Source organism: Vipera berus (assembly GCF_964194415.1).
Source record: "Vipera berus genome assembly, chromosome: 1".
Classification (NCBI taxonomy): Eukaryota; Metazoa; Chordata; class Lepidosauria; order Squamata; family Viperidae; genus Vipera; species Vipera berus.
In genome coordinates this window covers 115,102,336-115,246,514 of record NC_138202.1, presented here as the reverse complement: position 1 = coordinate 115,246,514, position 144,179 = coordinate 115,102,336, and the positions used below count along the sequence as shown (strand labels likewise).

At 38.2% G+C, this 144,179-nt stretch overlaps 2 protein-coding genes across 10 annotated transcripts in view; both read left to right on the top strand.

Annotated features, from left to right (window-relative positions):
• Positions 1-5,402, top strand: part of DAGLA (diacylglycerol lipase alpha) — a 131,809-nt gene extending 126,407 nt beyond the window's left edge. For all 9 annotated transcript variants that reach the window (XM_081314571.1, XM_081314569.1, XM_081314574.1 and 6 more), the window contains one exon: positions 1-5,402. This exon is cut by the window's left edge and continues 4,541 nt beyond it. The gene's annotated coding sequence lies outside the window, so the exon portion shown is untranslated.
• A 17,492-nt stretch (positions 5,403-22,894) lies between these two features.
• MYRF (myelin regulatory factor) lies at positions 22,895-134,813 on the top strand (the record flags this gene model as incomplete). Its single annotated transcript, XM_081332128.1, has 28 exons — positions 22,895-22,940; positions 68,608-68,695; positions 68,822-69,196; positions 76,290-76,351; positions 81,184-81,493; positions 83,734-83,906; positions 84,577-84,703; positions 103,835-104,030; positions 106,299-106,375; positions 106,595-106,705; positions 108,425-108,515; positions 109,418-109,483; positions 112,928-113,128; positions 114,409-114,517; positions 115,669-115,778; positions 117,993-118,153; positions 119,213-119,285; positions 119,952-120,043; positions 121,905-121,973; positions 122,640-122,720; positions 123,681-123,769; positions 124,455-124,613; positions 126,666-126,962; positions 130,243-130,330; positions 130,975-131,049; positions 132,827-132,932; positions 133,648-133,722; positions 134,727-134,813. 28 exons carry the CDS (start codon positions 22,895-22,897, stop codon positions 134,811-134,813), a joined length of 3,594 nt encoding a protein of 1,197 aa, XP_081188254.1.
• Between the last annotated feature and the right edge of the window lie 9,366 nt (positions 134,814-144,179).

The window sequence follows — 144,179 nt, the reverse complement described above, 5'->3', positions numbered from 1 at the left end:
CTACATTAATAGCTAATAGATTTTGAATGGAAATTATACCATTCGGATGAATGTTTGAAGCAGAGTTGGTCAGCTGATTTACATTAGCAAGTTGAATTTGTGCACTTTAACAAGTACTAAATGCAAAAGTTCCTTAAATATGATGATGCTGCTTTGCCAAAGATGCCCTCACAAAAAACATCTTTCAGCTGACATGTTCTAAGTTAGCACAGATGGGGAAAATGGATCTTTTGCACAGCAGTGTACATTAGGATTATGCCTAATGGACAGAGATTCAAAAAATATAAAGTAAGTGGGTGGCTCCAAACTGTCAGTCTCTGAATGTGGCTAAAGAATATATGTGACACGTTTTATCAATAAGTCTTTTATTGTGCTTAAGTATAAGTGTATAACAAAAAAAATACTTAACAATAAAATTTCAATGACTGGGTAGCCATCATCAAATATAATTAGAAACAGGTACATAAAACATAATAACTTCATTTTGTTTAATTAATTGCACAGCTTAAAATAATTTATTGCTGTTCAGATGAATTAGTTGAAGGTTGTTTCCATTTTAAATAACTGAAAGAAGGTGTTCTTAAAATTTACCCAGATCAATAGTATTATGTTAGTTCTTCTGAACATGTTGGTTTCAGACATAAATCCTATTATTGAAAGTGTTGTGCCAAATGTGAAAAATGGAAACTTCACCTTATGGTAATTCATGTGGTTTTAAATATACATTGATCTTTCCATAATTTTGTTCCTTTTCAACAATCTGCAGTTTTCATTTCCTATTCTATAATTTTTCAAATATGTTCATTATAATTATACTTTTATCAACTTTTCCCCTGTGTTCTTGATGCTAAATTGATGCCTTTTCTTTATCATCATTTCATCTTAGTTAGCACTAGAGTCATCTTATTGTTTCAAAAACCTGTTTTCTGTTATCAAGCTTTCTCACAGTTTAAAATTCAAAACTATCCATGAGAGTGCTATTGTTCCAAGCCTGTTTTCCAAGTATTAAAATTACCATATTCAAATTACAATTCTTCTTCCAAATAGCACATCCTTTGTTCTTCAGATTGCTATGGGAAATACGATTATACAAGTGTTGCTGAATAATGCCTTTGATGAGCACATAATTTCTCCTTCATGTATTTTGAAAACTTTGGGTCTTTTTTTGTGCAATTAATTACCATTTCTCCTACTATGCAATTATAATTTTGAAGTATCAGTGATCAGCTTTAAAAAACATATGAGGAATGGCTATATGGTACAAATTTGCTTTACCGTACGGTTTCAGGAAACTTGTTGTATTGTCTCTGGTTCAAAGCCAGCATTCGCTTAATACGAAAGGTGATGGATAGCAGCTAGAATGCCCGTCCTTAATATTTGGGGAAGGAGGGGTATTAGTGTGTAATGTGTACTGCTAAAGATAAAATTGTACAGAATGAATCCTATGAAATCATCTGACACTTCCATAGTCCATCCTGCCTAGGATTGGCTGTTCTGGTCATGTTTTTCCAGTGTCTCAGGCAGAGGGTTTCGGACTTGTTAAAGATTAGGGTTAGGGATTTTACAGAGATAAATTATGTATTCTACCATTGATTTACGGCTTTAACAATAACAGCGCTAGCAAAATAGTCGTTGATTAAAGCTTACTCTAAGAAGTTTTAAATTGAAACTGAAAAATATCCAAATGATTTCACCAGAAAACATCTAGCTAATGTTCCATAAATTTTAATTTATAATATTTAATTAAACCATATTTTATATTCAAGCCTTAAACTTGGGGCCTATTAAAACCTAGAAATGTGTAACAGAAATATGCAGATTTTTTGCACAATCTATCTTGATGTCCTTTGTTTCCAAATTGTAATTATTTTTTTCTTTAGCATCTAGTATTAATGCTAGTAGAGTAAGTTAGGGCTTTTCAACCTTTTTACCCATTGTACCACTTTTAATATATGGAAACATCCGAGTACCACCAGTCCGCCTAGCAAGGTGTCAAAAACTTGATGACCCCCCCAAAAAAAGGAGAAAAGTGATGAAGTACAGGTAGTTCTTGACTTACAACAGTTTGCTTAATGACTGTTCGAAGTTACAATGGCACTGAAAAAGTGCCCCCCAAGCCACAGCCAAGCAAGACACCTGCCTGCCCACCCGGCGGCGTTCTTCCTCTTGTCCGAGGTTTTCATTGTTGTGAGCATTTCTGTTGAGGATTGGCAGCGGGGGTGGGGTGGGAGGGTGTTTGGTTTTTATTCCCCCCGTCTGCTGGGTGGTTGCAGCAGGTTTTGGTCACTTCACATGACCCTGGGACAGTGTGACCGTCATAAATATGAATCAGTTGCCGAGCATCTGAATGTAAATCACAAGACCCTAGAGATGCTGCAACATTCTAGCTGATCGGCGCTTCTTCTGGGCTCAGAAGTGCCAGGATCAGCGCCGAACTCCAGCTGGAGCCTGGTGCTGATCCTGGCGCTTCCACTGAGCCCTGACAGCCCCGAAGAAGTGGTGATCCTGGCGCTTCCGCTGAGCCCTGACAGCCCTGCAGCTCCAGCCATCTTGCTCGCTTGTGTGGTGCTGCCATTCCCCTCCCCCACTACCACTTTTCTAGGATGGTCACGTACCACCTGCCAGGTGCCAATGTACCACAGGTGGTACCTGTACCACTGGTTGAAAAGCCCTGGAGTAAGTGACATTGAAATATTGTAATTCTGCCATGTGCTTGCTTTCTCAAAATGTATAAATTAAGATATCTTATTGAACATAGTGTATTCTCTTCTGATAAATGTTATCTTTAAACATTATTTGCATACTCAGATAATTCAGATTATGTGGTCCAGAAGGCACTTAGTTATGAAACCATCAGTCAATTGGGAAGTTTTGCACATGTGCATTTATATGCACCCCATTAGAGACTTAGCCCCAAATGCTTTCACTTCAAAATGATTGCTAAACTTTAAAGAATTGGAAGGCGGAGGTGGGAGAAATTGGGGTAGGATTTGTACATAGTTTCAGAGCTTAGAAACTTCTAGAGAAATGAAAACAAAACACTTTATTTGATTTTTTTCTCTCTAATGGGGAATAAACAAAAGATAATCCACTCTGGAATACATTTTCCAGCATTGAATCACTGTATCCAAATCTGAACCCTGTTATAAAAATGTAGTTGAAAACTGGAGGCCCACCTTGCCCACTGAGACACAACCATACCAGCTAACCTTTCTATGTTATCTTCATCTAGCTTCCTCAGTTTAAGAATCCTTTTAACCATGGGGTTTAATTCCTGGGTCAATTAGCACCTTTTAGAACACATTGTGTAGGACATTCAAGCATATAGTAAGTAATGAGTCTTTAGTTATTATCACAAGATTTTTCAAAACTAATATTGAACAGTGAATTGTAAATAAAACGTGCATGCTGCTAAATTTATTCCAGATTGTTTCCTTAACTCAGCTAACATTAAAATTTTTAGGATCTTTCAGTTCAGTTTTTCTAATCTGTTTGCTGAAGCCATCCTGGCATCATCCTGCAGTAGTTTAATTTTATATTTATAGTAATGTATAGTAATCCAATTTTATATTTAAGACATACTTCCCTCCTTTATTGTTTTTTAAATAAATTTGTTGTTTATTCTGGGTATTTTACACCATAGGCAATAATTATATTATTTCTCCTTTTTGAGCTTTATTTATATAACATTTCACCTTCTTTCCCCCTTTCCTTCCTTCTCTCAGTTTTTTTGGCCAAGTAGAAGCTGAATGACGAGGCCTAGTTTGGTTTCTATTTCTCATTGCTTAAGTTCTAAGATTGGATTAATTATTTACCTGACACTAAGTTTGCTTCTTCCCTTAAATGTTCAACTCTAAAATAATTATGATTTTATCAATGCGAGAAAAACACAAAAATTGTTTCTCAGTAAGCCCTTAGACTTTAGTGTGTTCATTATTTTTACTTTTCCATTCATTGGCTATGTAAACTCTTATGCATTTATATTTGAAGGTTGGTGTCTTGATACTTAATACATAGTAGCTGTTCTGCTCTTTGCCTTTGGTCATACCCTTTTGCCTCTCTTTAAGGCCACGTAAGGATAGGGAACATGTATCACTTTTATTCAGGAGTGATAAAAATCTTTTTTCAAGAAAAGGAGAAAAATTTATAACTAATAATGTAATAAGAATTAAGAATGCTAAAATCTGGCATCTCACCTTTTCCTATTTCAAGCCAAGTTGTCTTCCACTTATTTCCTCTAGAAAATGCACAATTATTTGCAGACTTTTACACTGTTTCTGGTTAATCCCTGCAGAGTTTTATGTTATTTTTATTCATTTAACTGCATTTGTATTCTGCTGTGCTCCTCTCATTGCTAACCTCAAATGATAAAGCACATATCTGACAAGAATAGTAGCATTAACTAACAGTAGAAGTAATAGATACAAAATAATCTTATATAAATAAGTGTTAAAAGCCAATCCCATGCAACAGTCTTATTCTAATTTTTTCTCTTAAAGAGCCAGGTCTTAGCTACTAGTGCATTTATGCTAGTACATTCATATCCTTTCTATCCCCAATACTTCCATCTTTCTGTTAATGATCCTTCAAAATATATTTCAGGCAAAATTATGCTGCCTCTATTTGTCAGTCTTTATAATTTATTGTTTTCCTCATCTATGAATTTCAGGCAAGTCTCTGAACAAGCCACCCAATGGACCACCACTTCACACGCACAACACATCATATGTGACAGTAACTGAAAATACAATCACAGTGCCTAAAATAGGCTGTGTTTTAATAGCGTTGGATTTTGTGAAATTAATATTGGTTGAATTAGATACAGTAACTGCATCTAAATTTGAACTGCTTGAAAACAAGATTATCACTAGATGAGAACAAAGATTTGCCCAGTTTCTGTATCTCTTTGCTGCTATCTAATGATCATTCAAGTGCAGTCCGTTCTGATAGACCTAACTTGAACTTTGGCTGAAATAAATTTTGTAGAAATGTGAGAAAAGTCTTCTTTGTATCTCAGATGGTCTTGTTCAGCACCATTATATACAGATGAAAATCTCCTTATCTTAAAATCACTGTGAAATAATTTTTACGTTTGTATATTGTTATGGCCTCTGAAGGATTATAATAAGAATGGGCAAGGAATAAACTAGAATATAAAGAATAAGCTAGAATATAAATAGACATAAAATTACTTTCTTGGATCCTAGTGTCCTACTTAATGGCATTTTCTTCTTTAACTCTTGCTAGGTTCTGTTCTTACATGCATTTCTTTGCGCAAGGGAGCAACCCAATAATAGCTGTTAATTTCATTGAGGGGGGGGGAAGCACCAAGATTCATAGGTATAAGCAGGACATTCTTAGGTTAAATGCAACTATCATTGAGGAAATTGCTACCTTGTTTGTATGCTTGTTGTTGTTGTTGTTAGCTGCGAAGTCGTGTCCGACCCATCGCGACCCTATGGACAATGTTCCTCCAGGCCTTCCTGTCCTCTACCATCTTCTGGAGTCCATTTAAGCTCACGCCTACTGCTTCAGTGACTCCATCCAGCCACCTCATTCTCTGTCGTCCCCTTCTTCTATTGCCCTCGATCTTTCCCAGCATTAGGCTCTTCTCCAGTGAGTCCTTCCTTCTCATTAGGTGGCCAAAGTATTTGAGTTTTAGCTTCAGGATCTGGCCTTCTAAAGAGCAGTCAGGGTTTATCTCCTCTAGGACTGACCGGTTTGATCGCCTTGCAGTCCAAGGGACTCGCAGGAGTCTTCTCCAGCACCATAGTTCAAAGGCCTCAATTCTTTGGCGCTCAGCCTTTCTTATGGTCCAACTTTCACTGCCATACATTGCAACTGGGAAGACCATAGCCTTGACTATACGCACTTTTGTTGACAGGGTGATGTCTCTGCTTTTTAGTGTGCTGTCTAGATTTGCCATGGCTTTCCTCCCCAGGAGCAAGCGTCTTTTAATTTCTTGGCTACAGTCCCCATCTGCAGTGATCTTGGAGCCCAGGAAAATAAAATCTGTCACTACCTCCATTTCTTCCCCATCTATTTGCCAGGAATTGAGAGGGCCAGATGCCATGATCTTGGTTTTCTTAATGTTAAGTTTCAACCCAAGTTTTGCACTCTCCTTCTTCACCCGCAACAAGAGGCTCTTTAGTTCTTCTTCACTTTCTGCCATTAGAGTGGTATCATCTGCGTATCTTAGGTTGTTGATATTTCTTCCGGCAATCTTAATTCCAACTTTTGATTCATCTAGCCCTGCCTTTCTCATGATGTGCTCTGCATATAAGTTAAATAGGCAGGGTGACAGTATACAGCCTTGCCGGACTCCTTTCCCAATTTTGAACCAATCAGTGGTTCCGTGTCCAGTTCTCACTGTTGCTTCTTGACCCGCATATAGGTTTCTCAAGAGACAAATAAGATGGTCTGGTACTCCCATCTCTTTAAGAACTTGCCACAGTTTGTTATGATCCACACAATCAAAGGCTTTAGCATAGTCAATGAAGCAGAAGTAGATGTTTTTCTGGAACTCCCTAGCTTTCTCCATGATCCAGCGTATGTTGGCAATTTGATCTCTAGTTCCTCTGCCTCTTCGAAATCCTGCCTGTACTTCTGGTAGTTCTCGATCCACATACTGCTGAAGTCTAGCTTGTAGGATTTTAAGCATGACTTTACTAGCATGAGAAATGAGTGCAATGGTGCGATAGTTTGAACATTCTTTGGCACTGCCTTTCTTTGGAATTGGAATGTAAACTGATCTTTTCCAATCCTGTGGCCACTGTTGAGTTTTCCAAATTTGCTGGCAAATTGAGTGTAGCACTTTTACTGCACTGTCTTTTAAGATTTTGAATAGCTCAGCTGGAATACTGTCACCTCCACTAGCTTTGTTGTTGCTCAGCTTTTCTAAGGCCCACTTCACTTCACATTCTAGGATGTCTGGCTCGAGGTCAGTGACCAACTCATTGTGATTATCTGGGACATTAAGCTCATTCTTGTATAGTTCTTCTGTGTAATTTTGCCACCTCTTCTTAATCTCTTCTGCCTCTGTTAGGTCCCTGCCATTTTGGTCCTTTATCATGCCCATTTTTGCATTAAACGTTCCCTTCATCTCTCCAATTTTCTTGAAAAGATCTCTGGTCCTCCCTATTCTATTGTTTTCTTCTATTTCTTTGCACTGTTCATTTAAGAAGGCATTCTTATCTCTTCTAGCTATTCTCTGGAATTCTGCATTCAATTGGGCATATCTATGTTTTTCTCCCTTGCCTTTTGCTTCCCTCCTTTCCTCAGCTATTTGCAAAGCTTCCTCAGACAGCCATTTTGCTTTCTTGCATTTCTTTTTCTTTGGGATGGTTTTGGTTGCTACCTGTTGTACAATGTCGTGAACCTCTGTCCATAGTTCTTCAGGCACTCTGTCTATCAGATCTAATTCCTTAAATCTATTTGTCACCTCTACTGTATATTCAACAGGGATATGATTTAATTCATACCTGAGTGGCCTAGTGCTTTTCCCTACTTTCTTCAGTTTAAGCTTAAACTTTGCAAGGAGAAGCTCATGATCTGAGCCACAGTCAGCTCCTGGTCTTGTTTTTACTGACTGTATAGAGCTTCTCCATCTTTGGCTGCAGAGCACATAGTCAATCTGATTTCTGTGTTGACCGTCTGGTGATGTCCATGTGTAGAGCCGTCTCTTGGGTTGTTGGAAAAGAGTGTTTGCTATGACCATCGTATTCTCTTGACAAAATTCTATCAGCCTGTGCCCTGCTTCATTTTGTACTCCAAGGCCAAACTTGCCTGTTATTCCAGTTATCTTTTGGCTTCCTACTTTAGCATTCCAATCCCCCATGATGATAAGGACATCATTTTTTGGTGTTAGTTCTATAAGGTGCTGTAGGGCTTCATAGAACTGGTCAATTTCATCCTCTTCAGCACTGGTGGTTGGGGCATAGACTTGGACTACTGTGATATTGAATGGTTTGCCTTGGATTCGAACTGAGATCATTCTGTCATTTTGAGGATTGTATCCCAGTATTGCTTTTCCTACTCTTTTATTGACTATGAAGGCTACTCCATTTCTTCTGAGGGATTCTTGCCCGCAGTAGTATACCTGATGGTCATCTGAATTAAATTCACCCATTCCTGTCCATTTTAGTTCGCTGATACCTAAGATGTCGATGTTCAGTCTTGTCATCTCTTGTTTGACCACGTCCAGCTTTCCTTGATTCATGGATCTTACATTCCAGGTTCCTATGGAGAAAAAATCTTTACAGCATCGGACTTTCCTTTCACCACCAGACACATCCACAGCTGAGCGTCCTTTCGGCTTTGGCCCAGTCGCTTCATTCTTTCTGGCGCTACTAGTACTAGCCCTCTGCTCTTCCCCAGTAGCATATTGGACGCCTTCCGACCTGAGGGGCTCATCTTCCAGCGTCATATCGTTTTGCCTTTTGGTACTGTCCATAGGGTTTTCATGGCAAAGATACTGGAGTGGGTTGCCATTTCCTTCTCCAGTGGATCACGTTTTGTCAGAACTCTCGGCTATGACCTGTCCGTCTTGGGTGGCCCTGCACGGCATAGCTCATAGCTTCATTGAATTACGCAAGCCCCTTCGCCACGACAAGGCAGTAATCCATGAAGGGGGTTTGTATGCTATTTTCTCTTTATTTTTCCCCCTTGGTCCATACTATTTTTATGTGCCTTGGATTGTTGATTTGAGATACTAGAATATGACTTAAAATAGTTTTGATTAGCTTATCTCTATATACTGTCACATTACTTTTCTTCTAATTTGCAAGAGAGTTGCTTTTGCAGAAAATTCATTCTTCATGCCACTGTATTTGGTCAAATATCCGAAATATCTTCTCCTTTCTCTGGTTTCCTCATCAGAAGCGGGCTTTTGCCAATACCTAGGAAATACAACATAAGAGTCAACTTTTGTGTTGAGATTGTTGGCCCTTTTGATTATGAGGCATACTTGAAAGCATGTAGAAATGAGTGTGAGCCCACTCCATCACTTCCAAATCCTAATCCTGAAACTGATTAAAGGTTTTTATGAAAAGAATTCATTCATGTAAAACTTCATTTGACTTCATTCATGTAAAAGTGACATCTAGGTTGATATGATTCCTTTTCAAAATCAATTCTGCATTCTAAATTCTTAAGTTTTTTATTCTTATTTGATGACTGTGTGTTTCAATTATTTATTATGCATAAGAAAGTTCTTAAGATTTTAAATTTCTTTTGTGCAAAGAACCTCCGTCCATGTTCCATGCCTAAATAAAATGATGTCAACTAGATGCTAGCAGAAGTGATTTTGGAAGAAAAGTAACATACAGACAACAAACTTTCTTATTTATCAGGACTCATTTAATGTGCGTGGGAGATTAAAGGAGACTCAGATGTTCAGAAACTTGACTTGCTGCTAAAAAGATTTATGTTGGAGAGACATGTCCCAGTCCCAAGTATAAAAATAGCATTCAGACTCAGATTCACGTACAAACACATTGTCTATCATATGTTGTCCCACTCCATGCAATTCAAATAATACAGTGCTATCATACAATAGATGGCATTAATACAATGTTATTCATATCATCAGAAATGTTCATTGGCTTGCAGACAGATACTTTACCTGAGATCAGTGCATTAATATCCAATACTTAATTTTCAAGCTGTTTTAATACTTAATTGTATTAAACTGTAATTTTAAAGTAAGTCGCTGATATCTCAATTTTGTCAGTTTTCTTCATAGAACTACTCACCATCAATCACATGCTGATGAGCAGATCTTTTCATCTATTTTTCTCCCAGTGCTGGGCATGACGGGAGGAAAGGTGTTTTACCATCCTTCCAGTCAATTTAAATTTATGATGATACATTTGTAATGCTAATTGCCAGACAACCTCCAGAATCTGATACAAGGGACAGAAATCCGGGTAGTATTCTCTTTATGACTGAATATGTTCATTAACTATTGTGTGGGTGAAAGAAATTCATATGGAATCAGTGTTGTGGAAGACTGTTTTGAGTATGGACTGTTTTGAGTAGGGGCATAACCAAATGTCTTTTGCTATCCTGTAAAATTTCTGTGCAAATAATTACTTTTCTTGCCTTTCCTTCAAAAACAATCATACAATTTTCTGTGTATGGCAGCCCTGCTTGTACCCTTCATTCATTGATTATTTTCTTCTGCTGGGGTATGTTGGAGCCAGGCATTTATCAGTGGACTCCTGCTTCTTGAGCATTTAATAAGATTCATCTTCCTCTAGGGGGAGAAGAATACCAAATCTCATCCATATCTTTGATTTCAAGGCCCTCCAGACCTCAGTCATAGGTTGTAGGACTTCTTTGTATGTAGTGGCTGAAGAGGCAGCAAAACATTCATGTATTGCTATTCTTAGGAGGTCACTTATTTACCTTTTCTAGGAATGCTATCTGTTGGATTCCTGTTCTAATTTGTCCCAGCATGAAGGCTATAGAGAACTCCGAGCACTATTTGTGCCATTATGTGACTTTTTTAGCCTATGTATGAAAATATAAACTAACACTGTTGTAAAGAAAGAAATTATTATAACATATTATATAAATATATATGTATATAACAATTCTGTATATTGTATACCTCCATGTATGAAATTGTGGTTGAGGCATGGTTGAGATATACAGTGGTACCTCAGTACTCCTCATTAATTGGTTCCGAAAGGTGCGATGAGTACCAAAAATGATGAGTACCAAACAATTTTTTCCCATAAAGGATAATATAGTGAGTCACAAGGCAGCTGACACTGATAAGTTCTAGGTTATATGTTGAGTACCAAACAAACGAGGAGTATTGGGACAGAATTTTCACATCATAATGCATTGAGTACTAAACTGGACAAGTTTCAAAGCAGTTGAGTACCAAGGTTCCATTGTTTAATGCTATCCTGTTCCTTGTCTAGGATAAAGGGATTGACCACCATTATATGCCCCATGGAGCTAAAAAGAGGAATGATTGTGCCTGTGTACTTTTGTTAGAATGAGAACAAGAGAATCTGCCTGTAGCCATATCACACCATTAGTTTGCCCATCACCATCTCTTAAAACTAGCTACCTTGGTACCTCTGCATTAGGAAGGTAAAAAGACATCCTAGTTCATTATCATGAAGATCCCCAAAACAGAGCAATTACTGGATCTTAAACAGCAAATACAATTGTGAATAAAACATAAGCTAATTGTATAAAAATTGTTAAGGAAAGCATGACACAACTGGTCCAGTATTCTAGCTAATAGGACCTCTACTTATGCAAGGCAGATAGAAACATCAGTCCATCTTCCTCATAAATATAAAGATCCACATAATCTTTAACATTTTAGATATGTGTAAATCAGTGCTGAAGCAACATTTTTGAAATGTTTTATATGGCTTCCACAGGGTATTTTATTTAACCACTAATGTTCCTATAGAAGCCATGATACATCTGTGGGGCGGAATCTAAATGCAGATGGATGTATTTGAGGCTTACTGGAGTTATTTCCATGGGTGAAGAGGAAAATATTATTTTCAAGTAGAGAAACCTACAATCATAAAAGCACCAAAGAATTTTTTAAAAAAATCATTGAGTGATTAGGTTCTGTTTCATGATTGCTCAAAGCTTTATACAGTAGTTTTGCTGCCCTAGTAGATATCTGTGCCCCAATTATCTATCTGTGGTGCCTTAGAGTCATTGTGAGTCCTAGTAACTGTCTGGACAAGCCCCTGCAATTTTTTTGGCAAGGTATTTTGGAGGTGGTTTTCCCTTCCTTCCTAAGGCTGAGAGAAGGACTGGCCCAAGATCCCCCAGCTAGCTTTCTGGCTAAGACAAGACTAGAATTCATTGCCTCACAATTTCTAATCTAGTGTCTTAACCACTAAACCAAACTGGATCTAGGTTCCTGACTAGCTATCTGATACATTGGTTGCAAAGGACATGGGAGCACCTTTATTGATACAAATGAAAAACGTGTAAGAATTGGAAGGATTACAATCAGACTAAGCAGTAGATGGTGATAAGACAAAAATTAAATCAATGTAACTTTCAGAAGAACAGGGAAGCTGTAAAAGTGAATTTTATGAGTTGAAATGGGCCACATTTTGCACTTCTTATTTAAAGAGAAAAAAGGTTCATAGGGAGGAAAGAAAAAAACAGTAGCTCATTTATTTAGAAATCAAAATAAAAGGAAAGATGTTACAGACCTATCAAAAAGAAATCTGAATCTAATTGTGAAGCCAGTTATTTGTTCATAAATTTAAATTTCATTTATTTACTAATATATCTACATTATCTATGCCACCACTTTAAATTAATTACCTCATGGCTCTTTATAACTGAAGAATACTATCAACTGGAACAAAGGAATAACCTTGGAATAAGAGTCATGAAAGTATGCCTATCACTGCAGAAACAACATATTGTATGAGCCAGGCAAAATGTCTGTCCCGTCATCCATGTTCATGCTTGGCTGACACCAATTATCGTTCATGTCCTTTTGTGGATAGAAATGGAAGACAATCTCACTTCCCTAACGTTATTACCTCAGCTAAGGGAAGCTTTCTTATGAGATTGCCTTTTCCAGCCAGGTGCCTTGAGATTTGACTTTCCCACCCAGAATACCTAGCTGGCATCGCCGCAGGTAAAATGGAGATTATGGGAGTTGTAGTCAGAAATCTAGAAAGCATCAGTCTATTAAGAGTTGACACAAAATTAAGCAATAAAGTTACCTAATCTCCCGTCTGTTTTGTTTTAACAAAAGTGACCTATTCACTTTGAGGAGAGAATGCAAAAAATGTGAGGAATAGCAAGTGGAATAAACAAATAGGGATGACAGTGTATCCTGTCTGAGTGATCATGTTATTTGTTCTGGTAAGTATCTTTTGCAACCACAGAAATACCAAGAAAAGACTTGTAAAGAGTAAGTAAAAGGAAGTTAAAATTATAAGGTACTAATTTAATAAATCCAGAATGCATAATAAATAACCAATTGTCATCAGCAGAGGAAGAAGCCTCATTAATAGATATACACTCTTGAGCATAAGCCAGTGGTTTTTGCCACTATAATAGAAATGCTAGGATAAAGTACAAAATATTGAGAGTTATTGATCTATTGAACAGATAATATAATTACATTTTAGTAAAGCAATAATGCTACCTTGAAGGTTGTTATTCTAGTGGTGCATATTGAAATGAAACTTCACAATTATGATTATTATGAATCCCATTTTACAACTTCACTAAGGAAAATGGAGGCTGGGAGAAAGTAGGGATGGATTCAGTGAGTCTGGGCCTGGCAGGAATCTGAGTCATAATACAGCTGTCTGCTTTATTTTACTAAAAATTGTGCAAAGGTTTTCATAAAAGGAAAAGTAATAAACTCTGCAGAAAGTTTTCATATAATTATTTCTCTTTAAATCAATATATTACTATGCCAAGGTATCCATACTTCCTGTTATCTAGCCATTACTTGCTCCATACACAATTACTTTTATAGAACTGACCAGGTGTATTACTCTTTATTTTAAATATACATAAACTTGCATGGCTTAAGAATGAAATTGTCATTTATTCTGTTGGTGCTAAAGCAGATATGCAAGCTAAACAGCAGGACTACAGTACTTTTCATCCCATTGTAATGATTGGTGAAGTTCTCTGCAAACATCAATCTTTCAAAAATTTAGAGGAAAAAATGAAAGCATTTTCCTGGACTATAAACGTATGATAGATCAATTACAGTCTTTTACAGTGAAGGTAGGAAGAGCAGTATATGGGCAGCAATATTAAATAAATAAATTCATATCTTTTGATTACTTGAAGTAAACATTTCCAACTGAACTCTAATAGTTGTAGCTGCAAAACAAAAACCGAGTTTCATGTGTCTTACTGTTTTTACGGTCATAAGAAGATTGGTGTAGGTTTGCTTAAGTTGTGTAAATTTACATCTAGTATTTTATAAAGTTCTTGGCATGATGATGTGTAATCCCAGGCAATTATGATTTATTCAGCAAGAAACCCATTTGGTAGATCCTGAATACTGATAAAATATTAAGCATGTCCCCAAAATTGTTAGCTACAATTTGAGGTTCGTAGTGTGTCAGCCTAAAATTCAGTGGAACAGACTACCTGGCTATACAACTGAAATTCTCTAAATGTATGCATTGATGAGTAAAACATGGCAAATGATACTCAAGAAGGTAGCCATGTCTGTAGATTCTTGGTAGTGGAAGAAGTAAATTATGTAAATTAAACTTGTGAGCCTCAGTGTGGACCTCAGAGGTTAACCTCCCTTTTTAGTCTGCAATAATAACTACTAACTACTAAAGTTAGTAAACAACTAAAGATGATTCAGACTACTGTTTCAAAGGCAATTGGGTACCTCCCTGTTCTTGGATTTCCTCAAAAGCAAACTCTTGTGCCTATCCCCATGTTACAACAGACTAAGATACTTTCTAATGCAACTTAATGGATGAGTTCGTACAGTACATTCAACCACATTCAACCTTAAAATTAATCAAACCTAACATGTTACATTTATGTACGTTGTGTGACCCCAGTCAAAGGATCAGTTCTCCAGTTTAATATTTGAAGCTAAATTTAACAACAGTTTGCAAGACATCAGTCCTTCTGAGAAACTTCAGGGAAGACTGAAGTTTTCTGGCCCATATTCCTGTAACGTGGAAACATCAGTGAAAAGGCAAGATGCATGTTTAATAGTTATTGCTCTTATTTTCAGTTCTTAACGGGGACTACATGTGAAAATCAGAAGTTGTGAAATAGATGTTATATGGAGGTATATTCTCTTATGCTTCTACTTATACCTCTTCTTAAGTGAATCTTGGGCAAAACTGTATTGACTCGAAGACAACCATACACACAAACATTTTTTCCATTCCCCACCCCTTTCATAGCAAAACCTAAATACACCATTTCTTTTATTTCCAGATACCTCCCATTTTCTATTTTCCATTACATGTTCCACCTTCCATGCTACTCAGAAATGGTGCATTATGTGATAAAATGCATTCTTGGCAATACTACTAAAGATGCATTTTTAATTTTTGTTTTATTAAACAAAAATCTTACAACAGTTTAAAATTGTGCAAAAAATCTAGTTTCAAATCCATTTCTCAGTTATACAAACAATAATAAAACATGACGGAATTAATGGCAAAAATTATATATCGTGTTTCCCCAAAAGTAAGGCCTACCCTGAAAATAAGCCCCAGCTTGATTTTTGATGGTGGGCCTAATATAAGCCTTACCCCCAAAATAAGCCCTAGTTTTGGGGCAAGGCACAGACTTAAAAATCAAGCTAGGGCAGGAGTAGGGGAGTGGATCTGCCCCACTCGCCCTGCACTTACCTTGCAGCCAGGCCTCTCCTCACCAGCCCATTTCTTCTATGGCGTCTTCGGCAGCCAGGCCTGCATTTCTCAGTCACAGACCTTTCCAGAAGGCTTGAGCAGCCAAGAACCAAGCTATGGATTCAATCCATAGCTCAGTTCTGCAAGACCTCTGCAGCCAAGGACTGATCTGTGGATTGAATCAGTACTCGGCTAGCAGAGGCCTTCTGGAAAGGCCTGACTGCAAAATGCAGCTGCAGAATGAAGCTGCTCCTTCAACCCCAGAAAAAGTGGACCGGCTGGGCAGGGAGGTAAGACATCCCCTGAAAATAAGACCTGTCTTATTTTCAGGGAAACACCCATATATTTAATGTATTACACATACTTAAAATTATTTTAAAAATTTTATCTATATTATCAGTGAAACAATTCCAGAATAATTCCACCAGACTGTTCCAAGGCTGGTTGCCTTATCTAGTACTACTGTAGAATAATCCTATCAGTATTCCCCATGCATGAAATCCCCATAATTCCAGATTGTTGGGGGCAATTAAGCTGACTTTGTAATAATGCCGCTTAGGGGGCCCCCGAAAGCCCTAACAAGCAGGCATATATATAGAATGAAGGCTACTGCTAAGCTTGTAAGCCGCCCTGAGTCTTCGGAGAAGGGCGGGATATAAATGGAATTAAAATAAATAAAATAAAAAATAAATTTCCAATATTTTAAAGACATTCTTGTCTTTCCTCTGAGCTGAACACAGAATATGTCATATTCCTCCTTACCACTTTTTGCCTCCCCCAATAATTTACTTTGCAACTGGCTCAAAGTCACCATATACAAGTAGACCTCAACTTATAACAATTTGTTTAGTGACCATTTGAAGTTACAATGGCACTGAAAAAAGTGACTTATGACTGTTTTTCACCTGACTGTTGCAGCATTCCCATGGTCATGTGGTGAAACCTTAGCCATTGGCATGTATTTATGATGGTTGCAGTGTCCCAGGGTTGTGTGATCAACGTCTGACAAGGAAAATCAATGGGGAAGCCAGATTCATTTAACAACCGCATTACTAAGTTAATAAAAGCAGTGATTCACTTAACAACTGTGACAAGAAAGGTAAAATGGGGCAAAACTCAACTGTCTTGTTTTATATATAAACAATATAACAGGAAAATATAAAAAGCAAAAAAGCCAAAGAAATTGGACAGGAAAGGGAGAAGGTACAGGAAGAAAGCAAAATTGGGGAATGCAAATAAGGGAAAAAAGTTATAAAAGAAAACAATTTTCATTGGTACAGATACAAACATAAAAATACAATTAGAATAAATCATAACACACAGTACTTCTCTAATCAAATCTAATATCAAATCCTAATATTAAAGTTTCATTTCTTTTGGTTTCAAGCAAAAAATACAAAAGTCATTTCCAAATAGAAACAAAGTTAGACAAAAAAAAATTCTCAAAATTTTCATTTTCTTCAACTTAATTAATTTCAGCATCCATTCTTCTATTATAAATATTTTTTGTGAGTCCTGTGTGCATAAAGAAGTTTCACTGTTGTCACATATAAAGACAAATTCAATGTTTTTTCTCAATTTGTCCATCAAACCTAAAAGAAGAACATTTGGCTTCAATTGTACATTCAATGTGAGATTTCTCTGAATTAAAACACGTACATGACTGCAATATGTTTTAGCTTTCTTACATGTCCACCAGAGATGATAAAATGTACTAGGAACAGACCAGAAGCTGGTTGACTCCTCCAACCTGTGAAACCAAACTCAATGAGTGCTGCCCCAGGTCTAAGGAGGAGATAAATTCAGCTCCTGGAAAAGTCTATTACAATAACATCCAGAGCTCTAATATAAAATCTAATTGCTGCTCGGTTCATGGTAATAGAAAATGTCAAGGTAACATTGATATAAAGGATTATGATTTTCGTTGACTTTAAGGCTAAAGAAATAACAATTACCAAAGTTTAAAGTTTTTTAACAAAAGTTAATTGGAGATGCTGAATTACTCTACCCAATTTCATATCAACACAGTTTAGAAAGTTATTGTTCACATTTAGATGCCATTTTGGTAACATGCAGATGTTGCAATTCTTCCAAACAGTAAACTCATGCAAGGTTATTTTCTTCAAATTTTGGCATGAACCCTGAAAACCTAAGTATTACATTTGGCATCTACAGAATCTTGATGTAAAGGTGATTTAGTCAGTTTTAGGAAGATATCAGCCTGTCAAAGTATAGATTTATTTATTTTATTTATTTTTATTTTAATTCCATTTATATCCCGCCCTTCTCCGAAGACTCAGGGCGGCTTACAAACTTAGCAGTAGATTAAATGTTGCAAATATTTTATTTATTCTTTCCATTCTCAATTTCTAAGGTAGTCAAAAATAATTGATGGTACTGCTGAAAAGAGGTGATCCTGGTTGCAAATTACATGATTTGTATTTTAGTTACAGCTATAACAGACAATAAAGTCAGTGAGCTGGGAGTCAATGTATTAAGTATTAAGTAAGTATTAAGCTATCCACTTTATCAAATGATCAAAAATCATCCTTTTTCACCCTTATTACTTAATGAATAATTTAGGAAAAGAGATTGTATGAAGAAGTGTATAGGCTACATCAAGAGACCCTTGAGCAACTTATTGTAATAAACATTTCTAATAACTCAAGTCTCAGCCAGTTTCAAATCCTTATACTTTATGCAATGATGTTGCAGTTATACTCTGTGACATATAGCTTATGAATTTCAATCTCCACCATATTGTATCTAATAGTTCCTATAATACCATCAAATCATGCTGCTGTTCCCCTTTTCCAATCACAGCCAACCCTGAAATTAGATAAAACTCATACTAATATAAACATCTTTTACCTCTATTTACATGTTTACTGAGCAAACAGATATGCCCAGGATCAACAGATACAACTTTGAGCTGTAAGGCTGAAATAATTTCACAGAATTAGGGCTGGCAATGCCTCTGTATTTTATTAACATAGTTTTCTATTATGCTTTTCCTGATTAAAGATACAAAGAGTGATGTTTTCCCCAGTTCACTCTTTTAGGTATGAATTTAGCAAAGATCGTTGAGTTTTTTCCCCCATTGGAAATCAGAGGCAAAAGTCCACTCAGAGTTATCACAGAAGCAAAAAGTTAAAATAGGGTCTGTGCTTTATTGCATGTAGAAGATCATCTTGAGTTGGGGGGAAACTATCACTAATCACCACCTGTCATCTTGGAATACCCACACCAATCACTACATATTTTAATGGAGTTCATGGACTACTCATCTCAGTTGAGTCACACTACAGTATATAACCAAGGTCCATGATCTTCCTTCAGTACAATACTTAAGAGATCACTTGCTTTGCTTATCAGCGGAAAATAACACCAAGTATATTTGTATGTCTTTCTCTTCTAATATGGTAGGGGGAAAAAGGACTAGGAGAAACGAGCCAAACAATAAAAGACAATAACATTCACCAACTTAGAGAACCTCAGATCTGTTCCTATCGGTACCACTTTAGCTGTTGAATAAAGCACACAAAATCATTCAATTTAAAATACACTTTGACTCTCAGAAGCTTTATATGTTGTTTACATATTTTTATGTATCAGTGGATGAAAAGACATGATATATATTGCCAAGATGTTTCATCTTTTGTTATTTTTTTCTAAGACTAATGAACAATACATGTTTCTGGCATTTATTCTTATTTAAGAGAACACGGGAATGCAGCCAACATAAGAAGGCACCTTTGAAGAGAAAACTAAAGAAGTGAGGAAATGATTGTCTTTCCTGGCTACCATTAGAAATAATGAAAGCTAAACAAAAGAACACATTTTGAGGAGGAGGAGTAAACATGACCTCTGCAAAAATAAATTTTTCTTCACCAAATATGAACATCTTTGATAACATCAACAAGCATGTAAATTGAAATATTGCAGTACATAACATGGGGTGAGGCACTGCTTTGACTCAATGTCCTGAGAAAATTGTAGCCAAGGAATAAGAGGACAGACCTTATGATATTATAACTTTGAGCTATAAAGTATGAATCATTCTGACCAGATTCAATGGAATTAAGGACTTGGGTCCTTAAAACCATTACTTTACTCCCCATTTCTTTCTATGGGGAAATGCTTGCTTTCAGGGCTGACTGAGGCTGACAGAAATGAACAAAAATGTTTTGCTTCCTCCCTGGTTGCTTGAAGGGTTTTCTATGATAGACAAGGGGAGGGAAAGAGTGAAGGAAAACAATTGTCTTAAGAGAAGGAGTTGGAAAGGGGTGGGGGGAGGTTGGAAAAGACTGTTGAGCTTTTGCTTTCCAACTCTGAAATAATAGCCCTATTGCTCTCAGAAAAACCACAGGTCCTCCTTTTCTTTTGCCCCCTCCCTGAAGAAGAATTTGTCATTGCACAGCTGTGAAAGAGAAGATAGATAGATAGATAGATAGATAGATAGATAGATAGATAGATAGATAGATAGATAGATAGATAGATAGATAGATGATAGATAGATAGATAGATAGATAGATAGATAGATAGATAGATAGATAGATAGATAGATAGATAGATAGATGATAGACAGACAGACAGACAGACACACAGAGAGAGAATTTGCCCTTCTGAATTAGTTTGCAGGGCTGGACAAAACCTCATTGTGTACTTTATCTGTCCAGAAGAGAATGGGCCCACAGTCTCATTCTGGCAGGGCCTCTGCCTTTGGTTAACTGTGGTTAGACAACTGTAACTTCATTTAGATACGGTACTCTCTGTGTGTGTCTATATGAATGTGAGTATGGTTTGGGCATTATTATTGATTGTGTGCGCATCTGCAGAGAAACACAAACACAAATCTTCTCCATGTCCTATTCAGAAAAAAAAATAAGACACGTTTGACAGGCTTTAAAAATGGAGGTTAAAAACATAACCCCATACCTATTCATTTTAGTCTTTTCCAAGACCTTGTGTATTTGTTTCCCTTGTTTCCCAAAATGAATATCCATAAATGTCATAATATTATTGGATAACAATTGTTAATTCAGAAATAATTCACTAGAAGTTATTTCCTAGTTAGGAAATTTCCTGATTGCTCTGTAGGTACCACTTTGAGATATTTATGCAGAGGTATGGAAGAATTCAGTGAGGTTTTCTGAAACTAAGGGGAGAAATTTAGCAATGCATCTCATGTCTGGGTTGGCATATCATGTTATGCATGATTCGTTTAAACTATATTTTGAAAGTTTTATTTTAGTGTAATGTATGTACCAACTAAGAGTGCATGTGATATTATCTTCTATATCACCCACATGATAACATCTATAATTAAAATTGGTTACACTGACTCTAATTAATGGAAGTTGTGGTGCATAAATCAAATTGGGAGCCTCATCTAATAGTATGTTTTAAAATAAATTATATACTTAAATCCCTCCCAAATCCTCCTGTGCTGCCTTATTCTGGTGTGTTTTCCTGTGTAGAAATGGTAGAATCTAGGGGTGCAGTGAAAAGGGGGATCAGCTTATAACCCCTACATAGCACAAGCAAACTAAGTCCAACCCCCCCCCCCTTAAATGCCATATCTAACTCTAGATGCTGACCATTAGTTGAGAAGATTCCTGTGCATAGGTTTTTAGCAATAAGGCAGCTGAATTAAATCTTCAAATTTGGACCTTGCCTTTTGGTACCTGACATCCTGGGAATGATGAGTGAAAATGTTGGAAGTATATGCCAAGAGTATATACTTTTTTTTAAAATCCCATTTATATCCCGCCCTTCTCCGAAGACTCAGGGCGGCTTACAATTTAAGCACAAACTAATGAGCTTAGCAATAGCCTTCATTCTATGTATATGCCTGCTTATTAGGGCTTTCACACACACCCCCAAGCGGCATTATTACAAAGTCAGCTTAATTGCCCCCAACAATCTGGGTCCTCATTTTACCTACCTCGGAAGGATGGAAAGCTGAGTCAACCTTGAGCCTGGTGGGATGCGAACCTGCACTAATTGCAGGCAGCTGGTGTTACTTAAGGAGGCATTAGCCCACTGCTCCACCAAGGCTCTTTTAGCAGAGTCATCCAAGGCAGAAAAATCATCTCAGCTGCTCAGCTAAAGCAAGCACACACCCATATAGGGCAGCAGTTATACAGTAGGAAATCGGAGGTAGAAGATCCTTTAGTGACAATGGCAAAGGCATTATTGTGTGGGACAAATAAATGGTAGAGGACTCCTGTATTTTTTTTAACCAAGAACAGCATATGAATAGAAATTTACAGTTGGAAGGCCTGAAAAGCCAGTTGATCATCTCTGTTTTCTTAGAATCTGTCCTGGTTATTTATATGGAGCAAGCACTGGAAATCTAAGGAAGATCAGTGTGCTCAATGTTATGGACATGCTTTGTTTTAATTTGCTGCAGCAGGATGGGTAGTGTCAATAATTTGATCTGCTCCAGTTTTATGCAAGACAACTTCAACTTGCTACAGGCAGTCCTCAACGTACAACCATTCATTTAGTGATCATTCAAAGTTACAATGGCAGTGAGAACAATCAATTTGCCTTCAGAGGTTTTGGGTGCTCCATCACTGGAAACTTTTAAGAAGAGCCTGGACGGCCACTTGTCTGGTATAGGGTCTCCTGCTCGAGCAGGGGGTTGGACTAGAAGATCTCCAGGGTCCCTTCCAGCTCCGTTGTTCTGTTAACCGTTCTGTTCACTTACATTGTCATGCCATGCAATCCACATTTCACGAAGCAGCCAGTAACACCATGTGTTTTGGTTCCTTGTAAATTTACAACACCAGCTGCCTGCAATTAGTGCAGGTTCGAGTCCCACCAGGCTCAAGGTTGACTCAGCCTTCCATCCTTCCCAGGTAGGTAAAATGAGGACCCAGATTGTTGGGGGCAATTAAGCTGACTTTGTAATAATGCCGCTTGGGGTTTGTGTGCGAAAGCCCTAACAAGCAGGCATATACATAGAATGAAGGCTACTGCTAAGCTTGTAAGCCGCCCTGAGTCTTCGGAGAAGGGCGGGATATAAATGGAATAAAAATAAAAAATAAAATAAAGACAAGAACAGCGACTTCGAGGGCAGCCGTTCGCGTCGTGCCCGCTCTGGCCAGCAGAGAGCAGGAGCAGTGGAGGCGGGCGGAGGAGGAGGAGAAGGCGGAGAAAAAGAGGCGAGGAGGGCGTGAGGGGAGAGGCTGGGGCGTCCGCAGAGCCGAAGTTGACTGCCAAGCGGTGTGGGGAGGGTGGGTTGGGGGGGAAGCCGCCGCCGCCGCCGTGAAAGTGCCGGCTGGGGGAGCCGGGGAGCCAGTCGCCCCGGAGGAAAGCGTGTCGCTTCTGCTCAGACGACGGAGGCACTCCCCAACTCGGGGCTCTCGGGGCCAGAGTCCGGGGAGCCTGGTCCGAAGTCCCAGGGCGAAAGGGCTCCGGGGCGCGCGCCGCCGGTGTTGCGCGCTCGAGGCGCCCTGGCCCGGGGGATGCCCCTGTGCGGGCTCGGCGACTAGCCCGGCCGCTTGGTGCATGGCCCAGCTATGGAGGTGGTGGATGAGACCGAGGCTCTGCAGCGCTTCTTCGAAGGTAGGCGAGCGCGAAGCCCCGGCACGTTGCGAAGGGTGGGGGAGAAGGGCGAAGCCGGCCTCGGTTTCCTCCTCCGCTACTCTTTGATTTGGGAGAATCAAAGTAAACGCGCCTCAAGTAACGCGTGTCGTGTCGAGCACGGCAGGTGTGTGGCGGGAAAGAGAGGACTTCTCGGATTCGCGCGAAGGAAGTTGCGAGAAGGGGAATTAGAAGGGCAACGCCGTGCGTTGAAGGGGCGCCAGGACCGCTCGCCGAGAATTGCCCACGGGCCCTGTCAGAAAGGGAATCCGGACCGCAACGCAAACGCCGCCCTCGCGAGGGGCTTTGAACGATGCCCTTTCCCTTCCCGGTACCCCGCCAAGCCCCGCTCGTCTCCTGAAATTGCACGCCTCGGTTCTTTATTTACTTTCTTCTGCCCCTCGAAGCTCACCTTGCGTTACAGTCTGATAAGGGTCACGTGTTACGAGCGATCCTGAGCTGGCTTGTTGGTCTCTTGTTCGTGCTTGTTTCCGTGTCCAAATTGTGGACGAAAGCTTTGAGGGCCACGGCTGATCTAAGATACGACTCACACAGGTATAAAACCACTGGATTTATTTTATTTTATTTTTTTACCAAAATTCACACTAGTTAAATCAGTAATAAACTGTAGAGCAGAATCAAAAGTGGTTGTGTCAGGATCTTGTTCCTTCCACCATCTTTCTCCAAATTTTTAGAGTCTTTTATCATGTCATCCTGGATACATCTAATCGTTAATAATTGGTTAGAAAATCCATATGGGCTGACAGTCGGAATAGAATCAGACAGTGCAAAGTTATCTTTTACTTTTTCCTGTAATATAGCACATCGATCCTATATTCATTCTAAAATCCCACAGTCATTCTCAAGTGAGGCTCAGGTCATTTGTCACATGTCAACATTATCCAGTCCTTACTAGGCTTTGAGAAGTCCCTTAATCTTTTGTAAAAGATTATATACTAATGAGGATTCCTTCCCTTTCTGTGTGTCCGATTCAACATGGCAAAGGCCTGTATGTAGTTTTTCCTACATGGTTTCCATTTTGTTACCGTGATGTCATAATACCCTGTGATGGATATTATTTTTGAATTATAGAACTTTAAATTGTATGGAATTCTCATATCCAGAAAAATTCAGAGATTTGATCCTTTCCTCACAGCACATAGTACCTGTTGTGTTGTGGCTGAGATACAAAAAGAAATATATCCGTTTCATTCACATTTTATGCATACCCATAAAATGTGAGTAGACATTTTAAAATGTTAGTTCTGGGGACAAAAATAATGAGTGTTGCAGCACCCTCAGTACTAATGCAAATAATTATGGCATAAGAACATTTTGTTGTTTTATTTTTTTCATTTTTGAAAAGCTGCAACACTCTGTTTTCGCTTTCTGAAAAATATTGTATGAACTTATTCTTAAGGAAGACTAGTTATGTATTACTTGAGTGCTCAATATTTAAATTACCTAATATGTTGCAATTTGGTTTTATTTTAGTGTATATATAGGAATATGATTTTATTTTAATATAGCCACAGGAATCTCAATACTTTTGGGATAAAAAAAGTCAAAATAGGGGAGTCTGATTCTTGTACTTTTTTCTGTTAAAATTGCCTCTTCCCTTACCTACAAACTGCTATTAGTCCCAGAGGAGGAATGTATTATTTCAGTCCATGAAAAACTAACAGCCCCCTGCAGGGTGATAAACATTATTATGCACTTAATAAAAACTTATCTTAGAATATGCTGAATTAAGTCGGCATGATCTTTCTGAATTTTTTTTTGGACATTGTCTCTTTAAGTTGCTTTTGTGCTGTTTCAAGATTTGCTTTGCTATAGTTCTTATCTTTATAAACTTTTTCTTCTCAATAGTTCCAAAATTCCACTGTGATTTTTCCTTTGTAAGGTACTGTGAACCATCTTTTCTTAGCAGCACTTTTGTATTTGTGGGTTCATGGGAATATGGCTTATTTCACTGATCTTGATTCCATTTCAGAAAACTAGCACTTTACACTTTACCGATGAATAAGTAGTAAGGTGTGGAGGGAAGACACTCCAAAGTATGTGAATAATTTTTAAGTCATATCCTGTGTACTTTAGTTGTGGACTGGCTGAATGGAAGGGTGACTTGAAGTTAACGTAATGTATTGATCAAATCCAGGATTTGGTAATATTTTATATTCCTCCTCAACACTTCTTTTCTTGTCAACTTCCTCATGTAGTGATGATGTGGCAAATGAACTAGAACAATTGATAGAAATGGTAATAAACTGAAAAAAGAATTGTTTGCAGACCAAACAAATCACATCTAATATCTTTCAACTTTGTATACAATTGTTTACAACTTATTGGTCTTTGTATACAGTTGTTTGCTGCCTATGCTCAAGTGCTGCTTGAGCATAGGTGGCAAAATATTACAGCAAAATTAGTAATGATTAGCTAAAAATATAAGATAATAATTAACAATATTATAAAACACTACTTCATCCCACCAAATCCAACTCCTTGCCTTCTCATTCAAATCTACTCATACTGTGGTGCAAAATTGCTTAAAAGAATCCTCAGTCACAAAAAGACTTGGAATTAAAAGGTCATACATACAACTGGTTTATCTATTTATAATTGAAAGAAAGGTTTACTTCAGATGAGAGACTCTCTGGTTTTGAAGCTGTTAAAAATGATTTTGCAATTGTAGCGTGCTTGTAAGCCGCCCTGAGTCTTCGGAGAAGGGCGGGATATAAATGGGATTAAAATAAATAAATAAATAAAATAATGATGAACACTTTATAGCTAAGGTATATAAAATGGTGCTGAGATTAAATTTAGAAAGTGAATATGTTAAGCATTGTACGATTTAATGGGGAAGAAATTTTGGCTATAATATAATGTTGGACCAGTAGGAACAATTGTAGACCAATGATTGAAATATACATTGAATTATAATCTTAGAGAATTTTTATAAAATGGTATACTGATGGTATTTAACACCAGATAAATTATCTAAAACATACAAAAGTCTTTTGACTGTTTGCTGGGTATGTAACTGTAAGGAAGGTATTTTAAAATCATACGTGTTGGATGTGTGATAAAGTAAAGGAATATTGAGAACAGCAGATCCATATTTGAATTCAGAATATCCTTAAAATGGACTTACAGTGGAAATCAGAAGGATTTTTTTAAAGTACTATTGGATAAATAGATGGGGGAAAAATTGAAACTTTGTTATCGTATACTTTGTCTGTAGCACCAATCCTATATGATCAAAAATGGAAAGAAGTGTTAATTTCCACAATGGAGGAATGGATTGAAAAGATGATGGAACTGACAGAAATAGCAAAGTTAACTGAATTAATTAGAGAAACAAATTTAGTCTAAACTGCTTTTAGACTTTCTGCTCAAAAGAGGAAAAAATGAAACTTTAATTTTCGGTTTCGACGGTTAAGTAGATCATGGTTGCAGAAATGGCTAATTTACTATTTTAAATACATAAAAAGTTGATACTACAACTACTATATATCTTACTCCACTGAAAGTAAATGGAAGTCTGCTTTCCTTCTTTTCTTTTTCTTTGCTCGATTTATCCACTTTTTCTCCCTTTCCTTCCCCCCTTTTTCCATTGTCTTTATTTTTATTTGTATTTTATATTAAGCAAAAATATCTTTTTTTAAAGAATCTCCAGTCATCACAAATTTAAAAGAAGCATTGTGGCCTATTCTCATGCTTTATCTCATTGCTTAAAATGCTTTAAAATATAAGGGATGACAAATTAACTAATCCCCAAATAACTATTAACGGTGGTGTTATAGTTATTCAGAGCCTCTTGTTGATTTACTGTATGAAGTAATATTCCCAATTTCTATATTTCAAGTACATCCTTCGTAACATCCTAGCTTCCCCATCTGCATTTTTAAATGGTTTACTCTAGTCTAGAGTTAACAATGACTAATTTTGAAGGAAGAAATCTGGCATGTCACTTTTAAACTAAAATCAAAATGATGCACTGTTGTTGAACTTCATCAGGTATATATATATATTTTCAGAGATGCAAAAGTAAAAGTTTTGGCATGTTTGCAATCTTGTAGAGGTCTCACTATTCTAAGTGTAATTTACACTTGTTATTTGGAAGTCCAGTCCCTCCAGGCTTATTCCTGAGTATCTGACTACAGTCCTAATTTTAGGATTAATTCTTTTGGCTCACTTGTAACACATCTATGTTTGATGGAATCTTTGCAGTTATATCTTTTAAGAAATTATCTTGTCCAAAGTTATTAACCTGTACAGTGTGAAAATGAGATAGTTGTTTGTTACTTTTGTAACAAGATTATGAGAAGTAGGACTTATATAGCTCCAACAAGTCACTGAGTTGTTTGATTTTCTTGTTAGAGTGTACAAATTTCTAGGTAGCTTTGGAGAACTAGCTAGTTCTGTTTGGTTCTCATGTACTGTATTTTGTATTTGGGTATTCTGTTAGATGAGTGGAAGGAAATATTTGTAAAAAAGACACTGCTGATATGGATTATCACCCTGTTTCCATATATTCTTCTCTTCCTTGTTTTAGTTTCTTTTTATGAGATGTTCCTGATTGCTTGTAAAATAAGAACACTTGATAGGAATAACTTCTCATCAACTTTTGATTTGCTGTATACAAAATTTACATTATCAAAGTCTAGACTGAGGTGAATTGTGAAATTTGGAAGAAAAATATGCACAAATGACAACTCACAATTAAAACCCAACTTTATACTACTCCTGCTGAATGATTACCTTTAGTTATAATGATCTATCATATATATTCACGGATAAACCAAAAATGTTAAGTTCCAAAATGCACCCCCAAAATTTTGTTCCTTTTTTTACCTGCAAATCAGAGCTCAAGATTTTTAAACCACATCATCGCCTTAAAATTGTGTGGTTTTATAAATGACAGGAACAGTTTGCCATTTTCCACCTATCACTATGGATAAAAATTCTAGGATGGGCTTATCCGCAATTAGTTATGGTAGTATAAGAATTGCCTTTCAAGATTGAACAATGTATTTATTTATTTATTTATTTAGTTATATTTATATACCGCCCTATTCCCTGAGGACTCAGGGCGGTTTACAGGGAATTAAAAATCCAAAATACAAAAATTAAGAACCAAATTAAAAATATTAAATTGACCCTGTAGTCAGTTAAAAAGAACCCCAATTAAAAATTTCTCCTCAGTCTGGGCCCGAGAGCTCGAAGAGCCAGGTCTTCAGGCCCCGGCGGAATGATCGGAGGTCGGGGGCAGTTCTCAGCTCCACCGGCAGCTGGTTCCAGAGGGCAGGCGCTCCCAGCGAGAAGGCCCTATCCCTGGGTGTCACCCGCCGGCAATCTCTTACCGGCGGGACCCTGAGCAGACCCTCCCTGTGGGAGCGCACTGGGCGAAGGGCGTTTGATGCCGGCAGCAGGTGTTCCCTCAGATATCCCGGACCCAGGCCATGTAGCACTTGCCGTTTAGATTATCATCTTCTCGAACTTTTCCAAGTCCAAATAATGAAAAAAAATTATCACTAAGTCCCCTTTATCTATTTCAAGCTCTTTTATTTACTGTTTGAGTTTACTCAGTCATGTGATGTGTTTCCATTTAGAAACACCATGAGCTGCTTTGCAAATTCATGATTTGCCCCATTTTTCTTTCAGTATCGGACAGACGTATTTAAGGCTACTTCTACTTTAAGCAGGATCTGTGAATTGGTGATTTGCTATATATCTGATCATCTTGAGTAATCTTTAGCAAATTTAAGTTTGCAAGGACAGTTTTCAGCTTTAATTAGAATCTGGCATAAATATTTGATTTACAAAGATTTTTGACAATCTTTTAAAGGAAATTGGGATGACAAATGGAAGAGTAACTATGGTCATTTAAGCAAACAAAGTTGATTAGTTTTCCAACATGTAAAGCAAAGAAAGATAGTTGAACATATTTATCTCCTTAGTAAGATAGAAATTGATTGATATGTTTCCTTTTCTTTGCTTACCTTGTGGGAGGGATTTAAACAGTGGTTAGATATTGTTAGGGAAAAAAAGTAGTAATTTTATTCTGTATTATAGATTACACGTCAAGGAGGGGTTGGATTAGATAATCTGTAAAATCTTACCAGTTCTGTGATTATAAGATTTTAAACTACTAATCAACTGTCCAAAAATAGTTTTATTCATCTTCTAGCAGAGCAGTTTGAATACAGTATTTTCTCTTATTTACTATTTATTTGGCTTTTTTAAAAAAAATATAGAACAGATCCTGTTCTCTACATCCTGGCAAGTGATTGTGAACTATTTGAAAAGTTGATTTCCCTCCTAAAACTTCTAATTATCTCCAGCATTTATCATGAAGGAATTCCATTGTATAGAATGATGCATTCTTCTGTGCTACAGAAATAACTAATTATGAAAGAAATAACATATCAATTTAAAAGCACATCAACATTTACAGTACTGTTGTTTCCATAACAGTGCCATTAAAATGAGGAAAGAACAAAGAAGTCCTGTTCTCCTTTCTCTGCTGAGAATATGAAGAAGACAACAAGCTAATGGCCAAAGTGGTTTCTACTTTATCACTTCAAGTCTTTGGAGAATCCATACAATTGGATTCCTGAGTTTTCTTTCAATTCTTGGTTATTACTTTTTATTAGTTTCATTTTTGTGCCTACTCCCAGTGACAAACTTTCAAGACCAGTCATAGGCTGTGTACAGAAAATATTCTGGTGATTTCAAACTAGTTGCAAACTAGTTGTATTTATAATGTATTTTCTTTTTTTTTAAAAGAAAACTTAGTTTCATTATTAATAGTGAATTCCTCAAGTTATAATTGATAGAAATAATTTCAGATATTCTGTCAGTTCACAATGAATTGCGTTCTGAGTTAAGGAGATCTGTTCATTCTATACTATTTAATTTTTAAGCATATTTCCTATATCCATGTACCCTTTGAAAACTGGTGAACAACATTTCTGGCTTATATTATGGAAAACAAATTATTTAGATGGATGGGCAAAAAGGTATCTAGTACTTCTTTGAGAATTTTGAAGAGAGTACTAAATTATAAATAGAAAAGTATAATATTTAGCTGCGCAGTATATGGAAAGTTAGTAATGGGATGGGCAGTGTGCAGTAAGAATTGTTGAATTTCAGTTCCCATAATAAGAGATGACAGACATTGCTGATGAGCAACATTTGGAAGATAACACTTGCTGAAGCATTCTGATTCTATTATTCTTGAAACTTAAAAACTATTTTCAACAAGGAACTTATTAACACTAACATCTTTTCCTCATCCTTCAAAGTGATAATATTAAAAGACAATGGAATTCCTGTATGCTGTTTAAAAGCTAAACATTTGGTAAATGAAAAGTAGTAAAGGTTCCTATCAGTTTTCCAGATGCTGTAGCTACAGAATATTTTCAGTACTGAATATATTCAATCCCAAAAGCTACAAATTCTATAAACAAATTCCACTTCACTTCTGGGATCTGACTCATTTATGGAAGACAAGTGCTGTACTGCTTCCATTTTGTTTTTTATTTCTTTTTATGTTTTTATTATAGAACGTGAATTGAATAAATCCCTGATGTGCTATTCTTACTGAATTGTTGCTAGAAATATTTCTAAACATTAAAGAATGAGTACTGAACAAATGTCATAAAATTTAGAATAAATACTCCTGTCCTTTCTGACAAAGGATATTACAGTTAAGCTTGCTAGAGTTCATTATCCTCCTCAGTCATTGCAAGCGAGCAATGACTTGTCCCAGCAGGAATGGCAAAACAGGATGAAAATGGGAATTTGGTGACAAAAACATGGAAGCCAAGAAATTGCTTGAGCAGTAAATATATTGGAATAGGTTGTAATGGGGTGGAACAGCTCGTGTGGCATGCATGTGCCTTTGTCTTTTACTTTTCAAGCATGGAGTAAAAAAGGAAAAGGTTTTTTCAGATCCTCTGATTTTTTCAGTTTGCTGTGGGAAACTATTCTTTGTGTGTGTAAGGATATTGAAAGACTGTGCTGCCCATTGCTTCTCCATTGCAAGCTATTGAAAGTTTTGGTAATACTTGCTGGCCAGTTGACTAACTTCTCTCAGGATAAAAAAAACAAAACAAAACAGAAAATAAAGTGTGTTTGTAAAGGTAAAAAAATTGTATGTATTAAAGATTTGATGAAGCAAGTAAGAATTCAGTTATTTTTCCTCTGTCTGCTGCATTTCAAGAGTATTTATGTAGAAGGTTTGTATTTTATATCAAAGAGAAGTTGGGGAGTGTTGGGGAGTGTTGGGAGAAGCGTCTGACCCTTGGCTGGCATCTGCTGGTAACCCTACCTTCCTCTCCATCTAACACTCACATAAGGGAAACAGTTACAACAGAGCTTAGCTATTTGGGATCCCGCTTGCTGTCTTCCCTAATTTATGAGATAAGGGCTTGTTAAAGAATGTACATTGGGAAAGATGTACAGAGTAGCTTAAAAGGGAGAATAAATGGTGTATGAGGAGTGAGAAGGGTGGCTTGGCAACTCTGAAAACTTTAATAGAGGTTGGCGTTGGAGGTAGATACTTTAAAAGTGAAAACAAAAGAGATAGAATTGATTTTTTTAAAAAAATCTGAAGTTTATACAAGAAAAAAGTTTAATTTAAGGTGTTCTAGTAAAGATTGAAATTATCTACTTCAACAAAAAGGAGCTGAATTGGAATATTCAGGTCTAAATATTTCCATCTAGGTAGTCCTTTGAGTATTGCTCCAGGAGCTTCTATTACTATTGGTACAATCGTTGATTTACTCCTTCAGAATCGCTCAACTTCAGTTTGCAAATCACAATATTTTGTTATTTTTTCTAGCTGTTTCTCTTCAATTTGTGCATCACCTGGTATTGCAATATCAATGGATCAGACTTTTTTCTTTTCTACAATAGTGATGTCAGGCATGTTGTGGGCCATATGTCTGTCTGTTTGGAGCCTTACGATCCACAGGATCTTGATCTGCTGCTGCTGCTGCTATTATTATTATTATTATTATTATTATTATTATTATTATCATTATTATTATTATTATTATTATTATTATTATTATTATTATTCACACAGCCAGATATTCAGACTGGGGTTGGCATTTTTGTCTGCCTATTGGGTCCTTACCAAGGACCTGGATAGGCAGATGTGGATGTTTGATGGTGTTACAGATATTGTCACAGAATGGAAGCTGTTCCCAATAAAGCCGCCTTTTGCAATTGACTGATGGTGAATTTGTCAGTGCCAATATGTTCAAATGGTACTACCCTTTGCCACAGTCATTCTGTTTCTATTTGTAAATCTTTGTATTTTGTTATCTTCTCCAGTTGTTGTTGTTGTTATTTGGAAATACTTTACAGCTAGAATTATTTCATTCTGATCAGATTTGATACAAAGATGTACACTGATTCAGAATTGGACACATCTTTCCCAATTTAGAATTTTGTCTGAGTTTAAAGGCTAATATTTTGGCTTTGACATTGTTTACACTGTTGAAAAACTGTACATGTATATTGAGATTTATTTAATCAAACAGATTTTTTATGTATATGATTTTCTTTTACCTCCAGGAAATGCCCATTGATTAAAATGTCAGTGTGTATCTTTGAGGATGACGTTCTGGTGCCAGAATTTGAGATAGATCTGGTTAAATATAATATAGAGGAAGAAGCACACATCAAACTAGCAAACAAAACAAAACATGCACTCTCCTTCTTTGTTTCATAATTGCTTTGAGCGATATATCTACTTTCTTTAAAGTGATTTTAGGAAAGAGTTCGAAAAAGCACTAAAAAAGAATCTAAGGCAGAGGTTGGTAACTTTTCAAGTCAGTCATTTGTATCAATCGTATGATGTATCTTAAAATGCAGATCAGAATGATTAAGCTCTTGGAAAGTGCCTCAATAGTTAATAGTTATTAATAGTTAATAGTTATTAATAGTTATAAATTATAACTCTTTGAGGAATAAAATCATAACTCTTTGAGGAATAAACGTGAGGTGAGGGATTTCTGTAGGTAATGTATAATGCATCTTTTTAAGGGTTCCCAACTCTAGAACAGACTGGATGTGGGTACATTGTCAGTATCTCTGCTTAACAGCTCAGGTGACTTTAAATGAGTGATGAAACAACATTGCTTTAGAAGTTTCACTTTCTTCCCTCCAGTCTTCTGATCTTGCTATATTTTATGAACTGCATCCTGGATTCTGACCCCTTACTGCCAGCTGTGACCGCACCTTACATTGCAAATAGCTTTTTGACTTCATATTCCCTTGCGAACAATTCTGATCATCTTGCAGCGTGGACCAGTGCTGACTCTGCTGCAATCTAAGTAGCTAATTTTTAATGGTCAATACGGGGCCCGTTAACACATACAATATTTATTTTATTTTATTTTATTTATTTTAATTCCATTTATATCCCGCCCTTCTCCGAAGACTCAGGGCGGCTTACAAGCTTAGCAGTAGCCTTCATTCTATGCATATGCCTGCTCATCAATATTACCTTTCACTCTTGTTACCTGTGACCACAGCTTTACTTGTATCCCATTTCCTCGGGACCTGTCCTTATTTGAACAAAATCCTCTTATTTCTACCATTAGCATTTGGTGTTGAAACCTGTCACTGATCTCTTGAACACAATTCGAGTGACATAGTACAGGTAGTCCTCCATTTACAAACATTCATTTAGTGACCATTAGAGTTACAGTGGTGCTGAAAAAAGTGACTTATGACCAGTTTTTGCACTTCAGACTGTTGCAGCATCCCCACAGTCATATGATCAAAATTTCGGCACTTAGCAACTGGCATATATTTATGACACGTGCACTGTCCCAGGGTCATGTGATCACCATTTGTAACCTTCCCAATGAGCTTCTGACGAGTAGAATCAACGGGGGAAGTCAGATTCGCTTAATGACCACATGATTCACTTAACAGCTGTAGTGATTCACTTAACATCTGTGGCAAAAAGTTTGTAAAATAGAGCAAAACGTAGTTAACATCCGCCTTGCTTAGCAACAGAAATTTTGGGCTCAGTTGTGGTCGTAAGTTGAGGACTACCTGTATGGAAAATCTGTCTCGCCCATTTTTACTGATACCGGTGGTATGAATCAGTACAGGATCATTTGTAAGTTTACATACTACAGAAGATTGATTGATGTAAAAAATGACACAAAGGTCTTATTTCTCTGCCACAGTGTTAGATTGTTTTCGGTTAAATGCGTCTTTCAGTCTCAAGGCCATTAATGAGTATACTTTTCAGAGCAGATCATTTCTGTGGGGTACTGTTAACCGATCCCATCTTCATTTGACCTTTGAGAAGAAAAATCCACACTTTAATCAGTTCTTAGGATTTGTTCCTCGTATACGTTTTTAGGGCTAAGATTGCAAGCCATAGCAGCATATTGGCTGAGCTCTGGGCATTTTGCTTGTTACTTCCAGTGATACTTCTCAGTGGGTTCAAAATTCCACCACAGATACAGCAGCCGAGTATATGGATAAGAACTTTTTTTAAAATTGAACTTTTATTGAAATGCCCCAAGAATATGTTTTGGGACTTAGATCCCTACTGTGAGACTTTAGTAGCATGTAGGATGGCCTCTTATTTTTAGTTCCAGCTGGTGATTTATCAGTAAGTTAAGAAGCTTCCTGCAAATACTTTGTTTACATGGGAATTCTGTGACAGAGGGGTCTTATGGAACCTGGTACAGTACAAGCACATGACTGCCTCTTCTCAATAATCCCTTTGCAACCCAAATCCCAGTATGTGCCTAATCAGAGTGGGATGCTGTCCAGAGGTGGCAGTCTCCCTTCCTGACGGCCTTCCTCCTTGCCTTTTAAATAAGAAATAGAAAATCTTAGAGGCAGTGACTAGATCAGGTCAGAGAAGCAAAATAACCTAAGGTGATACTAGAACAGGATATCATTTCCTAGTTAGTTGGTGTGAGACTTGGAAGTTGCCACAGTCAAGATGCACTGGGTCCGAACAGGTAAGTGAAAGCAGCATATAGCACTTCTCTGGTGAAGCAGCAAGGGTGATTGGCTGGTTCTATTTCATTTCTGGTGACTTGCTGGTGGATTGGTATGCTGGAGAAAGGAAGGGATAACTGAGGCTTCCAACCATTATCTGAATTCTCAGAAGACTAAAGATCAGTTGTTTTAATAAGAGGTGAGAGACTGGGCCTTCTAAACCAAAAGTGCAGGACCGTGTGTATATGCAAGTAGTAAATGTTACATTTGGAAGGATAGCAAACTATTCTTGAGATTGCACAGAAGTATAAATTATAAAAATATAGGATTGTACAGAGGGAGGCCCTGAATACATTCTTGATTCTGAATTAGATCTTTCTTTGTCTACTCATGATTGTAAATTTTTAATGATTAATTTCCATTGATCCTCAGTGTGATTCAATGGGCAAATCCTAGAAGTTGCTTTTTTTATTTCTCAAACTTCCTGCCACAATGGGAACCATTACTGCATCTATTTGTCTATCCCTACTGAGTTCAGATGAATGCAATATCACACATCAAGTTTAAATGGGATACTATTCAACTCAATTGATCTCATGGTTGCAATTCATTAATTGTGACCTCCCTAGAAACACTTTGTTTTTGTAAACAATGATTGATAATTGTTTACAAATGCATTTAATTTTATTTAATTTTCCAGATATCCTTGTCAAGGCACTTGTCATGGCATGCATGATTCTTTTCCTGTGTCCATAGCAATATAAAAAAACTAGATTGAAGTAGGAGTTGTCTAACAATATCCAGTTAACTTCACTGAGGAATGAGGATTCGAACTGAGATTTGCCTGGATCTGTTACTCTTAAATGTCCCTAGATGCTTATACATTGGTCTTAAATTGGAGAATCTTCTGATACGATTGGAGGAATTCTAGGTCTCTCTAGAAGAGCATATGAATCCTCAAAGGTTAGGTGTCTAAATCATTACACCACAAAGAGAACTCAAGTGAATGTTTTTGTCCCATAATATTAGCTAGAAACAAATCAAGGCTGTGTTTGACCCTCATGTCTAATTTCTGTATTTACGTTTAAGACAAGATGAATATGACCCAATTCATGTGAACACTGTTCCATAAGAGTCAAAGGAAACATAGAACATGTGCAAAGAAGATAGAAAGCTCTTAATACAAAATAAATGCTTCATCAAGCTTCATGTTGCTTACACTGAATGGCCACTTTCTGAGGTTTCAGTTGAGAACCTTTTTTGTCCCTTCCTGGATTGTTGCAAGAACAAAGTAAGGAGTTAATCCATGTACACTTTTTTTGCACTTCTTAAAAATGGATGGGATATAGATGAAAGCAAGAACTGCCTGGAACTGGATTCAAATACTAGTTTGTGTCCCTATTTTCAGTACAGGAAAAAGGGAAAATTTGTAGCTCAGTGAGTGAGCATGGGCATTTGCAACTCCTGGAACAGGCTGCTGTTGGTGATAGATTAATGTCATGATTTTGAGCAACATGAATTTTTTGCTTAAGTTGGAATTTCAGCTAATTTTAAGGATTGCCATGGGAGCACAAAGTTCCCATTTTTTTCAGGCTGTATATATATCACTCCTACCTTTAAGGAAATCTAGCAAAAAATGAACTGTAGCATGCCCTTTCCAGTGATGTTACCATACCACCAAAAGGATTTCTCTAATGTGCTAGTGGAATGCAACACAAGTTGCTGCTTTTGATCCAAAAAGCGTTCTTATTTCTATTGCATTATCCAAATGGGAATTGCTTGTGTAGTTCTTATTGCAATATGCTGTTGCAATATTCCATAACTTATGGAGAAAACTACTAAAACTGTAATTCTACTGTACACTTGAACCTTGAATTTTTCAATGGATGCAGTCTTCAGTTGCTAGGACCCTACCTTTGTGCCTCATTCTTACAATCCTCTGGGCACGAACTGGCCAAATGAAGTTATAAGTAGCGAATTTCTGCTCAACAGATACAGCTAGAATCTGTTGTGCAAATAAGATGAGAAAACAATTCCCTTCGCTTCCCTTTTATTATTTCAGAAAGAGTAGACTCAAATTCTAGCAAAAACAGATACAAATAACTGATGTAGAACTGTGTGTTCCAGTTAGATTATAAATGCTGATTCTTTTGAGGAGCAAGAGTGAAATAATTGATTCACAATTGGTGCATATTTTAGTGTTGGTGTTCTGTGACTATAAGCAGTTGGTTTATCAATAACTGATGTCAAGTATACCTGGGTATCTATCTTTTTCATGTATCTGACATATTCTGTGTACCGTACATTACCAACAATACATGCCAAGATAGGTTATGGGAGACCGAATAAGGTGAAAAGCCTCCTTAAAATGGATTTTTTTTAAAAAAAAAAGGCCAAGAGAGTTTTTATTTGCTCCAATGTAAAATCATACAGCAAAACATCAATGATTCTTAAGCTGCATTACACACTATGTAGGGACTATCTTTTATTATTAAGCTTTTTTGTGCCTTCCTGTAGCATTCTTTGTGTGTCTGTGGGTACTTTCCGGGAATCCCTGCTTCAGTTTGCTGTAGAATTAATAGAAGTTGAAGCTTAGCATGTCTGGAGAGTCCCAAGTTGAGGAAGGGTATCTGAGCCTAGCACAATCACAGTAACTGCAGTAAATTGAAGCTTGCATGGTGTTAGCATCATCAACCAATTCAGAAGTCAGAGTTATTAAATAGGGTTTATTGTTAAAAAAAACACAAAGCAACAACCAAAAACCAAAACTGTTATACTGTAGATAGGAAAGTTGCCAGCATGGATACATACAGTACCGGCCAGTTTTGATTAATTGCAGTTTAGAGCATTGTGACCTTGGATGGGAAACTTCCTTAATCCTTTCTGAGATTGAATTTAATTTATTAGATTTGTTATGGATGCACACTCAGAACCTTTGATGTGTAGAGCAACTGTGTTGAGATGCACACCTGTTACTCCTCCCTTAGCAATCCAGATTAATTAGCACCAAAAGCTGAATTTCTGCAATTTATTTTAATAGTGTGATTTAAATATATTCACATGCACAGTCATTTTGCACAAAAAAGCTTTTAATAATCGTGCAGTGAATCTGGCTCTTTTCCCTGTTAAAGAAGAAGGCATCTTTTTCTTCAGTCCTCCCTTTTTCCCCCTGACTTACTCTTATTTAATAAGAACAGAAATGAAAGGCTGCTCCGGGGAACTGTTAAAACAAACACAGCATGCAGCCATAATATTTTCTTTATGTTATTGGATTGCATAGAAATGGTTGAACCCTACACAATGAGCATTCTTGTATACCTTCATTGTATTTCAGATCTATTTGAATGAGCGTTCCTTAGGAAACTGTGTGCAATGCTCCTTTGCAGTTGCACTTTGAACAATGAGATTGATAATAATAGAAAGACTATATTTGGGGCTTCTTGTAGATCACCCTGATAAGGTTTTGTAAGGTATGATAACTCTGGGGTAGGGATGAAAAACCACACCTGTAAGATTCTTCTTCGTAAATAGAGATTCTATAGAATCATATTAAAAGCAGTCATTATTTTCCTTCCCTTTTGAGCAGGATCCATGCTATGAGCATTTATTGATCAGTGTATCTGGATGCCACAAGCGTTCTTAGGACTGGCTTTGCCTTTTAATAAATGTCAGCTTTATTGGAAAGTTTCACTGTTTTTTCCCCTCTTGGTATCTGAAAGGAGTCTTGTGAGCTTCTGCGGTTAAAAGGATTCTGGGTAAATTATTGCTTCCCTACAAAGATGATGTTGATTGGCTGAGTCCTTGCCCTTGGACTTTGTGCTCTCTTTGATAAGAACCCCAATGAGTTATATGAAGCTGAGAAATTATTAACTTGGTGTGTATGTGCCAGCGAACAGGGGAGAAAGGAGCGGCTCTCCTGAGACAAAAACAGTATCCTAATGTCACACTAATATGCTGTTACTTATAACTGTATGTAGTGCCATCAACCCGCCCTTCTCTGGTGGAATTTCCCATCTTGTTCTCCAATACTTTGCCTCCTTTTGCTTAGTTTCTGGAGGACATTGTGCAGATCCCACAACAAGATGGCTGCACTAGATAAGGGGGTGAAGGCCACAGGAGAAGAGCAGGTGCTTGGAAAAATATGTTTTTCACACCATTTTCCATGTGTTAGGTAGTGTTGTGCCTGTGGCTGCTTATCATTCACATGCTGAATTTTTTAGTTGCTGGGGTTACTGTAATGTATGAACAAAGTTCTATGACTGGTTACCGTAACCTATTATGGGAGAGGGGGGATGTTACATGCCATACTAAGCAGAACACACAACCCAGTTATAAGTTAGCTTTATATATAAGTAAGTAGTTTTAATCAGCTTTCTGTTGTTTTCTTACCGCACTGCCATCTACCTAATGTCAGCTGCCATTATGACCCATCACCAGTTTACTTCTCAAACTCAAAAGAACCACACTTAGATTGAGGACATCTTTGTCCTTTCTTGAAGCATTTTCCTGGTCCTGCTTGCACCTTCTCTTTTGGAAGGGGTCAAGCCTGTCTAATGTTATAAACCCACTTTAGACAGCAATTTACTGCAGCATAAAAAGGCACAGCTTTAAAGCTATTCAACTTTCCCTGGATTCTTGCCAAATTTGAAGGGAATCAATTCAAATCGGTCTCCAGAGATTTTGTTGTTGTTGTTGTTGTTTTAAGTTCCCATTATATTTAACTGGAGAACATTCTCCATGTCTACAGCTACTGCAAATGGAAAGAGGCAAACGAGGAAAGATAAGCAAAGGCAGTGACTTAGATTAGCTTGGCCCATACATCATATAATAGCTGAAGGCAAAATTGCTAAGTTGGAATGTCTTTGTGCTCCCATTCTTTTGTCCTGTATGGTAACTGTGTTAACTTTGTCTTGTCTTTATAGCAGTGAATCCAGGTTTATACAAATGGAACTATCATAGCATCTATAGTAATTCCTCATTTATATTAGTACTAGTATATAAAGTATTTATAAATGCATACACACATATAAACATGTAGTATAAATGCTTGTAAGTAAGCTACAGCCTTAGTCAGCTTCCATTGAGCAGTGATCTGTGGTAAAATCCTAGTTATAAACAAGATTGTGAACCGTTCATTTCTTTTACTAAATTTTACTAAATCTCCTGAATTACAAATGATGGGGAGCTTTGATATCAAACATTATCTGGTGCATTTTCAGAAGAACAAGGAAGCATGTTTTCATGAGCAAGTGCTACCCTCTCTTGTAGAATTGTAACATGAAGCCTCCTCATATTGGCTGCTTATCTCACTGAACTTTGTCTGATACACAGTCAGTGTCATGGCTTAAAATGGCAGGAGAAAATTCTTCAGTGAAGAACATGGAGTCTTTGTGTCAGTAGCTCTAAAACACAAGGTCTAAATGAATGGATGTATTTAGTTTGCTACATTTGTTATGGTATGTATGGTATGTGTTAAAAAGACATTTGTTGCTGTATATTTTAAAACTACGCTATCTCAAGAGTTTTTAAAATCCTAATTCCTACAAATCTAGTGAGTACATTTGTCATTTTTTTTCTTTCTTTTGCGAAGTGTGGAGGGGGCATAATATTGAACGTCAGGGCTTATGAAGGTAAATGGATGGATGAGTCATAAGGGAGAAGAAAGATACTTGCTCTTTATCCTGCCTTCATGGGATCCAAGCACACTTGAGTTCATTGAACTGCGCAATTCAGGGTGGAGAATCTGTATCTCACAGCTACATTAATGAGCAAATACAGTGCAGCTAATAGGCTTTGCTTGTTAAAGCAAATTCAAATTACATTTTTTCCATTAGTTAGTGAGTAAATATTCAAAGACTGTGATTTATGCTTTTCTTACACAGGGTTTAAAGAGGCATTGAATACTGTTGGTGTGCCTTGAGGACGGTGTGCGCTTAGTGGAGAAAATACCTGGGGAAAAAGTTCTGCTTAATTTTGTATCAGAACTGCACATTTCTCATTTTTGCAGCCTGACTTGCAGGTAATGGGGCATTTATGGGATAATGTCCCAATAGCATAAGGGAGAGATTTTTGTCCTAGTGTGAAAGGAACAACTCCAAAATCAGAGGGGAAATTCAAAATGGACGTCTTTGCCTTATCTCCCTGTAGACCTCTGAAACCGTCTCATTCCAAAGATTAGAATTTCTAACCTGAGGAAGCTCTAGCAGGGAGAGACCTGAGTGCTGCTTCTCCGGCATTGTCTACTTTTTAATGTGCATTTACGGAGTCCTTGGTGCTCTCTAAGCTTGGTTATTTGCTTACAGATATTTTATTACCCAAATAAGTAACATGATCAGTGCTAGTGAGTGTGGGGTTTGCTCCCTGTTTATATACAGTGGTTATTTAATGCTGATTTAATACTCAGAGCAGCTCCAGAGTTGGTCTAAATCAGTGTTTTTCAAAGCTGGCAACTTTTTTGTGGACTTCAGTTCCCAGAATTCCCCATCCAGTATTCTCCCAGAATTCTGGAAGTTGAAGCCCACAAATCTTAAAGTTGCTAATTTTTAAAAACACTGGTATAAATTCATTTGTTTTCAGTGCATACAATTTGAGTTATTCCTTCTCAGAAAGGGCAAGGATTGAGAATACAGCGCCTTCCTGATTTCTAGCAGCAAGTCTATTACCGACAGCATGTTTGAAAATACTGGAGGACTTCTGACAGATTTTCTCTACTAATAGATTTCTGAGGAATGCATGATGGAGTGAGAGGAGAAAGATAATGCTGGATACTTCCAACTCTGTAACTTCCATTTCACACTAAAACTTCTTTCAAACTTTAAACATATGCCATATATCAAGCAAGACAGACAAGAATATCTGAAATTGACATGAAAGCTGTATCCTTATTTTGTTTTGGTCAAATGGAGTTATAAAAAATAGATGGAAGACCATGTTAAATAATGGAAGAGCAATTTCAATTACAGTTTAACTTACATTTCTTTTATGTAATTTATGCAATTTCTTCACTGACCTACACACATAATTATAACTTATTCTTTGCATGGTTGCTGTATTTCAAATGTGTTCATATACTGTCTTATGGCACAAAATTACATCTGGACAAAAGACCAATAACAGTAGGATTAGGAATTAACAAGATATTATTGCAAGATATCATACAGTAATACCTTGTATTGTTCATATTTTTATGTATGCATTCATTGATAAGTGTAAATATAAGGTAGATTCTTTTCTCTGTATTTTTAATTTGTACTCTTTTTTAAAAAAATTCCTTTTTTTGTTTAAGATTAAATGTTGCTTTGTTACAAAAATTAAAGATATTAAATAATTTGAAAAAGCAAAAGGAATTAACAGACCTATGCCTTAAGCATTCTGTTTTCTACAGTATGTAAACAAGATCACTTATTTCAAAATGAACTGTCTAGAATATTTCTGGCAGCAAAGGCTGGTAAAGTTGGTGAGTCAAATGTTCCCTCAGGAGATGGAAAACAAATGTCCATGTAATTTATGTACTAACAAAGTCTTCTTATGCATTCAGTACCTCTCACGAGAGATAGATAGCATTTAACAAATTATGGTAACTTTGAAAAAAATATTTTTAAACAATTTCCTATAACTGTCTGTGTTTATGTATTTACTGTATTTCTATTTCCAGGCTTACTATCAGCTTTCCTAATGATTTGCTGTATACCTGCTGTAGAAATGAAAGCTGCAATCCTATGCAGTACCTCTGTTCCTTTAAACTTAAAAGTGGCTTATCTGATTGTATTATTGCTGTCATTGGGATAGTGTAGGTTTTTTTTAATGGTTTTATTATATGTTGTATTTAAAAAAATGTTGTAAGCTGCCCTCAAGTCACTGATGTATGAGCTGAGCAGCTATATAAATATGTTTAATAAATAAAATAATAAAACTCAATCAACTGCTTAATAATCACAGACTTGCATAATTATGATATGCGTTATCCTGCATGGGATTCAGATATGAACTTTTGTAATTTGTGGCAAAGCCTGCACAGCTTGTTAAAATGTATTTTACACTTGTTAATTCAGTGTATTTCAAAGTGTACAAAGAAGTATAATAATGTAGAGGAGCATTACGGTAATAATAAAATAATAGCTGGGAAGTGCCTGAAGGTCATGTATGGGAGGATGGATTCCAAGCTTGCCAAATCATCCTTGTTTTTTCCTCTTAAGATCCATCAGTTGGAGCCAGGTACAAATGATTGTAAAGAATGATGTGCACATAGATTTAGTATGGGTGCTGAGCTGAAGCTGAGCTCCCAGCCCTTTGATGCATTTGTTATGGAGAAACCTTTTGATCAATGGTTAAAACTACTGAAAATCAAAAATCCTTGCTGGTCTACTTCAAATTACCTATCTTTGGCTTGTCGCCCAGTGATGTATTCCAGCCCAGCTGCTGCTTGGTAGCCATCTGAAATGCAGCATCTCTGATTGTGACTTGTTACGCTTCTTGTATGCCCCTCATGTCAAAGAGAGCCTGTAGAAAATTGGTGTGTTCTTCTGTCAAATTGCCCAATTAAAGTTGGATTCCAGATTTCCTATCTTTAGCATAATAGCCCTTCAGATATTTGAAGCTCACTATCATATCTTTTCTAGGCAGCAACTCTTTAAACATGTTCACTGATGTCCTGATTGAACTGGAAAAAGCAAACTAGTTAGATTTTATAAGAGACAGATTTAGAATGTAATCTGCTATGCAGAAATGATAATCTGACAATTTCTCTGGTAGGCTTGGCATTAGAAATCATGCTTATATTCTCAAACACTTTTTAAAAATCAAGGGAATTTAATAACATCTGTTAACTTTATAATAGGTGATTAGTCTACTTGAAAACATGTTCTGCATAAACTAAGAATACAGCATTTTATAAATCAAGTTAAAATGGCATGAATAAAATAAGGTCAAACAGAAGTTTAATCGTTAATATTTAATTACTTAAAATATTAAGTAGTACATTTACAAGATCTTCTCTTGTAATGAAAACTTTAATAAAAATTTTAATAAATACATTTGAAGATCATTTGTTTCCCTTAAAGGTGCATAAGAAATATACAGTACACAAAAATGGTCACATAAAATACATTCACAAATGGACATGTACTATGCAATATTTGAATATACATGGATAAATATAAATAAATAAGTTTATAAATACATAAAAAAATTAAAAACTGAATGATATTCAATGTTGCTAATAGTCCCTCTTAAATATTTAACAGAAGAATTACAATATTGAAGAATATTGTGATTATTTGAACAGTTTTAATATATTGTATATGAGCAAGCAACGGATCTTTTGGGTAGAAAACAGACTTTTTCAAGTAGCTTTAAAGGTAATATTTTTAAAAATCTTATTCTATACTGTGCTAGGATAGTGAAAAAGACTGTGAAGTGTTAGTATTTAAATAGGAAATCATTGATGAAAGTAATAAACTTACAAAATGGATTCTTGTAAATAACTTTGTTTCTCAGTTGCACATTAAATGTCTTTATACAAAATTGGCCCATGGATTCATATAACAAATTATTGTCTGCATCATTGGCAGTGTTTCTTCAGATTTCAGCTAGCTCCTTATCTAAAGACTCTGGAGATTAAATTTGGGACAATTTTAAAAATATGAGAAAGAAAAGATGAGAAAATTGATTATTTCATACTTCTAAATTTATTTAATTAGAGCATTAAATTAAAGGTAACATGGGTGAAAGTACCCTTAAAGATCAATTTATAGATGGAATGCCAATTATGTATCTAACTAAAAGTGCAGCAAAATTATTGGATAACATGGAAATATATTTAATCAATAAGGTAATATTTCTAACACCATTTTTTGAGCACAGGTTCTCTCCAGGGCTAAGGGACGCGGTGGCTCAGTGGGTTAGGACGCTGAGCTTGTCGATCGGAAGGTCGGCAGTTTGGCGGGTCGAATCCCGAGTGCCGCGTAGCAGAGTGAGCGCCTGTTACTCGTCCCAGCTTCTGCCCACCTAGCAGTTCGAAAGCACGTAAAAATGCAAGTAGAAAAATAGGGACCACTACGGTGGGAAGGTAACAGCGTTCCGTGCGCCTTTGGCGTCTAGTCATGCCGGCCACATGACCACGGAGATGTCCTCGGACAAGCGCTGGCTCTTCGGCTATGAAACGGAGATGAGCACCGGCCCCTAGAGTCGGAAACGACTAGCACACATGTGCGGGGGAACCTTTACCTTTACCTTTACCTCTCTCCAGGGCTACGTCCTAAGTCCACTGCTGTTCACCCTGTTGACCCATGACTGTTGTGCAAGATTTGCCAACAATCATATTATGAAGTATGCAGATGTTACAACAGTTGTGGGCCTTATTCAAGATGACAATGAAGGTGCTTATCACAAGGAGGTAGAGTGTTTGGTGAACTAATGTAAGAAAAATAGCCTAGTTTTAAACATTGGGAAAACTAAAGAGATCATTGTTGATTTTAGAAAAGGCAGCACAGCCACACTCCTCTATGTATTAATGATTCACCTGTGGAGATAGTTAGCAGCATCAAATTTCTGGGTGTGCAGCTAATGATTAGGCTGGCTTGGTTGCCCAACAGCAAGACACTGGTGAGGTGGGCACAGCAGCACCTGATATTTCTGCATCACATGAGAAAAATACATCTTCCCTCCCCTGTTCTTACTACTTTCTATAGAGGGATGATTGAGAGCATCCTGTCATATTTTATTACTGTCTGGTTTGGAAGCATCACTGCTTCAGACATGAAGGCAATGCAGAGAGTGGTGAGGATGGCAGAAAATTATTGGCAGTTCACTCCCTTCTATACAGGACATAGCATATAAGTGTTGCTTGAGCAGGGTCTGTAGGATTGTCTGGAATGCTACACATCCTCTTCACAACCTGTTTTCCTTGTTACCTTCTGGGAGGAGGCTTCATGGTATCCGAAGCAGAACATCCAGATTCAGTCACAGTTTTATTCCATACAGTATTAACCTTGTGAACTCTCATGCTTCCTCTTTCCGCTATATATTCAAGATGGATAGTGATTAATATTTATATGTAAGGGTCTAGGTATGTAGATATATTTTATATAGCATGTTTGTATGTGTGTTATGTATGTGTGCACTTTTGAGAGCAGGCAACAGAATTTCATTTTAAATGTGTCAGCATGCCCACAGTAAAAAATGACAATAAAGATTATGTATTATGTATTATTTATTATATTTATGAAAAGAACCAAGCATCTATATAAGCATTCTAGAAAGCATGATGACAGACAACTATTATAGGAAGAAAAAATAATTTAAACTTGATTATCCCTTTAAAAAAAGCTTTTCTATATGAGAAATAACTTGGTTTTCCCTTTAAGCTTGAAAAAATAAGAGTTCTTTTTGCCATGTGAAAATGGTATTGCACTCACATTCAACAAACAAGTACAATCTGTAGTAAAAGAGATAATATAATGAAGCTTGCTAGAAGGTTGTATGACAGCTAATGAAATATACTGTTCTATGTTGTGCCCCCAATTCTGTTTTTTTACTTGTTTTTAATCTTGCTTTTTAAAAACTTTCCATTAGTTTTTAATGTATTTTGACTGTTTTATTTCGTATGTTGCCAGAAATCAGTAGGTGAGATTCAGGGATGGGGTTGGACAGCAGGAAAAAGCCACACAGTAACAACACTAGGAAGTGAAAGGAAGGAAGGAGATAGGGACGATGAAGAAGAGCTGGTTATAGATCAGATGTATATAAACCTTGTTAAAGACATTTGCTTATCTGTACACTATTGTTAACTCTCCCTTATGCTTTGCTCCATATTATTTGCTACCATTCTTCTCCCTGTTTGCAGAAGAACATGTATTGAGGGAAGAAATTGTATCGAAGCACATACTCTTCTCCTTTTGATAAAGAAGATGTATGTTTATCACAAGGTGGCTAATCCCCCCATTTCCTCGTGGATTGACATGATTAAATGTCTGTTCCAACTCAGACGCTCCTGCCTGTGGTCTGTGTCCTTAGAAGATAAATGACAATTCCAGAACCATGGACAGCATTCTGTCCTTCAAAGACCTTTCCAAACATAACTTTTAGTATGGAATATAGAAAATGACACTTCATGTCTCAATCTGAATGTTCTCTACCTAAATACTAACAATTTAACCCTATCTGGTTAAGCAGTCCATCTAGTTTCTGTTGAAATTATAATTTTTACTGTTCTTCACACGGGTTCCAAATTAATCTCAGCCAGGATGCATGAACTATAACAGTCAATTTGTTTTTCAGTGTTAAAATACTAAAATACTATCTCTAATCATAATTTCCATACTATTGGAAAAAATAAATGTGAGATATGATTTGATTATTACTATAGTATACAGGTGAAACTCAAAAAATTAGAATATCGTGCAAAAGTTCATTTATTTCAGTAATGCAACTTAAAAGGGGAAACTAATATATGAGATAGACTCATTACATGCAAAGCAAGATAGTTCAAGCCGTGATTTGTCATAATTGTGATGATTATGGCGTACAGCTCATGAAAACCCCAAATCCACAATCTCAGAAAATTAGAATATTACATGCAATCAATAAAACAAGGAGTGTACATAGAACAATATCGGACCTCTGAAAAGTATAAGCATGCATATGTACTCAGTACTTGGTTTGGGCCCCTTTTGCAGCAATTACTGCCTCAATGCGGTGTGGCATGGAAGCTATCAGACTGTGGCACTGCTGAGGTGTTATGGAAGACCAGGATGCTTCAATAGCGGCCTTCAGCTCTTCTGCATTGTTCGGTCTCATGTCTCTCATCTTTCTCTTGGCAATGCCCCATAGATTCTCTATGGGGTTCAGGTCAGGTGAGTTTGCTGGCCAATCAAGCACAGTAATCCCACGGTCATTGAACCAGGTTTTGGTGCTTTTGGCAGTGTGGGCAGGTGCCAAGTCCTGCTGGAAAATGAAGTCAGCATCCCCATAAAGCTCGTCTGCAGAAGGAAGCATGAAGTGCTCCAAAATCTCCTGGTAGATGGCTGCGTTGACCCTGGACTTAATGAAGCACAGTGGACCAACACCAGCAGATGACATGGCTCCCCAAATCAACACTGTGGAAACTTCACACTGGACTTCAAGCATCTTGCAGTGTGTGCCTCTCCATTCTTCCTCCAGACTCTGGGTCCTTGGTTTCCAAATGAGATGCAAAAGTTGCTCTCATCAGAAAAGAGGACTTTGGACCACTGAGCAACAGAGCAGATCTGTTTTTCTTTAGCCCAGGTAAGACACTTCTGACGTTGTTTGTTGTTCAGGAGCGGCTTGACAAGAGGAATACGACATTTGAAGCCCATGTCCAGGATCTGTCTGTGTGTGGTGGCTCTGCTTGTGCACCTTTTTCTTCCACACTTTTCCCTTCCACATAACTTTCTATTAATGTGCTTTGATACAGCACTTTGGGAACATCCAACTTCTTTTGCAATTACCTTTTGAGGCTTTCCCTCCTTATGGAGGGTGTCAATGATGGTTTTCTGCACAACTGTCAGGCCAGCAGTCTTCCCCATGATTGTGATTCCTACTGAACCAGACTGAGAGACCATTTAAAGGCTCAGGAACCCTTTGCAGGTGTTATGGCTTAATTAGCTGATTAGAATGGGACACTTTGAGCCTAGAATATTGCACCTTTTCACAATATTCTAATTTTCTGAGATTGTGGATTTGGGGTTTTCATGAGCTGTATGCCATAATCATCACAATTATGACAAATCAGGGCTTGAACTATCTTGCTTTGCATGTAATGAGTCTATCTCATATATTAGTTTCCCCTTTTAAGTTGCATTACTGAAATAAATGAACTTTTGCATAATATTCTAATTTTTTGAGTTTCACCTGTATGGTCTAGTGAACATGCCTTCCAGAATAGGGAATAGCCGAAGGATCTTTCCTTTAACTAGAGATCTGCATAGGTAACAATTTTGTTTAAGATAGATTCTGGATTGAGAACACGAGGAGGGGCATATATATTCCTGAAAATCATATCCATATAATTAAAATATGAACACTCAGAAAATATTCTTCTCCCTGTTACCCTGAAGAATTATTTGGATAGATTAAACATACCAACACTTAACCATTCATCTTCATGGAATGGGTCTTTATTTCCTCAGTACTCCTTTTTGCATTCATCTGCCAAATAGATATGTAGACCATTAGGAAGAATAAATCTTTCTCCACTTTTCCTATATGTCTGTCTGTCTATCATCCATCTGTCTGTCTCTCCATTTATCTATCTATTACCGTGTATAGACCTCCTCTCAGTTAAAAAATATTAAAGCTATTTTCAGTAAGCAAAACAAATTAATAAGCAAACTAATAAACTGACTATATATTAAGACATAGTATAAAGCAATGTTTTTCTCCCTTGGCGACTTCAAGTGGGCTTCAAGTCCCAGAATTGCACAGTCGGCATGGTGAGAAATACTGGTATAAAGTAAAATAAAACACCAAGCATACCATGTTGGACAAGATATTCCAAATTTGGATGACTATCGTTAGAAAAGCCTGCTTCTGCCTCCCATCCATAAGACTGATTTAGTAATTCCATTCCTCAGTTGGATCTGATGAAAAGGAGGAAGAGTTGGGTGTCATCAATATACTGATGAAATTTAACTCAAATGCTTCATTTGATTTTAATGTGGGGGATAAAATTGACCTCTGCAGAACCACAATATAAATGCTATGGAAATGAGCAAAAATCCCTCCATCTCTTCTAGAGATGGTCACCCAAGTAAAATAAGAACTACTCAAAATGAATGATATTAAAAGCCACCAAAGAGTCCAGGTGAATCAGCTAAATTGCAGTTGCCTATCTCACCTCATAAAGATAATCTAGCAGGATGACCAAGGCAGTCTAAATCTCAATATCGAGGAAGCAATACAGTACTTATTTTGTATTAAGATAAGATGAAGGGATGGATTAAGAATATGGAAAATATTCTGTAGACTTGTTTTTTACCACTGAAGAGATTGAATTAGGTGATGGTGAGAAGACACTATGGATTATGTCTTCCATGAATAAGTGACATGCTATCTGGTTGTAAGCCATCCACAGTCGCTTGATGGTGAGATGGGTGACATATAAATTTAATAAGTAAATAAAAATGCTATTTTGTCTTCAGTAGAGTTAAACTGGTTTGGTTTGCTTGCATGAAGCTTAGCATCATATCAAGAGCCACACTGCATGCCTCTTTCTTCAGGGCTGTTCCTGCTAGTTTTGACAAGCATCCTGGCATGTCCCTTTGTTAATAAATTACTATCCATTATTATTTAGATTGTATATCACATTGGTGAAACCATGATTGATTAGTTGGTGACTTAATATGTTGTATGAACCCACTCAGTTGTATAAATTGTAATCTCTTCTGGGCTAACATCAGGTTCTTGAAAATCAGGAAAATCAGGAGGCACCCTTAAATTGTGAATTTGCTGGTTAAAATGGACAAGGTTAGTGTCAGTGTAGATATAGTGCTAAAATCACTCATAAAGTGAGCAAAGAAGGGAGTGGAAAATTGCACCAGGGAGAAATCAGGGGAGGCGTGCATCTAGCTCTTTATTTTGCAAATGATACTTTTTAGAGAGATACTATATCTGCAGAAGTCTTCATAAGATTATTCCTTGGGAAAATAATTACTATAGTGGGAAATAAATTAAACTGTAGGAAGATGTATGTTACTGATCAGCCTTAGGGATGATTCTACTGCTATTGATTAATGCTCCCAAGTGAGTCTGAAGAACAAGGTTATCAGTTTGCATGTAGGAATAGTAATAAAAAACAGAGAAGATAACCCTGGGTTTTTGGTTTATTTGTTTTTAATGAGATTCTGAGTCAGCTAGGATGCTCATGTAGTCTTGACTGCTATCTCTGTCAAAAGCCATAAATGTTGACAATAGAACATAATTTTCAGCACTAAGGTTCAAGGAAAGAACCTCTTGGAACTTATGTCAGATAGAAATTAGAGAATTAAAGGTTGGTATAAGTTAATATGGGATTTATCATATCTGGCAGTAAACAGGGCAATAAAATTGTCAGTTCCTCAATGGGCATATCATTTTTCCTTATGTTTCATATCACATAGTAGTTGGGACACTCTACTTTTATGTGATGATAGAAGCAACTTGTGTCATAAAAAGAATAAGGAGTAGGGGTTCTGGGGAAAATTCATATAACAGAAGATGACAATGTCATATTGCGTAACAAAGACTGACTATGCTGCACCTAGCTCCACAATTAAACCAGAAGAATAAGACCTTCTGAGATCTTGTGGTCTTACAGGAAATCTCCTTGATTATTTTTGACTCTGAGATCATTGTGCTAAGAGTAAATGATGGTGTCTGATGGCTGAAAAGGTTGCATTCCAGTCTATTACACATTTTGTTAGTTGGCAACCTATTTACTGTTGATTTTTTTATCACAAATTGCTTTAATCATTGGAGCTTGAATTCTGATAAAGAAACTCTAACGTATACAGAGAAAAAGATGATTGAGTAAAATCTTGGTGTCTATTTTACTGAAGTGTATTTGAGAGAATTTACAGATCAGAAGACAGACTGGATTGTATGGATCTGTTATCAGTCCTAGCAAGAATGATCAGGGAAAAAGAATCATAGAAGCTAAAATCCAACATGAGGGCAGGCCACCAGGCCCACTCTGCTGTCAATAATACTGAAATCTGCACTTCTTGGTATGCACTTCACCATTTTAGTTAGCAGCAGAAGAGGCTGAAAAATGACTACATAATGATATTCTAGATAGAATTGGACTACAGCTCAGAAGTCCAAATTAGTATAGCTAATGTTAAAGTCATTATCACAGTCTTCTAGATCAATATTACACAACACTGTAGACTCTTAATTTACAAAAGGAATTACCTGTATTCTTTCTTTCTTTCTTTCTTTCTTTCTTTCTTTCTTTCTTTCTTTCTTTCTTTCTTTCTTTCTTTCTTATTTTTGATAAACATAAAGTTACAAACAACTGAATCAAATCAAAACAAAATTAAACATTGTAGTATTAAAATAAAAACATTGGCAAAAACTTGAAGAAAGAGATGGATTTATTGAGGGAGTTGAGACTAAACATATTGCTCTGGGAAGTGAATTTCATGGAGAAATCCACAAAGGAGAAGGCTTTGTCTTAGATAAAATGGGGTTTTGAACCCTGGTTTTCTATATCAAAGTCAAAACTATCCAGGAGATTTCACTACATTCACTAGTAGCATGTTGCAAAGTGAACCAGATACAATTTTGAACAATGTTCTGTGTTAGTCATGAAGAAAGTAATTGAATTGATTATTTAAAACATGTTATCTAATGACTTACCCTTCTTGTGTACTGTAGTTTCTGTTTTCTCCTATTATAGCATTGTAATTCAGATCTTTGCTACAAGTACAATTTTTTTTCAGCTAGTTCAGAGATGTTTAACACAAAAAGACTTGACGAAATCTGTGTGTCAACCTATACAGATGTTTTAGCAGCCATGGAGAATGCTCCTGAGGAACCATGATATATTGATTGGCTTATTCAAAAAGCTTTGCAGACTTTTAATCTAACTCAGCTTGAAATGGAGGGAAAGAGATTGGTTGTGGGAATAGAAGCTTTGTGAGATGGTATTGTACTTGAATGTGCTTCTTTTGATTTGTGGAAGGATGGGGGGGGGTGTTCTTGAATTGGGTATTGGAATGCTTTCCTGCTCTTGCATATTCTTGAGATCTGAGAGAGATATGGCTAAAATATCCTTTCCCCAATTTGATATTTATGTCAGCAGGCAGTGATCAATCATACATACCAAACTATGGAACAGCAACTCATCTATAATGTGAACTAACATACCTAAACAATAAATGGACCCCTGATAGAAGAGAGTATTTGTAGCTCAGGGTACAGGGTAGCTCAGGGTATTTGTAGCTCAGGTTGGTTGATGTTCTCCGAGCTTGCAGACACTTCATTATCAAACTAGGTAACATTGTCAGTGCACTAATGATGTTATCTAGTTTGGTGATGAAATGTTTGCAAGAAAACCACCAAGGTCAGAGAGCACCAAGGACTGCACAGTTCAAGCCTGAGCTACAAGTGTTCTCTTCTATCAGTGCGTCATTTATTGTTAACGATATTTGTAAATATACAAGCAGCTATTCCAGTATTAAATTGAACATCTGAATTAGTGAGCAGCTGAATTGCAACATAACTGAAGCTGTCTGGGAAATCTCTTTTGGCAAGAAGAATCGAGTTCTTACCCACTGAAAGTTGAGCTCATCCTTTACTAATATTTAGTTTTCCAATATTTAATAAATAAACAATTGACTTGGTTTACACAATCCATTCAGTCATAAAGTTTATACACCATAGTGCTGAATAGACACGATACCTTAAGAATTAGACAAACCACAACATGTCTCAGCAATACATGTAGATTACTTCTGTAACTTTGATTTCTTTCTTACATTTCTTCTTAAACCTCATTTCCCTTATCTGACAAAAGATGTATTTGGGTTTATTCATTTGTGTTTCCCAAGTGAAACTTTTGGGATCATCTATTTCAGTCAAGTAGAAATGTAAAATTCTGCATTTTTACAGGTTACATAAAACTGAAGAATAATAGAATAAATGAATGTTAACCTATTGTCCATGTTCTGTTTGAAATGAGGGACCCTTTGCCTGTGACAAATCCTGCCTGAGGAAGTGATGGGACTACGATGACTGGAATCAGTTTGAGATTTTTATGCTAAGGGTCAAATGAAAGAATAATATTAGGAATTTCTTGGCAGTGATCTCTCATGCATGATAGGAATTGACTGTCAAATGGGAGAGCAAGGGTCATAGGCAGGCATGAGAAGAGCTTCATTTCAGTGCAGCCTTTCTTGTCTCTTGTCCTGAGATGGAATACAGGGTTTTGTGATGTTAACAGTGAAGACTGAAAATAAAATTGATTTATCAATAGGCCAATGTGTGTCTCTAGGCAGGCACCTTCACAATCATCAAATGCTGATGTTTGTATGTGCTATGATTTCCTCCATCTTAGCGCATGAATTGACAAGTAGGCCATTGACGGTTGTGGCAGAGCCCTGGGGAGTGTACAAATGCTCTACTGTGTTGCTGCTCACACCTTCCCCTCCTCCTCTGTCCCAGTGTCCACAAGACAATGGCCCCATCCAAGCCAGTGTTCACAGCTGGCATGGGCAGGGGAGAGGCCAGGGAAGGGTGGAGGATGGAAAAAATAGGCTGGGAAGCAAGGAAAGGCCAGGAAGATGGTGCTGATGTGAGAATTACCCAAAGGAGATGCTCAGACCAGGACAGAAAGCAGATCTGATGTTGGGACATTAGGAACAAGGTTGTAATGACTAATTCAAATAGTGCACTTATTTGACATTCAAGGTTGCTTAACAGGGAACTGTAACCAATTGCCATTTGATGAGTGCAAGTGTCTCTCCTTGATGATTATATCAGAAAATTAATTTTTGACATATTGTCAAGTACGTACAGTACAGTACAGTACACTGCTTAAAACTGTATGCCTTTAACAAGAGTCTAGTTCTAAAAGTTGTTCTAAAGTGTGACCCAATAACCCTCCCATGTATCCAGGTACATAATCCTATCCACATCAGGAGACATTGGTCAAAGACTTAAATAAATAGCCTGAATTGAATATCTAGGCCTCTGATGTTCTTTGGCTGCCACATATATATGAAATATCATTATAAAGAATTTCACTAATGGATAATTTCTAGAATGATGACTTTGGAAGCTTCCCTTGGTTTAAAAATGATAAATAATGGAAAGATGTCTTTGAGAAATAATCGTGATTGATTGGCTGTCTCAGTGAATTAGTCTAAATGAGCTTGTAATGAACCAGCAGAGTTTTCTTGTCCCTGAATCATTAGTTTGGGGCATTACTGGATCTCACCTGTGGTTTTTCCACTCTACTGCTCTCTAGATGTTTCTAACTTACTTTCATCTTCTGAATCTGCACTCTAAAGAGGTTCTACCTGAGTATGGTCTAAGATCCTTGGCAGTGGCAGAAGAAATACAGTGAAGCATCACTGCAAAAATGCTGGCATTTTCAAACATAGGCTTGCTGCAGAGGGAAAATCCTATGATCAGATCGGTCATTCTTGACTTGATGCTGGAACAAGAATGCTAGAAATAGAAAAAGAAAGTTTAACTTTATGCTGTGCATTCTCAGGATTTCTATCATATGTTTAGGTTTTTTAAAAGACACTCTTGCCCAAATGCTCCATCTGTAGAGTGGAAGTCTATACAACCGTTGCAAGTTAGAAATGGAGGATGGATGCCAACGGAAGAGATTAAGAATTGCGTTGTAATTTCTAGTAAGTTGAAGGGTACAAGCCATAGAGATGAAGTTTTGTGGAGGCACACTTGTACACAGAAGTGTATGTAGGTTTGGAGGAATCCTAGTCTAAGTAGAATGCAGGAAATGTGCCATTTATAAAGTTAATTGTTTGGGATGGTTTATTGGGAGCCTAATAAAGTATAAATTGAGGCTAGATGAGTGAGCTTTTATTAGCTTTGGATTTTTTAGGGGATGGATTAGGGCTATGCATATTATATTATAGCTTAGTGACTGCTCTCCATTTTCCAGCCTGCTTACTCTTTTATCCGCTCTCTAAGAAATAGTGGCCTGCAGGAACTTTGCTCTGGGTGGTCTCTGAGGCTTTGGGAGGGGGGTAGATACCATGTGATGGCAATGATGGTGTCCTCTCAAGTTACAGGAGTTACATGTCCTATTGAGAGCGGCTGCTTAATTTTACAGTCGGGTAATAAAGAGGATATAATTGATGAGGAATGCTAAACTGCGTGTCTGGTTTGAGGCTGTTTGGGGGAAGGGCCCAGCCAACACTCTTGGACCACACCATTCTTTTCACTGGGTTAAAAATGCCTGCCCGTCGTTTGCTCTGACTTAAGCAGGGTTTGAATGCTGTTACATGGTGTTCTGTCTGCTTAGAGGTAGAATGTGCTTGAGGTTCAGCCTGTTCTTGCAGAAAATATTTCATGGGAAGGGATTCCATCATCTTCAGCATGTGTTGCCTGGCGATAGAGGATTGCAACACTGATTCTAGATGACAAAGAAGAAAAGTTTGAGCATAACAGCATGTTTTTCCTAGTCTCTTCTGCAGAACCTCTCCCCTCCCTTCTGCACCCCGTCCAAACAGGACAGTGTTTAGTTAGGAGTCTTTTTTTGTAGATTCTTCAGATGCAGGGCTGGAGAACAGGCCAATCGATAGGCAGAGAAGTATAAACATGAAGGAAAGCAGAAGCTGGGAGAGGAGGACAATGAGCCCCAGAGAATGTGCCGATGCTGCAGCCCCATACACTGATTTCACAGCCTGTTTTGGTATTCACTAAAACCTGCTGGCAGCCACCTGCAAAGGACAGTCATTTGTAACTTGCAGGTTCTGGGTTTGGAAGTGCCACTGGGACAGAGATAATAACTAGAGGTCCATGTCAAGCCGCACAATACATCCTGGTTCATACTTTTGAGAGGTTTAAACAGGGCTAGTCACCTACAGAACGTTAACAGTCCATTCAGGATGCAGCATGGTATGGAGATTTCCACTGTTCTATATATTGTAACAGACCTCCATTTCTCTGTTAAAGTCTTTACAGAGGTAAGGAAGAACATCTGGACAACCCAGATGTTACAGTCAGCTGTAGAGGTGATCCATGGTGTTTCTTTTGTATGCTCTGATATGGCGAACTTCTATGTCCTTTAGGGGCAACATATGAGTACCTTCATAGATGGGGAAATCCTGAGTGCCAGCTGCTCACAAGCAAAATCTCATATGTTAGTATAGAACAGGGGTAGACAACCTTGGCTCTTTTATGATTTGTGGACTTCAACTCCCAGAATTCCTGTGCCAGCTCAGGAATTTTGGGAGTTGAAGTCCACAAATCATAAAAGAGCCAAGGCTGCCTATCCCTGGTATAGAACTTGACTTTGCTGTTACCTGGGAAATGATGTCCCTTGGAAATGATGACACCAGAGCAAAAGAAATTTACTGTCCACCCCAGAAGCCTATTGGAAAAAGATAGTTTCACTGGTTTACAAAAGGCAGGTAATATTTGGTGGGGGTGCTCTTGTCTCAGGGAACAAGGTATTCCATAAATGCTAGCTGATACTGAAAAGGTGGAGCTTTGTGCCTCCATCCTCTTAAACTCCTGGGAAAGGGAGTTAGAGCAACCCCGCTCAAGGTGGACGAATTCTGGCTGGAAGAGCCAGTCCTGCAAGTAGATGTTTGACAATCTCTGTAGGCTTTAAAGGTTAAAACCAGAATTTTCAGTTGGTTCCTGAAGCTGATTGATAACTAGAACAGTGCACACAGACTTCACCCTGCTAGACCTATTTCTTCCTGGCTGTGCATTTGGGACTGTGAAATTGTATTTTCCGCTAACATTGACTATTGCTATTCCGACTGAGCAGCAGGATAGCCAAGAAGCAGCTTTTATTGGTCAAGTTCATTTCTCCCAATTTGGCCAAAAATGAGTCAAAATATGCTTCTTTGTCTAGCCATCTCTCCCTTATTTAGGACTGTGGTATCACAGTTGCTTGCCTTGGTAGTTCAATGAGATTTGTTGCCCAGTCATCGAATCAAAACAAACAGAAAAACAACAACAATGGGCTAAAATGGTTTTTTTAATGGGCCACTCATCCTGATTATTCTCCACAGGAGAAAACAGTCTTTTCTGGAGTTGCAGGTGGATCTCTCCTTTTCCACAAGTAACATTTGTTTTATTGCAAACACCACTCCATGGTTCAAATTTACTCATTCTGTTTGGTAATTATTTTGCTTTAATTTTAGCTCACAAAAGACTTGCAAAATGGCTTGCAGAGTTAGTGAAAGGCAATCCATTACAGTCCTAAAGACATAACACAAGGGGTGGGGGGAGGAGGAGTTTTACTGATAATCATCAGTTTTCTCCGTGACTAGACAGACATCTGGGGTGCCCAGGAAGAGATGGTAGATGCTGTTCTGTTATTCCTGCTTCTGTTACAAAAAAGCTGCTCAACTTAATGGATGCAGTGGCTGACTTACTCAGTATGCCACCCCTACTATGAATAAAAACTTGGGTTCTGTTATTATGTATGATTGCAAGATACCTAGATATAGGTGTGTACTCTTAATTCAATAGTGTAATGCTTATTTGATTATAGACTGATCACTGATAGAAGAGAGCAGTTCATTTCTTTTATATTTGACTCTTACCATTTATTATTACCTTTTTGTGCTGCACTTTCTGTGGTGCCTTCTCTCCCTCTCCCTCCCCCCCCCCCAATTTTTTGAAGCTCATCAGTCTGTTAAAGTGGCTGACCTCCTGCTCATCTTGCCCAAGTTTCTGCATCTGGTTCTAATTAAAGTATTCAAGGATGTAACCCTCTCCCTGCGTTCTCTCCCACCTTATGGCCTAGGAAAGATTAAGGCTGATTAGATGTTGGGCAACAGAGCAAAAGTGTAAAGAGGAGTTATTTTTATAAATATAAAAATGATAAACATATCGTTCTGTGTACATTCTATGTTTAGTTTCCCAGTCTTGTAAATGCAGACTTAAAGCACCTTTTGGTTGTGCTGCACAGTGTTATCCACATAAAATGAATCCAGGAATATATTAAACAAGAGTGCTAGGGGTCCCACGTCTGTGTAGTAGGATGCCCAAGTGAATTGTTTTATGGGGCAGTGGTGGCTGGTGGTAGTTGCTTATTTGAATGACCTAATTAGAAATTCCCTTGCCTTGCTGAATTCACTTGCTAGCTGTGTAAGTGCATTTGTGATGTGAAAATAAGTATATGATCACCTTAGTGTATGATCACTTTAGTCCTTGCAGTATCAGGGATGTTTAACAAATCATTTAAGGTGCATTGAAAGCAAACTTTTCGTATATTAATGATATCTAATATTCCTACTGTACAACTCTGCTACTGAGGGAATGAAGACAGTCTCTTTCTCTTATCCACAACTATCAAAGGTCTCAGTCTAAACCAGGGGTAGGCAACCTTGGCTCTTTTATGACTCGTGGACTTCAACTCCCAGAATTCCTGAGCCAGCCATGCTGGCTCAGGAATTCTGGGAGTTGAGGTCCACGAGTCATAAAAGAGCCAAGGTTGCCTACCCCTGGTCTAAACAGTATGCAGTGTTTCAACCCAGGTTTATTTTTTAGTTGTTTTAACCTGGAAGAGCAATTTTCAGAAATGGGTAAAGCTTTTTGGATTCTTTCTGCTCCATTTAAGGCAGATTTCTGACCACATGATAATGTTCTTTATTGCAGTTGTAGCCTTGGGGATGGAAGGAAGATTGAAAGAGGAATACATACAGTCCTCAACTTTACAACTATTTATTTAGTGACCGTTCAACGTTACAACAACATTGAAAAAAGTGACATCGCCATTTTTCATACTTATGACTATTGCAGCATCCCCGTGGTCACGTGATCAAAATTCAGATGTTTGGCAACTGGCATGTATTTATGACGGATGCAGTGTCCCAGGGTCATGTGATCATATTTTGCAAACTTTTGACAAGCAAATTCAATGGGGAAGCCAGATTCACTTAATAACCATGTTGCTAACTTAGCAACTGCAGTGATTCACTTAGCAACCGTGGTAAGAAAGGTCATAAGATGGGGCAAAAATCACTTTACAAGTGTCTCGCTTAGCAACAGAAATTTTGGGCTCAATTGTGGTCAAAAGTCAGGCACTAGTAGTACATTATTTCTCCCTCAAAAAGGCCTCAAGAGGTGAGGATAGGTGGTTTCGGTGGGTTTGTAGTAGGCAGACCATTTGCAAAATGGCAAATACAAAGAAAGCTGGACTTACACTGGAAATTTCCTTTGGATTCTGTCCAAGTTTAGACATTTAAGTCTGGCAGAGAAAACCAGTCCAAACAGTAGAATTCCTGACATTCTCACATGCACAAAGGATTCAGCTCTTCCCACTCCCTGTTCATTTTGTTAGGGTACTTGAATTAATATTATTTTCTCCCTTTCTCCTTTCAACAAATATTTCCACCATTTCCTGTTACTTCACACAATTTGCAGGGTGGGAAATAAGTCTGATGGGCATGAAAACTAGGCTCAAATCCCAATTCTTTTCATTTTAAAATAGTCTTTTAAATTCCAGATTAACTAATCTAAAAATAAAGGATATTATCCCTGATTTTGAATTAATGCCTTTTATTAGAGACTCTGAATAGAATGTAGCTTTTCCAGGCAAACAAAAAACCACATTGTCAATTTCTCAAACGTGAATATTTGTACACTACTAAATGTAGCAATTTCATTTGCCCTTTAATAACACTACTTTTCTCATAACAGACCCTGCTTTAGTGGTGATTTCCTCCTTTGGTTTGTTTTTGGTTTGTTTGTATGTTTATGAGGGTAAGGCTAGCCCAGGGGTGTCAAACTGCTGGCCTGCAGGCTGGATGCATCATAGCGAAACCGCGCCCACCCCATTGCCAGCAATGGGGGAAAAAGTTGTGATACGTCGCGACATGTCCCGTGACATTGAGAGTTTGTCACTCCTGGGCTAGACCAAAGCATAGTAGAGCAAAAAGGAACAGCATTAGAAAGAAAAACAACTCAGTTGGTCAAAATACAGGCAGTCCTCAACTTATTGACCACAACTTATGACCACAACCAAGACCCCATTTTATGGCCTTTCCTGCCACAGTTGTTAAGTGAATCGCTGCAATTTTTAAGTTAGTAACACAGTTTTAAGTGAATCAGGCTTCTGCATTGAATTTGCTTGTCAGAAGGTTGCAAAAGGTGATCACACGACACCGGGACACTGCAAATGTTATAAACATAACCAGTGGCCAATTGTCTGAATTTTGATCACATGACTTTGGGGATGCTGCAAAAGTCATAAATCACTTTTTCAGTGCTGTTATAACTTCGAATGGTCACTAAATTAACTGTTGTAAGTCGAGGACTACCTATACAGTACTCAGTTTCCTGTATTCTCAAATTTATCTTTTAAAGCTGCCCTTTGTATACAGCAGACTGTATAACCATATATTGTCCTGCTCCTCAGCCTTGTGTTTTGGTTTTTTTAAATGTTTAGGGATTACAACTTCCACAACTGTATACTATTTATAGTCCCAACATCACAGTGGCACCAGAGTTTTGGAAGATTTCTCTTTAGGTAATCTGCCAAAGGAAAGTGTAAACTTTACACCCTACCTGCCTGTCAGTGTTACCAAAAGGATGAAATTGCATCAACCTAGTTCCTCGAAACAAGGATGGGAAGCAAATTTAATAAATAGGTGAAGTAATTTGAGAAAAAGTCACAGAGATACTTGGAAATTACCAATTGGAGAAGTTTAGGAAGTGAATAATAGAGCTAAAAAGATTTGTGTGTGCCTAATGTAGGTATTAGTATTCCGTATTCAACACATTTTTTTCTTCCTCCTCTTCTGCTGAATTGAAGGCAGTGTCCATTGAGGCACTAAACCAGATAGAGATTTCCTTAGCTTTATTTGATTTGAGACCTTGCTTTGGTGTTTGTATATCTATAGGAAAAGAAAGACGTCTTAACTTAACAGCTGTGAAATATTAGTTATTGAATGTTTAACAGGGAATACCTACTGAACACTATAATGACCATATTGTAATCTGGCAACTTTTAGAACAGATTTCTAAAACTGTTTATATAGTTATAAGCTATGTAGAAAGCTAAAGGCTGATAGGGTTTTCCTGGATGAAAACAAGAACCAAATCATTCCTTTAATGTGCAAATTTGCTTTGCCATTTCCACTTGTGCCTTGCAGTGTAGTGGTTTGTGTTTTTTTCAAGAGCATTCTCATGTTGCGTGAAACACCAATGAAAAGCCCCTATTGGGAGATCTACCTAAAAAGAAAACAAACAAAGGTTGTATCCTCCATTCTACCCCCATATTGCTGAATTAGAACTCCTAGAATATTTCGGTTAACATGCTGAAAGTTAGGGAAGGTGTAATTTAGCAGCTGCCTGGAATATCTTTTTCATTTGTTTATGCTTTTCTTTTTCTTCTAATGTTCTAAAGGCATCATATTTTACGAAATGTATTAAAATCTATATATGCGTTTCTTACAATGAGATGGTCTAACATGAAGTGACATTGTTGACTTTTGCTTGGCGAAAAGCAGTACCAAAGCTGCAGTTCTATTGTTCAGAAGGCATGTGTATAATATTGTATTAAAATTCTATTAAAATAAAACTAAAGGTAATAACATATACCTTGCTACTTTCAGAAATTCAAACTGAGCGTGTAGTGTCCATGATTTTGTTTTCAATTCTTCCAACATTTAATGGACAAAACAAATATATAACAAAAACCACATGCAGCACTGTTTTGTAATCAAATTACTGTTTAGTGTTTTCTTTGCAAGTCTCATCCTTTCATCCCTCTTCTGTTCCAATATTTTATAAGGAAGTTTGAAGGCTTCACCGTGTGAAACTTACACACGTGCTATATTAAACAAAACAACTACGGTTGATCATCATTTGACCATTTAAGGAAGCATAATAAACCACTCATTAGTGTTTGCCATACTAATTATAATTCTCAGTCTCAATAAAGTAACTAGGTTAAATGGGAATTTCTTTCCCAAATCTGTTCTTCATTCACTTTCATGAGAAAATCTAAAAACTGTAAGATTGAGAATTTGATTGCAGTTTTAAAAAGGAATAAACATGGCTAATATTATAAAGAAGTTCTTTGAATTATACATTGCTTTGGCCAACCAAGAAACACATAATTGTTGCTGTTTCGTTGGTTGGGAAGTGAACTCTTCTTGAAAAGGATGTGCTCATCATGCTCCTATAGAGACAGCTATTCCTTCAACTGAATTGCTGGATATTTTATTTTATTTTATTAGACTATTTTAGATTTTGTGTGTCTTGTTCCATCTTGCATCAATATTCATTTAGTGGTGGGCTGGTTCAAAGTAGGAAGGACTTTTGACTGAGGAAAGATGAGCACAGACTGAATTCATTATCATCACCACCACCACCTGGTTTATTAGAACTAAGAACAATATAGCAGCTTTTGGAAGAATTTGTGTGTGTTTTTTCTGAAGCTTCCTGCTTCCCTCTAATCTCTAGCTGGAAAGGGATGGGGGCAAAGGGGCATTGCTTAATGTCATTAAGAGCTTGTGACTCCAGAAAGAGTAGTGTTAGCTTGTAATTAATCACCTAAGCTGGCTTTTGGTAACAAGTCTTTATTGAGTAGAAGTTTTGAGCAACAAGATGCTCTTAAGAGCTTGCAGTGAGTGGCAGACATTCCAGAGATGCTTTTTGCTCTAGAGAGACAGAAAGACATATGAAGGAGTTTATGAAAAAGCAAATGAAGAACAGATTTGGGAAAGAAATTCCTAGTTGTTCAGATAGTTAAAAGAGAGAATTAAGAGGTAACTAAGGCAACAAACAGCATGGGGGTGGGGGGGAGAACATATTGAGGCACAGGAATGACATGTCACCCAATGCTTGGGTGGCTAATTCAAGTTCCTCTAACCCAGGGGTAGGCAACCTTGGCTTTTTTATGACTTGTGGACTTCATTCAACTCCCAGAATTCCTGAACCAGCATGGCTGGCTCAGGATTTCTGGAAGTCCACGAATTATAAAAGAGCCAAGGTTGCCTACCCCTGCTCTAACCTAAAGCTGGGGAAAACTCTCCAGAGACTTTGTTTATTTTTAAGTAAAAAAAAGAAAAGCTCTTCCCTTATCAAAACACCAGTAACTGCTTACAGGACTTGGCACGCTTAAAAAAAAGAATTGCTTATCAGTTCTCTAGTTCCTAAGCTATCCAGCTGAAATGTGTCCTGCTTCTGCTTGCTTATCTCACCTTTGCTTGGGTTCCTTTTGTGGTTCTTCAAGAAGGTGACCTTCAAGACAAGATGGCTGGCAGATTGGAACTGACCTACCACTCGAGCTAAAAATATCACTGTGGAACAGCCACAATGAAAAGCTTGAAAAAAACCAGCATTTGTTATTTATTTTGCCAGATCCACACATGATTTTTTGGCTAGGAAAAGCAATATGCCATTCTTTCTGAACATGTGAGTTATAATCCAACATGCACGTACAACACAGAAATAGATTTCTCACTTGAATGCTTTATTTGCTTCTGATTTGTATCATTACGAATTTGCTTACTAAATTCAGCCAATCAATTTATTACTTTCAAATGTTAGAAAATAGTTATGATTGTTGCAACAGAATTCGTTCAGAATGGATATCATATAAATTCTACTACTATTAAAAGAACAAAAACAACACTGCTCAACACTGTTGAGTTTAGCTATATTCCTATTTTTTTTAATACCCATTTCTCCTTTGAGATTTATTTCCAAATACTGTATCTGAGCATATTTGAAGTGAAAACTGACAACACTATTTAGTAGACATTGAATTAACACTTGAGTCAAATTAAGCATTGCTTAGCCAAAATCTTGCTTTCATATCCTGCTTGTTGTCTTCCTGGAAAAATCCTGCTGATTTCTGTTGGGGGAAAAAAAAGCAGTAAAAATGGGAAGTTCTGCTCTTAACTTTATGTAAAGGTTTTCCTAATCTCAGTGAATGAGTATTAATGGGGATTTATTTATTTATTTATTTTTTTATTTTTTTATTTTTTTATTTATTTATTTATTTATTTATTTATTTATTTATTTATTTATTTATTTTTGGGACTTATATGCCGCCCTATCTCCTGAAGGACTCAGGGCGGCTAACAACAATAAAAACAACAATACAAAAGTTAAAAGAAATTAAATAAACAGCCCCAATGAATAAATTAAACTAAACAATTAAAAATTAAAAAACATTTAAAAACCCTGTTGTCAGTCCAGGTCAGCCTGATGAAAAAGGAATGTTTTAAGGCCGCGGTGAAAGGACCGGAGATCCGGGGCCATCCGGAGTTCAAGGGGGAGTTGGTTCCACAGGGCTGGCGCTCCCACAGAGAAGGCCCTCCCCCTGGGGGTCGCCAGCCGACATTGTCTAGCCGACGGCACCCTGAGGAGGCCCTCTCTGTGTGAGCGCACTGGGCAATGGGAAGTCGTTCCCAGCAGCAGACGGTCCTGCAAATATCCCGGGCCTAAGCCATGTAGGGTTTTAAAGGTAAGTACCAGCACCTTAAATCTCACCCGGAAGACAACCGGTAACCAATGCAGCTCACGCAGGAGCGGTGTAATATGGGAGTATCGGGATGCTCCCATCACTACCCGCGCAGCCGCATTCTGCACCAGCTGGAGCCTCCGGGTGGTCTTCAAGGGCAGCCCCATGTAGAGAGTATTGCAGTAATCTATACGGGAGGTAACGAGTGCGTGAATGACCGTACGTAGGGCATCTCGGTCCAGATAGGGGCGCAACTGGTGCACCAGGTGAACCTGGGCAAATGCCCCCCTGGCCACGACTCCAATATGATCTTCAAAACTGAGTCGTGAGTCCAGGAGGATGCCTAAATTGCGTGCCCTATCAACAGAAGGTAACACCTCTCCTCCCATAACCAAAGATGGAACCTCTTGGACAAGTCGAGATGCCGGTACGTAAAGCCACTCAGTCTTGGCCGGGTTGAGCTGGAGCCTGTTCTTCCCCATCCAAATCCGTACCGCTTCCAGGCAACGGGACATCATATTGAGGGCATCGCTGGGTTGGTTCGGGGTGGAGATGAAAAGCTGGGTATCATCAGCATATTGATGATACCGCACCCCGAAACCACGGATGATCTCACCCAGTGGCTTCATATAGATGTTGAACAGTAGGGGCGAGAGTACCAACCCCTGAGGCACCCCACAACTAAGGGGCTTAGGGGTTGACCTCTGCCTTCCTGCCAACACCGTCTGCGAACGACCCGAGAGGTAGGAGGAGAACCACCGTAGAACAGTGCCTCCCACTCCCAACCCCTCAAGACGTCGCAGCAAGATACCATGGTCGATGGTATCAAAAGCCGCTGAGAGGTCTAATAGGACCAGGACAGAGGAATAACCCCTGTCTCGGGCCCACCAGAGATCATCCACCAGCGCGACCAATGCGGTCTCCGTGCTGTACCCGGGCCTGAAACCCGATTGGTACGGATCCAGATACTCAGTTTCCTCCAGGACCAAAGGGAGCTGCCGTGCCACCACGCTCTCAACAACCTTCGCAAGGAAGCGAAGGTTGGAGACAGGACGAAAGTTATTTAAAATAGCTGGATCCAAGGCAGGTCTCTTGAGGAGGGGCCTTACCACCGCCTCTTTCAAGGCGGCAGGGAAGCACCCCTCACTCAAGGAAGCATTAATAACTGCCAGGAGCCAGCCTCGTGTAACCTCCCAAGCTGCATAAACCAGCCAGGAGGGACACAGGTCCATCAAGCACGTGGTGGCACTTAATTTCCCCATGATCCTGTCCACTTCATCCGGAGTCACAGGATCAAACTCTTCCCAAATATTATCAGCCAAACCCATTGCTTCCCCCTCGTCAGATACTGCCCAGTCGGAGTCCAAGCCAGCCCGAATCTGAGCGATATTATCCACCAGATACTCACTAAACTCCTCGGCCCGTCCCTGCAAGGGGTCCTCTCCCGTCCCCTGATTTAAAAGGGAGCGGGTCACCCTAAACAGGGCGGCCGGGCGGTTATCTGCGGATGCAATGAGAGTGGCGAAGTGAGCATGCTTCGCCACTTCCATTGACACAAGATAAGATCTAGAAAAGGATCTTAACTGTGTTCGGTCAGATACTTGCAAATCAGAATGACATGGCTGAAAAGTAGAGTTGGAAATAGGGCACATGGCCAATTCACACAATACAAACTTTTAAAAACCTTCATCTGTTGAAGAAGCTATTGTGGCCAGTTTACAGTTAATACTAAGCAATAATTGGGTGGAATTATACATTGCAACTTCACCAGAAAGATCTGTTAGCACCACATGAAAGAAAACTGATACAGGGACATTTCTAGATAGGATAGATATTGAAAGTTCTGTTGTACTTTTCTGATTTGAAATTGGAATGAATGTTCTAAGTAGAAGAGAAGGTTTAAAGCACATTTCTTAAACTTTTTGCTCTTAGGAGCCCTTCTCACTTTTAAAAACTATGGAGGACCCCAAAAGAGCTTGTGTTTGTATGAGTTATATTTATTGACATTTACTGTACATATTAAAAATTAAAACGATCCAACTGTTGAATATTTATTTATTGAATCATGCAAAAATAGCTATATCTCGCCCATCACATGTTAACATATATAAAATATTTTTCATGAAAACAAATAAAAAGCAATAATGAAAAGAATAATAGTGCTCCAATGTTTACAAATATCTTCAATATCTGGCAAATAATTTTGATGTTGTAGATCCCTGAGCGGGGCTTAGAGGAGCCTCAGGGATCCTTAGACCACACTTTAAGAAGCGCTGGCTTAAAGAAGCACTGGCTTAAAGCCACTAGAGCTTAAAACATGATTTTTCTTCTTATTTTATCCTGCCTCCTTTCTCCCCAGTTCTGATGCCATAGGGGCAATACAGAAAATGATGTTCCTGTTATTGGGTTACCAAATCTTGATAGGTGGGTGTTTATTGGTATAGAAGGGATGAAGCCTACAAGCCAACCTGCCAGCCAACCAGCCTTCAATGTATGAGAAAGTAGACAACTTTATTTGGAACTATGACATGAGCATAAGAAGTAGCAGTGCATTCACGGATTTTGGTTAGCTCAGAGTAATAGACCAGAATTAATTATTTTCTTAAGAAAATGCAGTGTTTCCTGTTAAGATTGTCAGTTGACAGAATATTGTTTTGAGCTCAATATGGCAAATAAATCATCTTAATAGTTTGTAGTTTTTGTGTAGAAACAAACTAACTGATTTATTGATAAAGATTCTCAATCATTCAGGCAGAGATGTCTGAAGATTGAATCATTGAATCATTTTAGGGGAGAAACCCCTGAGGTTGGTGTGGCAGGAATTGGTACATTCCAATTACTCTCTGACTGAGGAAGTTGGATAGGCAGTGAAGTGTCTCTGATACTAAAAAAATTAGTCCAGTTGCAATTATTCAGCCTTCTGACAACTTTCAAACCACATGATTCAGAGTGTCAATTCTAGCTCCATTTTTTCATCCTTACTAATATATATTGCTTCAGCTATAGATGCATGTTTTGTTCTAGGTGGTGTGAACCTTTGTGAATAAAATGGTTTCTACTCTATTCTTCCAGCTGATTATTCTAGAGTAATATTAATCTTCCAACTAATTATTCTAGAGTAATACTCATTCTGTCAGGTGATTATTCTAGAACAGGGATCCCTAACCCCCAATCCATGGACCAGCACCAGTCTGCAGCATGCCAGAAACCGTGCCACGCAGACAAGCAAAGCCCCATCTGTGGAATGCAGGCAGCACATGAAACCACGCTCCTTCCTGAAAAACCTTGGAAAAACCTTTTTCCACAGAACCGGTCCCTGGTGCCCAAAAGGTTGGGGGCTGGTGCTCTAGAGTAATACTCTGTTTTTATCATCTGAGTTGGATTTCCTTTTCCATTTTAAAGTAAATTCTGTTATTTAAATCAGAAATTGTTATTGGGAATTGTCAGAGTTTTGTTTGTCCTTACAGAAAATGACTGATCTTGTCTGGGTTTTTTACTATTTTATGTGATATCCTGTCTTTCCTTCAGGTCATGATATTAATGGAGCACTTGAACCATCAAACATTGACACCAGCATCCTGGAAGAATACATTGGTAAAGAGGACTCACAAGATATGTAAGTGTATTTTTTCCCCCACTTTTATTCTTAATACTCAGTGACTAGAAATAGATACAGTATTTATATTATCTCAGAATGGCAAGATGCACATATTACACAAATGGTTCAACTTTTCTCCTTCAGTTCCGATTTAGATTCCATCTCTGACATCCCAGCATCAGCCGGTTATCCTCATGCTCAGCCTGCTGGCTCTGCCACTATCAATGCATCTGTCTCCAGTGTTGGTCATGTAATTACTCCTGTACCCAGTGGTAGCTTCCATCATGGTCCCCCAAGCACGCAGGTCCCAGTCCGTCATGGTCTCCATCCCGGTCCTTCAAGCAATCAAGTTCCCCTACGGCATGTTCTCCCCTTGCCAAATCCATGTGGGTCCAGTTACAGTGCTCATCTCAACTGCAACAACAACAATGGCATGGTAGTACCCAAAGGGTTTCTCAGTGGCCACTGCATGTCCAACATTGCCCCTCCAATCAAATCGGAAGCTTCCTACACATCTGGGTAAGTAAAGGATTGTGGCTATGCAAATATATGTTTTCAGAGCCTTAAACCGATAAATAATTAAAGTGATTAAAGACTTACAACAATTTGAACAAATCTGTAATGTCACTTACCAACCAATGTCGTCTTAGTCTTCAAACATAACAGTTTTCAACAGATTCTGTGTATTTTATTTATTTGCACTTTTGAACACTTTGAATACCTGTTTAACTTCATATAATACACTTTTTAAATACAGTTAGGATTAGAGTAGAAGTGTAAAATATGCATTTTGAATAACAACAGTAGTTTTGCAGGAAGCTGCTCATCTGGTAGAAAAATAGTAGCTGCTAACTACTGGAGGAATTGACTTTAAGTAAACAGTTAGAACAGTTTAATTCACATTCAGAAGATCCATTGGTATTCTCTCTGATATCTTTAGAGGGTTAGCAAAATTCTGGAGGGCTGCTGTCCGAACCAATATTCTAGATTAGAACTGATGAATAAACTAGTCAATAGCTAATTAGATGAGCATATGCTAACCCTAGTGTATGTTCTAAAAGGCGCAGAACTGGAATAGTTCAAAGGAGAACAAATGGGATTGAAATAATAAGCACAAATGAGTACATGTAAGTCCATACTTAAGCTCTTGGAAGTTCCACAGAATTATTTTGCTTATTCTTTGTATCAATGGTTTGATTTCAGTTTGATGCCTGGTCAGCTTATACAGAATGTGGTTTTTACACACATTTAGAGAATGCAGAGGGATTGGACAGGGAGACTGGAAAAAATACATGTGACTCAGTTTTAGGGAACTGAAATAGATCATTGGTGGGTTTATATTATAAATCCTTTTAACTCATATGTGGAATCCAGATTAAATTTCATTTTTAACAGAGATGGGATATATTGTTTCAGTGGAAAAGAGAATTGAAAAGATTTAAAAGAATTATATATTTGCTGACTTCTGCAAAAGAGAGTAAAGAGAGTTGAAACAATTAGAGAAGGAATTCAGTTCTAATAAATGGAATGCTGAATCTTAATTGCAGTTTGGTAGGGATGTGTGAAAATAATGCCAAAATAGAAAACCAAAAGGCTGTATAAGATAGACAGGAAATAAAAAGTTATATTATTAAAAAAATGCCGGAAAAAATATTGTGAAACAAAAGTGACCAATAATTCAAATATCTTACAGAAACCATTATCCTTATAAAGTCAGCTACATAATAGCTTAGCAATGCTTCCTAGCTGTTGACAGAATGATTCCACAGAACATTTATGGATATTCTAATCTAAAGAAGGATGAGTCACAAAATTTAAAGCATGAAGTTGGTGAGATTGAAGCAGAAGATTAGTTAGACTTGAATTGACTCCTATACAAGAGTTAAAAAATGGAAGATGTGCTTGAGAAAATAGATAGATCTGGACTTCGCTTGCTAACCTGAGATAACACTATATTTTTGGTGTGTGTCCTGAAGACATCTTATACCAAAATGCACCATTAGACCTTTCTTATCTTAGACTGACAAGACTAGATCATGGTTTTGTATTTACAGTTTTTCCCATCAAATAAGAGGAAATATATTTATCACCTATAAGGAATGTCCCTTACTCCAGTATATACCTTTAGTTCATACTGTACTTCACACCTGGGATTTGCCAGTGCAGCACCTGCAGGCATTATGACAACTGTAACACCACTAGATGGCACTCACGCACCCCAATTTTTTTTTAAAAAAAAGCTGAAATCTCTTGAGATTTTGACCATTTCTAATTTTTAATTATTTACAGATAACAACCACCAAAAAAGAATGTTCTTTTCAGTTACATAAATATTGACAGACAAATCAATATATTTTGTCTTGATTTTCAAATCATGCATATTTTCATAAGGTTAGGGCTACCTCAAGTAACTTTTCAAATCTGGAAATCCTCGATCATGCATCTGGTCTATAAAAGTCATACAGAGAGAAATGAAATCAAGGGATAGATCTGGGTTATCCATAAGACGCCCACTTGCCAGGTTGTCCGTCTTGACTAATTACTTTTCAAAATGTTATTTATTTATTTATTTAAATGAGAAGCAAGCATAATACAAAGCAAACAGAGCCTTCTGCATCATCTTTTTTCCCCATGAATAGCTTTAGACCTTACATGACTCCATACTCAATGGCAGCCCTAGAAAGCTGCTAGGCAAACCTTGCAGTTGCTGCCTTTGGTTGGTGTATGGAGGACAGAACAAATTTCCCCTGTGCTGCCTATCATCATTTTTAAGTTTGTGCCTCACATTCTTGTCTTCTATTTCAAATTAAAATATATTTCAGTTTGCAGGTTAATTGTTTCACTGTCTTCACCAAGCTTTCTAATTCTTTTATTAGACTAAACATAAATATTTTGGTGCCTTAAACCATTCTGATATATTATTATTATTATTATTTATTGCATTTATATACCGCCCTTTCCCTGAGGACTCAGGGCGGTTTACAGGGAGTTAAAAAACAACTATACAAAAGTTAAAACCCAATTTAAAAAATATAACATATTTTTCTCTACTTTCATTTTCATTTTCAAGTTTTCTTAATTTCAAAACTGTATCTGCTTTATGAAACTAATGTTTTCACTATTTTTCTGTCATCACAAAAAGTAAAGACTCTGGACCGCTAAGCAAATTGTTAGGTATACTAACTTTAAATTTTTACATGAACTGTGACTAAGGACTTGATTGTTCAGTGTATTTTAATAGTCTGAATATAATTGTGAAAAATCTATGAACTTTTTTTAGATATACAAACTACAGTGAGTGATAGAAGGAATCAAAACTGTATTCTACAGTTTTATGAGACAGCGTTAGGTTCTGAAAGATGACCTATAATATTTTAAGAAAACAAATTGTGGTATAGAAGAAAACAAATACAAAAGTCACATAGTAGTACAGCCAGATTTCTCAACTAATGATTAGATATTGTACTGTTGTTAAGTGTAGTAACTAGCGAGCTGCTGTTCAGTTACCCTGATTATCCCACCCAAGTGGGAAATTCAGAGTTGTCCTGAACTGACTCTCCATTAACTCATTTTCTGCCTGAGTTTTACTCTATTTTCTTCTGTACCTCTTCACTTCCAACTGGCTTATTTCTGTTTACTTGACTTTGCCATTCAGTATTGATAGCAGTTGTTATCAGCTGTTAGAAGGTATGTATAGAATCAGACTTTTAAGGTGGGACTGACCTCATTGACCTGTTAGAAACTTGCAAGACTGCCTTATGGAAGGAATAGATTTATTTTGAAATCCACCAAGAACTAGCTGTTAACTTTGAGGAATTCATTTTCAATTTTACTTTAAAAATGACATTTATTGAAAATATTTTGTACTTTTAAGGAAATCCAAAAGAATCTAAATAATTTCCTACTCTGTTTAGTAGTCTACAATGTTCTTTGCAGACTCAGGTAATTCAAATATATTAGTATAATCACATTGAAAAATACATAACAATTTAACAGAAACTATAAACTTTCGCCTCTTTCTTGAGTCTAATCCAGACATGTCAAACACAAGGCCCGGGGGCCGGATCCGGCCCGCAAAGTGGTTTCATGTGGCCCACGAAGCCATCCTGGAAACAGTGAGGGAACGGCCCCCACTGCCTTGGCCCTGGCCCAGAGACCCTCCTTCTGCCAGAGACCCTCAGATCTGTCCCACTCCTGCCCAGGCCCCCATAGGCACCCTTGATGTGAACGATGTAGAGCTGGCCATGCCCACCCAGTAGGCCATACACACTTTAGCCAAGCCCACCCAGTAGGCCACGCCCACACTGGCCATACCCACCCGGCCCCTTGAGGGCAACCGCAATGCTGATGCGGCCCTCAATGAAATTGAGTTTGATACCCCTGACTCTAATCATTTCTCATTTTATATGAGTTTGGGGTTTATGTGTAGACTGTTATACTTTTTAAATGTTGCATTGTGGTATTTTATATACAAACAAACAAAAAAAGAATAACAATAGGCAAAATTAAAAGAAGATGGGAAAAAGATACAATGAACCAGAAAGAAAAATACATGCTGAAATAAATATAAATATACATAAAACAAAAACAGTTTAAACCTATGCCACTTGGAATAATATTGATTGGACTTTACAAAATGCCACTAGTAGGCCACTTTATAGGTAGAAAGTGAATGCATGTCTTCCATTCAAATTTTTAGATCGAATTTAATGTTTTTTTTTTATTTGTTTAGCTATATTCCACTCATGGTAAATCAAAATTCTTCTTATTTCCTTATGTTACAAATTTCAAAATATTCAAACTTTTATCTCCTACTTCTTTTTCCACACCCTATTAGCAACCCTATTATGAATAATGAAATGTTGCCACTGCAGAACAAACTCAAAACATATGAATCCCCTCAAAAATATTATATTTCTAATAGAAAAACTGAAAGCCAACCCAGGGCGGTATAAAAATCCAATAAATACAAATACAAATACTATATATTCACTGGTGTAGCCTGTAAACACCTCCCCCCAAATAATCCTTTTTTATATTAATTTTACCTTAAGCTCATAGAATGCTAACAAAACATTCTTTAAAACTCTACCCAGTCGGCTTGCTAAAACAGTATTTTTTCAAAGTTACTTGCAAGTTTTCAGACTATCCTAATATTTTTTGTTCTGTATAAAAATGATCTATAAAGTAATCTACAAAACATTTTCCACAATATTAATATTTAATGGTTTAGAATGCTGCTATTGCTTCAGGCTCAACTTATATATTATATTTATTCTTTCCTAAAAGCTGATGTAGATTTTTAATCATTTATTTATAGCAATACTAAACTGAGTTAGACAATTAAGAATATTAATCTCTGTCAGTGAGGAAATCTTTCTACAAATAACTATTCCAAGTACTGAAATGAGTTCAAACAAAATGATTTTTTTTACAAACATCCATAGAGATATTATACGGTAGGAAATATATTATACATTTCTTCATTATAAGAATAACCTGATAATTTACCATAGTGTTGTACAATATGCTTAATTTTGATAAAGAGTTTTAATAATTACCAGGAAGACATAAGATAGCATTGGCTTATGATAACAACTTAAACTCTAGTGTGGCTGTCTTGATATGCAAAGTATACTTAGGTTGCCTAATGCAGGGGTCCCCTGGTCCGTGGACCGGTACTGGGCCGCAGCATGCCAGCTGCGGTCTGCACAAACTGGTGTGCACAAAGAAGCAAAGCCCCATCCGTTGGATGCAGGCAGCACACAAATCCACACACTTTGCAGTCTGTGGAAAAACCTTTCTCCACGAAACCGGTCCCTGGTGCCCAAAATGTTCTGGCCTAATGTATAAGAGGAAAGATTCCAAAACCAAATTCAGTAAAAAAAGAAAAAAATGAACTACCTGAATATCTTAATAGTGAAGAAATGATTATAGCTATAATAACAATAGGTTGGACTACCACATTGTAATGCAATCAACTAAATTGAAAGGAAAACCATATCTGAGAAAAAAGTGCTTCAGAAATTTTAACTGCATAATATCAAAGGCTTTTTTCATTTCCAACAAAGGAAACATAGCCATATCTGTTTGTGTATCAGATATATCCACTAATAATCTAAAATTGTTCAGAACTTGACACCAAATTTCTCAGGAGGATGAACTACAGACGTTAGTACAATTTGAAGTGCTTATGGTAAAATAGTGGTAAATATTTTACCACCTTTGTTTTTTAAAAAATGAGTGACACAGATAGTCCTTAATTTACCACAGTTGGGACCAGAATTTCCATTGCAAGTTGCAAGCTGAGTTGGGCCCAATTTTACAACAACTTTTACAGTGGTTTTTAAGCAAATCACCACAGTTGTTAAGTGAATCATACAGTCATTAAGTGAATCCAACTTCCCCAATGGGCAATATAAAGTTTGCAAACTACGATCACGTGACTGCAGGATGTTGCAACCAGTCACAAATGCGAGCCAGTTGCCAAGTGCCTGGCTTGCACTCACATAATCAAGGGAGAGGTGCAATGGACATAAGTCCAAGTACAGGTCATGGGTCACTTTTCCCAGGGCCATTGCAACTTTGAACTGTTGTTAAATGAACAGTCATAAGTCAAGAAACTTGTAGCTTGTACACTGTACAGATCTATCCACTTTCAGACTTGCAAGTATGAAAGCATTGTTAAAAGAAAGAACTTTATATAAAAAGGCATCATGTAAACTTTCAGCTCCGTATAAATGAGAAGGTCAATGAAATCCTTACACCTGTCTATAGAAAAGCCACCAGGAATAGAAGTTTTGCCTAATTTCACAGACTTAAGTAATAATGGGGCAGCTAAATAAGTTGCTTGATCCTGAGGAATCTTTGGAAGATTATTTTATTTACAAAAACATTAATTCATATTCTTTGTCATTCTTGCATTAGCTTTGCTTGAAATTGCTCTCTATGTAATCTCAGGGCTACTTGATGAAACTACAGCTTGACCCATAGATTTACAGAAATGTTGTCAGTGGGTCCTTCTCTGTATTCGTGGTGAAGATGGTGATCTTCTTGAGCAAGATATTCTATCTGGCTTCTTTCAGACAAGGAAAACCTGCTGAGTGAAGTAGGGTGGTTCTCTTTAGCAGATAAACAAAATAGCCATGACTTGAAATGCCTAAGAATAATATATCAAAATGCTCCTAGTAGGAATAGTATAAACTGGAACCCCGGTATGAAAGAATACCTGCTAAAAACACCCCAATCTTTTTCATTGGGGAAAGGCTATAGTGAATTGTTTGGAGTGTTAAGAGTGGCAGGTTTCCTGCTACTCTGGGGAGGAACAGCTATTGACAATTAAAGGCTTTGGTGGAAGGGAATTGTTACTGGATGACCTGCTATATTTGGAGATAAGATTGAGTTCAGGTTCAGAAGCATTTGTATTCAAGAACCTTGAGGACAAATGCATGACAAATTCATAATTAATTTCTGCTAACCCAGGGGTGGTGTAGATAATGGGGCTATATACTCTCTCAGTCATTCTACCTAGCATTCAAAATCTATTTTACCTTATCACTTCTGTTAGACATTTGTTTGACCTTTTCCTCTCTTTTTCTCAATTGCTCTTCAGCACTTTACCCGACTCTCCCCCAGATTCCGGATCCGAAGCTTACTCCCCCCAGCAGGTGAATGGTAAGTGCTAAGATTAGAGCCCAAGCACCAGCTTTTCCCCCCTCCTTTAGTTGGCAAAAGTGGTTGGCTCTAAAATCTTTATCAGAAAAGGGAAAAACAGACTGCTGCAATACGTGAAGAGATTATCAGTTAGTAAATATTCTTAGACTTTCGCCCATTGTTTTCCCACTACCCTTTTAGAAAGGGGGGGGTTGGGTGGGCAGGACCAAGAACACAAGACTGCGTGGGAAGGGAAAGGTGTACTTCTGCCTTCCCAGAGAGAAGGAGAACGGATAAGAGTGACCTGCCCTGTGAGGACACGGAGCAGAAGGATTAAGCCTCATTTTATTGGGAGAACATGCTGTTAGACTCCTGCAGGTTTATATAAAGACAAATCCGTGCTGGAAATGAAGAACAAAAGAGAGGTATTGTCATGAACTTGTTTTTAGGTGGTGAGTATACTCTGTGGCTCCTGCCCTCTCTTTGTATGCTGTATTTGATGTCAAGGACTCTCTTCCCATTCTTGTGACAGGCGCAGAAGTCGTAGGTACATCACAGAGGGTGGGTCTTTCTCCCTCTCCCCCTCTTTCTCTCCCCACGCCCCCTTAACCAGATAGTGTCTGTTCTGTGCTGCCCATGCTTTATATATGTGAAAGGGGAAAGTTACGTGTCACTAGCTACTTTTGTTGTCTTTTTCTGAGGTTGAGACAACAGAATTAGCAACAGAGGCAAAAGAATTAAGGGCATGGTCCTGTCTGTGGCAGTCTTCAGAGGTTTCCCCATGGCCCCTTCTTTTAAAATTTAAACCTTGTTCGTTGTGGAAGCAGCTCCTTCTCCTTTCTCTGCGAAAAAGGTCAAGAGTTCTTTTTATCTCACTACAAAAATCCCTGGAATTCCTCCTGGCCCATTTTTAAATATAGCCAAGAGGCCAGAGGATTTGCCACAGAGTGAACTGCTTTCTCTCACCATTAAAACAACAGCACCTACCTCATAATCCTGGGATGGGTTGGGGGAGAGAAGAATAATTGGAACTTTAGATTTTTGGGGGCAATACACAAACTCCAGGAAGCTCTGGAGTAGGTATAAAGAGTTGCATCTGTGACCTCATAATTTCTAGAATTCTTCTCTTATTTTGAGACAGGCGTTCACAGGCCAGGTAACCTTGAGACGTGAAAGATGAGATAGATTTAGGAACATATGTGTTGCCTACAGTGTTCATTCTACAGTACTAAGTTATTCCATTCAATTTTCAAACAATAAACATTTGGATTTGCTGTTGCTCCTGTGGGTGCCTACTTAGTGTATTACAAAGCCTAAAATTGTTTGGAAATTGAAATTGTAGTAGGATTTCAGTATCACCTAGAGTACAGTTCTGTGACCACGCCTTATCTTGAAGTAGTGAAAAAATAGTTTTTGCTAAACATTTTCTTTTGTCTGTTCTGAAACCGCTGCCAACCATTGTCACTCCTAAAAGTTCTGGTGGTACTGGGTGTTTGTGGGGAGTGAGTGGGGGTTGTGAGATGGGATTTCACCATCCTTTGTCATTTGATGTCATTTCTAAGCTTCAACCTTTATTCTAACTTTAGCTTATTAATAAACATATTTTAATTTGCACCCAACTTCACAATAAGCTTTGTGATAGTTATTTTTTTAAGAAAGGAAATGGGGGAATGCTATATACTATTTTTTTATGTTTTATGTCAGCCTCCTCTGTGTTTAGTCCTCCCCACCCCCTTAATTTCATAATAATTTTTGTTTCCTCTGTTAATGCATCCTCCTTCAGAAGAATCTGATTAATTGCCCTGACTGTTAACTATTTCACTCCAGTAACTTTAAAAGGTTGTGAGGGCACTAAGTCTGAATTTGTTTGAATGGAATATTCATTTTCCGAATTTTCTTTGTTATTTGTTTTCTGTGCGTGGATTTTTTGGAGGAACCTTTGGATGTTGGGAAGTTGAAGTCAGAGAACAATGATGGGAAGAAATGAGGACAAAAGGATACCTATGGGATGAATTGAACGTCTTATTATTTTGCACTGATCATTGTACTGTTGAACAGTGCAAAATAATAAGACATTCCCAGTTATCAAACTGTGGCTATCAGAATCAGGAAGAACTCCAGTTGGGATGAACTCACACTGCTTGCTTCTCATATGAGCTAAAATATGTAATGGAATAGTTTAGGCACCCAGTTTATTTTCACAGCACTGCTAAATAAAAAGTGATCAAAATTAAACCCTCTTCTTCCATTCTGAATCCATGTGTTACCATTACAATCACATCCTGTATTATGTGGGGGTGATGGTCAGTGTGTTCGTTTGGGGGATGTCCACCAGATTGGAGAAGGCCACATTAGTAAGCTTGGGGAAAACCCAATATCTCTAAGCAGATTTGTCTTTTTTACTTCCCGAGTATCTTATAATTCAAACCATATTAATTCTGGCTTTGAATGGAACCTCTCAGAGTTAATAAGAGTGTTAGCCCTATACTCTGACAGAGCAAAGCCCTATGTACATTTCCAACTTTAAATCAGGCTTCAAAGTTAAGTAAACTTTCAATCTGTTGTACTAAGGAGGGATGTGAACTTGAGTCAAGGGCTTTGGTGATACTGTCTACAAGTTATGGCCTTCTAAATGAGATAGACTGCAACTTTCACTTGTTTCAGCCATTAGCTGTGATAGCTGTGGATGATGGGAGACACTTATTATGCTAAGCACCACCCTTAAATGGCAATATGTTCTTCAGAAAGTTTGCTCTATAGCAGGGGTGTCAAACTGCCGGCCCACGGGCTGGTTTCGTCATACCAAAGCTGTGCCCACCCCATTGCCGGCAATGCAAAAAGAGTCACAATATGTCACAACATGTCACATGACGTGGCGAATTTGACACCCGCGCTCTGTAGTCTGTCCCTGTAATGTAATTACAAGCATTGTGAGCATCAGAAGTTATAGGCCACTCCTAAAAATTATAAGGGGATTTGCTGTACTTTTCCTTTTTGCTAACCAAGTGGCATGCAATGAGTATTTATGATTGGAAATGATTATTTGCTCAAATGAATAAAATGGTTCCTGTATGAACTACTTTGAAATTAAACCTTGAACAGGATCCATCAAGCTCATTTTGCAAAGATGTTTATTATTTCAAACATAGAAAAGCTAAGAGGTTGGTTATTAATTGGTTTCTATTCCAAAATGGAAAGTTTACTGTCTCTTTGTATGGATCCTAGTGTATTTTTATCCAACATTTCATGCTTTTTCAGATTCACTATTGTATTAAAACAGATCTTTCTCCATTACTAAGTTATAGAACTAGACACCCATGTTTGAGCTGACAAAGAACCGATAACATTAAATTTGCTGCTCCCTCCTTAATTCCTATTCTGTCTCAGTTCTTAATCACTGCCAGTAATTCAATTTTCCTTCACTAGATAATGTCAGAATAAGGTGGAAAACATTACTTCAACTTCAATATAGTTAGATGACTTCAGCTTATCTCATTCATGGAGTTGGAATGAGAAGAAAGTAGAAACGTGTGTGTGGTAGAAAAAAGTTCCTGGGGCAGAACTGAAAAGAAAGACGTCATATGATAGATGCAGCTTTGAATGGAGAGAATAAACAATAAAAGTGGAGCGGGAAGGGACTGATAGTAATAAAGTAGAATACGAATGGTAAATAATTACAAAGAAGCTGTTAATCAATATGTATTTCTGGAGAGAGTAATTAGTAGGAGACCAAAGTTAAAAAATGTAGTTTGCTCCCTATTTCATATTACTGCTCTTTATTTCTATAAATAAAGTCAGAACAAAGTCAGAACATGAAATAAGCAAATATTAATATTTCCTATGATATATGAACATAACTAGCTCTAGCTTTTTTCCATCATGCAGAAGGATAGTATATCAGACCAGTCACACAACACATTTCTCTGTTTGACTTTCAGCAGTCTCAAATTCTTTAGTTTGTTCCAGTATGAATTTGCCTGCTACCTGATAGTGTTTTTGCTGGATTTGAACTTGCTAAAATCTTTTATTTTTTATGTTTATTCTTATTCTTTTTAATTTATTTATTCTAGACTACACATATTTAATTATATTTAAATGCTTTAATTGTTAATACATTTTGTATAATATACATAGGCACAGATGTGCATGCACACAAGCCATAGGTGTTCATGCACATATTCATACTAGCTTTTTCCTAAAATTCTAATTCATTTGATAGAAAACTAAATTTATTTATCATTAAGTAATGTGGTTGAGTATTTGGAATTATTTTACTAATTGTATGTATGCACATTCTGTCTGTCTGTCTGTCTATCTATCTATCTTCTTCATCATCATCATCATCTTTCTATCTGAGTATGAGCAATCGACAATCCTTAGGCCATAAGCAGCTCCTAAGCCATTTTTTGTGGCTGTGGGATTGGTCAAAGTCACACTGCTGAAAGTCAGTGACAAGCTGTCAAGTAACATTAACAGTTTTGTATCAAATGCCAGCAAGAAATAAACATAGCTTCAGTGGGCATCTGTTAAATTTAGCACCCCTATTAGTGTTTTTTTAAACATAGAAAAGGGCTGAAATCTGGCTATTGCCCTTTACAAATGTTGCTGCATTATCGCCATGCAACTCCCAACTACTGGTAAAAAAACCTGATAATCTACTTGTTTTAATGAAAGCTGAAACTCTAAGAGAGGGCCTGGAATGTCTCTATTATTGAACTGACGTTTTGTATTTATTATTTTGTGCTGTTCTGACTGAGAGCCAAAATAGGATGATTGATCATAGTGTAGGACTTTTGAAAAAAGGCAACTGACACTTTTCATTTAGATTAATTCATCTTTCTGGTTCTTTTTAGATCCTCACCTTCTTCGAACTATGACTCCTGAGAATATGTGTCAGATTACTCCTTCACGGTTAGAGCATCCCCCACCCCCTCCCCCTCCTCCCCCTCCACCCCCACCCCACCTTCAGGGACTGCCACCACCTCCTCATTCACACCAGCAGCAGCACAGCCATCACTATCCCAGCATGCAACGGGACATGTACGCGAAGGCTGAACCTCTGATGTCACAGTTCACTATAGGACAAGGCATGTCACCTGGTGACCTCCATCATGCTCAGCAGTCGCAGATGCTTCATCAGCTACTTCAGCAACATGGAACAGAGTAAGTTCTTTGGGAACAAGGTTGGAAAGGTAGCAAAGGAGGAGTGCATTTATGACTGGAACCTTTTTGCCTCTTTATGCTTGTTTCATTTCTGAAATAATGGGCAGCTTTAAGTAACAATGAAGCTCCCATCACCACCTCCAAAACTGGTAGGGCAAGCTCCTGTACATAAACAGGGAGCAAGGCCCACACTTACTTCCAGTGACAATGTCACCTAGTTGGGTAATGAAACATCTGCAAACAAACAACTAAGTTCGGAGAGCATCAAGGACGTCATATTCAACCCTGAACTATAAGTTCTCTTGGAACCTATTTTATTTTTACCTCCATTCACTCTGCCAACAATCATTTAGCTTTAGCTTTTTTATTGGTAACCATTCCTTGTTCTGTTTGATTGCATTCTGTCTTATTCAGTATCTTTCTCTCAACCTCGTTTTGCATCCTCATCCTCTTATCAACCTCTTTTCACTTCTTTATTCCATCAATCATCCCTTTTCATTAGAGTAAGTCAATGTACCGGTAATTATTTTCACTCTAATCCAAACAGCTTCTTTCTCTTTTTTCTACTTTCCATTCCTTATTTTGGGAAATTAATCTGCATTTTAATATTTTTCAATATGACTTATCCATGTTCTTCTACCTGTAGTCAGTCTAGTTTCCTTCACATTTTTGTATTTTTCTCCATGTCCATCATTTCCACAAGATATACTTTTGACACTACTAAATAATGATCTGACTCACAATCCTGAGTGCCGCGTAACAGAGTGAGCGCCTGTTACTCGTCCCAGCTTCTGCCAACCTAGCAGTTCGAAAGCACGTAAAAATGCAAGTAGAAAAATAGGGACCACTACAGTGGGAAGGTAACAGCGTTCCGTGCGCCTTTGGCGTCTAGTCATGCCGGCCATATGACCACGGAGACGTCCTCGGACAAGCGCTGGCTCTTCGGCTTTGAAACGGAGATGAACACCAGCCCCTAGAGTCGGAAACGACTAGCACGCATGTGCGGGGGAACCTTTACCTTTACCTTTTTACTCACATTCAAAACATATCGTACTTGCATCCTTCAATAATTTTTTCAACGTTCCATCATAATCAAAAGAGGTTTTTGATTAATTTTTTATGTTTCTATGTAAATAGAGGTATATATAACAGTATATTTAAAACGAACATTTTTCTTAGCTTTTTTTCAACAAATAATCTCTATTCTCCTTCATTCTTTGGTCTCCCAGTGGCCAATTCATTTCTCTGTGCACTTTTATCTCCTCCTACTCCTTCGTTCATGCAATCTAACAGATTTTTTAAAAAAATCCTTGTATTGCTGCACAATTTTTCCTAAAACGTATCTTTGTTTCTACCATTATTACCACTTATTGGAATATAGCATGCACAATCATCAGCTTCACAATAATGTATATAACATCAATTCAAACTTTGTGGCATATAGTTTAGTTCTTTCATTCACAATTAAACTATATTTTCATCTCTGTTCATGAATTCATCAATATAACAATATGAAACTATTTAAATTGATTACATCCTTCTCCTTTCCATTAGTTTCATAGTTGCACAACACATTTATTTTTCTTTTTTGCATTTTTTTATTTCATGCTCTTTGCCATTTACTCCTCTTATATTCAAAATCACAGAATTTCATATGCTGTGGAGAACCCATGGATACTGTCCTCATTATCCAATAATGGATTTGGTCAGCAGAGGCTTTCGCATAATATTTTTAGTAGAAGTTATAGACTAGATCTTAAACATACTGTATGTATGCCACATGCAACATTTAATGTTAATGATAAGAATAGTATAGGCCATTTCTGGCTAATATGCCAGAATTGCAGTCAAACCAAGCATGTTTACATTATTTTATGCCAACTAAGATCTCTAACATAGGGACCTCTTGAAAGCCAATATGCTGTTGCCTGCATCCCACCAATTAGAAGCCACATGCAGTATATTGGTGCATAAGATACTGGATGACATTCATTTTTTGCTTCATTATACGTGTCAGACTGTTATTACAAATGCACGTAAGTCGGGGTAACTGTAGGTTGAAGGCTAGTAATCTAGTTTAATCTTTCCTACTGGAATAACTTTATGTCTGGGGTACAATACATCTGTGCATATCTGTGTAGGTATATAATATACAGTATATGTACACATAGACGCATGCATACGTAAATTTGAATAAATATTTCCTTTGTATGCCTGTTGTAATTTATTGATTTCTATAGTCTTCCAGTGCACCCTGCCAAGAAGAGGAAACACTCAGAGTCACCATCAAACACTCTCAATGTGCAGATGTTCAATGGAATGATAAAACAGGAGCCAGGCACAGGATCTGTGCCCCTCAACTCTGACAGAGTTCAAACACCTCCCTGGCATCAGCAGGGGGCGCTCTCCCCAGGTTTGCACTGTAGTTATTCTTTCTATTCCTTTCTAGTATTACCAGTACCCAGATACTATTTATGCTCCAAAAAGGTAGTTTTTTAAAAATAATAATTAAGTAATACATGGAGAACAAGGGATGGTGTCTGGGCTGAAGTTCATAGAATGGTAATGTGTTTTCAGGAGAGCATTTTTGTACAACTGCATTGAGAATGGGAAGTGAGAAAAGTCTCACTTCTTTTCTTAATAAAAAGAAAAGAAAACTGACTACAGTTAGTCTTCAACTTATGACCATTCATTTAGCAACCATTCAGTTACAGTGGTGCTGAAAAATGCATCACTGCTCATGCTTTCAACTGCTGGAGTGTTCCCACTGATATGTGATTGTGATCAGGCACTTGGCAATTGTTATGCATTTATAATGGTCGCAGCATCCCACAGTCCCACAGTCATGTGATCTCCATCTGTAACCTTCCCAGTCAGCGTCCAGCAATGATGTCTTGCTTAACGACAGGATTTCTGGTTCCAATTGTGGTTGCAAGTTGAGGATTACCTGTATTCCTTGAGTACAAGGCAAAGAAAAAGTTATGGGTTTTGTTGCATAGCAAGTGAGGGATAGAAAAGTAGGATAAATAGTTTGCATCAGGTTTGTAGGCAAATTTCAGTTCAACATTTTTCTATTCCTGTAGGACTGATTCAGGATAATGACAGCTTGAATAGCTCCTCCTACTTGGATCCCAACTACCAATCCATAAAATGGCAGCCACATCAGCAGAACAAGTGGTCGACCCTGTATGATGCTAACTACAAAGAGTTGTGAGTATTTACAATCAAATGACTGTAGACTCCTCTTCCTAACAGTTTCAGCAGCAGGGTCCACTCAAGACCGTACTGCTGATGAGCAGACATTTCACACCTCACAATTTTGTAGGGAATCTGATGTTCAATTTTATTCTGGTTTTCATTTTCCTACCTTTAGATTTGTTATGTCTCACTTCAACACCACTTTGTGAATTTGTTTTTTTTTAAGTTTGCCTAAAGATTCCTAACACATTTTTGGATAGATTGCTTTATAATGTAGTGAAAATGAAGCAGGGCACAGGCTGATAGAATTTTGTCAAGAGAATACAATGGTCATAGCAAATACTCTTTTCCAACAACCCAAGAGACGGCTCTACACATGGACATCCCCAGACAGCCAACACAGAAATCAGATTGACGATATGCTCTGTAGTCAAAGATGGAGAAGATCTATACAGTGAGTAAAAACAAGACCAGGAGCTGACTGTGGCTCAGACCATGAGCTTCTTGTTGCAAAATTTAGGCTTAAACTGAAGAAAGTAGGGAAAAGCACTAGGCCACTCGGGTATGAAGTAAATCATATCCCTGATGAATATACAGTAGAGGTGACAAATAGATTTAAGGAATTAGATCTGATAGACAGAGTGCCTGAAGAATATGGATGGAAGTTCACAACATTGTACAAGAGGTAGCAACTAAAACCATCCCAAAGAAAAAGAAATGCAAGAAAGTAAAATGGCTGTCTGAGGAAGCTTTGCAAATAGCTGAGAAAAGGAGGGAAGTGAAAAGCAAGGGAGAAAAAGATACACCCAATTGAATGCAGAATTTCAGAGAATAGCTAGAAGAGATAAGAATGCCTTCTTAAATGAACAGTGCAAAGAAATAGAAGAAAACAATAGAATAGGGAGGACCAGAGATTTCTTCAAGAAAATTGGAGAGAAGAAGGGAACGTTTCATGCAAAATGGGCATGATAAAGGACCAAAATGGCAGGGACCTAACAGAGGCAAAAGAGATTAAGAAGAGGTGGCAAAATTACACAGAAGAACTATACAAGAACAAGCTTAACATCCCTGATAACCATGATGTGGTGGTCACCGACCTCGCGCCAGACATCCTAGAATGTGAAGTGAAGTGGGCCTTAGGAAATCTGAGCAACAACAAAGCTAGTGGAGGTGACAGTATTCCAGCTGAGCTATTCAAAATCTTAAAAGACGATGCAGTAAAAGTGCTACACTCAATTTGCCAGCAAATTTGGAAAACTCAACAGTGGCCACAGGATTGGAAAAGATCAGTTTACATTCCAATTCCAAAGAAAAGCAATGCCAAAGAATGTTCAAACTATCGCACCATTGCACTCATTTCACATGCTAGTAAAGTTATGCTTAAAATCCTACAAGCTAGACTCCAGCAGTATGTGGATTGAGAACTACCAGAAGTACAGGCAGGATTTTGAAGAGGCAGAGGAACTAGAGATCAAATTGTCAACATACACTGGATCATGGAGAAAGCTAGGGAGTTGCAGAAAAACATATACTTCTGCTTCATTGACTATGCTAAAGCAAGGTTGTATACTGTCATCCTACTTATTTAACTTATATGCAGAGCACATAATAAGAAAGGCAGGGCTAGATGAATCAAAAGTTGGAATTAAGATCGCCAGGAGGAAAGCTATGGCAAATCTAGACAGCATACTAGAAAGCAGAGACATCACCCTGCCAACAAAAGTGTGTATAGTCAAGGCCATGGTTTTCCCAGTTGCAATGTATGGCTGTGAAAGTTGGACCATAAGAAAGGCTGAGTGCCAAAGAATTGAGGCCTTTGAACTATGGTGCTGGAGAAGACTCCTACGAGTCCCCTGGATTGCAAGGTGATCAAACCGGTCAGTCCTAGAGGTGATCAACCCTGACTACTGTTTAGAAGGCCAGATCCTGAAGTTGAAACTTAAATACTTTGGGCATCTAATGAGGAGGAAGGACTCACTGGAGACGAGCCTAATGCTGGGAAAGATTGAAGACAATAGAAGAAGGGGATGACAGAGAATGAGGAGGCTGGATGGAGTCACTGAAACAGTAGGCGTGAACTTAAATGGACTCCAGAAGATGGTAGAGGACAGGAAGGCCTGAAAGAAAGTTGTCCATGGGGTCGCGATGGGTTGGACACAACTTCACAACTAACAACAACAACAGTCTAATTTGGCTGTGGGGAGAAAGTTCCATAAGGTGGGTGCCCTGAGAGAGAAGGCATGTTTCCTGGAACCCACCTAATGTAGGTCCTTAGCTGATAATACCCAAAACATTCCTAGTTTAGATCTAGATCTAATGATATGACTAATGTAACCAGTCGTGGAACTAATGGAACCCAAAATCCAGAGCCATTCACTCTTGCCAGGGTTCAGCTGAAGCTTGTTGTTCCCATCCAGACCCTCACAGCCTCCAGACAGTGGGATAGGACCTCTTTCTATGTACTCATATTCTTGAATCATGGAGTTGAGCATCAAGTGAGTTTGAGGTTTCATCTTTGTGAACAAATATAATTATGTCAATAAATTGTATTCTAGCATAGAGGTGTCTGCAATTTAAATCTTGGAGTACTGAGTGGAAGCCTTTAAAAATAGAGATATGAGTAGAAAGGGATGAATTGTGACTATTTTTGTGCTAGCTGTTCATCAACCTAGTTCATCCAAAATAAATTTTGGATTGCATTTTTAATGTACTTTTTAAAAAGGGGGTTTCAGGAAAGGGGAATATGTTCTGTGATTACAATCAGCAACTGTTTTATCAGTTTGGAAACAGCAAAAAGTTACCATGAAAACCTGATAGGTGATAACAGCAAAAAGTTACCATGAAAACCTGATAGGTGATAAAAATCGAAACAGAACTGATAATATAATTAGTTCTATTACTAATTACATTATTAGTTCTGAAGAGAGAGCACATTTAGGAAAGAGCAATGGGAATTGGCTTCTAGGAGAAATGGTACAAGATGAGGATGGTGAGATATGGAAGTGTCACAGGTGAAAAAACTAAAAGGGGGGTTAAAAAGAAAGGGAATTTTAGATACAGTGTGCACTGAAAATCCCCTTGGGATCTGGGTGTTTAAAACTATTTAAATAACTATTGGTGAAGAAAAGAGAAATATGGGTGAATAAAGAATAATAGAGTCAGAAGTAATCTTGGAGGTCTTAAGCAGAAGATCCTATACGATTCTGGATAAATAGCTATCTAGTCTCTTCTTAAATACCTCCAATGCTGGAGCACCCACAACTTCTGGAGGCAAATCATTTCATTGATTAATTGTTCAAACTGTCAGGAAATTTCTCCTTGGTTCTAGGTTGGTTCTCTCCTTGATTAGTTTCTATCCATTGTGTCTTGTCTTGCCCTTAGATGCTCTGGAGAATAGGAGAAGAAGACTGCTATCATGTCACCCCTACTCCTTCTCTTCATTAAACTATGCCAAGGGTCTTCAAACTTGTCCCTTTTATGACTTGTGGATTTCAACTCCCAGAATTAATCAGCCAGCATGCCTGGTTGAGGAATTCTGGGAGTTGAAGTCCACAAGTCATAAAAGGGCCAAGTTTGAAGACCCCTGAACTATGCTATGTTGTTATATTAATTATATTACATCACATTACATTGCATTACATTATTAACGCATTTTATTGTTATGCTATATTGGTGCCATGTTTAAGCAAAGGAATAGAAAGAAATCGGGTGCATGATTTGTAGGACAATACAGATGCCGAGTCTAGAAAACAGTCCAGGTGACTTATACGGACATAAGAAAGGTAAAGAAGCCACATAAGGTGAGAGCAAGAAGCTGAGGAAAGCCAGCTTACAGGGTAGAGTTTACAAAGCGAGAAAGTCAAATGTTCAAGGGTAAAAAAAATGCGCACATCCTCCCCACATTCCAGAAAGGTGATGGAGAACTGGCAGCCAGCCACATGGATTCTGGGAATGGCCTCCTTTGAAAAACAATCCTCTCGATTTCTAGACAGCTTGTATCTCTTGTTTGTCTCCATTTGTGGAGAAAGGGAACCCTGCCCTTTTGGATGCTAAATAAGATGAGATGGTTATCTGCCTTCATGAGAGCAATCTGGAGAGAAAAGGCCAGTGATTTACATGAAAGCCAGCTGTGGCATCAGAAAGAGGCTGCCCTTGAATGGCCTGGGATACCCAAACAAAGTGTGCTCTCTCCGGGGCTGCCTTCCCACAGTCTTGCAGAAGGCAATTCATCTAAGTTCCTTCAAGGTATAGAATGGGAGTGTAGAGTAAGATATTGATGTATTGGGTCAGCCAAAGGGTAAATTAGTGCAAAAGATTTTACAAACCCTTCCTCTGAACAATTAAAAAGCAATTCTATTTGAGCAGGGGTTTTTTGTTGTTGTTGTTGTTTTAGAAAAATATATGTCATGGTAAAAAAATAATTAATAATCCAGTGCGTATGTAGTACTTTCAAATTAAAATTTAATAAAAGTGTATTTTACACTTAAAAGTGGTACATTTTAAGTTTAATCGTCGGATCTTTTTTTCTTAATTTTTTTTTAGCAAATCGTGCTTTAACGTTGAGCCTTTGGGGCTCTAAATAAGCAGGGATTGAATGTTGTAAACGTAGAGTGTCTAGATGTTTCTTCAATAAAGCAAAATTGAGGGATATTTTTGGTGCCAGTGCAGGTAGCAGTCAGCCTATCTCTGACATTGTCAAGCAGTATTTTTTTTCTAATTTAGGAAAGGACTTCTGCCATAGTAATGCTACAGCAAGGGAAGGGGGAGGGGAAAGGGAAGATAACGTCATGATCTCATAATGAAGCTTGGTTTTTAGAAGCGAGTTAGAAGTGAATTTTGCCAGGTTACTAAGAACAGCTATGGTAATTATTTATTTATTTTTATTTTATTTTTATTACATTTATATCCCGCCCTTCTCTGAAGACTCAGGGCGGCTTACAAGCTTAGCAGTAGCCTTCATTCTATGTATATGCCTGCTTGTTAGGGCTTTCACACACACCCCAAGCGGCATTATTACAAAGTCAGCTTAATTGCCCCCAACAATCTGGGTCCTCATTTTACCTGCCTCGGAAGGATGGAAGGCTGAGTCAACCTTGAGCCTGGTGGGATGTGAACCTGCACTAATTGCAGGCAGCTGGTGTTACTTAAGGAGGCATTAGCCCACTGCTCCACCAAGGCAGTGGGCTAATTAAGGTTCCCCCCCAGTAAAATGAAAGAGAAAAAAAATCATTTTTTTTCTTTCAGAATAAGCCCACCTCTTGCCAAAAATAACAGAAAATTCCTTAAAATGTGCCAGCATTCATGCAGAATGCAGATAGGATTGGGTTATAGATATTTATCACAGCCTTAAAAGAATTTTGATCTTTGTGCCATTCTTTGTGTCTCCCCCATGTTTACATGGGAGAGGCACAAATTTCTTTGACCAAGGAAATGCAAGCCAATTAGCTATGTAAATCCACTGCTAATATACTAAAGAAAATTACTTCTAAGTCCAGTTTTTTTCTGTTTATCTTGACAACTTCTTATGAAGATGATAAAGCTTGGAGTTTAAAAAGAAACAAAATATAATTATTTTGCAGAAGGCAGGTTAAATAAACTACTCATAAATTGAAACATGGTATTTTATATCAAATCATTTATGAGAATTTAGCACTCGAATCTTATTTAAAGTTTAATTTCAAGTTTAGTTAGTATTTCAAAGATATACTGGCAAATGGTTTGAGATTAAAAACATTTAATCATTTAATACATAAAATATGCCAGATGCCATCTCCATTCCCAGCTGTAATGATCTGCAGGTCAGAAATTGGAAAATTCTTTGCCTAAGAAGAGCAATTCATCTGATATTTTTGGCTCCTTTAGGCTATAGTGTAACCTCTAGAAACTCATTCTCACTTGTTACTGAAAATTGGAAGCATTTGGTTTATCACCAGTGTGTCATCCAGAACAATTTATCTGAAATATAAAAAAATCAAGTGAAATATATACGTCCTGTCTGCTAAGGCATTCATATATTTGTTCTGGGCCTTGTGGAAGTATCTAGTTCAGTGATGGCTAACCTTTTAGAGACCAAGTGCCCAAACTGCAACCCAAAACCCATTTATTTATATCGCAATGTGCCAGGGCTGCATCAGCATTGTGGTGCCCTCGGGGCAGGTGGGGGGGGCCCACTGGGTGGGTTTGGCTGCAGTGGTACGGCAGACTGGGTGAGCATGGCCGGGGCCAGGGCGGCAGGAGCCAGTCACTCACCATTTCCGGGGCATCCCCGGGGGGCCAACGCTGCTTGCTCGCTCACTTTCTGCCTGTCGCTTCCAAACACCACGTGCTTGCTACTCTGGTGAACTCTGCTGGGGCAACTGCGCGCGTGCCCACAGAGAGGGCTCTTGAGTGCCGCCTCTGGCACATGTGCTATAGGTTCTCCACCACTGATCTAGTTGGTCATCCTATAGCAGTGCTGAGGTCCACAAAGGAGAATCTGGAGGTCCCAAGCCTCCTGTTGGAGAAGTTGTCCGGGTTTTCGCATCCCGGTCCTGACTACTGTTTTTGGGAAGAAGCTTGATAATTCCTGTGGCTGCTATCTTATTTTCCAAAAGTGTTTCATCTGTGATCTCATAACTTCATTGGAAGGGCTCTCTTACCTTATGCTGCCTGACATTTTAAAAGTAAAATATGAAACAACACCAGCAAACAAATCTAAATAATTACAATAGTAATTGTTCTGGCTATGTAGCATAGAGGTTTGTAACTGGAGGATTCAGTTCTTGCTTCCCCTTCTTTAAATATAAATCTGTGTCCAGGGGATAAATAAAATCAAAACGTTATTTGTTTAAAATATACATACATTACATACATACATACATACATACATACAGGGAGTGCAGAATTATTAGGCAAATGAGTATTTTGACCACATCATCCTCTTTATGCATGTTGTCTTACTCCAAGCTGTATAGGCTCGAAAGCCTACTACCAATTAAACATATTAGGTGATGTGCATCTCTGTAATGAGAAGGGGTGTGGTCTAATGACATCAACACCCTGTATCAGGTGTGCATAATTATTAGGCAACTTCCTTTCCTTTGGCAAAATGGGTCAAAAGAAGGACTTGACAGGCTCAGAAAAGTCAAAAATAGTGAGATATCTTGCAGAGGGATGCAGCACTCTTAAAATTGCAAAGCTTCTGAAGCGTGATCATCGAACAATCAAGCGTTTCATTCAAAATAGTCAACAGGGTCGCAAGAAGCGTGTGGAGAAACCAAGGCGCAAAATAACTGCCCATGAACTGAGAAAAGTCAAGCGTGCAGCTGCCAAGATGCCACTTGCCACCAGTTTGGCCATATTTCAGAGCTGCAACATCACCGGAGTGCCCAAAAGCACAAGGTGTGCAATACTCAGAGACATGGCCAAGGTAAGAAAGGCTGAAAGACGACCACCACTGAACAAGACACACAAGCTGAAACGTCAAGACTGGGCCAAGAAATATCTCAAGACTGATTTTTCTAAGGTTTTATGGACTGATGAAATGAGAGTGAGTCTTGATGGGCCAGATGGATGGGCCCGTGGCTGGATTGGTAAAGGGCAGAGAGCTCCAGTCCGACTCAGACGCCAGCAAGGTGGAGGTGGAGTACTGGTTTGGGCTGGTATCATCAAAGATGAGCTTGTGGGGCCTTTTCGGGTTGAGGATGGAGTCAAGCTCAACTCCCAGTCCTACTGCCAGTTTCTGGAAGACACCTTCTTCAAGCAGTGGTACAGGAAGAAGTCTGCATCCTTCAAGAAAAACATGATTTTCATGCAGGACAATGCTCCATCACACGCGTCCAAGTACTCCACAGCGTGGCTGGCAAGAAAGGGTATAAAAGAAGGAAATCTAATGACATGGCCTCCTTGTTCACCTGATCTGAACCCCATTGAGAACCTGTGGTCCATCATCAAATGTGAGATTTACAAGGAGGGAAAACAGTACACCTCTCTGAACAGTGTCTGGGAGGCTGTGGTTGCTGCTGCACGCAATGTTGATGGTGAACAGATCAAAACACTGACAGAATCCATGGATGGCAGGCTTTTGAGTGTCCTTGCAAAGAAAGGTGGCTATATTGGTCACTGATTTGTTTTTGTTATGTTTTTGAATGTCAGAAATGTATATTTGTGAATGTTGAGATGTTATATTGGTTTCACTGGTAAAAATAAATAATTGAAATGGGTATATATTTGTTTTTTGTTAAGTTGCCTAATAATTATGCACAGTAATAGTCACCTGCACACACAGATATCCCCCTAAAATAGCTATAACTAAAAACAAACTAAAAACTACTTCCAAAAATATTCAGCTTTGATATTAATGAGTTTTTTGGGTTCATTGAGAACATGGTTGTTGTTCAATAATAAAATTAATCCTCAAAAATACAACTTGCCTAATAATTCTGCACTCCCTGTACATACATACTCACTCCTTTTGATTTTAAGTATTAAAATCTAGACATTCAGTGTGGAAGGAGACAATTATAAAACTGCCCAGATTATGTAATAAAGTAATTTGCACCAGAGTTCCAGCCACAAGATGGTGATGGTTTCTTACAAATGAAAAGCTCTCAGCCCAAATCTTCGAAGATATTGGAAAGAGTATAAAATATTACAGATCACAAAAGGATTCCAAACAAAAGATTATATTTTCATGAATGTAGCCTGATCTTGAAGGCTGGGAGTAAATACCAATTCCATAACCTGTACAGAGAGCGATAAAAAAAGTTGAGTCCTGGCACAACACAGAAGGGGGAAAAAAAACACCTCAGCATAAATTCCTGGTTACCTGTATTGACTCCTATAGAAACAAAGGGCTTTGTGAAGGAAATGATCCTCTGTTTCGGTGCCCTGGACTATTTCAGCTTTTTGGAGCTTAATTAGATGTTCCTACAGATTACGATCAAAGGAATACTTTTCAGTGATGTGGCTTGCTTGAAAGGGCCAAGATCTGAGCAAGAGGTAGTCAGGGGAAGTGTGGGAAGACTTTGATTTCCGCTCAGTCTCTCTAATTTTGGGAGAGATGTTTGACAGTCAGTCTTGAGATTTCAGACACCCTTGGCAGCATTTCCTAATTTGCATCCTGAAAGCTGCATTCCTCGTAGTGTTACATATGAGGAGGTAAATTAAAACAACCCTGTTTGATTTGCAGTATACATAGACAGTACTGGCTTTCTTGCAATAAAATTGCAATCTTTTCTTTAAACTTTTTTTTTCCTGATGAAAAATTTCCATCTTGAATTTTTAGTTTTTTATGCCAAATGTTAGAAAGTGAAGTGTGAAAGAACTTTTTAAGTGCTTCACATGATGCTAAGCGTGAAAAACAAAACAAAAATAAAACATTCCCACTGTTTATTTTTCTCTCTTTCATTTCTGAAGCTAACTGTACCTTCAAAAGCTTACTTTAATTACAAAAGGTGGTGTATTTGTTAATTAATTAATTACATTTGCTAATGTAATTAAGTGCAATCCTGCTGTTAAGTGAACCCTGCGGCTACAAATTTTGAACTGCTGCCATACAGCATTAGGAATTAGAAATGGGATAAATGCAGAATAAAGCCTTTTTTCTAAGAATGTGAATTTAAGCAATTGACAAATGGTTCTTGCCATTTGTCTACCCCTTCATACAAACAATGGGTAGAAAATTGAAGTACTTTTTCTTGTTTTTGTCCCTAGACTGGTAAACAATGAGGGTACAAAGATGGATTTTTATATGTAACAGTAAAGAAGTCTTTTATAGTTTTTTAGAAAATAGACATCCCATGTCCCGTTAGGTCATCATTTTAGAGATATATCCTTACCTAAATGGAGAAACAGAATGACCACAAGCGAGCAAAACAAAAGCAGTGGGAGCAGGAGTGACTTCCAACTTTCTGCCAGCTTCCCCATTGAGTTTCCTTGTGGGAAGCTGGCAGAGAGCATCAGAAATCTTCCTCACTTCTCTCTTTCTTTCATCCCTCTATCCTGCCTTCCTTCCGTGCCTCCATCCTTCTCTCTCACTCTTCCCCTTCCTTTTCTCTCTCTCTACTATTCTGTCACTATCTTCCTTCTTCCCTCCTGGGAGTGCACAAGTGTTGCTGTGCTGGTCAGAGATGGGGGAGGGAGTGGCATGGGTTGTGAATGGTGTGTGAAGGTGCCGAAGAGGTGCTGTATGGGTTGGGGAAGGGGCAAAGCTTGGGGAAGGGTTGTGGAGGTGCACAGGTGGTGCAATGCCCGTTCAGGGAAGGCATATGCAGTGGACAGTCTGGCTTGAGAAGGATGCATGGGGCCATGCAAGACGAGTTGTGCTGGTCAGGGAAGGCATCTGGCAGTGCAGCATTGGCCAGGGAGGGGAAGGGCAGTAGCAGTCAGTAGCTCCAAAGCAGTCACAACTTTTCCAAACTTCATTCCATCAGGAGTCCTGAGTCCCAGATTTTGACACATTCTGTAAGCCTCTTTGAGATAGCTTAGTTCAAAAATGGTTACCTCATGAACTGTTTAACTGTTCCACCCAGTGAAAGATAATGACAACAAGAATTTTAGTGCTTTATAAATTATTTTGTTAGCTACAGAGGAATTGTGCCAAGTTTATAGTGAAAATTGTCGCAAAAGACATTCCAATTAGGAAAGTAAGCAAGAATTATATTATCTCTGTGGAATGTTCTTTCTTTTTCACAGAGTAGCAGTGAGAAACTCCTGGGATACAACAAAGTTAAATAAAGCCCTTTTAGTGTTTTTTTTTTTATTTGGATCTCTTCTAGTGGTGATAGTGCATTTGCAGTGAGCCACTTTTTAATCACAGTTTATTGTGAATCAATACAAGAGCACGTGAAGATCAATAACCTATGGTGCTTTGATCAAATGACAGTTTACTTTATTGGGCAGGACAAGGACAAAAATGTCATTGAGATATACTCCTTAAACTAGGCTTATGGGGTTGCTTGGATTAACCAAAATACAATAGAAACATTCCTGCATTGAGATAAATATCTGACACTAATACAATTATCTTTTTTAAAATTACCATGTACTTCTTGACATGAGCTCATTACTTTACAGAAGTAATATTAATACTGAGGAAAAAAATTAATACTGATAGAGGACATTTGTATTACTAATGTCAGAACTAGTTAATACTTTGTATTGAATCGAGGATAGATGCAAAACATGACACTCTCTTTCTTCCTTCTGTTTTTTTCCTCAAACACTTTAATTTTAGCTAGTGTCTCTTTTAAAATGTCATGGAGATGCCAGTCTTTTGCACTGCATTTAGTTCATCCAGGAAGTAATGAAAAATAGCAAGGGAAAACCTAAAACTGATATGTACCTTTGAGGAAGAAAAAGCCATGCATATTGATGTGGCTGCAGTTTAATCTTTAATGGTGGTGTTGGTTTTTTACCCTTATGATAGGCTAGTGAGGAGTTATGTGAAATCGGACATGAAGCATTGGTTGCACTGAAATAAGAATAAGCTTCTAGTGGCCACTGGCCACCAATATGGCAAAAGGGATGCTTTAAATTGTCTTACTGTATTCTCTGTAAGTTGCCAAGTCTTTTTTCGATTGCAGCAGGATAGAAACATATATAATAAGTAAATAAATAACATTTACTTTTCCAATGTATATCCATTTGCCTCTACTACATCATCTCTCTGAAGCTGCTATTCACTATAATTTGCAACATTCTACCTAGCACAGTTGTTATAACAGTGTTATAATATTGTTTTCTGTTTTTTACTATCAATAATCATTACTATAAATTACCACTGAATTTAGATAGACATTAGACAAGTGGGAAAGAAATACTAGCATTCTGGTTATTTTCAGTCAATTTATTGACTAAATGCTCAACTTACTTGAAAATTGTAACTGTATGAATACACACTGTCTGTGCAGAGAGAACTGCACAAAATGAATCTTCAGCAAATGACTACAAGAAATATATTTGTTGACTTTTAGCATAACCCTTTCCCAGAAATATTTCATGGACTGGTTCCAGGTGTTGGTGGAGTGAGTTTGGCAGCAGTTATTTTTCAGAAAGAACTGAAATCTTGCAAGGTCTTTGCTTTCATCTGTTTTTCAATAAAAGCAGACTGTCCTATCTATTGTATTCCTATCTTAATTTTCTACTCTAGAAGAATGCTAATGATTATTTTAGTATATCTTCCTTTTCTTTAGGAACTGTGATTTATGTGAGGACCTCACTTTGTTTTATCCTCACAACAGTTAGTTTCTGAGATAGATCAGGCAGAGAATGGATGGCTTGCCCAAAGTCATCCACCCAAGGTGGACCTGAACCTCACCATTCTTATAAACATTGCAGTGTCCTGGAACTTTTCTTATCTGAAGATAATGTATCTGTGGAAATACCTAGACATCTTCACTGCCAGAGATTCAGAGGAATCTCCCAATTTCTTCAAAACGCAGGAACATTGTTCATATTTTAGAGGATCGCTAATCTGTTGTCAAAATGTTAAAAGATGATGCAGTAAAAGTGCTACACTCAATTTGCCAGCAAATTTGGAAAACTCAACAGTGGCCACAGGATTGGAAAAGATCAGTTTACATTGCAATTCCAAAGAAAGGCAGTGCCAAAGAATGTTCAAACTATTGCACCATTGCACTCATTTCTCACGCTAGTAAAGTTATGCTTAAAATCCTACAAGCTAGACTCCAGCAGTATGTGGATCGAGAACTACCAGAAGTACAGGCAGGATTTTGAAGAGGCAGAGGAACTAGAGATCAAATTGCCAACATACGCTGGATCATGGAGAAAGCTAGAGAGTTCCAGAAAAACATCTACTTCTGCTTCATTGACTATGCTAAAGCCTTTGATTGTGTGGATCATAACAAACTGTGGCAAGTTCTTAAAGAGATGGGCATACCAGACCATCTTATTCGTCTCTTGAGAAACCTATTTGTGGGCCAAGAAGCAACAGTGAGAACTGGACACGGAACCACTGATTGGTTCAAAATTGGGAAAGGAGTCCGGCAAGGCTGTATACTGTCACCCTGCCTATTTAACTTATATGCAGAGCACATCATGAGAAAGGCAGGGCTAGATGAATCAAAAGTTGGAATTAAGATTGCCGGAAGAAATATCAACAACCTAAGATATGCAGATGATACCACTCTAATGACAGAAAGTGAAGAAGAACTAAAGAGCCTCTTGTTGCAGGTGAAGAAGGAGAGTGCAAAACTTGGGTTGAAACTAAACATTACGAAAACCAAGATCATGGCATCTGGCCCTCTCAATTCCTGGCAAATGGATGGGGAAGAAATGGAGGTAGTGACAGATTTTATTTTCCTGGGCTCCAAGATCACTGCAGATGGGGACTGTAGCCAAGAAATTAAAAGACGCTTGCTCCTCGGGAGGAAAGCCATGGCAAATCTAGACAGCACACTAAAAAGCAGAGACATCACCTTGTCAACAAAAGTGCGTATAGTCAAGGCTATGGTCTTCCCAGTTGCAATGTATGGCTGTGAAAGTTGGACCATTAAAAAGGCTGAGCGCCAAAGAATTGAGGCCTTTGAACTGTGGTGCTGGAGAAGACTCCTGCAAGTCCCTTGGACTGCAAGGCGATCAAACCGGTCAGTCCTAGAGGAGATCAACCCTGACTGCTCTTTAGAAGGCCAGATCCTGAAGCTAAAACTCAAATACTTTGGCCACCTAACAAGAAGGAAGGACTCACTGGAGAAGAGCCTAATGCTGGCAAAGATTGAGGGCAATAGAAGAAGGGGACGACAGAGAATGAGGTGGCTGGATGGAGTCACTGAAGCAGTAGGCGTGAGACTAAATGGACTCCAGAAGATGGTAGAGGACAGGAAGGCCTGGAGGAACGTTATCCATAGGGTCGCGATGGGTCACACACAACTTCTCAGCTAACAACAACAATCTGTTGTCCTTATTTCTTGTTTTGATTTGATGCTCATCTATTCTCACGGTTTCATTTTTCCTGCATTGCTCAGAGTTAATTCTACTTCATTTATTTTTGAATTGCTCTGTATTATGTCTCAATCTATGTTTAAAGAGCTCATTTTTTTTAAAAAAAACGGATCATCTCAAGGATAATACAAGTAACCCTCAATTTACAGTCACAGTTGGGACCAGATCTTCCATCACTAGGTGATGCAGTCATTAAGTGAGTCTTTATGCGATGATGCCCAATTTTACAACCTTTTTTGCTGCGGTCATTAAGTGAATCATATTATTGTTAAGTAAAGCCAGCTTCCCCCATTTACTTTGCTTGTTGGAAGCCAGCTGGAAAGGTCGCAAGTGGAGATCATGTGACTCCAATATGCTGTAACGATCATAAATACATACCGGTTGTCAGGCACTGAAATCATGATATGGACTGAGGGGATGCTGTGATGGTTGTAAGTGTGAGGACCAGTTGTACGTCACTTTTTTTCAGTACTGTTCAACAAATTGTATCCTACAGTTTCAGTCCTTCATTCATGGAATTCATGGTAACAGACATTTGTTAGACCATATTTGTTTTCTTATACTAAGAGTTCAAACTCATCTTGCTTATTTCCCATACTCTTAGATGCTTTTATATAGAAATGCAGGCTGTGTTTGAAAGTTAAATCAAAGCATCTTGAAAACTATGTAGTAATTACTAGAAGTTAGAATGATTTTATTACTCTGATGGGACTTGTTCTTTCCTCAGTTTTTCTTAAACCAAGTAATTTCTGTAGTAGACTAAAAGTGCTATGGACATAATATATCTTAGTTTCAGCAAAGCATTTATACTCCATGGCATTTGTAGCAAGTTAGTTAAAGGCTGGATGACCTTTAAGTGGATAAATAGCTTGCTAGAAAAAAAAGGAAAGCGTACTCATTCATGGTTCCTAAGAGTGGATGGTATTGAATGGAATGGCATGAAGGATCAGAGATTTTGGAATAGGGTCTGAAAAAGGTGACATAGATGGTCCTAGGAGTAGAAACTGAGTTCTGTGAAGAGAGATTGAAGGAAATGGGATGATTATCTGTGAGGAAAGACAATTGAAGCAAGATACAATACTACTTCCAAATACTGAAAGGTATCAAATAGGAAATGTAGAGTTCTGTATATAGAACACAGGCAAATAGATTCAAGTTATAGGAGGGCAGTTTCTGATTGTTAAAAAAATGCTTACTACAGTAAGGGCAATTTGATGGGGAAACCAAGTGCATAGAAAACTGTACACAGTCCAACTTCCTTTGAATTCTTTTGACCCTCATTTAACCCCAAGCAGATGCTACCATTGAGAAGATTCCTTTGCATAGGCATGATTAGCAATAAATAAGTTTAATTGGATCTTCACTGGCCTGACACTCTCCAAGTAATCATCAAAACCCTTTGGTATTTGTTTGTTTATTTATTGTTGAACTTGTATATCACCCAATGACTCTGGGTGGTTATAATCAAAGAAAATACAATAAAACATGTAATGTATTGCAATTTTTACTTGTACTGATTCATGTGTCTGTTTGAATGCTGCTTAAAGGTTGCTCAGTGGTGTGTCACTGACTAAGGCAGACTTGTTGTCTCCAAGAAGATCATTGGTTGATTTTGGGTGGGAATGGGTTCCTTTAAACCTATTGGCTGCCGCCTAGTGGCCAACCATATAAATAGCTGTGCAGCAGCCACTGTTTCAGTTCTGTTCCTGTTTGCCTCAATAAAGCATGTTCCTGTTTGCAACCATCCATCTCACTTATTGCCTGCAAAGAACTAGCTACACAACAAAACCTATAAAATATAAAAGATGGCCAGTAAAATGGACTGGATGGAATGAAGCAAGGGTTCTCTCACTCTTCCTCACTACAGCCCTAGGTGAAAAGCCAGGTTGTCATGCCTCTTCTAAACAATAGCAGAGTGGGGACATTCAGATCCTGATGGGAACCTCATTGCAGAGGACAGATGGTGCTACAGAGAAGGTATATTTCTCTGGGTCCTGATAGTTAACATTGTGTAATGAAAGGAGCTCATACAAGATTAAATCAACCAGGCAGGTGGAGACAGGTGGTCCCTCAAGTAACCAGCCCCTTTAACATGTTCTATTGTGTTAATTAAATAATGTTGTTATATTATGACTCCTTTATAAAAGATGCATCATCATAGTCCTTCCTTTTGCCAAAGCCACCTTGCCTATAGTTTGCAGCATGAAGACTTTTCCTCTGCAGACATCTGCACTTAAGGTGTGAAGGTTGGGTCCTATGCCGGCTGATGTCATTTCCATGATGACAAAGAAAAAGACTTACCGAGCCTGCTTTTGTGGAATATGCCTCCTTTTGTGTATGACTGAATACCCTATTTCAGTAACTATTTATCTATGCTGGAACTGTCCAAATGACACTTTGAATTCCCTTTGTGCTGTTTCTAGCATTGCTTGGGTGGATATGGACAGTGTTGAGAACAGATTACAAGGTATGAGGTTACTCTAATGAAGTCCAAAAATGTTAATACTTATAGAGGTTTGGACATTAAATAGTTCATATTCAATAAATAATATTCCTCTGGGCGGGAGCTTTCCTAACTCTCCTGGACAGCCAAAAGTTCTTTCTTTTATGATTTTAGAGATGCATTGAGCAGTAATCAGCTCGAATGAACTATGTATAGACTTTATTTGGAGGAGTACTCCTGCTTGCTTTTATTTTCCCTTATGTAACTGTTTCTCTCAAGTTTTATTGATGAATTGATTTTTTTTACAGAAGTCATAGTTGAACCCAAAGACAGTGTGCAGTGGCTTAAGATTAAGGAGGAAGAGGTCTATGTTTGCTTTTAGGTGATGGACGGGAAAATTTTGGTTTCTCAATAGAGTAGAATGCCAAGATATGTAGGAAGGAGAGAATAGCAAAATGAATCACCAGAAAAGTGAAGAAGGGGGAGAGGGGAAAGGAAATTCCTCTCATACTTTCTGACTAAGGTAGCTTGTTCTGTGGCCACCATCTGCTTTTTGTTCAGGGCACTTCTCTAGCAACTTGAGGTCCCCCTTTTACTATGAGGAAGACCTAAATGGCTCTTTACAGACTCTGCCAAGTTCACTCACCCCATGAGTGCTGACAGCGCATAGAGTTTATCCAGTTGCCATCGGCATGTCTGAGGAGGATCCTCAATATGTACAGGACTTCAGACTTTTGGAAATGAAGGCAAAATACTGAGAGGCTGTTATGCTCCCACACAGAACTCTGCTCTTGTTCTTGGATATTCTGCTTTTCCTTCTGTCCTACCCATTTCTCTGACACAGCACCCACTGCCTTTCCGTTTTCCATTTTCCATTTTCCTTCTTGTTTTCTTTTCTGATGAAGCCTTGGGTTTAAACCTTTCTTTCTGCATCTTTCCGATGCTTTCATGTTCACTTTCAGCAGGTTATTTAAGCACACATAAAGGGCCTGTGGCTGATCATGCTGGCTCTCATGTATGCACACTCCCATAGTCTTTATGAATGGAGAGCAGTAAGGAGGTGTAGATTAATCTTCCCATGCGCTCTGACCTTGCTTCCTCTCCCCCCCCCCCCAAATAGTCTGAACTGATGCTTTTTAATACTGAAATATTTAAATGTATTAATAATGGAGAGGTAATGAGGAAAAGGGCTGAAAGGTGTGAGAAAAATACTAGAGGTAACTCTAATTGCATTTCTTTTTGTCTGGAACTGGCATTGCCGTTTGTCTTAATATAACTTTCCACATCCCAGGACCATAACTCCCAAAATTGACCATCTTCATCCCATTCTCAATTCCTCTGAAAGGTGCTTAGAGGTTCTTCAGGATGGATGGTTTCAGATTGCTTGCAGATGACATAAGGAAATTCTGCTTTTCTGCACTTAGCCACTTTTTTAATGCTTTCCCTAAGGTATTTTTTTAAGGCAAGGCCAGGGCCACGTTAGGTAGTAGATCGGGTATGGCAACTCTCTAGAGCTCTTCTCCAGTCCACATTGATCTCCCCTATTTGTTTGCTCCTTCCAACATTCTGAAGACCCTTTGAAGGTGGGAATTACTGAAAGCCATCTTTTGAATCCCAAATAGTTTTTTAATGGATTAAAATGAGATGTACCTGGACATGGGATTGTTGAAGTTAATGTTTTAAGCCCTCCCCACACTTCCCTTGCTTTTAATATAGTTAAAATTTTTCTTGCTGTGGTGCTATTAACAATATTGGCACAATACTCATGGCTGGGTTAAGTTGGGGGTGGGTGGGAAGGCAAGTTAAAACTTTTAAAATGCCTAGTGAAATTAAAATAACTTTACCTGATGTTGAAAAAGCAGCATATTTTCTAGTCAAATTCTCAGAGAAAAAACATACTAGCATATGATTCCATCTCTTTTCAGATGAAAAGGGGAAAAGCCATTTTTGCGGGGGCGTGAAATGATGAGCCAGGTAGATATACGGTATATAAAGCCATTTCAGGCTTTAAGTCCAGGTATTTAAATGGGGCCTGGAAACAGCACTGACACAATTCCAATCAGATGTGTAGCCATTGTATTTTGGACTAGTTGAGATTTTCAGACTACTTTTTCAGGCAGGATGAAATAATTAGAATATGTCTCAATACGGCTGGAGTCAAATCCTCTTTCCTTACTCTCGTACTCAAAACTACCTACCCTTTATACAGAGAGGTGTTTCCAGTGACATTATGCATGTAGTTTTTTTTCATTAATCAAATATTTTAGGGTCCTTGGATCAATACCACCATAACCTGACCTATTTCAGAAGTGGGGTGAAACATATTTCTAGCAGAATACTTGCTAATTATGTTCAACAAGCAAGAAATATCATTTTAGTTTTCACAAAAAAATTAGGAGACTTAGTTTAAGCCAGGATTTTTCAAACTACGTTCTGTGGAATCTTAGGTTTCTACAACAACAACTTGATGGGATTCTGCAAGAGACTAAGGTATGAAGAAGTTGCTTGACTTGAGTGCAGTCAATTTTCTTTCACTACAGCTTTGACTTTTGATCAGGAGTTTGGAGGATGTGGCTTTTTTTTTAAGTAACATATTCTGCTCCTTGAAAAGGTTTGAAAATCTCTGGTTTCAACCATATGTGATTGTGGAAACAAGACTGCCCAGAAACAAATTTTGGATATATCCTTGTCTCATCAGTGCTGCCATTTGTTCTTTTGTCCAACATGTGATCTCTTGTCTACTTTTCCCTTGCTTACAGACCTATGCCCACATATCGAGTGGATGCAGATAAAGGCTTCAATTTCTCTGTGGGAGACGATGCTTTTGTATGCCAGAAAAAGAACCACTTCCAAGTCACTGTGTACATTGGTATGATTGGAGACCCAAAATATGTCAAGACTCCTGAGGGTCTGAAGCCACTTGAATGCTTCTATCTGAAACTGCATGGGGTGAAGGCAAGTCTAAGAATAGCTGACTGCATCATTTAAAAGGATTGGAGGCAGCCTGACGGGGAAACTTTAGGAAATGTGTAAATGTGTCTCTCTATTAAAAATCTATTAAAAATCAGATTTTTAAGGAGCTTGTTTACAGTTACATGGAATTTTAAGTAAAAATGGGTTGAACAATCCAATATATAGAATTGCAAATGCGTATCTGAGTTTGCTGGTGTGGCATGTTTGACTAGCTAAGTTCTAAGTCAGAGTGGGTGATAATTAAAACATTTGCTCTTAATTAAATTTAATACATATTCATAAAATAGATTATCATTAAATTTACAACTATTAAAAGAGAAAAGATACAGTGTATACATTGGTGCTTAAAAGATTGTGAACTCTTTAAATCCTAAAAAATTAATAAGGACAACCCAGTTAAACTAATGTATTTACTGAGGAAAATGATACAAAGCTAGATATTTATATGTGGCAATATTAATATGGTTTTGGAGCCTGCTGGGTGACTGTTTTGATTGACACATGACTTTCCACTTTATGTATTTATTTATGTATTTATTTATTAGTTGAATTTATATACCGCTCTATTCCCGAAGGACTCAGGGCGGTTCACAGGGCAGTTAAAACAGTACAAAAAGAGAATAAAATGGAATTAAATTAGTACAGGCCCACAATTCATAATAACAATAAAATTAAAATTTTAAAATTAATTTAATATGATTTAATTAAATACTTTAAAATTTAAAATCCCTCAGTTATTAAGCTTATATGCTTGTTTGCATATTGTCTATCCTGCTTCTTATGTTTTCTGGTTTAAAATTTTTAATTGTTCTTTATTAATAGTTTTGCTTGGTTGTCCATAATCATAAATATGAGATGGGTGATTATACAAATTGAATGAATGAATGAATGAATGAATGAATGAAAACATGGACTCAACCACCTCTCTCTATTGGGTAGCCTTTACAAAACCAAACGGTATGTGAATCTAATAAACAGGTAATCAAATGAGCTGAATCTTTGCAACTTTTAAAAATCCAGATAAAATAGATTTTTCTTAGTTAACAGCTGTTACCTTTTTTAAAATTTCCATTACTGTACAGACATAATCTTTATGAATTTAGAATATAACTTTAAAAATCAAATAGAAGGCACATAAGAATTACAGCTCTAGCATTTTTGTTGTACTTATGGTATAAAATTCATTCTGTGTAGCATTAGACACCATCTATATATCAATTTATAGACATTCAAACGGGAGTATGGAATATGTTTTTGTGTCCAGATCTTTTGTAGGGATGCCCCTTATCAATCCCTATTTCTAATGTACAATAAAGAATTACATTAAAGTTTTAAGCTGTTGTATTTGTATTATATTTTGCTCCCACTTCTATGAGGTTAATTATTGGAATTTAGAGTATTAACACTTGTGCAGTCCTTACTGAATTATTTTTCAGTTGTAGTTTGCTCACTATATGCTTCTGTTATAAATAGTGACAGATGGTCTGACTTAGACAACACATTCTGTAGTAATTTCCCTGTGATTATATTTGTTGAAAGAGTTGTGATCTAAATCCAAATACTTATTTATTTTATTTTTTTTATTAAGTTTACTGGCTGCCCATCTTACCACAGGGTAACTCTGGGCAGCTATACACATCAAAAAACCCATAACTTATATCTAGGACAGGGGTGTCAAACTCAATTTCATTGAGGGCCGCATCAGCATTGCGGTTGCCCTCAGGGGGCCGGGTGGGTATGGCCAGGGTGGGCGTGGCCTACTGGGTGGGCATGGCTAGAGTGTGTATGGCCTACTGGGTGGGCGTGGCCAGCTCTACATCGTTTGCATCAAGGGTGCCTATGGGGACCTGGGCAGGAGTGGGACAGATCTGAGGGTCTCTGACAGAAGGAGGGTCTCTGGGCCAGGGCCAAGGCAGTGGGGGCCGTTCCCTCACTGTTTCCAGGATGGCTTCGCGGGCCACATGAAACCACTTTGTGGGCCACATCCGGCCCCCGGGCCTTGTGTTTGACATGTCTGATCTAGGAGATATGTGTGTGTGTGAATTTATATGTTCTTATTGCCTTCCTCTCCTATAAGAAGGATAATTGCCAGTCTCAAGTACTGTTCATAGAATTATTCTACTGCAGTGCTTTAAAATGAAAGTGCCTCTTTAAGAATGAATATACTTAAGAATAGAGCATAAAGCAAAACATGTTCTCATAACTGTCTTTAAAATAGATCTGAGTCTTTCTTTTTTTGTTTTTCTTCAGTTGGAAGCATTAAACCAGTCAATCAATATAGAACAGTCTCAGTCGGACCGCAGCAAAAGACCTTTTAATCCTGTCATGTGAGTACTACTCAGGGCTTCAGGGAGAGGTCAGGCACTGGGGTCAGGCTGTGTATTTATTTCTATGTTTAGTCCTCTACTCTTTCTTCTACTTTCTTTTTAAATGATGGTTCCCTCTACCTCTTGATCGGTGAGTTTTATAAAATGTCCTTGTCCTGCTCCAACTGATTAACTGACAGATGACAATCCTCCATTATTCTAATGTTTTCTCCTTTTTAGGGTCAATTTGCCTCCAGAGCAAGTCACAAAGGTCACAGTGGGGCGGCTGCATTTCAGTGAGACCACGGCCAATAACATGAGGAAGAAGGGGAAGCCTAATCCTGATCAGAGGTAAGCGTCCACTTGGTGACTTTCATTTAAGATTTCCAGGGCTATTTTCAACATAAAGGTTCTCAGGATAGTAATCAAATGTGTACAGTGGAAAATAATGTAGAATTAAAAATAACTTTGATGGTTAAGGATTCCATCAAGGGAGAGCCAAATTCAAGATCTACTCTCAGCTAAAGAATCACACTGAATAACTGGATCTGTTATTTTTTTTTTTGCCCAACCTGCCTCACAATCTTTTTTTGTGCTATGTAAGTGGCCATAAATAAGGACTTGTAGCCTGTTTGCAGGGAATGACTTTCCCATGCTTCTGCTCCCAGGGAAGCTCTGGCTACCTCCTTCCTCTCTTCATATTCTCTCCCCTGAAATTTAGAAATTTACAGTTTACAGATCCCACACGGATTTCCCATAGCTAAGCCTTTTTTAAACTCGGGTTCTTCAATAGGACTTATTTCATGGCTGCATCTCAGAAATCCATGCTAGCATTAGATGGCAGGCAAAAAATACAAAATAATGTATGCGCCCAACTTTTTGCTGCCACCTAAGGATCCGTAAGTTGAATAGGCCATCTCTTGATCCAAAATTTCAAGAAATAATAATAAAAAATTTCAGTTGTTAATGCATCGGGAAAGAAAAAAAATGATAGTGCATAGAGAAAGCAGAGCTTTGTGAGTGCTAAATGGAGAAGTCTGAAATTTCAGCTAAGGGAACTACCAATCATTGCCTTTAGACTGTTTTGCACTAAAGCTGTTAGGCAGAAATGCAACACAGATTTGTTCCAAGTGTGTGGTAAAGAAATTATATTTTAGGGTATTCAGATTCAGAGTGGCATAATTTCTTGCCAGCTGTGGGATAAGATGGGAGTGGAACATGGCAAAGCAATTACATGGATGTTGCCTTAGAAAATACATGCTGTTCAACACTGCCAGAATACCCAAAACTGTTTATAGTTGTTCACTTAAAATAGCGTTAGATCCAAAAGGGGAGCTTCATTTTCACTGTCAGTGCTATACAAAGCAGAATATCTGTATTGCCCTTTTGTTTCTCAGTCACAAATCTCAGATTGTTCTCTCTTTAAGACAAAGGAACAAAACTGAACTGTTAAATGTGTGATCAGAATTTAACACTTCAAATTTACTTTTGTAAAATTGTAACATAAAATAATATCTTGAAAAGCAGAGAGGCTCAGGAAAAAAAAATCAATGTTGAATTCTCTAATACTTTGATATGTCTGATTTATGTTATGCTTTTTCATTTCCTGTCTGAAAAAGAGTGGTTTTCATTTGTGCTGGGTTTATCTCTGATGTCTATTCAGGAAAAATGACACAGAATGATGAACTCTGCAAAGCTGTCTTATTCAGATGATTTTAAATGAACTGCTGGAGTTTTGCAGTTATATTTTAAATGTATTTTGTGGCACTACAGGGTAGTCTGCCACCATACCTGGCTGTTTTTCAGAGCCATTATCACACGCTGAATCAATTGGTTCTCAGTATGTGGTGAATGCAGTTTAGTTCTAAGTAGAGTTGTTCAAATGTCTGACAATGTTTTCTTTATTTTATTAAGGAATGGAATAAATTTGAAAATTATTTTGTATTAAAGAACAGAATATTTTGATAAAACGTTCACTATGTTTTTAGAAAATCTCATATTTCACGTGTGCTATGTTTCCATCTGTGAACTGGGGAAAGTCTATGCTTATCTGGTCCTGTCTTGTTTCAGATACTTCATGCTGGTTGTGGCTTTGCAAGGTCACTCTCAGAACCAGAACTACACTCTGGCTGCTCATATCTCAGAGCGCATCATTGTTAGAGTAAGTCTACTCCCTTCCCTGGCAACATATCCTTCCATGGTCGTGAACATTCAGAGTTTTATACTTTACTTGACAGGAGTTCCTTCATGTTCTTAACCCCAGTACCAGCCTGCCCCTTGTTCCACAGTGTTCCTTGCTTTGCCTTTCTCATTCATGATCCCTTCTACCCTAATCTTGTTTAGCTTTCTGAACTCTGACTCTTTCTTCCACACAAAGAAGGCCTTTGGCAAATACTTACGTTAAAAGAGTTCCAAAGCTTTCAAGGCTTATAGGCTCCAAGTAAATATATCTGCAAGGAAAGCAGGCTTATTGTTGGAGGAACCTAGGAATATTGAATGATAGATATTACAAGTGATGTCCATGTTAATCATGTAATTGTATTAGTGATAACCAATACCACCAGTTAGCAAACTTTCCTGTTCCATGACAAAAGCCGCAAGGCAAGTCTTACGGATCAGATATTCAACGGTTTTGTTGAATTTAAACCAGCCCCAAAGATTGCACTTTTGCAGACTTACACCTTAAAGTTCTCAAAAAGGAAATGTTAAGTACAGATGAGGGAAACTAGTAAGAAGTATTATGACTGATTTCGCCTAGGGGCATACTTTATTAAAGTGGGGATATTTCTGCCCTTTTGGCTTTGGAACATTTGTGAAACTGATGCCCCCAAGTTTGATCAACTGATCAAATTTCTTAGCAATCTGTTTAGCTATCTGAATAAACAAGTGGAATGTTTCTTCACTTTAAATGGAATAATCTTGGGAAAAGGCAAGTGAAGGAGTCAGTTGTGGCTCTTTCATTGCCAAAGTTAGTAAGCAAATAAGGAGGACACTAAGCTGTGACTTTGTAGTTGGCTGTCTCCGCCCTGCTGCCTTTTTAAGTGCTGTGTCCATTTCCTCTAGCAAAGGGCCGGTTCGGGGGTAAAACACAAACAGAGGGCAGACGGGGACCCTGGAGTCTGCAGACAAGTAAGTAACATGCTGACTTATGCAGTCTCCGGGGTGGTGGGGGTGGGGGACCTTTGTTGTAGATTAGTGGGTAAAGCAGATGAAAACAGAATTATATCTAGGATGCTTAGCTGCATCCGATTTGATCAATTAGGGTAAGGATCTGTCTGCATTAGCACAAATATGTGGCTTGGTTATACATTAGAAGCACCTGTGAATTGCACATATTTCCATACCAGTAAGATTGTGCAATGTATACAATTGTGTCTGTACCCATGTCGCTTCCCTGGAAAGAGATCTATCATGATGTATTTTTAGTCATTGTCTGTATGATAATAGTAGTTAGCTAATATCACTAATTTATAGTTCGATATTAGCTTTTTTTAACTTGATTTTTTTATACATGATGAAGAAAATACAAGCAAAAAGCAATAACAATATAACAGTAAAATCAAAAAAATATATGTAATAATTAAAAGGAACTAAAACTGAAGATTGTTTTGTTTCTCTAACCCAGTTGAAACCAACACTCCTTCCCCATTTCACTAATGGCAAGATGAAAACAGAGAGGCACGTAGCTGCCAAATTTTCACTCTTGACAAACCTGTATAATGTTAATATAGAAGTAGCTGAACTTTATCATATAATTAGATCTAGTCCATATTGAAATACACTGTTCTCATGTTTATAGTACATACTATCTTGATATTAAAGACAGGATTCAAGAGATGTGTTCCTTATTGATTTTTAAAGTGTCTTTAAAATGTAATATGTTTTCATAAAGGCACCACCTTGCTTAAGAGAGATTAGAATCTAAACACCATAGGACAGTCAGCAGATGTTAGTATATTTATTTATTTATTTATTTTATTATATTTATATACCGCCCTTCTCCCGAAGGACTCAGGGCGGTGAACAGGGCACATATAAATAGAGAATACAAAAATTAAAAAGGATTAAATAATAGCCCAGATAAAGACAATAACAATATAAAAAACCCATTAAAAAACCTAACATCCCCCATCAGGCCAGGCCAGCTTGTTCAAATAAATGGGTCTTCAGACCGCGTCGGAAGGAGCGAAGGTCCGGTGCCATCCGGAGCTCGACCGGCAGCTGGTTCCATAAAGCCGTAGCACCCACAGAGAAGGCCCTCCCCCTGGGGGCCACCAGCCGACATTCTCTGACTGGAGGCACCCTGAGATGTGAGTAATTATATATGTTTATGCTGTCAGCAAAGATACTTTGCTGCCTGAAGTAAAACCTAAATGGTGCCCATTCCCAGACCCAGCTATAGCCACCATTCCTCCCCCTCAAAGTTACAAAATTCTGAGTCTTTATGTATGATACTCTGAAGCAGATGCCACCCGAAGCAGATTACTTCTGCCCAGAAGAATGAGAAAAAGGAGCATGTCAAAGGCCACCAAGTGGCTTTATGGCACAGATACGTTCGGGGGGGGGGGGAATTCTTTGAAATGTAGACATCCTGCAAACCTAGATCTTATTAAAGTAACAGGATATTTGGATTGTTAAGAGTATAAGAAATGAAGAAGCTTCTTTTTCTGTTGGAGATCCAACAGAAACTTGGAATATTGAAACAGCGTTCTCCCAGTTTTTTTCCTGAAAAAGTAAAAACATGGTCTTTGTAAATTATTTGCAAGCATTTTAAACGTATCGTTCAGTGCTTTGTTCCATTATATTTTAATTGTTGTACTGCTTTTAATTTGTATGGTTTATTTTAAAGCTGTTTTTGTTATTGGTTCAGTTGTTTAAAACACTATAGGTTTTTATTTTGGTTAGTAATTATATACAAATGCTTCATATGAATAAAATTATTATTAATGTATAGACAGTTTATAAGGGCAATAAATTATTCAGCAACTGTTTCATACTAAGTCAATATATGTAGTATTAAATATTTTGCTCATCAATGAAAAACTTTAAACCTCTTTTGAAAAACTGACTTGTTTACTATTTGAAATCCCACTGAAACATCCCAGCATTTAAGCCATGTACCCTAAAAGTCTAAATGCCAGGGATATGTAAAATAAAACTCCAATACTAGAATCAGCTGGATAGAATCTTTATTTCCTGTTGCTTTGCTTAACCTATTGCTCTTTTTAGTAAAGTCTGACTAGTACTTCAGTTACTCTCAGTTAATATGGGTGATAATAATGTCATGAATTTTGAAGAGAGGGAAGAAAATTGGGTTGGCAATAGTGTGGATTTAACTGGTTTTTGGATGGAAAGGTACATATTTGGTTAGATGAGCTAGTGACAAAAATGCAAATGAGCATTTGGTGAGGGAACAATATCTGTATCTGAAGCATACTGTATATATAAAGGAAATAGCACAGGTGAGCAAAAAATGAGAAAGAAAATGTTCCCGTATAACCTGCTGGACTGATATATATGCAGAAGAACTTTTCCTGCCATTGAAAAGCCACAATCTGCTCCCACACACCTGGGAGTGTGGTTTGGAGCTTCCAGATCTCTTCAAAGCAAAGGAGGTTTAAGTCTTGGGCAACTTTGGTTGTAAACATGGTTTCTCCCTTTTTCTCCTGTCTTTCTGAATTGCTTAGAGCAGGGGTGTCAAACTGCCGGCCCACGGGCTGGACGTGTCGCAACGAAACCGCACCTACCCCATTGACGGCAATGGGGAAAAAGCTCCGATATGTCGCATGATGTCACGTGACGTCGCGAGTTTGACATGTCTGGCTTAGAGGAATTCATCATCCTGGGTCACTTAAATCTCCTCTAGGCTCTTCCTTCACAATCCTGCAAGAATTTATTTTAAGCTGGGGATGATTTTTACTTTATGGAACACTTTGTTCCCACTGAGTGTAAGAAAGGCCTCTTTGCAATATAACCTTTCTCTTGTGAGCTAGGAAAGAAGGTTTATCTTGCTGATTCTGTAAACACATGCTGACTCAAGCTCCTTGTGCTGAATTGGCAAACCAGATCACACAGACCTCTCTAGTTATAAACCATCTACTGTTAGACTAAAGGAACAACTACATTATAAAGTAGGTTTTGACTGATTCTATATCTCTGTCTCTTAACGTGGGCAAAGAATTATGTGTTCTTATCCATGCTGATAATCATAAGTGCTGCAAATTGAGAAATTCCCATAACACTCTATATGACATTGTGTAGCCTATCTTTCACCTTAACACAAGAATGTACATAAAGTGTAGCTGCCTTCTATCACAATTGTCTATAAAGTACATCATGTAATATACTTGCAAAAGCTCTGGGCCAATAAGCTGGCGCCTGTTTCTTTCTTCTTTAACCTCCCTATCAATGAATGGGCTATTGCTGCAACTGAATATTTTTCCATTTCTTCAGGAACAGAGCTTTGTTTTATCCTATAGAGTGGCCTGCTGGACTTTTCTTCTCTATTTTTCTCAATCATTTGCAACTGTTGACAGTTAATTCACAACTCTTCTCCGGATGTCTTTTTTGTAGGCTTCTAACCCAGGTCAATTTGAGAGTGACAGTGATGTACTTTGGCAACGCTCTCAGCTCCCTGACACTGTCTTTCACCATGGCCGAGTTGGCATCAACACAGACCGACCTGATGAAGCCTTGGTTGTCCATGGCAATGTAAAAGTTATGGGATCCCTTATGCACCCATCAGACATCCGAGTAAAAGATGACATCCAAGAGGTAAGTGTTCACTCCACCAATTATATTCAGTAGGGCATCTGCTTTGAAAATCCACACTTTCACTTTAGATTTCTGGACTGAAAGTTTCATGAGCACTGAGCAAGTGCTCCTCATTGCAAGCCAAAAAAAGAGAACACTATAGGCCAGACATGTCAAACTGCCGGCCCGCGGGCCGGACGCGTCATACTGAAACCGCGCCCACCCCATTGCCGGCAATGGGGAAAAAGTTGTGATACGTCACGCGAAGTCACATGACGTCGTGAGTTTGACATGCCTGCTATAGACATAGGCCAACTTTTGCCTAACACTTGGAATTAGCAGATGTTCAAGTCTCAACAATGTTCAGGAGGCAAACACACAGAGGCAGTTGCTCTGTTTGATACTTCCTGTGTTATGTCTCACGGTGTGTTTCGTTGTTTTTTCCTACATCTTCCCTCATGTCAGGATACATAACTATAGTTCTAGTTAAGGATCCATTATTGTACATGGGACTTGCTATGTCCTTAACTATATATCAACTTGTCTTTGTAGAATGCAATTGCAAACTTTTGATTTTAATACTTTGTATTCTATATGGAAGGATGAGTTCCAAGATTGCCACAAATCTCAGGTTGTAACTTGGCCTAGCTTCACCTCCAATTTCCCAGTTCGTTTGTTTTTTACTTAAAAATACTTTATGTTAATTACTGAACACTGGATAAGATGCATTTGGATTTGGGAGCTTAGGTATTTAGTTAAGCTTAGAGTTTTAGTTCTAGGCTTAGACTAAGAGTTTAGATACCTCCCTAAATGTATATATATACTTCTCACTTTGATATTCTAACTGATTTACATCCTTGCTGATTTTTATAGAACATACAGTACTTTATTCTGTAAAGGTCAGCACAGATACTAAGTATTACAATCAGTTGTAAAACTGGACAGGCTTTGCTTTGGGTGGTAGGAAATAATACTATGTCTCCTTAGTTTTTAGAAAATTGAAATGCTGTCCTTTACTCAAAAGGCTAAATTCTGCTGGGATTCAAACTTCCACTACACCAGGGGTATCAAACTCACAACGTCACATGACGTGTCACGACATATCACAACTTTTTTTCCATTGCCAGCAATGGGGTGGGTGCAGTTTCACCATGACGCATCCGGCCCGCGGGCTGGCAGTTTGACACCCCTGCACTACACCTTTTCTATTTCTATCAAATATGTTTAGGTATAACTATCTGGTGCCTGAGTATTGAAGACTGCAGAGTACTTTTATGCTTTTATTTTTCTTATAATTTTAGGTAGACACCACAGAACAACTGAAGAGAATCTCCCGTATGCGGCTGGTGAACTATAATTACAAGCCAGAGTTTGCTGCCACTGCTGGCTTGGAGAATACAACTGAGACAGGTACAGATAATTTTTCTGACCTCAGGCTCAATTTACATTAGCAAGCACGTCTGAAACTATTGATTACAGTTATTCCATGGACCCACATATTCTTGGCTTCTCTTTGATGATACTTGCTTATTGATTTGGCAATGATGTTATAGTTACATGTGACATTTTATCTGAATATTGTTTCTATACTTAGTGTGTTTTTGTCTAATACCTAGTTATTTAACATTGTACAAGATAGAGGAAAATCATTTACCAAACATGATTCATCATGATGCGAAAACCCACGCCTGATACCCTTGCTTTACTAAATAGAAATTGAATTACTTTAAATGTCAGATATACCGTAACTGCTATATTTATACCATTGTTTTTCATAGCAAATTATTAAAATGCAGAATGCATTTTTGTGCCTTTGCTGGAACATAAATGTTGGTGCACCTTTTGAGCGGGTGTTGCAAGATAGGGTGTATGATCACACAATGGTGAATTAATACTTGTTCCATTTATTTCCTCCTCCCACTATGGGGCACATGGTAGATTCCAAGTACTTTATGGGTAAAATTCAATTCCTTCAAGGAACGCTTAACTGATGACTTTAAATATATATCTGTACGTATATGCGATGTGCTTTTTACTTCCCAATCAAGTGTACAGTTTTTGAAGGAATGCCATTCCAAGTATTAACCAGACCCGATTCAACTTAGCTCCCAACACCAGACAAGGCCGGCCAGAATCTGTCACCTGTTGAGATATTTTCTGAGGCACTTTTCATAATGAAAATGTATTCATCAAGCCACTGACTTTAACCAGTAGCAATGTAAGCTATTGCTTAAGCTCACCTCTTAGTTGAAGGAGTGTAAGGATGTGATGAAAGTAGCATGTTTAATGCAAGAGTTCCAGATGCCAAAATGACTCTGGCACACAAATGCTATCTTTCTGTTACAATGAGCTTTCCTAGGGCTTATACTGAACCTTTTAGCTATTTCTAAAGTGAAAAATTTAAAATAAGTACTTTGCTGCAGTTGCTGCTAATGTTTATAAAATAATACATCTATTTGAATTATACCTTTAATTGTGACTTTTCCTCATAAATATCTTCTATAATGGCACTTATTGGGCTCAAGGTTATTATGTTTTATGTTGTTGTTTTTTCTGCACAGGTGTTATTGCTCAAGAGGTAAAGGAAATTCTTCCAGAAGCAGTAAAAGATTCTGGGGAAATAGTCTTTACCAGTGGGAAAACTATTGAGAATTTCCTTGTGGTCAATAAGGTGAGTGAAACTCTTGGAAATAAACTAGCAACATAGAGTTAAAATTCTGAAGAAAATTAAATCCATACAAAGTCTGGAAAATATATTTTTTCCCATTTTTTTAAGTGGCATCTTAGATATTTTGTTTACCAGTGCTTGTTTTAGGAAGTACCGATAACCACATTTGTTGGCTTGAATTGATGAGAAGGAGGGAAAAAAACAAAAATAGGAAGTCTGCTGACAAGAATAAACTGGTTTGAATCATTACAGGTGATTTGGTGGAGAATAATAAGATAAGTGGTCAGTCTATATTTCTCAAAAAGCCTTCAGAAGAGAAGAAAGGACAGCTCTTAGTTCTTCATGTGTCTCCCACATTTAGCTTGACTTCAAGTAAAACTGCTTATTTTTTTATAAGGACCACGAAGAATTTAATCTAATGAAAAAGTATGCCAACTACTTTTTCACATGATATACTAGTGAATGTCTTGCCCCAACCTACATGTAGGGCAGATTGTAGAATAACATAAGCCCATAAGTATCCTTATCTATTGAATGTTTATTCTATTAAAATAAATTGTATACATATTCTAAGCCACCCAGAGTTGCCCTATGGTAAGATGGACAGCCAATAAATTTAAATAATAATAATATTTAATAATATACATACAATGTATTATAAAAGGCTTCTTTTGTGAAAATATAGTAAATATATATTTTATGATATTTTTTTAAAAATTGGAATATTAATGCTGAGATGGAATAGATTTATGAATTAACAAATAGAAGACTGATATGGACCAGAAAGAGACCACTCTTACATTTTATAAACCATACTATAGAGTTGTGGTTATCTGGAAAATACAATTTCACATTTTGGTTGGACTACCTTCAGTCTTGAAGATAGCTATCCAATTTTTGCTTTCTTGAAGATAGATAATCAATTTTTGCTATCTCTTTCCTTCAGTCTTAAAGCTAGATATGTAATTTTTGATGATGGTCAAAAGTGTATTTACATGAGTAAAATGCATACTGTATGTCATTGCATTCATTCCTGGAGATATCAGATATGACCAATGGCAAATTCCTTGCCTTAATAATAGCAACTTTCCGCTGCAGAAAGAAGCAGGCAGGCAGGGCGCGGAGGAACGGAGACCTGCCGACAGGTTTGGGGAGGTGCGCGCGCACCTCCCCAAACTTCGGCAGGTCTCGGACGGCGGTGGCTTGGGAGAGGTGCGCGCGATCCCGGAAGCACCAAAGCCTCGGCCGCGCACAAGTCCTCGGTAAGTTTTTTTGTTGACTGGAGTATAAGCCGAAGTGGAATTTTTCAGCCCAAAAAGTGGGCTGAAAAATTCGGCTTATACTCAAGTATATACGGTAGGTTTCAGAGCTGGCATGTGCTATAATTGGAACTTGCAAAAGTGTGAAAATTTCAGGTGGTCCAGAATTTTGTGCTGAATATTACTGAGAGGGGCATTTATAAGAAGTTTGATTGCATCCTTTAAAGCTGTACATATTGCTTTCTCAAAAAGACAAATCTGCCCATGGTTTAAAATCTACAGAAGACGACCTCCCATATATAATTTATACAGGTATTTGGCAGATAAGCTTGCTATCAAACGAGATGAATTTTAATTTCATTGGATGTGGATTATGCCTTTTTATTGTGATATTTGTGTTTAAACAGTATATCTTTCCATTAGCTACCTTGAATATCATTTGGAGTGGAATTTAGATTCATTAAACTGTACATAAGATATTTAGGTACTGTCACAAGGCAGTCTTTCTACAGAAGAGAGAAGAATGGTATTGAGCAGTGAATTAATAGTACTGTAGACCTATGGAAAATACCTCCCCAGATTGTTTGAATTTCACCATGTGAATATGAGAAACTCAGAAATCAAAGGAGTGGAGGAAAAGGTTTGAGATTAAGATCCTTTCTTCAAAAATGGGTTTTTGTGTGCCACTGTTACATACGTTGCCTCATCACAAAGTCTCTGTAACCACATTTTTCTCTACAAGTTTTGCATAGTGAAAAGATTTTTGCAAAAGGCCCACGGTGAGGAAAGCGTCTGTTAAGTCACTTTGCCTGACGTGTTAAGTTTCCTTGTTAAAAAAATACTTGCGAAAACAAAACATCCTCACCCTTTGAAAATAAAAGACCCAATCACAAGGTAAGGATTTCAGCACATCAGAAGGTCTCTGTATAAAAGGAAACTTTGATTTTGTTCATCGCAGGAGCGTATTTTTATGGAAAATGTTGGGGCTGTGAAGGAGCTCTGCAAACTGACTGACAACCTGGAGAACCGGATTGATGAACTAGAGAGGTGGAGTCATAAACTGGCCAAGCTCAAAAGGCTGGACAGTATGAAGTCAACTGGAAGCTCTGGAGCATTCAGGTACAAATACCTGAATTTTAAACATACTTCTTATTCAGCTTTGGATCATAATATGAAGTGGCCACCTGGAGGAAAGGACTCTTGAAACCCTATTTTTCTACTTGCATTTTTACGTGCTTTCGAACTGCTAGGTTGGCAGAAGCTGGGACGAGTAACAGGCACTCACTCTGTTACGTGGCACTCAGGATTTGACCCGCCAAACTGCCAACCTTCTGATCAACAAGCTCAGCATCCTAACCCACTGAGCCACCATGTCCCTTCTTTTAACTATATTAAGATTTTAACTAATAGAGAAGCTCATAGAGTTTTGGAAAAGGTTCAGGTATTTTCCCAGGCTGAAGATTTAGTTCCCTTTCCTAGAGAGCCGGAAAGGACTTTTTTTTTCTCCTTTTACTATAATTAGGACTAATATCATGATATTTCTCTAATCCTTAATGAGAAGGGGAAAATATTGCACCCTTCAAGCTCTGGACTATATGAATGTCCATCGTGTTTCTGAACTCTCCCAGGATAAATATGGATGTAAATCTGTATCTTTAATCCCATTCTTGAAGAGGCCTAGAGAAATACATTTTCAAAGGCTGACACACTCAGATAAACAATGCAACAAATTTGAAGATAGCTTCATACTTTTAATGGTTCCTTCTGCAAGAAAATGTATGGTTCTCATTACATTTGGTGGCTTTCCACTTTTTTTTTCATTCATGCTATACTACTAAATATTTTGCTGCAGTTGAGAATACAATCTGTTAAAGGATTCTTCTAAGTCTTGTTTCTGTTTTGGATAATGTACTCTAATTTCTAAGACCCCCATTTTTGCAGTACATATTTGTGTGTTCTGAGCATGTATTTTGTTTGTAGGTATGTGGCATATACTGTGTGTGTGTGTGTGTGTGTGTGTGTGTGTGTGTATACACACACAAACACAAACACAGACATATATATTTATATTTGCTGCTTTGTTGAACAACTGTAAGAAATGGAAGAATGAGCAGGACAAAAGTGCAATAAAAATGCTCATTTAGATGCAGTATAACTTTGTTGTTTTTTTTAATACAGCCAAGCTGGGAGTCAGTTCAGCCGTGCAGAAAGCATGCCGCATAAAAAGAGGTCCCCCAAAGTGGCAGGAAAGGTAACCTTTTACAAAGATACGTTGCTTGTCTGATTTTTTTAAAGTGAGGTATCATTGGAATAGTCTGGGTTTTGGTAGGAGAGGCGGGAGCTGATCCTCTGATTCCCTTACTGTACAGATTGTGCGATAGTTGAAAATATGGAAGCAAAAGATTTGTTTGAGTTCTGAGCAACGTCATGTTTATTCAGCGTGTTTATTACACTGTTGAGTAAATGCCAGCCTGTTCTGCAAATGTTAATATGCTATCCTCTGTCATTTATAAATAATACGAATTCATATTGCAAATTATGTTCATCGGCTGAGAATATAAGTTCACAGTTGAGGTGGCTAAGAATTGCATTGTGTGTGATATACTCCTTGATGCGAAGTTCTTTTATGAGCTGGTACTCAAATTCATTTCATCCAACAGCTTTCTGTTTTAGTGATTTGTAACTTCTGCTTTAAAAGACTTGCCTTCCGTGTAGCTCTGCCACTCCTTAGCTAATGTTTTTCATTAAATAGTTTGTGAATAATTTATTCTTCCTTTGGGAAGATTTAGATAAGAGTTCCAAAGATTCCATAAAAAGTACAGTTAACAAAAGGGCAAAGCAACTTATAGGAATTAGAACTAAATTTAGTCAAGCAGACATCTGACATGATTTTTCCCTTTGCCTTTATTTTATGCAGACTCCCTCACAAGGAGTCAAAGACCAAGCTTGCATCAGCCAACGTTTTCTGCAAGGTACCATTATTGCTCTGGTAATCATCATGGCATTCAGGTGAGTGACTGCACATTTGGGCTACTACGCATTCCTTGGGTTGGTGCAGCACTCAGAATGTGTGAGAGAGCCTGCTAGCCAGTGAGTGAATAGATATGAGCAAGTAGATAAACAGATATTTTATTTATATTAGTTTATTTCATCTAAATTCATTGCCATCTTTTCAGCACAGTGCTTTCATCAGTGAGAGTCAGACAGAAATGTGCATCACTAACTAAAATTTACAAATTTAAATCCCATGTAACAAAATATCTGTGTTTTAATGAAGAAATAAAAACCAAGCTAGAAGTGGTTGATATATAGGCGATCACCATATTTAATCTTTAGAATTAAGAGTCTTGAGCAAACATTTGAATAGTTCTTAAGAGTAAAGCTAGTCTGAACCTTTTTAAGAAGCAGCATTTTCAGGATAAGGTAGTATTTTTTTCCTAAAATTGAACAAGGTCTAGGACTAGTGGTAATATGATAGCAGTGTTCCAATATCTAAGGGGCTGCCACAGAGAAGAGGGGTCAAGCTGAAGACAGAATAAGAAGCAGTGGGTGGAAATTAATCAAGGAGAGAACCAACTTGAATTAAGGGAAAATTTCCTGGCCGTTAGAACAATTAGTCAATGGAACAGACTGCGTCCAGAAGTTCTGGGTACTTCAACACTGGAGGTTTTTAAGAAGAGATTGGACAACCTTTTGCCTGAAATGATATAGGGCAGTGATGGTGAACCTTTTAGAGACCGAGTGCCCAAACTGCATCTCCAAACCCACTTATGTATCATTGGGTGCCAGGTGGCATGGCCCTTTGGGTGGATGTGGCCCATTGGGTGGGCATGGCTGCAGTGGTAATGGCAAACTGGGTGGGGCTAAAAAGTTCAATCAATCAATTCCAATTTTGCAAGAACTTTTTCCCGCGAGAAGTTCAAATTGATTGATTGAACCTTTTTTTTTTGTACACGGCTGTGGAGGCCTAAAGTGAAAAGGTTTTATAAAACCCAGCTGAAGGCCTAGGACTAGGCGACGGCGCACATGCTCACAGAGAGGGCTCTGCATGCCACCTGTGGCACCTGTGCCATACGTTCGCCACCACGGATATAGGGTCTCCTCCTCAGCAGCGGGTTGGAGTAGAAGACCGCCAACTCTGTTATTCTGTTATTAGGTTTTAGCAACGGGTTAAGCCAGACATGTCAAACACAAGGCCCGGGGGCCGGATCCGGCCCACGAAGTGGTTTCATGTGGCCCGCAAAGCCATCCTGGAAACAGTGAGGGAACGCCCCCCACTGCCTTGGCCCTGGCCCAGAGACCCTCCTTCCACCAGAGACCCTCAGATCTGTCCCACTCCTGCCCAGGCCCCCATAGGCACCCTTGATGCGAACGATGTAGAGCTGGCCACGCCCATCCAGTAGGCCATACGCACTCTAGCCACGCCCAACCTGGCCATACCCACCCGGCCCCCTGAGGGCAACCTCAATGCTGATGTGGCTCTCAATGAAATCGAGTTTGACACCCCTGGGTTAAGCAAAGAAAAGATGGAAAGCAGACGGGACTGTCCTGGATTTGGATATAATTTTTCAGTTTTTCTTGGGGAAATTTGGGATTTTTCTTTGTGTTCTTTGTCCTGCCAATGTTAAAACTATTTTAAGAGGCACACTATAATAATGGCAGTTATAGTCAGCTGATGCTTTATAGATACTGGAAAGGAGATAGGAGAGAATAGGAATAAACCTGTGAAGTAGAACTCTTTTTAAATCAAAGTCACATTCATGAATATCAGTAACAAACAAATATAGCCTGTTAGAATAGAGCTCCTGTTCAGTCTGAAACACAGAAACCCTATTTTGCGAAACTTTATTTGATGCTTTCTCTTTCATAGTGTGGTGTCCATGTCTACACTCTACGTGCTAAGCTACCGCAGTGAGGAAGACCTTGTGGATATTGAAGGGTATGTTCCCTCTTCCTGGTCATATGCTTTGAAAAGTAATTGGACTCCCGTTTGAGCTGAGGGAAAATTCTTAAAGGATTTTTGATGCAGATGTTTGGGGCTAGCCTTACCATTTTGAGATGGGAAAAGAATAAGACAGTAAAGGGTGTTGAAGGTAGGCATCAGCAGTTGAGTGCCAGCATCCCACATGCTACCTTAAGAGTAGCTGCCCACCTATGACTTTCAGCTAAGACTGGGTATATGTTTAGGATATTTGTTTTCATGACTGCTTCTTAGAATTTATTGCAATTTATAAATTCTATAACAAAATTCTATAAGAAATGTATATAAACACCATGAAATGTGTACAGGCACACACCATTAGGATCTGTTCTAAATAGTCCTTAAGCAGTTTCTAGAACCTGTGCTGTTTTATGTACTGTAACTGTCCATACGTCCTAGCTGTATACCAGTTTGAAATGATGTATTGGATAATTCACAGTGGAATGTTAATTACTAAAATGACCTTTCTCTTTCCCTCTCCTTTGCTTGCTCCTTTTTTGCTCCATTTATTTATCTCCCCCAATCCCTCTCTATCCACTCTTCCCATCAAATGCTCTTTGTAACAATTTCCCTTGTTTGGTTGTTCCATTCCTCCTTTCCTCTTCCATTTTCGGTGCCTTGTAGCTCTTTTGCTGTGCCTACTACTTGCCTTCTGGCTCTTTTTCAGCACAGAGGTCCTGGCGTCCCAGTTGCTCTTTGTCCATGGTATGGTCCTACTTTTTCAATATGCTGCAATACATTTGTGCTATTCTTTCAAATCTGCAGCCTTGTATTTTTATGCATTCTCCCTTCTTTTTATATCTGTCTGCATTGCAGTGTTGCTTCTTCTCAACAAAGGCAAACAGGGAAAGAGATTTTGTAAGGCTTAAATTAGTATACTGAAGTCAAGCTTAAATGATGTGTTAAAGATACAATTGTATAAAATGAAAAATACCAAGATGGAAAGTGCTGTTCTTAATTGCAAGAAATCATCATTTTTAATGAATTGTGTTTCACTAAATAGAATTGGGTTGCAGTCAGACTGAAAACAGGATGCTGTGCAGTGCTCACTCCAAATTCATAGGCTGATATCATCCTCCATTGATGCAGCTAACAAGGCAACATTGAATAGAATGTAAAGGATCTAGGACTGTACTAGAAAAATAAACAGCTCTCAGATTCCTCGGACCATTTCTATGCAGAATGTGATGTGCAGTTATTTGCTTATGTAGCTATAAGCTGAATAATGTAAACAGGTGTCATCAAGTAGAAAACATGAACAGCTAAGCAAACCAGGAAGGATCATGTTTTGGTTGACATCAGGACTATTTATCCAATTCTGAATTATGCTTGCAATCTCATCCTAAGAGTTTTCTGTTATCAGAATGTTCTGTTTTCCGGTGGAAAAGGATAGGTTTAGAACTGTTTTAAAGCAATGTTAGCCCATTTCCCCTTTGTTAATTTGTCAAACCATGCTCATATGTTGAACTATGTCCATTCAGAACAATAATTTTACTTTCCATCCTATTATCTGCCTCCTTTTTATTTTTGCAATGGTTTTAAGTCTTCAGATTACAAACGTGACCTCATGCACAGCCTCTGTCTTATTCCATCTCTTTCCTTTGCTATACACCTGTTTCTGTTTTATTGTCAAAACTTCATGCCTTCACTTTCCTTACATTTTAGGTCCAGTCAAAACATAGATAAAAATAAGATGACATTTTCCACTACTGCATCATCAAATACCCCTGACAATGCTTCCCCTTCAGAGCATGGTAGGTACCAGTTGTTCCCATCCCCAGGTGCATTTTTGTCAACTATAGGCAATTTCAAACCTCTGTTTCCATTCTGAATGCCTCAAACAAAATTTGAACACAATTTGTTTTGTTTTCTCCTGACCTTGAAATGGGACAGTCATAATGCAAGGACTGGTTGTAAAGTTACTTTTTAATGCTGTTGTAACATCAGTGGTCACTAAAAAAGGACAGTCATTAAGCAAGAACTACTTGTAGAGTAGCTACAGAGTTTCAAAGCTAGAAACAAATTGGCTCAGCAATGAACACAAACAATAGTGTAAGATCACGTGGCATGATACTGATTTTAGAATCTCTGTACATCTGAGTCCTCTTGTGCAAATACTGGATTGCCCACCTGGCGATCCAAATGTGGGAGATGTGATTGATCCCCTTAGGATGCAGACAAGAAAACAGTACTGATACATTCAAGATGTACTCACATAAAGCTCTGTTTAAAAGGGGGGCTCTGCTGTTTACTAGAAGATTGGATTTCTGGTGTGGACAAAGTCAATCCATGTGACTGCAAGGGGGAATTCATCCAGTTTGAGAGAAAAGATAAATTCAAGGATAATTTTGTGAATTACGTATTTAATGCAGGAAGCTAATTGATGCTGTTTTTGGATTTGATACAACTGATCTTGATTCTGTTGCGCTTTTCTTACAGCCACAACCCATGCACCTGACTTGTCCCCTGCCTTGCCTACCTATAACATAGTCGTCTGTATCAACCCACCTTGTTTTTCTACCTGTTGCTCTTCTGTTCCCAATGACATATCTACTCCTGGACCTTCTGGGACCACTACAGTCGCCACCAACAGGATAGGTAAAATCAATTGGTCCTATCTGTTTATTTATTTAAGAATTTACAGTTAAAGACCAAAAAGTAGGAAAGAACATTACAATGGAAAATACCTAAGCTAAACGTCCACTTACAGCACAAGCTAAGCATGCCTTTGTTATGCTCAGAACCAGAGATTTATAACTGCCTTTGCAGAATTTGGCCACAGGGTTGGTCATTTAATAGGAAGCAAACACTTGCTTCCTGAGGTCACTGTGAGCAAATTGTGATTAGAGGAGAGATTAACTGCATCCTCCAAGGATAATAGGACGTTTCAAAAGCTTACATGCAATTGTCAAGGTTTCAGATCTGAACCAGTGCATTAACTCTCTGGAGATATTGTTCCATCTCTTGGTCAAGATCATTCAAGGCAGAGCACCCGAGCTTTTTTCACCCCCAATTGGTGCTGTAGCTGCAGCAGTAATTCATATTCATTTATTCTGTCCTGAATATGCAGAAGTAGAGTCAGATTTTGTGGGGTGAGGGAAGAGAATCTGGATTACCCTGTGTCTTGTTTCTGTGTGAATGTTGTTCTGCACCATTTAGTTACACTATTTCCCGTAATGCTGTAGGTAGTTCTCTGCTATACTATTGTGTTAAATGGTTCAGTATCTACTGGCAAATAGATATTTATTTGCTATATCACACCATAGCTACTTCCATAAACACTCTACAGAAGTTAAATGTATGTGCCTAATAACGAGGATGTGGTTGTATAACGGTAGTTTTTCTGCTAGTTTTTTTGATACCTTTGGTTATTAGATATTTATACATCTGACAGTACAGATGTATTGTAGCAGTAAATAATCTACATTCACAGACTCAATTCTTTAAATAAGTATTGTAGCCATTAAAAAAAAGATCAGCTGCCTTAATTTGATGTAGCAAAAAAGGAGGAATTACGGTAACTTGAAGACTGTCAATGATTTTGAGCAACATTCAATGCCAAGAGCTTTTTTCATCAGGTAAATGAATGTTTTTCTGTGAGTATTTTTACTCTTCTCATCTAATAGCAGGAAACAGAGAAAATCTGGGTGATAAAGCCATATTAACACCATTATTTACATAAAATTGAATCAGTTTCAAAACATTACTCTTGAGGGTCTTAATCATTTTGTTTCAAGGCCATTCTATTAGGAAATTTATCTCGCTCTCCTTCTTATACCTGATTATTGCATTCTCTTTGGAATTTGCAGAATGCAATGGTCAATATTATTTAAATATTAGAGAATAGTTTGTATGATTTTGGTTTCTTAAGGAAAGGGATAAGTTCAATGTGTGTAGAGATTTAAACAATAATTCTGGCTTTCCTATTAGTTGGCTAGTGCAAGCAAGTTCTTACAGATGCATTTTCTGCAAAAAATGCTTCATATGGAATTACATCTGTCTTAAGAAACTCCTGCAGGATTTTCACTGAGAATGTACAGTATATACTGTGTTTCCCTGAAAATAAGATCAGGTCTTAATTTTGTTTTATTAATTTTATTAATTTTTGTTCCAAAAGACTCATTAAGGCTTATTTTCCAATTAGGTCTTATTTTAGGGGGAAAATGGCACTAATTGCATAATTGTCTGCCTGATGATCTTAACTGGGGCTTATTTGGGGGGTGGAGCTTATATTATGAACGTCCTGAAAAAATCATGCTAGGACTTATTTTCCAGTTGGGTCTTATTTTTGGGAAAACACGGCATGACTAAAACATCAGAATGCACAGAAACTCTTCTAAGGGAATTTTTATCTATATTAAAAATTAAAGCTTTTTCTTGTACAATTTTAAGATGTGAAGAAAATAATGGTTTTAGGCTAGCCTTTTTTTCCAACTTGCTAATTTACTATATAAAGGGATTTCATTTGTATGTCTGGTGTGAAGAATTCAACCGTGTGAGTCTATAGTGTTAGAAGCTAGTTACAGATTTATCATCTCTCAGAATTATGCTGTCTTATTTGTTACACTTAGGGTCTTAGATATCTGTCCGTTGCTGATCCCTTCTCAAATTAGCTTTATTAATTTTTATTTTGTTGCTCTGTTTTTATAGACCAAAGCTTCGTGTCACTCCTACCAGTGACAAACATCAAAGCCAAATCGAGGGGGATCACTGGCAAGACAACTTCCCACATGAAGTGGCCAAAGACTTCTGACCGATCACGGGGCTTTGGGGGTCCCAATGCCAGCCCCTCCTCCCTCTTTACCAACATCCAGAGCAAGTCCAAATATATTGCCAACCTCCCCCTCACATACAACAGCTTTCCTTCCGATCAGACATCACGGCAGCGACGGAGCATCAGCCAACCAGATGCTAAGGAGCCTGGCATTGCAAACACCAAGCTTACTGGTAAACATATTTCTTATTTTCCCTGATCACTTGGGAATAGACAGTTTCCACCATCTATACTCATCCTAGCAGAACTAGCAGGGTGGCATGTTAAACAATGTCTTCTTGTTGGACTCAGGAATTGTGTTTTTCTGTGGCTGTGGCTTACGGAATGTCCTCCCTCCAAAATTTCAGATGGCCTCAACCCTGTTAGCCTTTCACAAGACATTAAAGACTTGGCTCTTCCCCCAGGCATTTGGGCCAGGAGCTTGTCAAGATCTGCCAGTTACTGCTGCTTTCTTATAAGTTTGCATTACTATTTGTGATCTTGGGAGTTATGGTTTGAGTAGTTAAAATGTTGCTTTTAGCCTGATATATGGTCCAGAGATGAGAGGGGAAGACCTATAAATCAAATAAATAAGTAAACAGGCATTGTTTAATGGCACAAGGAAACATTTTTTTGCCCCCAAAGAAGACATGCAGGAATAGATCATAGTTCAGAGACCACATAGTATTGTGGCCAAGAGCAGCAGCAGCCTGGTTACGCTTTGTCCCTTGTATGTGTGCTGAAGCTGCAGAGCTTGGTGAAAGGCTCTGCTGCCGCTGCGCAACAGCCACATCTGGCGCTGGAGGGGCTTTCTTCGGTCCCCGCTGCCTCCTTCTCCGCCAACTCTCCCGTGGCTTGCGCCGTGACTGGGGAGGTGCAAGCCTCCCTGCTGCCTCCCTCCAGCCCTGGCCAGCCCTCTGTTGCCACCACCACACTTTCTTGCCGTCCTGCATCGGCCCGCGCCTCCCTTCTCCGTTCTGGAAATGGCTGCCCCATTTTCTGCCACTTTTGTCCCAGCAGAAGTGAGTAAAGGAAGGACGCTTTCTATGGAAGGACACTACGGTAATGTAAGCTCCACTTTTCAAGGGCTTTGCAGAACCATCGGGGAAGGGGAGCCTGGCCTTCCTCGCCCAGCTCCAGCTGGCGTAGTTTCCCCAGTGCTTACCCTAGTGCCCTTCCATACGAAGCTTCCTTCCTTTCCTCCCTTCTGCCGGGAAGAAAGTGGCAGAAACAGGGCTGCCATTTCCAGAATGGAGAAGGGAGATGCGGGCTGATGCAGGGCAGCAAGAAAGTGCGGACCAGCGATTGCTGCACGGAGGAAGGAAGGAAAGAAGGAAAGAAGACTTAAGGACACCTAGGGAAGTGAAGGAAGTTGCCGTAAGCCGCCTTTCTCCCTTTCCCAGCTTGGACAGAGGCAGCCCACACAGGCTGCTGCTTTGTGCAAGCAGGTGCAACCCTGGCGACTGAGGCTCCTCAGGGCCGCCTTGAGAAGTTTTGTTCCTGGGTGGTGGTGGATGAAGCCGACCACCCTGCAGCAGTTTTCCACCTCAGGCGGCTTACTCCACACACCCCGTTTGCTTTTAGAGTTCAGGGAAGCCCGTGCCTTTACGTGCAAACCATCGCCTTCTCCCTACTGCAATCTGGCTCTCCTCAGTTGACTAATCATTGGCCACTTTGGTGTAGTGGTTAAGGCATCAGACTAGAAACCAGAAGACCTTGTGTTCTAGTTCTGCCTTGGGAAGATAAAATCTAGGTGGCCTTGGGCCAGTCACACACTCTGCCTTAGAAAGCAGGCAACGGCGAACCTCTTCTGGAGAAAAAAACATAATTTTCCAAGAAAACTGCAGGGATCAGTCCAGGCAGTCATCAATAGTCAGGACTGATTCGAAAGCACCCGATGGGCAAGCAGGAAAGATCTGGATTGCAATGAACCAGCCAAGGCCTCTGAAACCTTTCCTGCTCTATAGCTACAGATTCTTCACATATATTTTAACTATCCGCAAACACCTCCTTGATATATCTTGCACATTTATTCCTTCTTTACTCTCCTCCAGAACATCCCCATTACTACCAGCCATTACATTTACTAGTGTAGTTTCTTTTCGGACTCTGATGACTGGTACTATAGGAATGGTCTTCCTAGGACAGGGGTCTTCAAACTTGGCCCTTTTATGTGGACTTCAACTCCCAGAATTCTTCAGCCAGCGTGTCTGGCTGAGGAATTCTGGGAGATGAAGTCCACATAAAAGGGCCAAGTTTGAAGACCCCTGTCCTAGGACATCTGGAGGCTACAGGATGGGGAAAGCTGTTGGTGTATAATCATATCCAAATTGGAGAACACCTGTTATTTTTCCATCTGTACCAGATCTTCCTTGACTACGCTGGTTGTTCTTGTTGTGTCCTAGGCTGCATGTAAAGCTTTGTGAGCTGATGGCACGCATACATCCTTAGCAGGCCTGACTCCCACTCCAAGCCGTCTGATTCCCTTCAGCTTGGTTTAGGCAGAAATATATACCGTATTTTCCAGCGTATAAGTCGACTGGGCGTATAAGACGACCCCCCAACTTTTGAGATGATTTTCAAGATTTTTTGTCTTATACGCCGGAAAATCAGCGAGCCCGGGAAGGCACGCCCTCCCCTCTCACTGTGGAGGAAGCAGGGCAGGCTGGCGTCTGGCGGGAGCCGGCAGGGCAGTCCTGTGCACGCGCGCACTCCCCAGCTGTTAAGGAGCACTCCTTAGCAGCTGGGGAGTGCGCGCGTGCGCAGGACTGCCCTGCCGGCTCCCGCCCGACGCTCTTCCCTCTTGAGGCAGCATCGCTCCCCGGCTCCCTTGGGGATGCTGCCTCAAGAGGGAAGAGCGTCGGGCGGGAGCCGGCAGGACCCGACGCTCTTCCCTCTTGAGGCAGCATCCCCGAGGACTCCTTAGGAGCTGGGAAGCGATGCTGCCTCAAGAGGGAAGAGCGTCGGGCGGGAGCCAGCAGGACCTGACACTCTTCCCTCTTGAGGCAGCATCCCCGAGGACTCCTTAGGAGCTGGGGAGCGATGCTGCCTCAAGAGGGAAGAGCATCGGGCGGGAGCCGGCAGGGCAGTCCTGCGCACGCGCGCGCTCCCCAGCTGCTAAGGAGTGCTCCTTAACAGCTGGTGAGCGTGCACGTGCGCAGGACTGCCCTGCCGGCTCCCGCCAGACGCCAGCCTGCCCTGCTTCCTCCACAGTGAGAGGGGAGGGCGTGCCTTCCCGGGCTCACTGATTTTCCGGCGTATAAAACGACTGGGCGTATAAGACAACCCCCCAACTTTTGAGATGATTTTCATGGGTTAAAAAGTCATCTTATACGCCGGAAAATACGGTATATGGTTGCATTAGTTAAAAGGAGATCACAGTCTTAAACTTCTCTCTGTAGAATTATTAGCATCTTGTGAAACTTCCTATGCAGAGTAACCTCCTGCTTCATCTTAATTATTTCTGTCCTACAGAAATGGTTCCTGTGCTCCAGTCTGTGTCCCTGTTGGAGGCAAATGTGGTCATATTACCCCAAGTCTGCGCTATAGGGGATGATTGCAGGTAAGTGGGAGCACAGCAGCCATAAGCTTTGTTAAACTGGGAGTTCTTTTTCGTAATATATTTTTGTCTGAATTTTTCAGTGTAATAAAATATTCAGAACAAACAAGAACAAAGATAGAAAATAAGAAATAGAGGAAAAAAGAGAGAGAGAGAGAAGGAAAAAACATTTATGACCTTCTGTTCTTTTTTTCGATCCACTAATAATCATTGTAACGTTTTCTCCAACTCTTCATCCTTTTTTTAACCTTCAAAATCATCAAATTGTTTTTTCTGATTTCAACCAATGTCCACATATGGTTTCCAGTCTTTCAAAAGTGTCTTTATTGTCTTTTTTCTGACCTACCTGGTCATCTTTGCCATTTTTGCAAATTCAGTTAATTTTATACTTCAGTATTCCACTGTAGGCATTTCATTGCTTTTCCAAGTTTTTGCATACAGGGATTCTTAAAGGTCAGATTCCAAGGAAGGAAATTGTGTTATCCAGCTAACTAAATATGCCAATTTAGGATTTTTTTCATACATCTTGGTTGCCATATTACCAGTGATGAATGATGGAATCGTATTTGAGTGAATACATACGCACAGCAGGAAAATATGAAGATAAGCAAAGATTTGTGGCATATCCTTTTTGTTTATTCCTGCAGGACTGGAAATATCACTTATCGCATTCCCATCAGCAAATTTACATCAGTGAACACAAATCTTACTTTGGAAATGAAGTAAGTAAGAACTTTTGGGAAAGCACAGCTTCTGGCAAGCAATATTGTAGAAAATGTTGTTGTAAATTAATAGGGAACCAGCTTGAGAAAGGAGAATTCCAAAATGATATAAATAGTTGATAAAGATGTGATACCTGCTATCATTTCACACACTGAGGGTACTATTCTCAATATAATTCATAGGAAAATAGTACTGAGTCATGAGGAAGATGGGCTGGTGCAAAACCTCCTTCACTACACTCCAATATTTTACTGTAGCAGATGCTGCTGGTTATTGTAAGCTACCTAGAATAGCCCCATGGTGAGATAGGTGGCCAATAAATCAAATCAAATAAATAAATAAATAAGTACTACAAAACTACTGTCAGGACAGAATGGATAGGCCACTGGGAATTTTAGGCCAGGAGCATCTGAAACACCACATATTGTCTAATCTGATGATGAGCCAGTGTTGCTACTTTAATGCAAGGCACCTTCTGTACTCTTAAAAGACCATTTTATTCTTTTGTGTGCCTTACTCCACTGTGATATTGGTCGGTATATTTAGACCTGGAAAAACCAGAGCAGTTTGGATCAAGGAGTCTTTATACTATTGCTTGTTGCATTGTTTCTAACGTATCCTATAAAATGTTTCATATACAGTGAAGAGGAAATTAGAGGAAGTGGCTTGCCAGTTACCACGTTCAGGATTTAGATTTGTTCAGAATAACTTTGCAAAATGTAGCTCCGTTATTGCTTGGAGCCTCAAATACTTTGCTTTCCGCTGTAACACAGCAAAGATTTTCAGTCTTTTCTTCCTGCCTGCCAAACAACAGTACCTCTGAAAAGACTGCAGGGAGATACTTCAAAGGGTGAAGGAGGAAGAAGATGGGGGAATGCATCCCAGTGCTACGGTGCATTCCTTCCATTTCAAGTCCAAGTCTGAAATAATGGTATACAGTACAATTAGGAATTGTGTATCTTTGGTGGGTGAATGTGCAGAGTGAGAAAGAGTACTTTACAGTGAGATGAGAACATGAATTCATAGGCCAATATACTGTAAATAATGGCATTTACAGTAGTAGCCAAAATTGTGGAAACCTTTTGGGAAAAGTGTGTTTTTGAGGTTTGATGGCTAATACCACTTTTTTTTAGAGTAGTACCATAAAATTATATATCAATGGAAAGATAATTTAATCAAGAATGTAATGCAACATAGTTTGTTCAATTATCTGTACTGAATTCTATGAAAGGTTATAGCCAAATAACCAGAAAAAGGAAGCACAACTTGCTTAGGTTGATATCAGGTAGCTTTCCTTTATCTGATTGTAGCCAATGAGCATGAGTGTTTAGAGAGCCAATCAGGTGTCATCTTGTTTTGGTAATGAGCCAATCAGATCACAGTAGGATTCAGTTACTGATGTCATGTATTGAAGCTGAGAGGAGGACATTTGTCAGTATGTTATGTGATCGCTATCAAGTTGGTTGGGTTTTTTTTTCTTTCATTTAGTGAACTTGTAAAATGTAATAAAATTAAAGTATTGGTGCAAAGAGTTGACTGGTTGCCTAGAAAGCAATTTAAAATAGTATTATTAAGTGAACAAGGCTACAGTTATAAAGAAATTAGAAGAAAAATTGGTGGAAACTTAACCAAAGGTGGCATTTCTACTATATACTTTTCCCAAAAGGTTTCCACAATTTTGGCCACCACTGTATATTATTATAGATGCCAAGAGAAGGCTGTGTTGAAAATGACTTGCTCATATTTGTTGCTTTCTGTTTCTTTCCTTCCTGTCAGTGTTTCCTCAGCTGTATCTGGCTATCTTTGCAATCTCACGTCTAATAGCCCATGCCTGCACACTGACAGTGACCTAGACGGCTTGTCTAATGCAACAGGTATTCAGGTATGTTTGTTTTTTTTTAGAAAAAGATATCTGAGAAAATAGGGGTTTACCTGCTGGATAACGTATTTGCATCTATGTTTTTGTTTATAATAGAAAATCAGGTTTGTACTTTCAGTTTGTTGTGTACTACTTAGACTGATCTGTTTTGTTTGGAACAGATATTGTTGCCCTTATTTCTTGAAAATTGCTCTTTAGTAATCTGCTCTTAAAAAAACTGACGGTATCACTGATTCATCTCATCTCCTTTGCTTCCCCTTCTCTCCCCTTGTCCGTTTCAAAACAGAAACATAAGAGCTTGAGCATGTAAACCCATCTTTAAATAAGCTGAACCTTGAAATGTTCATATGTTTTAATTTTCATGGCTTATCCACGTTTCATAATATTTTGATTAAAAATTTCAGGGTTACCTTAACCATCTTAGATGCAAGTATATATGAGTTATACAGATACTTTAAAAAAGTATTATTGTATATACATGGAGATAAGCCAAACTTAGTTTTGGGGGTGGGATGTTGGCAGATAAAATTCTTGGCTTATTGGCAATTATATATGGTATCCTGCTGTCTGTTGTTCTCTAACACCAATTTCTTGCTAAAACGTGGGAGCAGAGAGCAAAGGCGATACAATTCACCTTAACAGCCAGGGAAATGGGGCAACATTAAACAGCAACAATAGCTTTCTTTCATCCCAGGTATTGGATATTCTTTTTTTCTAGGGAGCAACATACCGTTGGACTGTGGTTATGATGCCATTCCAGGAATTTACTTATCATTTCCGATTAGCTAGACCTGTGAGTATCAATGCCGACCATGTCCTCTCTAGCATGCGTTTGTAAAGCATAGTAGTTCTTAGAGTGGAAAAAAATGCATACAGCCAAGGCAATGAAGTTGCCCTTTGTTAACGAAGCTCCTTCTTGCATCGCATTAAGTTGAACACTGAGTGAACGAGAGTTGCAAAATCCTGTTAAATGAGACGAATGTAAGGATTATATCCACATGTGGCAATATGTACAAGGATGGTCTGAGTATCTCATAGTTAAATTCCCAAACTGATAAGTCCGGTATAGATAAGAAATGATTCTGTGTCCATGGGAAGGATAATGTCTAGATTTCACAGGGATGCTTATGTTAGGATTAATCTTCAGTAGAGAAAAATATGTTCCTCTGCAGAGTTAATTGAGAGGCTTTAGGCTTACCACAGTATTGGGATTGCTGTTTTTGCTCTAGTGCAGTGTTTCTCAACCTTAGGTATGTGGACTACAATTCCCAGAATTCCCTTGTCAGAATGGAATTGAAGGCCACATAACTTAAAGTTGCCAAGGTTGAGAAACACTATTCTAGTACAACTACCTGTGTGAGAGCACAGGAGAGACTTGAACTTTTAGGGAGCAGATTTAAAAGTCTGGGGCTTGTAGAGGAAGTCAGATTTACTGACACAGGATATCAGTATAAAGATTTCTGTGCCTTAAAAACACACAGAAAATTAGCCTTTCTTCATAAAATCGGAGAAAAGTTCTAGTGATCCAAGGGGACCCATTCAGAGTATGAGCTCACTTTTTATTTTGACTCTAAATATGAACTCATTTACATTTATTCCAAAAGAAGTAATAGTTTTGAACTAATGATCCGACCAACTCTCTTATGGTTTGCTTCCCAAAAGGTAAATAGTTTCTGATAATGATGTCTATTTGCAAACCCTCAAGGTTCCCTCAAGAAGATAAAAATTCCTCTCAATAAAAAAAACACTCCACCTTCATTTCCCTTGAACCTTTTTTTTTCCATTTCCTCCTCACAGGGCCAAGCTAACTGCAGTACCCCTGTGGAGCAGATGGGCTCTCTCTTTAATGACTACTATTTCCAGTTTTACTGGCTCTGTGAGTGAGTCTCAGGAATACCTGCAGCCTTTGGATAGAAGCAGGAAAACCAAGGGCTCCAAGACTCTTTTGACTGAATACTCTCTTCAAAGAACACCACGCCCTGACTAGTTGCTTCTAATCAATAAGCTCTTCCTTTGGGTCTGAGTTCCTTTGGTTTCCTTCCTAGCAGAGGGATGTTAATCTTAGAATGTCATACTTTGGGAAGGAATACTGCCACAAGCAAAACAAGGAAATAGAGAGGCATTTTGTTTTCTTGATTTGCTGTAGGCTGGTAGAATTCCTCTGGCTTGTGAGTACACTGGATTTTAAAATTTTAGGCTTGACCATGCTTGTGTTCAGTCTATCTGGACACCTCTGAACTGAAAGATACGGCTTGACTGGAAACAAAACTTGGTGCCCAGAAAGTCAGTGAAGCAGCTTTCTATGGCAAATTTCGTACCAATGATGTGTGAAGTCCTATTCTAAAATGGAAACACTGGATCTGTCTGAAAAGGAATTCTATCTAGATGTGTTGCAAGTCATACACTGGAATTTTCAACTTTCTAGCTGGCAGTCAGATGCTTCTCTTTACAGCTATGCTTGACAGAAATCCTGGTGACACTGGAATTCAGGGCTGATAGGTTGTTTTCAATAGCAATAACCAATGGAAATGCTATGGGGTTTACCTCTCACTTCTTCCTGCATCTATCTTACTATAAATGTGTATTCGGCAGACAACAAACCTCATGGACCCTGCAAACGCCACTCTCAGGCAGGCCACATTTGCACCCAAAGTGCCTTCTTTTCAGGACTGGATGAAGGTGAAGATGCTTCTCAAGAGGATAGCTCTCTTCTTCAAATATACTTGAGAAAATAGCCTCTGGGCTCTACAACTGGACTCCACAATGCTGGTATCATAAATAGCATTGACTGAACCCTTTTAAATCCCATTATCTGCCACTGCCAAAAATACATTCGTCCCAAAGAAAATATGGAAGAACTTATAGTATTAACCGTTGTGCCAGAAACCAGGAAAAGGAGGCCACCAGAAGGAACGTACCCAGTGCTAAAAATATCTACACTGAATATTTTTTAATCTCTGAGGGGTCACAGGGGTCTCTGTGAGGTAACAAACAAAACACTTTTCTTCATTCTAGGCTTTGAATATCCTTCATATTTCAGGTAATTTACTGTTACAAGATTTTAATTTGCTAAACCACTTTTTTTTTGGGGGGGGGGTGTTCACCAAAAAGAGAAAAGAAGCAGCAGCCAACATTCAAGTCAATTATCGATTGGCTTGTGTCTCATAGGAAACCAAAGTTGAGCCCACACTGAGTGCCAATCTGAGCCAACATTTTGAATTAGGTGCTGGAATAAGTCAGATGTACAAGCACAATGTCGAGGTATCAGCCTTTTGCCCTCAGTTCAAAGACAGATGAGTTAGGTTGGTTCAGGCCCTGGTTTTTTCTTTCTAAAACAGTTAAATATGTTTTATGTAGAAGCAACAACAGTTGCATAGAGAACAAGGAGATGATCTGATGGGGAAAGTAAGAAGCTGCTGGCTCAGCTCTCAACCAGAATGAAATTACTGTATAGTGAATATATGAAAAGAAGCGTCCCTCCCTTTGGCATATTCCAGCCACCCAACACTGCAAACTTTTAAATTGGATTACTGTAGTTAAAAATTACTAAAGTAGCCCTTGGCTATTGGTATTTTTTTAAAGCATTGGTGTATTGGTGAAAACATACAGTAGTGTTGCCTGCATTCCTTGCTGGAACTGCCACATTATTAATTTATCTATTACCAGGTAGGCATACTTTTAGGCTATTACCAGTGTTGCATATTTGACACTGCATTGTATATCTATGCTAAAATTTACACTTCCCGGAGAAAAATGATAGCTAAAAATAGTTTTATGAGAATACTACTAATAAATGTATTAATATATATGCTAACCTAGCAGTTTGAAAGCATGCAAATTCGAATAGATAAATAGGTACCATTTTGGTGGGAAGGTAACAGCAATCCGTGCACCTCAGTCTTGCTAGCAACATGACCACTGAAATGTCTTCAGACAACGCTGGCTCCTTCAGCTAGGAAACGGAGATAAGCACCACACCTATAGTCAGACACAACTAGACAGGGGAAACTTTTACCTTTACCTTTAACCTGTTTTCACAAAATAATGTACCGGTCTAATTTTTCTTCAGGATGCTTTAAAACGGGTGGTACTTATGAATGCAATATAAAATTAATTTGTTGTTAAGGATTGACATGTTTCTTTGGGATGCTGTATGTTGTGTACCCAAGAATAGTTCCTAAAGAAAAACAGCAGCTAGGTATTCCTATCCACTGGGAGCAGTGATGATCCACTTGATGACGTAGGGCGGAGAGGACAGAAAAGGTTTAGTTAGGCCCACTTCAAAGAAAACAGACAGGTAAAGACTGACATGGCTGTCATTGCTAGTACTTGCCACTAGCTGGCATTGTTGCACAAGAAAGAATTAACATGATCAGTTTTTGGTATATATAGAGATACAGTAAGAGATCTAAGGGGCAAACGGGCATGAAGTAGGAAATCTTTAATACATACAGTATTTAATTTGGCAGTTAATTTCAGATAACTAACAAAACTCAAACTGGAATTGTAATTTATTGATGTCATTACTGTAGGTTTTAAACATTGAAGATAATATATACTTTAGGTAAGGCTCTCCGGCCAATTTTTTTTTAAAAAAAATTAGTTTAAACTGTAGTCCTGTATTCACCTCACCATTCACTGATGAGTAACAGAAAGAAATGAATTTGAGTTCAGCAAACTTCCATAAAGATACACCGCTAAGCACTGTTTATTGGAGGATTGCACTGATTGGTGTTTCAGTGCAGAATTGAAACAGCTATAATAATAAGAGCTTCAGTTATTATGAAGACAGCCATTGCCTGTATTTCTCTAGATCAAAGGTCTCCAACCTTTCTCGGCTGGCGGACTGGCGGGAAAGGGAGGGAGAAGCGTTTTACGTATGCACGCACGTACAGACACAAACAGGGCCACGAGCACGCATGATGCAAGCAGGGCGGTGCTAGCGCCGGTGTGACACTAGCACTGCTCTCTTCATCACATGGCACCCGTTTTCACCACATGCCCCCCCATTTTTGCCATGCAGTGTCCCGTTTGCATAGCAGCAGCGGCGCTAATGTGAGGATGAGTGCACGCACATACGTGTGCAGTGGCCTATTCTGTGGCCCGCTGGTCAGCAGACCACAGACCGATAGTGGGCCACGGCCCACAGGTTGGGGACCCCTGCTCTAGATCATCCTTGATAGCATTAGCTTCTCTCTTCACCCACTGTCCTGTTTTCCTCTTTGCTTCTACATTCCTTTTTTTCTCCTCCTCTTCCTTCTCAGTGCCTTATTTTGGACATAATTGTAACAGAGCCAATGTAAAGGAGAGTAGAGGAAAATACTGTACATTTTAATGTGATTTTTTTTGGAGTCTCTTTTTTCCTCTGTACACACACTTGTGCTCAGAATAACAAGAAGAGTAAATGATGAAACCATAGGCCATATCAAGTCTTTCTTTTATGGTTATTCTTGGGACCATTTAATCATGTAAACATTTATCAGAGACCAGTATGAGATGAAACAAAATGCTTAAAAAGCTGTGAGGAGGTTTTGTCCATCCGCAACTGGTGAATATTTTATTGCAGTTAATTTCTTAGCTTTAATCTCCCTCAAGTGCAACCTATAAAACAATTGGAAGAGGACATTTCCTCACGGAACCTAGGCTTGCCACATCAAAGCAAAATATTGTTTGAGTTATCCACTGGCTTTTTTTAATGCCATAATAAATTAATATAGCATGGGGGTGAGCATCACTCATAGACAATAATGCTTTCCATGTAATTCCACCTATTTTTTGGGAACTATTCATGACTTTGTCCATTCTTATTTATTTGCATTCAGCCTTTGCTAGAAATTAATTCTTGCTTATCATTGATAACTACAATTGGTAGTTATTCAGATCTGCTTCAAAGCGTATCTTGCCTTTCTAAAACCTATTTCACATAAAGACCTAGTCATGTAAGTATCCAGCACCCCTTCAGCTTCCTATTTTCTAGCAATGAAATGCAAATCAAGATGCACATTTACTCCCCTCAGAACCCTGGTTATCACTTACCTACTGGGCTGTTATGACCAGGCTTCTGAAGGCAGCGTAAGAAATGCTGTCATAGAGGCTTGCATCAGTCCTGACACTTTTCCCATGTCAGGGTTAACCTCTTTCCTTCAGCTTCCCACATAGTGGGATCTTCCAATGTTATCCCAGTCAGATGGGTAGACGTCCTGCAATGGAGCCCATCTAGTTAAAGTAATGCAAGCAGTAACTCATTGAAATGGAAGAGTCTGTTGTTCCTTTTGATTGCATCTTAGCTGTGGTATAGCTCTTCTCAGCAGCAAGGTGCCAAAATACTCCCTTATTATAAGCAGTAGGAAATCTTTAAACCTGTAGTTAAGAGCTATTCATTTAAAAACAATCTGATGAGGACATTCACATTTTCCTGACTATCCCTTTGCCTACTCCTCGGTACTGATATAAATAGCTAACCCACCACTGTTTGTTATCTATCCTGATCAGGGTGAGGCAGCAAAGACAAAATGACATCTGAAATAAAATAGCCAATCACTTTTTCTTCTCCCAGTAGATCCAATGGAATTGGAGAGAAGGTATCTGTTTTTTTTATATAAGTATGCATATATATATGTGTGTGTGTATACATACACACAAGCACACATATACATATATCAAATATTTTTATTGGCAAATTCACATTAAAGTTGTCTCCGATATGCATAATCTTTTATAACAAGTATTGCTCTTTATATTACATATTTTATTGTTTTAAAATGCTGTAACACTGCATCTGTAATATCTTTTGTCTCAAAATGCTTCAAGGTATCAAGTGTGGGAGAGAGAAAATTAGCCAAAAAATCAAAGCAAATTAATAACCATCAATGCCTCAGTTATTAGCATAATCACATACACTGGAACTTTCAACCATACAATCTTTACTCATCTTGTTTCAGAACATTCCTTCCCATTTGCATTATTTACAGATTTCTCAAAAACAAAATGTGATTAACAAGTGTATCTGTTCCTCTGTCTGATAGAGATAGGTGCTTCCTGCTTAGTTGGTAGCTCACCTTTGTAAGAGCTGAAATTCTAACTATGCCTCTTTAGACATTTGGAGGAACAGGAAGAAAAATGAGGGTGGACATGGAGCCAGCTTTTAAAGTTTGGCTGCTCTGAAGGTTAGGAATGATTTCTCAAAAGGAAAATCCATACACGTTTTGTACTTTCATTATTGTTAAAGCTTAAAGCCTGTATATAAATATTTTATGCCATCACTGTGAGCCTTAAGGAATATAAAGCACTAATTTGTTTTGTTTAAAAGTTGCTACCACAGCTTTAATCATTGTATATTGTCTACAATTTCAAAGTCATATACTTAGTAAGTTACTATGTTAATGTTTTGTTATTTTAGTTTGGTGGAGAATAAGTGAAGTTGCTTTTTCGTCTACCACCTGCTTTTCCAATTTGTATTTATATTTTGTTCTTGTTTTGAAGGATTCCTCTACTTTTGTTTGCTTATCTAGAACCTAATTCTTAAGAAATGTACCTGTATAAATAAATACCCAAGTATACTACTTTGTATCCAAGATTGGCTCATCAATTATTCTTCCACTTCAGTAGACTGAATTGCTACACACAGTGCAATTAAGGATGCAGATCAAGGAAAAAACAATTTGGTTTAAATATTACACATAATATGCCACAGGAAATATTTGGAAATATTGAGGGATAATCATGTTTTAGATTAATGTTCCTATCTGGAGTTTTTATATGCACTTTTATTAAAAATGAGAAACTTTGTCAGATTAATCAGGAAGATCTCATATTTAATTCATTTAAATCTTGAATTATTGGTAATAATTGTCATTGGGAGTGAGCCTTATTGATTTCAGTAGGGCATATCACCAGGAGCAATGTAGCTATTATTGGAAGCAGTAATGTATAAGTTGGTAATTTTGATTTTAACATCTTTGATTTTAATATCCACTTACAGATTAAATAAAGCAATGAAGAACTGATTATACCAGCATCTAAAGAAACAGCTTTATTTTCAGTTACCTAAGATACTTGCAAAGTTTAACATTGTTTTAAATAAGCAAATAGCACACTTAACATACTACAGTTGCAAGAAAAAGTATGTGAACCCTTTGGGATTATGTGGTTTTTTGCATGAATTGGCCATAAAATGCGCTCTAAACATCATGTAAGTCACAACAATAGAAAAACACAGTCTGCTTAAAATAATACTACACAAACATTAGCTGTTGTCATGTTTTAATTGACGATAAGATGGAAACATTCACAGTGCAGGGTGGAAAAAGTATGTGAACCTTTGGACTTAATAACTGGTTGACCCTCCTTTGGCAGCAATAACCTCAACCAAACGTTTCCTGTAGTTGCAGATCAGACCTGCACAACGATCTGGAGTAATTTTGGACCACTTCTCTGCACAAAACTGTTTCAGTGTAGCAATATTCTTGGGATGTCTGGTGTGAATCGCTCTCTTAAGGTCACGCCACAGCATTTCAATCGGGTTGAGGTCAGGACACTGACTGGGCCACTCCAGAAGGTGTATTCTGTTCTGTTGAAGCCATTGTTTTGTTGAATTACTTGTATGCTTTGGGTCATTGTCCTGTTGCATCACCTCTGCAGAGCTTCAGTTGGCGGACAGATGGTCGTACGTTTTCCTGCAAAATGTCCTGATAAACTCTGGAATTCATTTTCCCATCAATGACAACACTCCGTCCAGGCCCTGAGGCAGCAAAGCAGCCCCAAACCATGATGCTCCCTCCGCCATGTTTTACAGTGGGGATGAGGTTTTGATGTTGGTGTGCTGTGCCTTTTTTTCTCCACACATAGTGTTGTGTGTTTTTCCCAAACAACTCAATTTTGGTTTCATCTGTCCACAGTATATTTTGCCAGTAGTGCTGTGGAACATCCAGGTGCTCTTTTGCAAACTTCAAACGTGGACAGTTGAAACCAAAATTGAGTTGTTTGGGAAAAACACAACACTGCCAACCTAGCAGTTTGAAAGCACATAAAAATGCAAGTAGAAAAATAGGGACCATTACGGTGGGAAGGTAAAAGCATTCCGTGTGCCTTTGGTGTCTAGTCATGCCAGCCACATGACCACGGAGACATCCTCGGACAAGCGCTGGCTCTTCGGCTTTGAAACGGAGATGAGCACCGGCCCCTAGAGTTGGAAACGACTAGAACACATGTGCGGGGGAACCTTTACCTTTTTAATTATCCACTGTGTTAAGGATTTGTTGTGCAGAGGTCTCCTTGTGCTACCAAAGAGTTGCACAGTCAAGGAAGGATACTGAGAGAGCAAGAGTCACACAAGAGTACACTGAGTTGTAAAAGCAAAAAGTAGTTTACTTTAAGGTGGTGTAAAAAAAATGCACAGTCAAAAACAAACAGTCCAAGTAGCAATCCAAAATACAAAGTCTTCTTACCGGTCCAGAGGTCAATACACAGTTCAGGTAACAGAGCAAAAACAGTAATAGTAGAGAGCAGTGAATTCAGAGAGAGAGAGAAGCTACGTTCCTAGCTTCCTCTTATGGCTATGAGAACACTTACACACCCATTGGCCAATTAACTTCTTAAAGTCATAACATTATGGTTAATATATTTTCAACCCAACATTGTAGGCTAACACCATATGCCTAACATTTTCCCCTTTGGGTAGAATAATATATAACCCTTACAATCTTATGCACATTCTTTCACAATTAGCATTGTGTTTCACAGCACTTTGTACCTTCGTAAAATGGTCTGCAATATTTACATCAGATGAACAATACTCTAGCTGTATTAATTTGTCTTTGACACATTGACATTTAAATAACGAAGATCAGTATGTTTGGATCTTGTTCTTACTGCAGCATTATTAGCCATCTTTATCGCAGCTTGATTGTCCTCATATACAATGAATGGATCATTTACATTTAAACCCATATCTAACAATAATTGTTTGTACACTAGCAGTTCTGTACATAACACTGATAGACATGAAAATTCAGCCTCCATTGTAGACAGGCTTATGTGTTTTTGCCTAATGGACTTCCATCCAATTAAAGAATCTCCCAACATTACAGCCAACCCTGAGGTAGATTTACGAGTGCTTGTATCAGAGGCAAAACTCGCATCTGCATACGCATTGAGGATTAACTCACGATTTGGCTCTAAATATAACGAGTAGTGAATAGTCTGCTTCAAATACCTTAATACTCGTTTAGCTGATTGCCAGTGTCTAACAGTTGGATTGTTGTTGTACCTAGCTAATTGGTTTACACAGTAAGAAATATCAGGTCTAGTCCAATTACTCAGATACATAAGACTTCCTATCAAAGATTGGTACATAGTCTTATCAAATACAGGACTCTCAACATTAGTGTCCTTAAAATCCATAGCCATCGGAGTTTTGCTGATTTACACATTTCCATATTGTATCTCTTTAATAACTGAGATATTTTACTGGCTTGCGACACCTTAAAACCCCTATTCGTTTTCACAATATCTAACCCGAAATAGTGGCTTATTTTCCCAAAATTTCTAATTGTGAATTTATTTTGCAATCTTGAAATGATGGTTTGTGCTTCTAACTCAGTTTTTGTTATTATTGCAATATCATCTGTGAATAATAAAAGAAAAAATAATGCTCTGTTGTGTTCTCTTCTAAACAAACAAGGATCAGCATTACTGGCTACAAAACCTACTGCACTCAACTCATTAACTATACATTTATTCCACTCATAGCCTGATTGTTTCAATCCATAGAGGCTTTTCTTTAATTCCCAACAATCATGGTCTCTATCATTGGTCAATCCTGGTGGTATTCTTAAATAAATAGTATGTTGCAATGGAGCATGTAAATATTCAGTTTCAACATCTACATGGTTAACCATATATTGGTTTTTAGCCGCCCACACTAAAGCTGCTCTTAAAGTAGTTGCCTTCAGACTGGGTGCAAACACCTCGTCATAATCCTCAGTAGTTTGGGCAAAACCTTGTGCAACCAAACGTGCCTTATGGGTAACAGTTCCATCTACACCCTTGTTTATTTTATATATCCATTTACAACCTATAGCTTGCTCACCAGGTGGCAGTTTTGCTTTCTCATAGACCTTAAGATCCTGCAAAGACTTCAACTCCCTGTTCATTGCAGCTTTCCATGATGCCTGTTTCTTTTCAGGATACATCCTGATCTCATCATAGTTAGATGGCTGTACATTAACTTGGCATATTACACTGGCTTCA